This window comes from Triturus cristatus, chromosome 12 (genome assembly GCF_964204655.1).
Source record: "Triturus cristatus chromosome 12, aTriCri1.1, whole genome shotgun sequence".
NCBI lineage: Eukaryota > Metazoa > Chordata > Amphibia > Caudata > Salamandridae > Triturus > Triturus cristatus.
The window spans coordinates 702,519,718-702,663,896 of record NC_140595.1 but is presented as its reverse complement, the minus strand read 5'-3'; the positions used below and the strand labels follow the sequence as shown (position 1 = coordinate 702,663,896).

The 144,179-nt window shown below is 46.1% G+C and overlaps 1 protein-coding gene across 1 annotated transcript; it reads left to right on the top strand.

Moving 5' to 3' along the window:
• The first annotated feature begins 44,360 nt into the window (after nucleotides 1–44,360).
• Nucleotides 44,361–142,071, top strand: LOC146780144 (transcription factor HES-4-A-like). The gene is made up of 4 exons (XM_085637127.1): nucleotides 44,361–44,425; nucleotides 105,039–105,134; nucleotides 141,377–141,464; nucleotides 141,566–142,071. Exons 1-4 carry the CDS (start codon nucleotides 44,384–44,386, stop codon nucleotides 142,069–142,071), a joined length of 732 nt encoding a protein of 243 aa, XP_085493253.1. The 5' UTR covers nucleotides 44,361–44,383.
• The last annotated feature ends 2,108 nt before the right edge of the window (nucleotides 142,072–144,179 follow it).

Below are 144,179 nucleotides of genomic sequence, written 5' to 3'. Positions count from 1 at the left end.
GAATGCATTGGATGAGGAGCGGAGGAGATAACTTGAAGGTGAAATACAGTTTTTGGCAGGCAACAGGCCGAGTCAGGCACCGTTAGCCGCGCAGAGGGAGTAGGACAAAGTTCATGGATACAGATGCGAGCTCAGGCTGGAGTTTTCAGAGGCAGAAGGCAGGAAAAGGTTTAAAAGCAGAATTCAGGGCCTACTCGCCTGAACTGTAAAACGTGAAAAGTATACCATATAAAGTCGGTGGCCAATCATACTTAGGAACGGAATATCCGACCCATTCATGGCGGGTCTGAAAGAGGTCATGTTGACGTTGGACGCACATGTATTTGCGTCCTCATAGCATGGTACTGGAGGGAACATACATGTACTTGTAGCATGTACATGGAGCCGTTGGGGTCTAAGATAGGGGACATAACTGATCATAAAATTCATATTTCCTCAAGGGAGGTCAGTGGACCCTTAATGGGCCCCTGTCCAGAGGAACCCCCTCATCAGCAGATTAGGGACACCCAGCAGAGTAGTCCTAGCCAGGTGAAAATTCCTCTACAACCTGAGGGATCCCCCTTACCCCTAGGTATAGGCCCCCCTCAAATGGATGTTGTTGAACACAGGGAAACCTGGGGCCTAGTTGCCCCAAACCTTCCAGTGCCCTCCACTATTCCAACCAAAGGGATCCAACCCCCAGCTGTAGGCAGCCAGAGGTTGACCCTTAGGGCCAGATATGACCCAGTCATGGGCAGGAAGGCTTCCATAGTGGCCAGTGATCTGAGGAGGTTGAGACCAACCCAAATAGGGCCTCACTTCCAGACTCAGACACCCCACCAGCCCACCTCTGACCCAAAAACCAATACAGGTAATTTCCCTAGACTTTGGAGAAACTCTAGAACCCCTTGGGGTAGAATTTCCCAAGTGGACCATGAGACAGGGAGCAACCATGCTAGTGCAGGTTCTTCCTTATATGGCCACTCAGGAAATAAAGGCTTATCTGGACAAGGTTAGCCTTATCTCCTTTCGTTTGGGGGGGGGGGGGGGTTATGTAGGAAGGTGGAATCTGACTATATGAATGCCCCCACTTTTTTCCTGGTGTTTGAGTGGTTTTTGACTAGTCTGGCTGGGATCCTGCTATTCAGGACCCCAGCCTATCTGCTTACTCCCTAAAATGATTGATGTGCATACTAGATGCACTAGTGATTGGATACTGTGGTACCTTGTGAGCCCCTAGTATATGGTACCTTAGGTACCTAGGGCATTGGTACTTCACAGGCCTACCAGGGGCTGCAGCATGTATTATGCCACCCCTGGGAAGCATTCTCAATCTGACACCACAGGCCTGCTACTGCAGCCTGTGTGAGGTAGTGGTAGCACTCCTCACTGAGGTATAGGTTTCTATATCTCACCATACACACACATATGAACCTATCAGTCACCCCTATGGTAGGCCCTATCAATCCCAAGGGCAGGGTGCGTGGTTTACTATGTGAGGGGGTGCTTCTGCCTGAGCAGGACCCCTCTGCAGCTGGCAGAGTCTATTCTCTGCTGCTGTTTGTGGATGCGGTTAAACCATATACTCTTAAGTGCATTATAACCTCCCGGTTAATGCTAACTTTGGAATGACTGCATCAAAACATGTCGTGTTTGGTGTCAAACGTTTTGGAATCATACCCCCACACTAGTAACTGGTGTGGGAGTATGATCCCACCCTACGAGAGGGGACGACATGTACCCACTGTACCAAACGGTAGAAATCTTCTAGAGCCCTGGCATCACAAAATGGATGCCACCAGCACAGACACCGGGCTGCCCTCCTGCTGCTGACCGAAACTCGCAGTGGAGGAAGCTCAACAAAGGGTTTCCTGTCACAGGGAGGTGTCACAAGCTTCCAGACAGGATTTAGTGTATTGGAGCTGGGTGGGTGCACTCTTAGAGTGCCATTGAAGTCCTGCACTGGGGGAGCAGTAGGCTCCTCTGTGCATATGCCAGCTCAAACCGGTTCAGGGGCCTCTGCCCCTGTCCTGGCGCGAAAACTGGTCAAAGGGAAGTGGGTGTAACCACCCCTACCCTGGCCCTCCTAGAGGAGTGGCCATAGAGCTAGTCCCTCCCATCTTTACAGTATAAGATACCAAATATTGCCAATGCAATTCAGATTACACCTGGACGATGCTCTACGAAGAAGAATCCGGTCCCTTCAACGTTCTACTACCTTTAGAAGACCGAAGGATCTCCCTTGGAGCCAAGGAGTGGCTCCCCTGCTTTGCAGGCACCTTAAGGACTGAACAACAGTTGCAAACTTTCCCGCTCCCGTCGGAGCCCGAAGTCCCTGCGTCCCCTGAAGTCGATTTCCTGACTTCTCTACGGCCATTTTGAGTCCCCAGCGAAGCTGTGGTGTCTGGACCCCACGAGTGACGAGGAACAACAATACCAGGGAACCGTGCACTGATTTCGAGTGCAAGCCCTGAACGACGAACTACAAACCTGTGCTTTGGACCACTTAATGTCCAAGTCCTGAGCAGGTACTGAACCAAAGATCAGCGGCCTACCCCGTCCCGAGTGACCGTGGGCTGTTGCTGAAGTTTTCCTGCAAAGGCGTCTTCGCGGTTGCTTGCCCGTTGGCTAGTAGCCCTCCTGAAGACATCCTCGACTATTCCAAGGGCTGGCCTGGTTGCTCTGGGCCTACCCTCACTTACCCTTGCTGGGTAAGTCTCTCGGACCTTGCTGGTCTGAGCTATCCACCATCTTCACTCTACACAAGACTTGCAGTTGCCAAGGTTTGTTGGCTCCAATCAGAGTGCCGACATGGCCAACAGCTGCAGACGTCGTGGGACCTTCCAACTCCAGCTGCTGATCGTCATCGATCCCTCCTGGACGACGTGGGCGAAGAGACAACACACCATCAGCGACGAAAGCGACGCGACAGTTGTGGTCATCTATCCTGAAGGCCACCGGTCACTGGCAAGTGACTCTGAACTCTGTCCCCTCAATTTCCAGGTCGCCTGCAACTCCAATCCATCGTTGGAACCGAACGGACACCTCTCTCGACGACACAAGCAGCAAGAACACCTCGATTCCCATTGAAATCAGCATCGCGACCCGACACCAAAGGACACCTGTGCACCCGGACTCCCTGGGTGAGGTAACTCTGGCATTACGGTGCCCAAGTGTGCATTGGCTATCGAAATACTTACCCTGTAAGTTGTGTGCTTGTTGTCCACTCAGAAGTGCCCTAAAACTTTAAAATACAAATCGCGACATTTTTGCATTGAAGTCTATGAGAAACTCGCGTGCGTGTTTAGACACTGCACGCATCCCCTGTGGGCTAGTTACTTACCTGAAAACACTACAGCAGTGAAGCCCCAGCGATTCCCAAGGCCCTAGGCCTCTTCATTTTGCTTGTCGAATTTGTTATACCATTTACTTAGTATATGGTCTGGTACGCCCCTAGGGCTACAGTGATTTATGTGCTTAATTTGTTGAGAAATGTTGATCTTTTAAATGTTTACCTGGGACTAATCTCCTAAAGAGATTAGTAGAGTATATTTAGTAATAAATACATATATATTTCATATATATACCTGTGTGGTGTCTTTTCATTTGGTAATTCAAGAGATTAGAAGGTAAAACAAGCTGCTTTACATTCCTCAGAGACTTAGCCTGAAGGCTGCTCTCCACAGCTACCACTAGGATAGCTTTCTTTTAAAAGGTTGTCTTTAAACCTATCTACCAAGAGTCGAATTGGACTGGTGCAAGGTGACCACTAGAACTAGTGACCAGCATATGCCAGGCCAACTTCTCACACTCATGTACAGTGATTGGTGAACACTACTAGTGAGTGCAGACCGAAACGCAACCACATACTTTTGGTAGATTGTCTTTTCTGGGACTTTCTATTTTTGCAAAGAACTGCCAAGTTTAACAACCATGGAGAAAGCAGCATCCATAGCATCTGTTGATAATGATTGGGTAGAGGACAAATTGGAATGCTACACTGTTAACCAGCTCAAGCTCTTCTGCAGGAGGTTCAAAGTTTCTATGATCGGTATGTCTAGAAAAGAAGAATTCCAAAAGGCCCTGAGGGCCTAGATGGAAGCTAGGAAAACCCCTGAGAATGAGGAAGGGGATGAGAATGCAGATGGGCAGCTGGAAAGGCCACTGGGACCAGGAGGGGGGAGAGTAGTCTCCCCAGCAGGTAGCAGTGTTTCTGCCAAAGGCTTGTCTCCAGAGGAGTTGGAGGACAGGAAAGAGTGTAGGATGCATGAAATGGAGCTGACCAAACTAAAGTTAAACGGGCAGTTGGAATTTTAATTGCAAACTAGGAAGTTACCCCTAGAAGAGAAGAAAATGCAGTTTGAACATGAAAAGGCGTCTATGCCTGTTAAAGCTAGAGTGTATATTCCCACGGATGTGGTAAAATAATTTTACAAGAATGATGATATTGGGCAGTGGTTCAAGGCCTATGAGGTAGCCATGTCTTCCCACCGGGTCCTTGAGAAGGATTGGGGAACGGGTTGTGTGTGTGGGGGGGGGGTTCCTTAGTGAAGGGCGGGATACACTGTTAGACTTGCCTTCTGATCTATAATTCATATCACCACATGAAAGATGCTTTAATGTTCAGGTATGGTTTAACTCCTGAATTATATAGACACAGGTTCAGATGTTGCAAGAAGATAGTGAGCAGTACCGGGGTGGAATAAGTCACTTTTTTCTACAGAGCATTGGATGGTTGGGTGAAGGGTAGCAAAGCTGATGCTTTTCAGGGGCTCTTTGATTTGACTGCATGGGAGCACTTGTCAAAGTAATTATTTTCCAGAGCTACACCAGCACCTGATTGATAGTAGGCTGACTAATCCTAGGAAGCTTGCTGAGGAGGCAGACCGCTGGGTCAGTACCAGGGTCCCCAAGGGTCACGTGGGAGATTCAGCCAAGAGAGGGCAGGGTCCCCAGCAGACAAGTGGGGGGGACAAGGGTACACAGAGGGAGTTCCAGAGAAGGCCCCAAAGTAATCCCCAAGGGAACCAGGGGAAAGTTTCCCAGCCTCCCCCCCAGAAACCATCAGGGGCCCGACAGGTCCACCTGTTCAAGGGGGATGCCTGAGATGCTACAAATGTGAGAAACCTGGGTCATAGAGCGAATGATCCCAGGTGCCGCCAGTTTGTAAAGACAGCACCCCCTGGTGAAGCCCCCCGGCAGATGGCTAGTGTAGCCCTGGGTGAGGAGATGGGTGCCCAAGGACGGGTGGGGTCCGCAGAGATGTCCCTTGTCTCTTTAGGAAACTGAGGTGGTCCCCAGGACCCAGCTGCCTGATAACTCTAAGAAATACAGGCAGTGGATGACCATTAACGGCCATAGAGTGGAGGCTCTTAGAGATACAGGAGCCAGTGTGACAGCTGTGAAGTGGCACCTGGTATCTCAAGAGCAGGTTGTCCCCAATGCATTCTATCCAGTGGTTGCCGCTGACAACACAGAGAGCCACTGCAAGGTGGCTCAGGTTCCCTTTGAGTGGGGGGGGGGGGTCTCTGGCACTCTTCAGGTAGCTGTGAGGCCCACCATGCCTGTTGACTGTTTGTTGGGGAACGATCTGGAGAGCTCACCTTGGGCGAAGGTGGAGTGAAGTGCTCATTTGGAAATGTTGGGTCTGCCTGACTGGGCGTGTGTCACCACACGGTCCATGGCAGCCAGTAGGGGCTCAAGTGGACCTGGAGCCTGAGAGGGGGGCCCAGGTGCCTGCCTTAGAGAGGAGGCAGGGGGCGCAGGAAACCGGCCCGAAGTTCCCATGGTCCAGGAGGAAGCAGAGCCTGAGGGGGATTCCCTGGAGCCTACAGGGGAACAGGTAGCTGAACTACGGGACTTGCCTGAGCTGACCCATTGGTAGCATGAAGGAGGACCCTCCAGGGAGGAGTTCTGTGAGGAGCAGAACAAGTGACCTTCTCTCGTGGGTCTGCGGCAGCAGGCTGCAGACCAGGCAGCCAGTGATCAGTCTGGGTCACATTGGATCTACTGGGAGAATGGTCTCCTGTATTCTGAGCCAAAATGTTGCTGAGCCTGGGTCAGCCCATGTGCTGGTGGTACCCCAGCAGATCCTTCCTACTGGGGCTGGCTCATGATGTGCTATTGGCAGGACATTTGGGGAAGGACAAGACCTCTGAGAGGCTTGTCACCCACTTTTATTGGCCCCAAATGCGCAGGAGTTCAGACACTCACTGCAGGACATGTCAGACTTGCCAGGCAAGTGGAAAGAGTGGGAGGAAGCAAAAGGCTCCTCTCCAGCCGCTAAGACAGCCATGGGCAACAAGTTCATCCTGGTCTTGGAGGATCATGCCACCCGGTACCCGGAAGTCATACCTCTGAGGACAGTGACGGCCCCCGTGGTGGAACGAGCACTGATGGGAATTTTCTCCAGAGTGAGATTCCCTCGCTAGGTAGTGTCTGACCGAGATTCCAACTTCATTTCCAAATATATGAAGTCCCTGTGACAGGGGTGTGGGGTAACCTACATGTTTACCACTCCTTACCACCCCCAAGGAAATGGGTTGGTTGAACCAAACCCTGAAAGGCATGATTATGGGTCTTGAGGAACCTATGCGGCATAAGTGGGATGTCCTCTTACCATGCCTATTCTTTGCATACCATGAGATGCCACAGAAATCTCTAGGGTTCAGTCCCTTTGAGCTTCTCTATGGTCACCCAGTGAGAGGATCTCTGAGTCTGGTAAAGGAAGGCTGGGAGCAATCTCCCAGGAAACCTCCCCAGGATGTATATAGCTACATGCTGGCCTTTAGAGGCGTTTCAGGCAACTTGCTGAGGCGAATCTGGAAGCCAGCCAGGAGGAGATGAAGCGGCGGTACAACCAGAATGCCACTCTGGTAGAGCTTCAGCCTGGTCAGAAAGTGTGGGTCATGGCCCCAGTAGAACCCTGTGCGCTCCAGGATAAGTGGACTGGACCATTTGAGGTTGTAGAGCGCAAAAGTCTGGTTACCTACTTGGTGGACTTGCAGTCTCCCAGGAACCCCTTGAGGTTCCTGCATGTCAACCGCCTGAAGCCCCACTTGGAGAGGTCACAAGTGGGCATGCTCTTGTGGTAAATAAATTCTTTACCGGACTGAATTTCATACTGGATCTTTAAACAAAATAGCTCAGAATAATAAGAGGCAGAATCCGTGGTATAAGAGGTTTCTGAATGGGCTTTATTCAATAAAATGGCCGACTCGAGTGGCGGCCTTCAGGTTCCGTCACCAATAAGGTTCAGGAAGTGAAGTACGAAGTTTTATTGACAGAACATTACTTTTATAGAACATACATTACAATGAAACGAATGTAGAAGGCGTAACAATTGATAAGAAAAGTGACATAGTAAATACGTAATCGAAACTAGGCGTAATAAGGAGTAAAAAGAAACATGATTGGCTATGGTTATCGTACATAGGTGGATCTATAAGATAATATTTGGCATAGGTGCGCGCGCAGCAGCATGACGTGTAATTGACGTGTAACTAGGGGGTGAAGGGGACTTGACATTTAGCTCTACATGTGGAGACGAAAAGTCTGGGGGGTCAAGTCAACCTAATCCCAAATCATATCTAACATCCTATGTTTAAAGAACTATGTTATCCACAAAGAAGGACTCTCGGACAGAATCTATTCTATGCTGACTGTGTGTGTGCGTGCACAAGCGCCTAGGTGTCTATATGAGATGCGAGAGGAAGAAAACTTTCCATGGCAACTGGGCTATGAATTACTTGCACGAGGACAGGGAGGCAAGGCCCTTTTGCTCGAGAGCTAAAGGAAATGTTTACCTAAATCACTAGACAGGAATGCATCGGCTGAAGAGCAAAGTAGATAATTCGAAGGTGAAATACAGCTTCTTGGCAGGCGGGCGAAACTGGCTGAGGCAGGCACCGTTAGCTGCACAGGAAATAGGACAAAGTTCATGGATACAGATGCGGGCTCAAGCTGACACTTGTCAGAGACAGAGAGCAGGGAAAAGCTTTGAGGACAGAATCGGGCCTACTTCGCCTGAACTGTAAAAATGGAGTAACTTAGCCATATAAAGTCGGTGGCCTTTCATACTTAGGAATCGAATATCCAGCCCTTTCATGGCGGATCTGACAGAGGACATGTTGATGGTGGACGCACATGTGTTTGCGTCTTCGAAACTGGAACTGGAGGGAACATACATGTGTTTGTAACATGCATATAGAACCGTTGGGGTCCAAGATAGGGGACATAACTGATCAGGAAAATCCACATTTCCACATTCCCTCCTTGTCCCCTACTTGCCCGTCAAGAAACATCAATCTTCATTAATCCATCGATTTGCTCATGGAGCATCATTTCTTCTTCTTTCTTCTTCCGGGATTTTGAACGAAAACCTTGATGTGGAATACACGATGTGGCACACAAACCACAAATCGCTGGTCCACATTGCAGGCATAAGCAGCAACTGAATAGTATAAGATGGCCAATACCTAGGAAAGATAGAACTCTCCATCCCCAGGCTGATATCACACTCCAAAACCACCCGGACCAAGTCCAAGTGCCTGGATTCTCGTGTATCTGGCTCACAATCTTATGAAGGCGTGTTATAGCTTTATATACAGATGGCGAATTTTCTGGTATGAATACGCAGCAGCTGGATCCGATGACCCTACAAGCTCCGCCCCTATCGGCCAGGATGACGTCAAGGACAAGACGATTCTGAAGGACAACAATCCTCATCACTGATTGTTCCTCTGTCAGATTGCCTAGGGCGGCTATAGTCTCATTCACTACAGCTTCAAGAGTCCTGGTTAGTCTACGTATCAGCTTACTATTTGAAATTGTACCTATATATGGAAAAATACCTTTATTGAAATCTACATACTTGTCCCATGTTGTCTCAGTATAATCGACAACTGGGAGATCTCTTCGCTCTCTATTGTGTACTAAATGAACATTTCGATAATAATCAGGAGGAGCTAAGAAAACAGGTGGCAGAAGGAATGCAATGTAACAGGTACCATCCCAATCTAGAGGTAGACGCATATATGCCGTCTGATCACATATAAAGTAGGAATGGCGAGAAGCTCTAAATGAAGATTTACCTTGATCACTATATTCTACTGTAGTAACGCATTTGCTATGGCCCATATGTATGGAACCAACTTTTCTTACACATAATTCACCCTTAACTGGGAATACTGACATGGTGGGCAAAATTAGCTCAACTTCGGATTCGACATTCAGAATCATGAGATTAGGTGTAAAATTACCTAATCTATACACTTCATTTTCTAGATCAGTTCCTGTTCTACTGGGATGACCCTCCTTATCAGGGTGACAGACTTTGTATAACACTACATTCAGATTCCCCCATATCCAATGGTGTTGATAAACTGCTGTGTCTGAATCTATGGAGTTCAATAAACTAAACCACGCTCCACAGGTGCCATTATATGTGAACGGATGTGGAAAGAAAGGCAGAACTCCTTTGTTGTTCTGATAGGGAGGGAGTCGGCCACACACCCAACAATTAGTGGCATTACTAGTCTGATGGGAATGATGTAACATACTAATGAAAGTGTTATTACGCAGCGCAAGTCTATACGACAACTCATGTGGGGGTAGGTCACTAAAAGAATGTTCATCAGTTATATTGAAAGCACGTTTAGAAACAGGATAATACATATGCAACAATATACTTGCAGTAACTATTATAAAACTCAAGAAAAACAAAATTAATAAAGTCACAATACAGTGGGTACGCAGTAATTTACAGTATGCATGTCGTTTCATTATGGTTCTAGACTGTACATGATTCAGACCTAAGGGATACATGTCGGGACAGATTCAACCGCTTCACCTTGGAGAGGACTTAAACAATCAAATCGTCCGACGGTTTGGGTCTGGACCTGAGTTTCAGTTTATAGAGTTCGGTGCTACTGGCCTCGGCCAAAGGTAGCTTTGAGTCAATGGGGGAAGACACACGGGGAGGACTGTTTAAGTCAGGAGGAAGTCCATGAAATTTCTTAATATGGCTGGAATGAACCCAGCCCTTTCTCCCTTCGATCTTCACAGCTGTCCTTGTCGTCAGCAGGACCAATTTAGGAAGCTTCCACCTGGGCTCCAGTTGAGTCTTCCGATCAAAATTTCTGACGAGGACGAAATCACCGGGAACTACGTCATGAGGTTTCACCTCAGTGTTGTCAGGAAAAGCTGCGACTACCTGTGAACGACAAGATTGTAGTGCAGACATCAAGGAAGCCAGGTAATCTGTCAGCATATTACAGTCAACATCAGTTATTTTACGGGGTATAGGCGTCCCCCACATATTCGGTGGTCTGCCAAAGATCACCTCATAAGGGGATAGCCCTGTTCGAGAGTGTGCTACCATTCTCATGTAGAATAGTGCAACTGGTAAGGCTACTATCCAGTCCACACCTTTTTCCTGACATATTTTAGACAATCTGATTTTCAAAAGTTGATTATGTCGTTCCACGAGACCTGCTGCCTCGGGGTGTCGGACACAATGGAATTTCCACTGATATCCTAGCAAGAGTGAAACATGTTTCATTAATTCGGATGAGAAAGGCTGACCGTTATCTGAATATACAACACGTGGTAAACCGTACCGTGGGAAGAATTCTCGAACTAGCTGCTTGGCAGTAGTCGGGGCAGTGTAATCTGATACAGGGTACGCCTCTGTCCAACGGGAGAGAGCACAGACAACTACAAGAACATATTTGAATCCTCGACATCGCTCCATCTGAATATAATCCATCTGGAGGACTTCAAAAGGATGGTCAGGAGGCTGAAATCCACCCTGCTCTACGGGAACACTCTTTCCTGGATTAAACTGACAACATATCATACAGGTACGAACTTTTTGTTTAGCTGCTGCTCGTAAATGTTTGTTGAACCAAATGTGCTGAATGCTGTCTAACATAGCCTTCTCTCCTAAATGTGCTGGACTGTGAATTGTAGCTATAACTGCTTGGACCATGGAATCAGGAAGAAACCACACAGATTTCTCCTTCGTCATCCATCCTTGATCTGTCTGGATCCCTCCTAGTTCAGTCCACTTCTTTATTTCTTCTGCTGTGGCATGTGTCTGTATGTCAATTACGTCAAGTGTGGGATCCTTAATCGTCATACACTGTGTTGGTGTAGGAACTATTGGCTTTGTCATATCGGATGTAGGAGTCTGAGCAGTCTGTTTAGCTGTTCTGTCAGCTAAATCATTGCCTCGAGAGATGATATCAGTAACCTTCGTATGTGCTTTACATTTCATAATTGATATAGCAGTCGGCAAATGAATTGCGTCTAACAAAGCATGAATGAGGGACCCGTGCTGAATATGGGTTCCATGAGAAGTTAAATAACCCCTCTCTCGCCAAAGCACCCCGAAGTCATGTACGACTCCGAATGCATAACGTGAATCAGTATATATGTTGACTTTCTTGTCTGTGGCTTGAATACAGGCTTGTGTTAGTGCAATAAGCTCTGCTGCTTGGGCTGACAAAGTATCTATACAGTTTGTTTCAATAACTTCAGTGTCTGTGGTGACTGCGTACGCGGCCACTAAATTTCCTGTACTTGTTCTCATACACGAACCATCTACATACAACGTCAGGTCTGGATCTAACAATGGAACGTCTGTTAAGTCTTGTCTGGGTTTAGTCTTTATCTCAATAACTTCAACACAATCATGAGCTAGTGGGTCTGTTCCAATTACGGGTAAAAGTGTGGCAGGATTCAATGTATTACAACGTCTGATTTCTATATGTGGCTGAAACAATGTCAGTTCATAACCAGTAAGTCTTGCTATGGTCAAGTGCTGTGTTTGCGTTCGATTTACAAGAACCTCTACTGCATGTGGTACTTGTACTGTCAATGGATGTCCTAACACTATGGCATCGCTTTGTCTGATTGCTAAAGCTGTTGCTGCTACTGATTTCAGACACGCAAGCAAAGCCTGAGCTACGGGATCTAATGTACTGGAGAAATAAGCACATGGCTTACATGATCCTGCTTGTTCCTGAGTGAGTACTGACAAGGCAGTACCTGCACGTTCTGTAACAAAGAGTGTAAAATGTTTGCTGTAACATGGTGTCGCTAAAACAGGTGCTTGACATAGAGCTTTCTTTAAGCTCTCAAAAGCTAGTGTGTGTTCCTGAGTCCAAGGGAGGACAGTCGATGTGGCTGCCTCCTGTGTTGTCAACTGAATGAGTGGTTTCGCTAGAAATGCATATTGAGGGATCCATTGCCTACAGTACGAAGTGAGGCCTATGAAAGCCCGCACTTCCTTTTGTGTCTTGGGTATTGGCATATTTGCAATTAACTGAATGCGGTCAGGTGTAAGCTGCCTTCCCTCCTTTGACAGCGAGTGACCAAGATAAATAACTCGCTGGACACAGAATTGCAGCTTAGAAGGAGACACCTTGTGCCCCTTGTCGGCTAGAAAATGTAAAACTGTCAGGGATGCTATTTCACATTCGGGTTCGCTTCGTGCGGTGATCAGCAGATCATCGACGTATTGAAGCAGTGCAGTGTTAACTGGCATGTGTATGCTGTCAAGTTCTCGTTTCAGTGCTTGGCTATAGATGCTGGGACTTTCTGTAAATCCTTGAGGAGCGCGAGTGAATTTAAAGCTTCGTCCATTTAAACTAAATCCGAACAAATATTGGCTTTCCGGATCTATTGGGACGCTGAAGAAGGCATTCTTGAGATCGATTACAGTAAAGAATGTAGCTTGAGAATCAATAGCTGTCAGCAATGATGAAATATCGGGGACCACAGGAAATTGTGGCACAATGCACTTGTTTAATTCGCGCAGATCAATAACCAATCTATATACTGGCGGAGCCATTGGATCAGTTCGTTTAAGAATCGGAATGATCGGTGAATTACATACATTGGAGTCGGTTTCTACAACCACTCCTTGAGCAACAAGCTCATCAATGATTTTCAGTAAAGCCGCTACAGCATCTTGTGGCAACTTGTATTGTCGCATTCGTGGTAATACCACTCCTGCCTTTAATGTGACTCGATATGGTGTAATGTTCATGCAACCAACATCAGTAGGGCCTTGTGCCCATAGATGCGCTGGTAAAGTCTGTAGTCGGGGATCCATGTCTCTGGATACATAATGACCTTTAAAATCACGTAAAAACAATCTTACTCCTTCCGGAGAACAACAGATAATAGCCCCTAGGGCTTTCAATGTCTTTATTCCTAACAAGTTTTCTGGGCATGATTTAGTAAGCAATAAATCAGTAGTTCGTGTCAAGGGACCAATCGTAAGCGGAAGTGGCTGTGATACTTCATTAACAATAGGTTTTCCTGAAAAACCAAGGGAAACATTTTGAGAGCCTGAGAGGGGTGCCCCTGGAACTTCACTACGTTTTATGGTTGTTCGACTTGCCCCTGTATCGAGTAAAAATTTTCTATCTTGACCTAATAATTCACTATGTACATAAGGTCCTTCTTGATCTACTGGAATCTCAATAAGGGGTAAGTCAACTTCCCTCTCTAGGCTGGTTCATGCGTAACGTTGGTACTCAGGGTATTCATACTGTGCGGTCTGGTACAATTGTCGTGAAGTTATTTGTGTGGCAGCAGTAGGCAACGGTGGTGCAGCTGGCACAAACTGTATGGGCTGCTGTGAGGCTGGCATAGACTGTTGCTGAGCTGGCATGGACTGTTGCTGAACTGGCATGGACTGTCCATGCTGCATAGCTCCTTGTTCATTCTGATCCTGTCTAACTAATCGTGGTCTCTCTTTTGCAATGCCTGTGGCTATATTACGTTTCACAACTTGACAATCGTGTACATAATGGCCTAGTTGTTTACAGTAATTGCAGGTTCCTTTTACAGGAACTGCAGAATCTCCAGAATGTGTCACACCCTTTTTGTGACCATCCGCTGGTACTGTCTGGGAAACTAGCATTTTCATTTTAGTATCCTTCATACGTCTATGCTCGTGTTCTTGTTCATCCCTAATTCTATTGTGATGATACTGTAACATTTGTAGCATTTGTGACGGAGTGTTACTTTGCCAAGTACTCTCGAATTTCAATATTCTATTCTTCACTGGAGGCAATGCATTTTCCACCAATTTTGTCACAAATAAATGTGGATATGAGTCACTACTTGGTTTTATACCACTGTTTATACCAAAACATTTTTCAAATCGAGCATAATAATCACTTGTGTCTTCATCTTGCTTTTGTTTACAGGCTGTGATTGCACCCCAATCTTCCTTTTTCGTAGTTAATAAACGTGGCAGTACCTGTACTAGTAAACCTGGTAATGCTTTAACTTTATCCCCGAGTCCTGAACCTGCAGTTCGGGCTTTTTCTTCTGTTTCTAATGCTGTCCAATCTATCTTTTGGTCTCCCACTTCCCACTCTTTTTCTTTCAGTTTTTCATAAATGCCAGCAGGCATTAGCACCTTTAATATCGTCATAATATCAGGATAGGTGTACTCTCCCATCAGTAACATGTCTTTAATTTCTCGGTGAAAACCCGCTGGATCTTTGTCATGACTGGGTACTACTTTCTTCATTTCTAACAATTCGATTTTTGTTATGGGTGTGTAAACAAATACACGATGAAACTCATTGTCCTCGCCTTTTATTGGGTGCACTTCTCGTAAGGGATTTTGTCTATCCATGTAGTACGGAGTTCCCTCTTGGTTGGGGATCGAGAAAGGATCTGGGCTTACAAAAAGAACGTACTGTTTTCGTGACATTAGTATTTCTTTAATTAACTTGTTACTAGAACCTCTCCATCTATTCGCAAGTAGTTCGGTTAATATATCAGGTAAGGGACCAGGATCAGCATGTTGGCTCTTATATAATATAAGAAGTTGCTGAGTCATAAATCCCAGCTAAACGTTGTTCATCTGGACTAAGGCTTAAAAACGCGTGTGCGACTTTCACATCACCATATTTTCCGGGACTGTCCATCCAATGAACAGCTGACCTAGCTAATTCTTGTTCGTCCATAGAATCGAGGAGGTGGTAACCCCTTCGTTCCCGGAGTATTTTATCTGCGGCTTGAAACAAACGTTCGGGAGACTTCATATTTATTATAGGTGTCGGATAGGTTCTGCTATTGTTTGGACATACAGAATGTACCGGATCAGAAACACATCTGGTATTAGTACAGGACCTTCCTCTACCTACATAGGCTATGGTGTCTGACTGTCTCACTGAATCTCCTGATTCGGACGCTTCATCTTGCTCGAACTCGTCTGTTTCCAATCTTTCTTCATGTATGCGTTCTACTTCTTTCCTAATTTTTCGGCACATGACTACTATACTTCCTTGTTTATCATGTTTTCCCTCTGATACATTCTGGCTCCATTTAATAAGAGTTTGCATTATTTCTGGGTCTAACCCCGGTCGGTCTTGATTTCTGATCACACAATTTACAAGAAAACGTAACAATTCTCCCTGTATCTCCACTTTCTGATATTCCATAGCTCTGTTAATGCATTCAGGATCTTTTCCTGTTTGGACAAAATGATATATGCTATCTAGATGCATAGCCATTCCTGGTAACTTTCCTAGAAACACTGCAGCTCGTCTAACACGTAATGATGCTAGAACCATTTCGTCCTCTTTACCGGGCACTGGATCATATCTACAATCTATCATAAGATCCTTAAGCATACGGCTATTTATAAGTTTGGGCGTACGTGGGTGTACTGATTCTTGGAAAGAAAATTTACTCACTCGGGGTGGCGTGAAATGGAGGCTAGTAGCACCTCCAGTAGCCCCCTCCGAGGTACCAGACGTGAAAGGATTCGTTGAACGTGCTACAGCCACTACAGGTGTAGACACGGCTGTAGAGTCGGTTGCGGGGACAGACGCGGAAGCAGATGTACTTGCCAGGGCTTGTATCGGGACTTGTGCTGGAGCTTGCTGTGGCACAGTGACAGATACCTGATCTTGACGTTGAACCCCCCCAGCAGACGGTCTATGTGGTGCGGGGTTAGCATATTCGGGAACTGCGTCATCTAGATATGAAGAAAGAAAAATATCTTCTGCGGTTCTGGGATGTCCCTTAGGATGTACCTTTATCGGAAACAATGGAGGTGACAAGTCTTTTGGTATGGCCGCAGTAGCTTTAGGCAATCCTTCGGCCAGAAGGGGATACATTCCTTTTATAAGGGCATTTCTTTGTCTCTCGGTTTGTTCTGCTTGTACTCGTGTACCTTCTTCAATCAACTGATTCTCTCGAACTTTATTTGCACTTGCTTTACTTCTCTCTTCCTGTTTTAGCGCTTTTTCGGTGCGCCTATGCGATTCTTTACGCCATAATTCAACAGCGTCTTTCTGTGACTGTCTAGCTTTCCTCTTCCACAACTCTTCTTCTACTTTCATGATACATTCTGCATCCCAGGTCCCAGCTACGGGCCATCTCTGATTTTCTGGTAATTCTCTGGTGTAGTCCACCCATAAATCAAGAAATAATATGGCGTCTAAACCATGCTTGTGATACATGAAGTGCCCTGGAGTGTCCCTAGGAGGAATAGGAACAGCTTCTTCAAGCACCCCTTTCCTAGTAGTGATCTGTCTTAACTTCGAAAAGAGCGGCATATTGACAACTGATCTGGTACTTAATCTTGAACACGGCTGATCTGATACTTAATCTTGAACACACTTAAATACAAAAAGCACAACAATGAACAATCATTCATACCACAATATGCAGGACATTCTAAAACATTAAACATTAAACGTTTTTTTTTTTACCCTTATAAATGATCAACAATGATGACAGTCTGCATAACTAATCACCAAGCAGAATTCCTGACAATAACTAGATGCTTCGGAATACTTGATATACTGCTAAACAGTACATATACACTGCTAAACAGTGCAGACCGGATTTGTGTACCCAAATCCGTCTTGACCGGCACAACCTATGTGCACGTCAACACGCCTCCCCGGCGATGGTACTCACCGAGTAGCTCAAAACGAAAAGGCCTCGGAGAATGGACTGGACTCGACCGTGGACATCGGACCCTCTAGACATCGGGACTTCGAAAACCTGGTGGGCCTCTGTATACCTCGGATCTTGCTCTCTCAGCTAGGCTCTGGTCGGGATACTTCGCACTTCTCACCGCCTCGTCTGGGTTGATCGCAGCCTCAGTCGCCCCCGCTTGACCGGAGGGAGCTACAGGAAATCCTGCTGGTACGCGTTATGGTCCGTCCAGCTGTGGCAGGAGACCGGGCCTGCAACGCACCGCCGGCGCGTGAGATGAGAAAGTGTCCCTATTCGGGCGCCATTATGTGGTAAATAAATTCTTTACCGGACTGAATTTCATACTGGATCTTTAAACAAAATAGCTCAGAATAATAAGAGGCAGAATCCGTGGTATAAGAGGTTTCTGAATGGGCTTTATTCAATAAAATGGCCGACTCGAGTGGCGGCCTTCAGGTTCCGTCACCAATAAGGTTCAGGAAGTGAAGTACGAAGTTTTATTGACAGAACATTACTTTTATAGAACATACATTACAATGAAACGAATGTAGAAGGCGTAACAATTGATAAGAAAAGTGACATAGTAAATACGTAATCGAAACTAGGCGTAATAAGGAGTAAAAAGAAACATGATTGGCTATGGTTATCGTACATAGGTGGATCTATAAGATAATATTTGGCATAGGTGCGCGCGCAGCAGCATGACGTGTAATTGACGTGTAACTAGGGGGTGAAGGGGACTTGACATTTAGCTCTACATGTGGAGACGAAAAGTCTGGGGGGTCAAGTCAACCTAATCCCAAATCATATCTAACATCCTATGTTTAAAGAACTATGTTATCCACAAAGAAGGACTCTCGGACAGAATCTATTCTATGCTGACTGTGTGTGTGCGTGCACAAGCGCCTAGGTGTCTATATGAGATGCGAGAGGAAGAAAACTTTCCATGGCAACTGGGCTATGAATTACTTGCATGAGGACAGGGAGGCAAGGCCCTTTTGCTCGAGAGCTAAAGGAAATGTTTACCTAAATCACTAGACAGGAATGCATCGGCTGAAGAGCAAAGTAGATAATTCGAAGGTGAAATACAGCTTCTTGGCAGGCGGGCGAAACTGGCTGAGGCAGGCACCGTTAGCTGCACAGGAAATAGGACAAAGTTCATGGATACAGATGCGGGCTCAAGCTGACACTTGTCAGAGACAGAGAGCAGGGAAAAGCTTTGAGGACAGAATCGGGCCTACTTCGCCTGAACTGTAAAAATGGAGTAACTTAGCCATATAAAGTCGGTGGCCTTTCATACTTAGGAATTGAATATCCAGCCCTTTCATGGCGGATCTGACAGAGGACATGTTGATGGTGGACGCACATGTGTTTGCGTCTTCGAAACTGGAACTGGAGGGAACATACATGTGTTTGTAACATGCATATAGAACCGTTGGGGTCCAAGATAGGGGACATAACTGATCAGGAAAATCCACATTTCCATACTCTTAGCGACAGATGGTGGAATGGAGGAGGAGACCGAGCCTCTTCCGGAACTCCTGTCTGCGACAAAGCATGATGGGTCAGTGGATGGTGTCAATCTCTCTTCCGCCCTGACCCCTGAGCAACAGAATGACTGCCACCAGTTGCTGGGACAGTTTTCTGATCTGTTATCCCTGATTCCTAGTGTCACTGATTGGTGCATCGATGATGTGGACACTGGGGATAGTACACATGTGAGGCAAAAAACCTACGGGGTGACTGACAGGGTGTGAGCTTGCATCAAGGAGGAGGTCTCCAAGATGCCTGCGTTAGAGGTGATTGAGTCCCCTAATAGTCCTTGGGCCAGCCCAGTGGTCTTGGTTCCAAAGGCTGCCGCACCCGGTGCCACGCCAGAACTCCGGTTCTGTGTGGACTACCGAGGGCTCAATTCAGTCACCAGGACTGACGCACACCCCATCCCCAGAGCTGATGAGCTCATAGATCGGCTAGGGCTGCACGGTACCTCAGCACGTTTGACATAACGTCTGGGTACTGGCAGATCGCCTTGACTGATGGGGCAAGAGAGAGGTCAGCATTCTCCACACCAGATGGGCACTACCAGTTCCAGATGATGCCCTTTGGGATGAAGAATACCCCTGCCACCTTTCAGAGGTTGGTCAACCAGGTGTTGGCTGGACTGGACGGGTTCAGTGCCGCCTACCTGGATGACATCGCAGTGTTCAGCGCCAGTTGGGAAGAACATCTGTGCCACCTCTGGGAAGTGTTGATAACGCTGTGGAAGGCAGGCCTCACGATCAAGGCAGGTAAGTGCCAGATCGGGCAGGGTTCCGTGGTGTACTTGGGACACCAGGTTTGAAGCGGCCAGGTGGCGCCCCTGCAGCCCAAGATTGAAACCATCCTGGCTTGGGAACCCCCCAAAACACAGACAGAGGGGAGAGCCTTTTTAGGACTCACAGGTTAATACAGGAGTGCTATTGAGCGTGAGGCATTTGCGGTGGTCTGGGCACTGAAGAAGCTGAGACCATACCTGTTTGGGACTCACTTCCGGGTTCAGACAGACCACAGGCCCCTCAGATGGTTGATGCAGATGAGGGGTGAGAATTCAAAGCTGTTGAGATGGTCCATTTCCCTACAGGGGATGGATTTCATGGTGGAACACCGCCCTGGTACAGAACACGCCAACGCTGATGGTCTGTCCAGATTTTTCCGCCTTAGTTATGAGAACTCCCAGGAGGTAGGGTAGTTCTCCCCACATTTCAGCTGGAGGGGGCACGTGTTAGACCTGGCACCTTGGCATGGGTCTCCCTTCAATTTTTTGCTGTTGCCTCATTGCTGGTGTTAGATGCTTTGGGCACTGTGCCACTGCTGTTCAGTGCCACAGTGCAAGTGCTCCCTATTGTAAATTGATGTATGGATTAGTGATACCGTGATTGGCTGGTTTGGTTTACCTGTCAGACCCTAGTACATTGCGCCAGGAGTGCCCAGGGCTGGTAATCCAAATGCTGCTGGTGGGCTTGCAGCACTGGTAGTGCCACCCACAGAAGCAGCCTGTAAGAGTGTGTCTAAGGTCTGCCATTGCAGAGTTTGTGTGCATTCTGGTACTGTCATGCTGACTGGGCAAGTGCACCCACTTGCCAGTCCCTAAACATTTCCTTTTCTTCATATAAAACACCCCTATGGTAGGCCCAAGGGCAGGGTGCATTGTAAGGATAAGGGAGGACAAGCCCTGATGCGTGTGGCATGTCGTAATAGGGAATTACAGCCATTTTAGTGTTCCACTATTGCAAGGCTACCAGTTCCCCATAGGCCAGAATCGGCAGTTTGATTATTACATCCTATAATCCTAACTTACTCAGGGAACATGATAGAAATTAGAGTGAAGTATGCCTGAACTCAGAATGAAAAAAGACATCTTTCAGTGAAGTTGGTTTTAACATTCTGTGTTTGAAAATACCACTTTTAGAAAGTAGGTATTTTCTTGTCTGACCATCCAAACCTGCCTCTGCTAGGCTGTGTATTCCTTGTCTGTAGTTTGAGTGACAGGGGCTGGGGAAATTCTAGGACACAGGGTGAGTCAGCACAGGGCTGAATAGAGAGATCTGCATGTAGATGGGTGGGAGGAGTTGCACCTGGGACCTGATTAGGGCTGTGCCTTCCCTCCACAATGCTGGCTCTACCTCCAGTGATGGGTCTGATGTCTCTGCCCTGCACTGAAAGGAAAGAAGTATTCTTGTCAACAAAGTGCTTCAGGACTGACCAGAACTGGTTTGGACTAGGCAAAGGCCTCTCTGCTTTCATCGAACAAAGAGAAACTGGGTATAAATATTGGGACCCAAACCCAAGAACTTTAGATCACTTTGGGAAACAAGAAGAAACCTTTGCTGAGGAGTGGAACCAGAAGAAACTGAGGAGAGACTATCCCTAAGCTGAAGTGCTGCTTGGGGGATTGGCCTGCAGTGGTTACCTGACTGCCAAAGAAAGGAGAAAGGACTTTGTGTGCACTTTATTCAACTTGTGAAGGATCTCCAAGGGCATGGAAAAGAGATTGCCTCCTGCTGAAGTCTCAGGGCCAACAGACTTCACCCACCAGCTCCCCAAGAGTTCTTTTGAAGTGCCTGCAGTTGTGCTGGACTTTGAGGACTTGCGTGTTGCAAGGAGCTGGAAGCGCGACTCAAGAACAAGAAGCGTGTCGCAAAACTGCAGCTGCCGCTTCACAACACGAAGCGCTTCGCATAGCTGGAGAAGAGGCTCGACGTCGCATCAGATGCCGCCGCATCTCCGGGAAGCGTGTTGCAGGGCCTGTCACGGCTCATCGCCGGAGAAGAGAATCGACGTCGAATCAGACGCCGCTACATCACCGGGAAGTGTCGCAGGGCCTGTTGCGGCTCGCATTGTTGTGGAAGCAACTCACATTGCCAGGGGTGAGGATCGACGTTGCATCAGACACCACTGCATCACTGGTAAGCGTGTCGCAGGGCCTGTTGCGGCTCGCATCGTGAAGAAACATCTCGCATGGCCGGAGAAGAGGATCGACGTCGCATCAGGAGCCGCCGCATCACCAGGAAGCGTGTCGCATCAAGAAGGAAGCGCCATCTTTGTTTCTTTGCACCGGAACTTCAACGCACAACCGTCCTTCAACACTTTTGTTGTCCCGGTTACGCATCTTCAGGTACATTGAACTCTGAGTGTCGCATTTACCATCTTAAGAGAATTAAGCTAAATTCCACCATTTTAAAGTAACAGTATTGTGGATTTGTGTCGTTTGTGGTCTTGTGATAAGTTTATATAAAGAATACTTATTTTTGATCTAAAACTTGTGTGGTGTCCATTTGTAGTGTTGTCACTTGATTACTGTATGTGTTCACAAATGCTTTACACACTGCCTCAGAGATAAGCCAGTCTACTTGTGCCAAGCTACTAAGGGGGTGAGCAGGGGTTATTTTAGGAGTGTACCCCCTTACCCTGACTAGACGCAAGGGTCCCTATTTTTCACAGGTACCTACCTATGACAACTAAAGACCCCCAAATCTAACAACATGTACTAGTGTGGGTAACATGTCCTGGTAGTGAAATACCACCAAAATACGTCTTTAACTATTGAGGGACTATCTTGCCCATAGGACAGAATGGGGAAGACTGCGTATCATGGTTACCTGCCTATCTTCCCATAGGAGTGAGATACAGAATCGGAGTCTGGTACCCCTGAACTCAGAATTTGATAACACATCTTTTAGGACAGGTGGTTTTTAAATACTGTGTTTGAGAATGGCACTTTTTAGAAAGTGGCTGTTCTCGTGTTCAACCTTTCTGTGTTCCTCTGCCTGTTTGTGAATTGGCCGTCTGGGTTGTGAGTGACAGGGTCTGGTGAGGTGTGCTTGATCCCTGGGAGGGCAGGATGAGTCAGAGCTAGGCTGAATAGACCTATCTGCACTTGGAGTGGAGGGAGGAGTAGCACCTGGGCCTGAATAGGACTGTGCCTACCGTCCACAAAGCTGGCTCCACCTCCTGCGGTGCGTCTGAAGACCCTGGCCCACATTCACAAAGGAAGTAGATGTGCCCTGGCCGAAGGCACCCCGAACTGGTTCAAACTGGGTCCAGGACCTCTCACACATCGTGAGCGGTATTTTTATTTGAGGTATAAATATTACCACCGAAACCCCTGAACTTTAGACTCGTCTAGAATAGACACCTTCATAATCAAGTGGAATCCCTGCTGACGAAGATCAGCTGAATAGACTCAGGAGAAGTACTGCCCTTGCTGTGTGTCTGGAGTTGGCCTGCAGTTTGCAGTTCCCACTGAGGAGAGGACGAAGGGACTTGCTGTGTGTTGTGTCCCTCTGAAGGAAAAGGTCCCTGCTTCACCGGAGATGACATCGTTCTTCGCCGACGCCGTGCACCGTCATCGACATCGACATCCTTGTCCGATGTTCTGTTTGGGGGTCTGGGTTGCTCTGCGCCTGCCGCCGCGATCCTCACGGGCAATGTTGTACTTTGGACTTTGCTCTGTCTTGACGCCAAGGTAGCCTCGTGGGTGCTATCTGATTTCGACAACTTATTTTTCGTTTTGCAACAACCGTTCTAAAGACACTGAGTAAGCTTGTATGTGGGATTTTTGTCATTTTGCTCTTGTTTTTGTTTAGGAAACATATTTTATTTTTCTAAACCAGTGTGGAGTCCGTTTGTGATGTTATCACTGTGTTACTGTGAGTGTTGGTATAAATACTTTACGCATTGCCTACGAGGATAAGCCTGTCTGCTCGTGCCTAGTTACCGAGGGGGGTAGCAGGGGTTATCTACAAGCGTGTATCCCCCTTACCCTGAATAGAAGCAAGGGTCCCTATTTGGTCTAAGGTACCTACCCCAGCCAACTAGAGACCCCCATTTCTAACATAGGTGGTCAGCGGTGAGGATCCGAACTTGTATTTGTACTTGACCCAGAGTGATTGGTGTACATCACTAGATTAGTGCAGACCACTACACAACCACATACTGTTTTTGTTGGTTCTATTTTTGATCTGTAAATCACCAACGCGATGTCGCAACCCGACAAAGCAGCAAGTGAGGGAGAAGTATTGAAGTTTAGCATCGAGGATCTGTATTCCTACAAAGTCGATCAGCTCATGCAATTCTGCAAAGATCTGGGGCACCCCATGAGAGGGGGTGCAAAGAAAGATGAGCTCCAAATAGCCTTGAAAGCCTGGTGGGAGGCTCAAGGTGCTGTGGAAGGTGATAATACACCTGTGGATGTAGATGGGCAAGGGAATGGATTTGGGCCACAGGATTTGCCAGTGTCACGAGTGGCCGCCAGCTCTGCCAGCATCCATTCCGCCGGGAGTCTCTCATGGGAAGAGCGAGAAGAGAACCAAAAACTCCGAGAATATGAGCTGGAGTTCATGAGGCACAGGGAGAAGGCCGAGGAGAGAGCTCGGCCTTGAAGGAGCGGAAGTTGATCTTGGCTCATGAGTTGAGCATGAGAGAGCTGGATATCAAGGCCAAGCAACTGGAGTCCGGTTCGAATGGTGGCAGCACACAGCCAGTGAAAAGGGGTAAGGTGTACATTCCCATCGATTTAGTACAGAATTTCCAGAAGGAACAGGATATTCATGCATGGGTTGAGTCGTATGAGATTGCTTTGAGAATGAATGGGGTGCCTGAATAGAACTGGGGGGCGGGCCTGTGGAAACACTGAGGAATCAGGGACAGCGGTTTTACCATTTTTAGAGAAGGAAGGGGCCCTCACTTATGCCAAGATGAAGGAGGCTTTATGCCTCAAGTATGGGCTCACCCCAGAACCGTATCGAGTAAGATTCAGGAACTTCAAGAAGAACGATTCAGACACATGGGTTGAATGCTTGAGACTGTACACACAAACACTGGAAGGTTGGATGCAGGGCAGCAAAGTTACTGAATATAAGGGGTTGTGCCATCTGATCAGTTGGGAGCACTTGAGTAGTCTGTGTGTTCCGGAGCTGCACCAGCATTTGTTGGATAGCAATTTAACTGATCCCATTGAGCTTGCTAAGGAGGCAGAACGCAGGACTAGCACCAGGGTCCACAAGGGGATTGTGGGTACCACAGCCAAAGGTGGGCAGGGTCCTTATCAAAAGGAGTTCTCTAAAGGGCCCCAAAACAGTTCCGAGGGAAAGGAGTCCCAGCCCCCCAGACTAAGATGTCACAGCCCCCCCAAGGGCGGGCGTCCCCTTCAGGGTCACCCCAGGTGTTACCACTGTGGTGAGAAAGGCCACATTGCCCCTAAGTGCCCCAAGAAATCCCAAGAGCCCACTGGTGCTCCAACACCGGGGTTAGTGAGTGCAGCTTTGGGAAAGGAATTAGTTTCCGGTGGGGAGGAGGATCAAGCAGTGATGACCCTGTTCTCGCTAGGAGACCGAGAGATGGTCCAGGACACCTATCTTCCTGAGAACACTTAAAAGTACAGGCAGTGGGTGACCATCAATGGGAGGAGGGTGGATGCTCTACGTGACACAGGTGCCAGTGTGACATCCGTTCGGTGTCAGTGGGTGTCCCAAGAGCAGGTCGTTCCCGATGCACTTCACCCTGTAGTTGCAGCAGACAACTCTGTGCACCTCTGCAGGGTGGCGCTTTTTTCCTTTGAGTGGGAGTGGTCTCAGGTTCCTTGAAGGTCGTGGTTAGTCCGTCCATGCCTGTAGACTGCCCACTTGGAAATGACCTGGAGAGTTTCCCGTGGAAGGAGGTTGAACGCCAGGCTCATTTGGAGATGTTGGGTCTGCCTGAGTGGGTTTGTGTGACCACTCGGTCAATGGCAGCTAGTAGGAGTGCTGAAACGAACCAGGTGCCTGCCAGAAAGAGACGGAGCAGAGGGTGCGGGAAACCGGCCCCAGATGTTCCCACGGTCCTGGAGGAGGCAGAACCCGAGGGGGATGCCGTGGAGCCTTAAGAGGAACAGGTAGCCGAACTGGGAGATCTGCCGGAGCTGACCCATTGGCAGCAGGAAGGAGGTCCCTCCAGGGAGGAGTTCTGTAAGGAGCAGAGGGATTACCCTTCTTTTATTGGTATGCGATAACAGGCCACAGACCAGGCAGCAGGTGGCGAGTCCAAGGATCATCTCATCTACTGGGAAGATGGATTACTCTATAGTGAGCCTAAGGTCGCTAAGCCCGGTGCAGCCCGTGTGCGGGTGGTACCCGAGCGCTTCAGGACCTTCCTACTGGGTCTGGCTCATGACGTGCCTCTCGCAGGACATTTGGGTGTGACAAGACCTTCCAGAGGCTTGTCACCCACTGTTAGACCTGTCACCATTGGCGTGAATCTTCCTTCCATTTTTTTCGCTGTGCCTCCTCTGTTTTTCTGGTGATAGACGCTCTGGGCGCTGCACCACTGCCATTCAGTGCCGCAGAGCGGATGCTCCCTGTATAAAGATGACATATGAATTGGTGTATCCCTGATTGGCTTATTTGGTCTACCTGTTAGTCCCTAGTAATGTGGCCTGTGTGTACCCAGGGCTGGTAAACCAAATGCTGCTGGTGGGCCTGCAGCGCTGATTTGCACCACCCACAGAAGCAGCTTGCAAAGTGTGTCTCAGAACTGCCACTGCAGTGTCTGTGTGCAGTCTAGAACTGCCATCTTGGCTGTGAAGTGCACCCACTTCCCAGCCCCTGAACCTTCCCTTGGCATCATGTAAGCCACCCCTATGGTAGGGTGCATTGTATGTGTAAGGTAGGACATGCTCTGATGTGTGTAGCATGTCCTGGTAGTGAATTACACCCAATTTCGTTTTTCACTACTGTAAGGCTACCTGTCCTCCATAGGCAAGAATGGGAGGTTTGGCTATTACATTCTATAGTCCTAACTGACCCATAGACCATGGTAGAAAAATGAATTTAGTATGCCTGAGCTCAGAATATTAAAATACATCTTTTAGTGAAGTTTATTTTTATATTCTGTGTTTGAAAATACCACTTTTAGAAAGTAGGTATTTTCTTGCCTAAGCCTTCCAGTGTGCTCTGCTGTTATGTGTATTGGCTGTCTGGTTTTGGAGGGACAGGGCAGGCTGAGTCAGACCTGGGTTGAATAGAGAGATCTGCCTTGGAGTGAGGAGAGGGGTAGCTCCTGCACTTGAATAGGGCTGTGCCTGGCAAGGTGAATGCTGGCTCCACCTCCCACTGTGCGTCTGAGGGCAGACCCCCTCTTTCTGAAAGGAAGGATGCCGCCTGGTAAACAAAGTGCTCCAGGGCTGGGCAGAACTGGTTCTGGCTGGGTTCAGTGACTTGTAGCTTCTGAGAACAAAGACTTTTGGGGTATAAATATCTGTTCTGAAACCCCTACAATTTGTATTGCCCCTAGTCCCCTGACTGAAGTCTCAGGACCAGTAGACTTCATTTTCGTCGCTAAGGCCTGTTAACGAGCTGCCGCAACCGAGGAGTGTCAAGAAAATCATCGAATCGCTGCCGCTGAGAGCTTGCTGGCCTGATCATCACACCGCACGTTTGCGGGCCTAAAATGTATCGCTACAGCTACGGAGTGTCAAGAAAATCACCGCATCGCTGCCGCTGAGGGCTCGCGGGCCTGATCATCGCCCCGCATGTTTGCAGCCCGAAAATCATCGCTACAGCCACGGAGCGTCAGGAAAATTGTCGCATTGCTGCCACTGAGGGTCACTGGTCTGATCATCGCCCTCCACGTTTGCAGCCCGAAAATTGCCGCTAAACCCCGTTAGCGAGCGGCCGCGACCAAGAGCGTGAGGAAAAACATTGCTAACCCGCCGGAGCGGCATTTTTTGTGGATTATTTGACAACATCTCAGAACTGTGAGTAAAAAGGGTCACAGAGACCATTGCCCTGAACTGAGCTTTGCATTCCCCATTGGAACTATTTTTGCAGCATCCAGAGAGAATTATTTTTGTACAGTATTGTGGTTTCCTCGTTATTTGGTCTTGTAATAAGCCTCTATATAAAGATAACTATTTTTTGATACCTACCTGTGTTGTGTCCCTTTGTAGTGTTCCTCACTGTATTACTGTGTATGGTCATAAACGCTTAACACACTGCCTCTGAGATTAGCCTAACTGCTCGTGCTACATTACCACAGGGTGGAGCAGGGGTTGTCAAAGGGGTGCAGCCCTTCACTCTGACTTAGAAAGAAGGGTCCCTGCTTTGACAATGACCATCCACTGCCAACCAGAGACCTCCATTTCTAACACCCACTTTTTCTGGCCCCAAATGAGGAAGCACGTCAGCACGCACTGCAGGGTTTGCCAAACTTGCCAGGCGAGTGGCAAAAGAGTAGGGAAGTGTAAGGTTCCCCTCCAACCCTTCCCCGTGGTGAGCACCCATTTCCAGCGGGTGGGCATCGACATTGTGGGGCCTCTGGACCGCAAGACAGCCTTAGGCAACAAGTTCATCTTGGTCTTGGTGGACCATGCCACCCGGTACCCAGAAGCTGACCCTCTCCTGACAATCACAGCCCCCGTGGTGGGCCATGCATTGATGGGGGTCTTTTCCCGTGTGGGGTTCCCCAGAGAGGTGGTCTCCAACCGGGATTGCAACTTAATCTCGAACTTCATCTCGAAGTACATGAAGTCTTTGTGGGACGAGTGAGGGGTAACTTATAAAAGTTCACTACTCCGTACCATCCTCAAGGGAATGGGTTGGTTGAGAGATTCAACCGAACCCTGAAAGGCATGATAATGGGCCTTGCGGAGCCCATGAGACGGAAGTGGGACGTCTTTTTACCATGTATGTTGTTTGCCTACCAGGAAGTACCACAGAAGTCCTTAGGGTTTAGTCCCTTTGAACTCCTGTACGGGCACCCGGTGAGAGGACCTCTGAGTCTGGTCAAGGAGGGTTGGGAGAAATCCCCCAGTAAGACCACACAGGATGTGTTCAGCTATAGGCTGGCCTTCCGCAACCAGACGCAGCGCTTCAGGAAACTCGCTCAGGCGAACCTGGAGGCTAGCCAGGAAGAAATTAAAAGCTGGTACGACCAGAAAACCACTCTGGTCGAGTTTCAACCTGGGCAGAAGGTGTGGGTGATGGCGCCAGTGGAACCTTGTGCGCTCCAAGACAAGTGAATGGAGTGAACCTCTCGCCCACCCTGACCCCAGAACAGCAGAGGGACTGTCGCCATGTGTTGGGTCAGCTCACCTCCCTGTTCTCCCTGATGCCATGGAGTCACCGATTGGTGCGTTCATGATGGGGACAGTCTACCCGTAAAACAGAAGCTTTACAGGGTAGCTGACAAGGTCAGGGCCAGCATCAAAGAAGCAGTTTCTAAGATGTTGGCGCTCGTTTTGATTGAGCCCTCCAGCAGACCGTGGGCTAGTCCCGGGCTAGCTGCTGCGCCCGGTGCCACTCCAGAACTCCGGTTTTGCGTGGACTTCCGTGAGCTCAATACGGTCAAGAAGACTGACGCACACCCCATCCCCAGAGCTGATGGGCTTGTGGATCGGTTGGGCGCTGCTCTGTACCTCAGTATATTCTATTTGACATCTGGGTACTGGTAAATTGCCTTAACTGAGGGGGCCAAAAAGAAGCCCGTGTTTTTGATGCCAGAGGGGCACTTCCAGTTCAGAGTCATGCCCTTTGGGTTGAAGAACGCCCCTGCCACATTCCAGAGACTGGTCAACCAGGTGCTGTCAGGGCTGAAGGAATTCAGCGCCGCATACCTGGATGACATTGCTGTGCTCAGCTCCAGCTGGCAGGAAAACTTGCAAAACCTCTGCACAGTGTTGGAGGCTCTGCAAAGGGCAGGCCTCAATATCAAGGCCAGTAAGTGCCAGATAGGGCAGGGATCTGTGGTGTACTTGGAACACCAGGTTGGGGAGCAGCCAGGTGGCGCCCCTAGAAGCAAAGATTGATACCATTCTGGCTTGGGAGCCCCACAAGACCCAGACAGAGTTGAGAGCCTTCTTAGGTCTCACCGGGTATTACCGGCGATTCGTCAAGGGACATGGCACTATCATTGCCCCCTTGACAGCGCTGACTTCGCGGAAGCAGCCCAAGGTGATCTGGACCGAGGCCTGCCAGACCGTGTTTGATGCCCTGAAAACTGCCGTGTGCACGGCACCCGTGCTCAAGGCGCCTGACTTCTCCAGAGATTTTGTGGTGCAGACAGATGCTTCAGAGCATGGAGTGGGAGCAGTACTCTCACAGATGAACGACGAGGGCTTGGACCAAACCGTAGTTTTCCTTTTACTTCCCAGGGAACAGAGGTGGAGTGCGATTGAAAGGGAAGCTTTTGCTGTGGTCTGGGCGTTGAAGAAGCGGAGGCCCTACTTGTTTGGGACTCACATCCGGGTTCAGACAGACCACAGGCCCCTCAGATGATTGATGCAAATGAGGGGTGAGAACCCAAAACTGTTGAGATGGTCCATCTCCCTACAGAGAAAAGACTTTACGGTGGAGCACCATCCTGGCACAGACCACGCCAACGCTGATGGTCTGTCCAGGTTTTTTGGCCTTAGTGAAGAGAACTCCCCAGGGGATGGGTAGTTCTCCCCACTTTTCAGCTGGAGGGGACACGTGTTAGACTTGGCATCTTTGGCGTGGTTTTCCCTAACTTTTTGCCTCTCTCCCCTGTATTTCTTTTTGACGCTGTGTTGAAATTCGTTTATGCTGGTTTAGATGCTTTGGGCACTTTGCCACTGCTGATCAGTGCCAAAGTGCAAATGCTCCCTGGAGAAATCGTGGTTGTAATTAGTTATCCAGGATTGGTATATTTGTGTTACCCATAGGTCCCTAGTAAAGTGCACTACGTGTGCCGGGGCTGGTAACTCAAATGCTACTAGTGGGCTTGCAGCACGCATTGTGCCACCCACACGAGTAGCTCTGAAACGATGTCTCAGGCCGGCCACTGCCGTGCCTGCGTGCAGTTTGTTAACTGCAATGTCGACCTGGTCGGTGTTGACACCTGTCAGGCCTTACCCTTCCCTTTTCGTACACATTAGCCATCCCTATGGTAGGCCCAAGGTACCCCCCTAGGCAGGGTGCAGTGTACATGAGAGGCAGGACATGTACTAGTGTGGGTAACATTTCCTGGTAGAGAAATACCACCAAAATTAGTCTTTCACTATTGAGGGACCATCTTGCCCATAGGACAGAATGGGGAAGGCTGCGTATCATGGTTACCTGCCTATCTTCCCATAGAAGCGAGATACAGAATCGAAGTCTGGTACCCCTGAACTCAGAATTTGATAACACATCTTTTAGGACAGGTGGTTTTTACATTCTGTGTTTGAGAATGGCACTTTTTAGAAAGTGGCGGTTCTTGTGTACAACCTTTCTGTGTGCCTCTGCCTGTTTGTGATTTGGCCGTCTGGGTTGTGAGTGACAGGGTCTTGTGAGGTGTGCGGGTTCCCTGGGAGGGGGCGGGATGAGTCAGCGCTAGGCTGAATAGACCTATCTGCACTTGGAGTGGTGGGAGGAGTAGAACCTGGACCTGAATAGGGCTGTGCCTGCCTTCCACAAAGCTGGCTTCACCTCCTGCGGTGCGTCTGAATACCCTGGCCCAAATTCACAAAGGAAGAAGACGTGCCCTGGCCGAAGGCACCCCGAACTGGTTCGAACTGGGTCCAGAACCCCTCACACATCGCGAACAAAGACTTTAAAGGTATAAATATTACCGCCGAAACCCCTGAACTTTAGACTCGTCTAGAATAGACACCTTCGTGATCAAGAGGAATCCCTGCTGACGAAGATCAGTTGAATAAACTCAGGAGAAGTACTGCCCTTCCTGTGTGTCTGGGGTTGGCCTGCAGTTTGCTGTACCCACTGAGGATAGAACGAAGGGACTTGCTGTGTGTTGTGTCCCCCTGCTTGAAGAAGGACTTTGCTGAGTGATGTGTCCCTCGGAAGGAAAAAGTCTCCAAGGGCCTGAGAAGAGCTGGCCTCCTGTTTCTGAAGTCCCAGGCACAAAAGGACTTCACCGTCAGCCTCCCTGAACTTCCTTGCTGGGAGTTCCAGTTCTCTAGGAGGGCCTGAAACTGAGTATGAGGCCTTTCTACTATCGGGAGCTGTGCAAGCACAAAAGAGAAGAATCTGTTTCTGACTCATAAGAACAACCGACGTCGCTGCTTCACCGGAGACGACATCGTTGTTCGCCGACGCCGTGCACCGTCATCGACATCCTTGTCCGAGGTACTATTGTTTGGGGGTCTGTGTGGCTCTGCGCCTACCGCCGTGATCCTCGCGGGCAGTGTTGTACTTTGGACTTTGCTCTGTCTTGACGCTGAGGTAGCCCCGTGGGTGCTATCTGATTTCTACAACTTATTTTTCGTTTTACAACAACCGTTCTAAAGACACTTTTCATTGAGTAATCTTGTATGTGGGATTTTTGTCATTTTGGTCTTGTTTTTGTGTAGTAAAGATATTTTATTTTTCTAAACCGGTGTGGAGTCTGTTTGTGGTGTTATCACTGTGTTACGGTGAGTGTTGGTACAAATACTTTATGCATTGCTTTTGAGGATAAGCCTGTCTGCTCATGCCAAGCTACCGAGGGGGTGAGCAGGGGTTATCTACAAGCTTGTATCCCCCTTACCCTGACTAGATGCAAGTGTCCCTATTTGGTCTAAGGTGCCTACCTCGGCCAACTAGAGACCCCCATTTCTAACAGCGCTGAATGCATGGACTTCCCTTTTCAAGGAACTGTGGCTGCCCATAGTGCCAGAACTGGCTGTAGGTTCCTCCATGTGTCATACCTTCCTTGCTGTTGATACTGTGGCCAATGAGTGTCGCCTACCTCTTGAGAAGGTTCAAGCCTTCAGGCAGTCGATTGATGCTGTGCTGGCATTGAAAAAAGTAATGCTCTATCAGCTCCAGGTTCTAGTTGCCAGTTGAGCTTTGCTTCATGGATGATTCCCATGGCTCGCCCCTTTTCACAGTCCACTATAAGGGCGATGGACAGCTTCGAGAAAAACATCACCATACCTAGCTGCCAAATGAGGTAAAGGAAGACTTGGGGATATGGTTTGCTTTTTTTGCAACAATTCAATGACTCAGTTGTATGGCCTTTGCCCCCAATTTGTGGTGGTACTCAGAGATAGGAGTGTGGTCTTCTGGTCTGAGAACAGGGCAATAGTGGAGGCTATTAACATGCAGGGGGATTCTTGCAAGTTTCCCTTGAGATTGTGACACAATTGGTTTTACTGTGCTTGAAGTCTAACATTTTGTTTTAAGCTAAGCTTGTGCCTTGTATTCATAATGACGCTGCTGACACCTTATGTCACTCTTAGTTGCAGGAATTTTCAGGATTTCCATCCAAGAGATGGCCAAGGAGATGACAGAGTTCCACTCATGTCGTGGAGGACTGAAGTTCCGCCTTACCGGATTTTGTGGCGGCCTCTCTTGCAAAGCCCACGCGGATGTCTTATGAAAGTACACTGTGCAATAAAGGTCTTTCTTGTAAGCACTTAACGTCCCTGACATGTTCACTGCAGATACCATATCTTTTTCTGGGTAACCTCAGACAGCAGGGCAAGCTGGTATCTCGTTCATGGTGAAATCTCTCGGCCATAAGGTTTTTCGCTAAACTGTCGGGTGCAGCTGACATGAGTAGCTCCTTTCTTATTAAGAAAGTGTTAGCGGGCCGGGCTACACTTGATGGCTGTAAAGGATAGCAGGCGTCCCCTCTATGCACATGTCCTGGGCCTCCTTTTGTCTTGCTAGCCAACGGTGTGCACTTCTCCATACCAGACAACACTACCTGGTCCGACCTTCACTGTGACTTTTGTTTGGCTCCTTTAAGGTCAGCAAACAGGTAGGGTCTTCAAGAACTGTCTGGCTACTGATCTGGATGAGAAATTCCAAAACTGATCCGGAGAGAAAGGGGGCAGTGATCAAACTCAGAGAAACTCAGGGCACCCATCGGGGTCTGGTGGCTCGATTGGGGTCTTACGTGGCTATTCAACCCGCCACAGTGACATCTGCTCTATTCAGCCACCTGAATGGAGACTGCCTTTACCGTTAACAGCTTACAGCGGTCTTGGCTGCCATCCTGAGGGCACCAGGTGTGAATTCCAATGGTTAATCTTCACAGTCCTTTAGAATAGGAGTGGCCACGGTGACGGCAGGAGCAGGCATGTCCTCTGAAGAGGTACAACTATTGGACGCTGGTCGTCAAAGTCTTATAGCACTACATTCACCCAGACTTGCAATGAAGGTGCTCTGGTGCACAGATGTTCACTCTCTTTGTGTGCTTATGCTTGTGTTTTTAGTAGGATGCCGTCCAAGGTTGTGTGGGTGGTTTGTCATTCCTTCTTCCGGCGGGCAGCCTACGGGATGCAACTGCTCCGTGAGCCCAAGCCAGTGGCTCTGCATGATGTTACCTTCTGGTGGCACGGGATCGGAGGGAACCACATTTCACAATTGCAACGGTTGATCAAGGTAAACAGGGGTCGCAAGGGACTCCAGTTCCTGCACCTCATTGTTGTCCACCTTGAAGGTAATAACTTGGTAAAAATGTGCCGCAGGGGCCTCAGGGATGTGATCCAGAAGGAATTTGTGCAATTGGCCACGGTTATACTGGAGGTGGCGATTGGGGTAGGAGCATCAGGTCTAGTCAGGGCAAGTTGGGGTACCACATGGGTGGACAGCATCCCCCCACTTATTTTCCAGGGCCTGCTTATCAAAACACCGTCCACCCTGCCCTGCTCATTAAAAGTGTGATAAGAGCGCGCACCAAACCATGCATTTACGGGTGATTGCGGCTGAATCCGGAAATTTCTCGGACTGACAGTCACCACGCCCCTGCACCTACTTGCGTAAGTTGACTAGCCCACCTATTTTGAGCGCTACCTATCGCAGCTCTTGCTTTGGTCTATGAACCTGCCCCCATCACCTCAAACTTGTCGGGGTACCTACCAGTAGACACTGTGATCTGCGACCAATCAGTGGTCGTAGCAGACGTCACTGGATGGGTGTGTCTGCAACTCTGCAGACCCGCCCTCGTGCGCCATGCCCTTTATTTTTTGGGCTTGTCTGCTCTGGCTCCTTTCATTTTTGGAAGGGACTAGATCCGGATATTGACGCGTATCTCGGCTCGCCCTCCCCTCCTGGCCTTGCCTGCTGCTTTACCTGCCTCCCGCTCGAGACTTCCCTTCCTGGCCTCACCTGCTGCCTGACCTGCCTCCCGCTCGAGACTCCACTTCCCTTCCCTTCCTGACCTGCCTTGCTTGTCCATGGCATCTACACCACGTAGGAAAACATGTTTGGCTTGGTGACGGATTCAAGGCAAGTGTTCAAAACTGAATAGTGGTGCGGTCGTGAAGCATTTCCACTGTTTATTTATCTGATTCATCATGCCTTGGGCAGGTAGAACTGGCCCTGGTGCAGACTGCCCGAAGGAGCCAGCAGCACCCTGGGAGGCACGAGTGGGCACTTACATTCAGCCAGGCCTCTCGGTACCAGGCGGAGGCACCCGTCCAGCTCTGGCGGGAATCCCCCACCTGCTCGTTGGAACCCGCCTGAATTGCAACACTGGGGCACACGCAGCTGCTGGCACCGGCATGATGCTGAACGTGCCTGAGTGCCAGCACTGGGGCGCACGCGGCCGCTGGCGCATGGGTGCAGAGAACCGCGCTACCTGCTGCTACATCAAAAGAGCTTACTGGCACACTCCTGTCCTGGTTGTCCCTCGTCCCCTATACCCATCTCGGCATCCTCCTGTCTCCCTCCACCGTCCCTCTTTGCCTATCTCCCCCTCCTCCAGTTATCTCTTGCTTTCTCCTTTATAACCCTCACTTTTCCACTGTTTAAAGCTATGCGCCCATTTCATATCCATCATCCCTTCACTGTTCTCTTCTGTCTCTTCTCTCTCCGTCTCTTCTCTCTCCGTCTCTTCTTGGTCTCTCTCTTCGCTCCACTCTCTCTACATAGCCCTTTATTTCACGTCCCTACACTTCTGTCCGTCATGCTGCATACCCACATCTCATGCATCTACAAAGCCATAGCTGATGTTTATTTATCTGATGCATCATGCCTTGCGTGCAGTCTGATCTTGTAATCCAACTCTGATTATACGTCATTGTGTACATTTAGTACTGTTTCTGCTCCAAAGCTGAGAACAAGCTTTAAGACTCAAATCATGCATCATTAATAAAATACATTTGGACAATCCGGTGTTCCATCACCCACAGAGGTGGCAGTAAAAAGATTAACTTTTATTTAAGTCAGGTAGAATAATCCTCACCTCTGTGTTCCTAGTAAACCTTAACTTTCTTTTCTAATAGCTAGTGAATTTTACATTTCTTGGCAGGACTGTATATGTGATTGTTCAAAGCTTACTAATTGCCACAGAGGTAAAATCTGATACCGGCATAAAATAAAACTTTTTTAAACTAGACTCTGGTGACCAGTGCGTTGTCCTTAAAAGGTCCTCTCGTGGAACACAAACAAGAAGCCTTGGGCGGTCATCACTTCCAGTCATTAAAGGCAACCTGCTATGCCGCCAACATCCAAAAGAGCTTTAACCTCTTCAAATATTAAAATTTGGGTGCTCAAGATTGATGGAAATCTATGGAATGCCTCAGAATTGTTTCTAAGGAATGAATGACCATGGGAGCAGGATGCCACCATTCCTTCAACTATGAAAATGCTTACAGTTGCCTAATGTCGAATATTTTATTTGCACTACAGCTTACAGTATCTTGGTAGGCATCCTATTCAACTGATCTCCCTGCCTTGCATTTGTCCTGCTCACACATGCAATGGTCCAACCTGCAACACAGCAGGGCTGCGTTGGGTCCAATGCTCACCCAAGACACAACACAGATCACCAGGAAGTCGCAGAGCCAGCAGCTGCCAGACCGGAAACTTTACCTTCTACCCCTAGCACGGAGGCTGCAACAATGGTAGCCAATAGAGGTAAAAAGTGCTGGTACTCCTTGCCAGAAAATGTTTGGTTCATTTATGACCACAAATCTTTTTAAATTTAATATTCATACATTACATGGGAAATGAAATGAGCAATATCACATCGGAAAAATAGAAGATCAATTGCTAGAGGGAATTTTTCTTTTTTTTAAAATGCATTTTGTGACTTTTTTTTTATTGTAATACCACCACAAACCGGGATGGGTGGCTCATTGAGCCACAAACATTTTTCTAAGTGCCAAAAGTAATTCGAAAAATATTTTTGCCAAGCAATTTTACAATTTTGTCTCCTCAATAACCCACAGTTAATATCAGTGACAAATGCAAAAAAAATAGCTGACCCAATGCTTTCTGCTTTCTACAGAAATAAGCAAACGCAAATCCAGCAACTTGGATTTCTTTGCAAATGTGAACAAGCGATCACGGTTCGATTCTGAAAGTAGCCTAGTACAGCCCAGTGCGTGCTTGAAAGATGTACCTGCACAAGATTCGGAAAGTATGATGTCAAGCCAAGGATCTATTCAACCTTCTCCACTGGAAGACTCTTCAACAAAGATCCAGGATGCGGGCTAAGCAGTGAAAATGGCTGCCTTGGCTGCAAAATATTCAATGAGGTTAAGCTACTTGGAGCATCACAGGGTGTGGGTATGTCTAGAGAATGGGTCACTGGGAGCATTGCTGCATCTGGCCCAACAAAAGCTAGCCAGTTAGGCTCACTGCGAAAAAAAAATACATAAGCATAAAAATTCTAAAGCACATTGTAACGCATGTGATATCCGAGCTGCATCCAAGAAGGAGGTACTGCAGTCAACGATCCTGGAGCATCAGAGGCATTATCATGCTTCAATGGTTAAGGTGTTTGACACGCTTTACTTTTGTGCAGAATATAATCGCCTCTTTTCAGACTTTCCAGGTCTAGTAGCCTTGCAGGTTGCTAATGAGTCCGATATATGGGCTCGATTCTACACAGCGAATTCACTGCAGCACAGATAACCAATTGCATTGCTAAGGAAATGCGGAGAAAGCTTTGCACCGGCATCGTTGAACAGGCTCCAAAAATCTGAGTTTATATTGATGAGTCAACAACCCATTCTTCCATGACTGTTTTTATTATTTATTATTTATGTCTGTGCTGCAATCAATGGAAAAGAGTCCCTCACCTTTTTTCCTAGACTTGCTTGAGTTGCATAGGGGCGATGCAGAGTGCATCGAGTCCTCACTGTTGAAATGTCTTGATAAACATGGGTTTTGCAACAAGTTCCTTGCAGACAATTGGATAGGGGTGTGCAGTGATGGTGCCAGTGTAATGCTTGGGAGAAACTCTGGTGTTTTGGAGAGGCTATGTTGTAAATACCCTTGCCTTGTAAAATAGCACCGTCTATGCCACTGTCTTGAGCTCAGTGTAGCGGACATGGTTGATACAGTGCCAGGCCTTAAGCACCTTGCATAATTTTCTGAAAAACTGTATGCCATGTACCACCAGTCTCCCAAAAATCAGCGGTAACTCTCTGCATGTGAAAAAGAGTTAGAAATTGCAAATCTGAAAATTGGGCGAGTATTTTTATTCCGGTGGATTGCTTCTAGCAAAAGGGCAATACGAACAGTGTGGGAGTTTTGTATGGGTGATATTATCAAGTTCATTGTGCTGAAACCCCTTTCACAGTCACTTGAAGTCAGAGGAAGTGTGTTTATAGCCCTCAAAACAGTTGCTCTGGTATCTCATTACCACCATTATCAATATAGTCTCTGAAGCCTTCAGAAATGCCTTTATAATTAAGAGAGAATCTCCTGCACAGGTTTTGTAGTTTCTTCTCACCTTCATACCATGGGCTCTCAATGTTGTTTGGCCACTTCTGTGGGTTGATAACATCTATCTCTGATATAAGAGCTAAAAATTCATCTGTCTGAGATGATGTGGCTGACCTATTGCCACCATCCCGTCCTTTTTCTTCCGGGTGACCCACGAACCGGAAAGTTCCAATTTCCGGTACGGAGGTCATTTTGCACAAATCTGTTAACTTCTTAGGTCGACTATATAGGCACCCCGTTAAAGGCTCATGGGGCAATTTTACCTCGGATTTCGAGTAGGTTTATTCTCCTTTCTTCCAACATTGTGCGCTGGCGACACTGGCATTAACCTTCCTCGTTTTTTTTTTTTTAATGAAAGAATGCATCTTCCTAACTCACCTAAGGAACGCGAGTCCTGATCCTTTGGCATTAGTGTGTGTGTTTTATGTTCAATGTTTGTGTGTCTCTGTTTGTCTTTTCTTCCTTCCTTAATCACAGTGGGACGTGCCACCATTGAACTGGACTTTGATCAACGATATAGATAAATATGATCACATATTTTCACTTCTTTTGCAGGCATATTTATGCTCACCATGGTTGGCTATACTATTTGTTGCACTGTAAATACTTATGTACCTCTCTTCTTTATTTCAGAAGAGCTATTTCATGATACTTAATTAAGTATCCAACTAGTGCATTGGGAATCGATATGCACACCTATCCTCATGATTTTTAGCATAATTTTGCAGCAAATATTATATTCGTGAGTGTAGATAGGGATTATCCAAGTCCTGAAGAAGAAGCTTGGGGAGCTTCGAAACATGTAGACAAACCTAGGAGGAACAGATCATTGTGGAGAACACACATGACCCGGGAGGACATTTAAGTTAGTCATTCATAGAACTTATTTAGAGGAGTGCCAATCAGCTGGGAGGACTCACGTGGGCAGGTAAAAATAAACCTTCCCCAGTTTTATAATAATCTGACAGATAACTTGCACTCCAGGTTGTATGCACAGTCTGCAAGCAATAGGTCAGCCACATCATCTCAGACAGATGAATTTTTAGCTCATACATCAGAGATGGATGTTATCAACCCACAGAAGTGGCCAAACGACATTGAGAGCCCATGGTATGAAGGTGAGAAGAAACTACAAAACCTGTGCAGGAGATTCTCTCTTAATTATAAAGGCATTTCTGAAGGCTTCAGAGACTATATTGATAATGGTGGTAATGAGATTCCAGAGCAACTGTTTTGAGGGCTATAAACACACTTCCTCTGACTTCAAGTGACTGCGAAAGGGGTTTCAGCACAAAGAACTTGATAATGTCACCCATACAAAACTGCCTTGGTATCGGACGCCTTTCCTCATTAATGTTTATAAACCTCATGGGCCCTCCTCTGTTTCTTTGGAATCCAATGCCATATGTCACCAGATGGTTGATTGCTCATTACCATGCAGATGATACTCAGTCTAGAAAGGTAGATCCTACAGCCCAGCACAATAAAAGATATACAGACGCACGGGCGTTTTTTAATTGATGGTTTCCAATGATATAATAGGTCTCACAAATGTTCCATGGGCAAACATCCTGTGGCAAAATAACATGTTCCATAATGTCTGCAATAACAGATGTACAGAGTATCAGGTTGAAACTGTACAGAGTGCACCTTGCATTTTTTTTGCTCATGGTCACATTGTATTAAACTTGTCAGTATATTTAAATGTGGTGTTATAGGTAGCATAATAAATTTGATAATCATTATTGTAGTTTCTAGCTTGTGGTTTTCTTTGGGTTTTTTCAATGCACAAACTGCTTTTGTTCATGGTGCCATATTTTAGTATGCTTCGCTTACAGCACTTAATGGCTTAACTAATGTAGATGTACGCCAAACTTCATGCAAATTTGGGCTTTTAATTCCTCCATACAGGGACCTTAAGTCACAGGCTTAAGAACTGAGCAGCTTCAATTGTTAAATCTTGCAATATGTGCAAATGATAGATCTGCTGCACATGTGATGTCACTTCCTGTCATGATGTCACTTCCTGTGACACCACCTAACTTGGAGAGTCCCCCCCCCCCCCACTTTTTTTTTTTAGGACTTGGGCCCTGGGTCTAGTACAATCAACATTTCTGTGAGGCGTCTGAACTATGAGATGTGCAGGCTGTGCCACGGCCAGGGTCACCTTTAGATCATTCCGCATAAATTGCTGAGGAGTGAAGATTAGATCATTCCGCATAAATTGCTGAGGAGTCAAGATATGTTTCATAAGGATGTTTTCCACCTCTCAGACGCAGGGACGGACTTGGTCATTTAGGCGTTTGCCCAAGGAATGTTTTGTGCAGGGGAGGGCAAAGAACCCAGTTGTCCTGGTCGTCCTTGTGGCAGGCTCTAGACTCCCAGGACAGCACCAAGGTTAGGGTCCAGCAATCCTGAGCCAACCAGAGGATGTACACACCAGCTTGGGTGCACAGATCATCAGGGTAGGCACAGGCTGCAGCTCCTGGCCACCTCCTCACAGCCTCTTAGGCAGGTTGGTGCCCGGAAAATGACGACAAGGATACAGTGATACAGGGCCACCTCTCACTGATGCAGGCGGTTATGTCTGTGTGGTCCAAAGGTGTTCAGGATTGTAGGAGGGCCCTAGTGTTATTGGTGTTCCTGAGATCACCCACTGCTTAAATTAATTTTTTTATTATTTCTCATGTGTGCCTAATTATTTGTGCTATGTCAATATAATCTGACAGACAAATGTTTTTCACATGAGTGTTTTCATCTAAGTTTGTTGTTTTACTTGACTAATAAAATCTGCTCCACCAACGCCACAATATGTATGTTCTGTTGGTGACTTGTTTGGGTTGTGTTAGGGTGCAGGCCAGACTGGGGGTATCCGGGTCCTATGAAATCTACAAATTCAGTGGAAAAAGAAGTCAACAGGGTGTAGTAGGGAAAATGTCTTTTAATCAGACTCTAAAACTCCATGTCCAAAGCCATCTCCTTTCACTGCCCCAATTCTGCCCACCACTCGGTCCTTTGGAAGATCACTAGATGTACTCTCTATAAGGGGACGGGCGAGGATTCACACACCTAAGGACATACCTATGCATGTGTACACATTTGTGAGACTGCGGCTGTGATAGCTGCATTGTGAAGCAGTTTCTGCTCCCTCCTCTTGGTGGCAGGGTGCCCATTTAATGGTTAGATGAGAAAGCCTCGTATGAGGTGTCATGGTGTCACCACTAGGGTAACTTCAACCATATAAGAACCACCCATGTGTCCTATAAAGAATATTTTCTGTGTTGTTTCATCATTTAGTGTTTCCAAAAAATTACAATTTCAAGCATTTTGTACGCATGAAAGGCTTCATTACAAAAATTCAAAAGCATCTGACTTGTTCACATATAAAATAATAGAAAGACCTATAACAAACATCGTTTGCATTTTAAAGGAGGATTCTGTTGCTATGAGAAGATTTATATGTACTTTTTACAAGAATGCAGATGAGTTGTTTTTAGATCTTGCCTAGCGTTGCAGCACGAATGCGCTGCCATCGCTTTCCAAGGCATGCAGTATATACTATAGTGTGGAAGATTCGTGGAAGCTCCACCCACTCTCTGCTCATTGGCTTTTGTCTTAAATGCTGCCTTCCGATTGGTTTGAGGCTGGTTAGTCCCTCCTCATTCATCATTTGTATCCTTCCACGGCTATTGGCCCCTTTACTCCTATCACTATTTTCTTCCCTGTCTCCCCACCCCATCGCCCCCTCCCTCAGTCAGTGACTTTTCAACCTCCCCTGCCCCTCCCCCCCACTCTCGTTCGTGTTTACTTGCCTGCCGGCACTTCCGTTTCCATCTTTAGTATTGCCACCTTGAAATATGCGCGTTCAAGATGCGTGCTGTACAAAAACTTCTCTTGTTTAATGAACTAGATTTTAACGTTACTCTAAATATAATAAGACTCTAGGCAACATTTGGAGTATGCATGGCAACTGACGCCTCTTAGTTCACAAATTGCATTGTTGTCGGGCAGGAGGAGCGGCAGTGTTTTAACTCCTGCTTAAAACAAGCACTTTTAATAACTTCCTCTCAATTCAGTGCTATAATCTTGTGTACTGAGGTGATCCGCTAAAGAAATGCACTTTTGTGAATTCTGAAGAGACATTATCGCACATTTACATCATGTTTACTGTATGATTAACATGCTGATCATTTTCACGTCTCGCCAACTGGCTCGTATACGCTTGGCTCTTCTCTGGCTGGCTCTACCTGCTAATATATTGGCTTGCGCACCACTAACAAAGAGAGATGAATGGATACATGACAGTGAGCCCGGTAGATGGTAAAAAAATAGACTTGTGCAGACAAACAGACAAAGTCAGTCTCCATTGTCTCACACCAGAATCATCACTTTCAATAACCTGGAAATCTGTCTGCAACTCCCGCATGCCCCAACCTCATCCCCCTCACCTATTCTTAGCAGAAGCGGCAGATTCTGAGCTGTGCCCTACTAGTGCAGAGGAGCACGCCAGAGTCTGTAGAAGCGCTAGGATCCCTAGCCTCTCTGGGCGGGCACCTAAGCTTTCCGGGTGCCTTCACACTCAGGATAAATGAATACATTTTGTTCTGTGCTTTAGTCGCCCCTCTGTGATCACTGTCTGGTAGATGAACCTCTGTGTTAATAAACACATTCAAAGAGGTGGTTGGGTACAAACAAAAAACAGCCACAATAACGTGCGTTTTGAATGTGTAGTTAAATAACTGCTCATCGAGTACCTCATTGGCTGATCATTCCATGGCACTACCAAAACTACATTTGGACACATTTGCTCAACTGTAAAAGACTCCCTTCTATGGGTCATTCAACAACTCGGGGCTTTGGGGTTAGGTAACCTTCTTTGGATGCTGTGTAAAAGAGTAAATACAAAAATTAATGCAATTAAACTAAGCAACCAGTACTGTCTAAAACACTGTGAAAACTGACACGCATTCTGGCATTTTGTTTAGTTAATGTCGATTTCCTCATAGATGCGAGTAAAGTACTCTTAATATCTTAACGAAATATGCACTCTTTTCACTAATAGCACCGGGCGACCTTTGACAACTCGGCAATGAATACATTTTCATGTACCCCCAAAGCCCCCCTGCCCCCGACCCGTTGGCAAACTTCATTGCCTCCCAGTGTTTTGGCGATAACCAAGACGCAGGATAGCGAGTCAAATAGTCCAGAAAATAAAAGAGAAGCTGGGATTCAGATGCACATGCTCCGATCCCGATCGCGTTGTTTAGTCTGTAAGCACTACTTTTATTAATGAGTTTCGCATTATTAAAGCACCACAGTGTGCATGTGTGGCGACACTTTACCCATGAGGTACATGCCAAGCAATTGTTGACACAATCCACACTGTGTCTTTTTCAATATATTTATTATGAAGTGCAGGACCTTTCCAAGGGATTTTGCATACTACATACATTCACTCCAAAAATAAAACGTGTAGGTAAAAAAGAAATTGCCATTTACAACGTCAATAGCTCTAACTCACAAATGCGAGACCTATTTGCATTGCAAATGCTTGTTTTATTTGTATAGACTTCGCTTTCATTTACGTGAATTCATCCGACGTTTTGGCAGTATTCTGCACAACGAGTATACGATGTGGGCCAATATTAAACTGAGTCCATTTTTAAATGTTTTGTGAATTTAAAAAAAAAAAAAAGGGAAACTTCCCAATAAGAGTCCTGTGAATGGTTTGAATAATACCATGTCTCATTTAAATAAGGTTGAATAATTTCCCGCTTCCTTTAAATTATTCTGTTGCTTTCGCAATACTTCTGAGCATTGTAAATCGGAGCACCTTCCGATACATTATTATGCAATTAGGTGAAGTTTGTGATCTTTTAGAAAATTCTGTTCCCCCATAAAAAATGTGTACTTTTACGATCCATTCTGTGCAGACTGCACACAGAGATAAAATAGTTCTTGGCTTTTGGACTATTCTGGACAAAGATCAGGCCGTACCTTTAAAGTCCGATCCCTGCAGGGTCGAGAGAGGGCATGAACTTGTGCAGAGGGGGACCCCCTGGTGGGGGGCATGAAGAGGTGTCAGATGGGTCCAGGGTGGTGGCGTGGCGCCTGCCACACTTTGGGTGTGAGCCTGACCTGTGCTGCCGGGGTCTGTGCCGACCCCCGGGGAGCTGGGCACCCCCTCCTTGGGACAGACCCATTTGTTGCCTTCGAGAGTATTTAAAAGCAGGATGGAGGGAGGGCGGCAGCAGAGAGACACCCCACTCTAGAGAGACGAGACCATGGTGAAGATGCAGCCGCAGGAGCAGAGGAGAGCTAGAAAGGTGTGTAAAGAACCAGTACTAGAGGGGTATTTATGGGTGCCTTGTCTTGAGCTGGGTGGTGTTCAGTGTAGCGCTTTCTATGTTTCTGTCTTTCACTCTGTGCTGAGCTATATATCTTCCGGTCCTTGGGTCGGAGCGCATGATGCTAGTCTGACAGGAATAGACGGGCAAGCTTTAAATGTGCCTGGTCTCTGGATCTCAGACCCAGTAGTAAATAAAAACGTACACTGAAAAGGGTCCCTTTTGGGCCCTATATTCATGTCTTTAAATTTTCGGGCAAAAAATACCGATTCTGAACAAGGAGTGTAAAAAAAGTTAATGTAACCCATGTCGTTCCTGCTTATAGTCCACATGCTTTACTTAAATTTACATTCAAGGAGTTTTGTTTTTTCCAGAATGTTCCTGCGTTTTTTCAGGCTTCATATTACTTTATAAAGGGTCACAATTCAGTTGCGGCTGAAGGCAGTGCGAGTTTCTCTCATTGTCTGTAAATTGGGCAGAAAGGTGTTCAGAATAGGTGGGTGGCCACCCAATCCTGACCTCTCAGCCAAGGGCACAGAACAATGGTTACCAATGCTAGCTTAACAGAAATTGAGTTTCCAGAATTCTTAATACATTTTGCTGTTAAACTACAGAACGTTAAAGCCCCGTCATATAGTATTTTTAACACTGTTGAGACGGGCCGAGTGAGTTTCGCGCATGACGTCATGTTATGAGGTGTAGAGGCTGAAAGCAGCTTTCGTTTTAGTGATGTTTGCCGCAGGTCACCCCATTCGAGGGTGGCAAAGAGAAATAGTTTTGGGTTATGTCAGTTATCCTGTGATTCCCTAGCCACCCCAACTCACGCAGCTTTTCCCTCTCATCTCCTTGGAGACCTCGCCTAGTCCCAGCCATCACCCTGTTTGATCGCGCGCTCTCACAGGGATTACTGAATGGAGGAGGTGTTGAGCGCGTGCGGGGACCGCAAAGTTCTGCGCGAGCTGGTTTTACACCCATGTCCCATGTGCTCCGGCCTATTTTAGTATCTCGCAATTATCTACTGGGACCCACTCTGGTCAGATGGAACTTTTTACTTGCCTGATAGCATGGAGGGAAAATTACCGTTATCACAATTACAGTCTGCAATTTTCCATAATCAAAGACTCGAAACTTAATCTCTTGGCTCTCTGGTTTTTATTATCAACATGAAGATTTGGAGATACAAAGTCCTCAACACGAGGCACAACAAGTACATAGGCACTAACACAAAAGCTACTCTACGAAGAATCCGCATCCGGCTAAAAATAACTAAAAGTACAATCTCTAAAAGCATGAGGTAGAACACTACCAAGCAAATGTCGATACTAGGGACACTGAACCATACCATCTCTGTCCCTACTCTGTACTACATGACATCCCTACATAGCAATCCCTTGAGACCCTCACCGAATAAAAGGCGTCAGAGTGAAACTTCATAAGAAGACTTCACTTAGAGAGCTTGGTCTAAGTTGCCCCCTCTATCTCTTCGCCTAGCCGTCCTCTGCTTTGGGCTGCCCCGCTCTGCTCTGCCTCCACCCTCGGGGCGCTGTCCCTAATACAGTACCCCAAGTCTCTGAACACGCCCTTTGCGCCTCCTCTCCTTCCGGGGTCGTCTTTCAGTACTTTTCCACAGAGCGCTGTCCAGTTCCATCGTCCATCGCTTGGCCTTGAGTCCCAGACGCCATCCGCACTAGGAGTTACGATTGGCACATTCCAATACACTCCCATGTCTGGCTTTCTCTACATAATTCAAATTATGAACAAAGAGCTTCTCTACTAACGAGCAACTGTCCTTGCACCTGGGGTGAGATCATGCAAAGCAGACATTCTTCACATCTTTTAAGTTGCAATTTACTACAGCCTAAAACCTCTACTGGAATAAATCCTTTTTGGCCTATTGCCCTTGGCTAACATAAGAAAATACCAGGCCTTTCGCCTCAACGATATATGCGAATTCTGGCCACTACTTCGGTTACACAAGCAGGTTTCAATCACAGTATTGACATTTACGTCCTTCTTTCATGTGTGGTCAACCTAAACAACCTACAGACACGAAGTCTGGGGTACACATTTCTAACACCACATTGCATTTCCCGTAGCTAAACACTATACATTTCTCTAATACGTTTACCATGTGCTTGTACATAGCTAGCACTTCTACTTAAAATCGATATAGGTTATACAGTTGTAATACATTGCACACGAAATCCCTGAGTACACATTTGGTTATATACGGGTGCCGACTAACCGTGAATATGACGCACCCCTACAATTCTCAAACTTTTAAACGCTACATCAGTTCCCCCCTTTGATGACATCCGTCATCACACCATTACATTTCCTTCTTCAGAACTGATTTAAACCGTGCTAGTCATAACATTTCCATGTCGGACTCCCTCCAGTTTCTTAAGACTCTCATATTGCTGCTCCTGGAGCTTTGCCAACCTCCTCTCGTTTGCCTTTAAAGCTCTTTCAACCTTGCCTCCTTGATACCACTTCCATGCCTTCACACATCCCCACAAACAGATCACACAAACCACGGCAATAATAATTGGTTTCAACACTGAACCTAGAAATCCCCTTCCCAGATTCGCAACCCAAGTTCCCACTCTTCCAAATCCTAATCCAATCTTCTCCCACACATTCACCTCCGTCAGATCCGTAATCTCCTTGTGAATAGTCGTTATGTTGTCTATGTACTTCCCTATCTCCTTCGAGTTGTCTGGAATATATGTGCAGCATTCCTGAACTTTCAATAATTTGCAGACTCCGCCTGCCTTGGCTAACAACACATCTAAAGCAAGGGGATTCTGCAAAACCATATTCCGGATCGACAACATCTCTCCAGCCACCAATATCAAAGATCTCGCCGTATTCATAGACAACTCATCAACTACAGTCGCCAACCTTCGGATCTTCACATCATTCAACACCACACCCATACTAGGTATCATTGCTCCGAATATATCCCCAATCACTGCACCGGCATTTGTAGCCCTACGTTTCCTGGGCGGTCGCTTCGTCTCTAACAACTCCAAGTCCCTTGTGTGATAAATCTTCGGGAATATGATAGCCAAATAGCATACTCCATACCAATTGTCGGGTAGTCTGACATAAGCATTCGTCCCACAAACATAATACACTGTCGGGATTACTTCTACTGGACCTTGCATAAAATTCTTAGCATAAGCTTCCATTGTAAAAGTCTGAGAACAAATGCTATGTCCTACTGCGACCTTCTCCGTCTTGGATTGAGGCCGTGCAATACACAAATTCCCTCTCTGTGCCTCATCCAATGCTATTGGTCCATAACTTCCCTTAGATCTGTGAGCTCTCTCCTCGTCCGTCCAATCTACTGGGCTCTCTCCGGTGTGTCGTGTCTCGGTCAACTTTCTATACCTGTCCTCTACTTGGTCTATGAATTTCTTCTCTATCTCTGATAACGCACATGTCAGGTTATTCCTGTGAGCATGCGCCGTATCCAGTTTCACAGTCGGTCTAAAATATTTCAGGAGTCTGTCCTCTTTCTTATCCAGGTCATATCTATTCAAATGCTTGATTGCTGGCACCTCGGGAAGTACCGTGTCAAAATTTGAGAAGAAATACTCGAACTGTCTCCTGTCGTAAAATAAACTGAGCCATATGCTACAAGAAATCCCATAAGTCAATGGGAGATGATGATACTTGATACCCTCATCCACTGAAGCAGGCAACTGCATGCACACATAACAATCCTTCACATCCATCGCATCAACATACTCATACAGCAACCTTGCATACGCGTTAAGCTTAAAATCACCTTTTGACAAATCCATGTGAAGTCTGCGAACATCTCTCAACTCCGATGATTCCTGTTCGCTAATACTAACACCACTATGCCCTGGGGTAATAGGTGTGGGTGCTCCCTGAACCTTCCCCTCTTGCCTGTGAGCCACCATGTAGGAACTGATCACTACCGCAAATATGGTGACTACTACAACTCCGATCAATGTGCCTATTATCAGTTTAGCCCTACGATGTGGGTTTACAGGATCTGCCATCTTCGGAATATGCTCAATGTCCAATGCAGTCTCTGAAAGGATAAGTCTCTTTCTCATTAATGTCTCTTTCGTGAACTTAGGCAACCCTCCCTAACTTTCTTCGTTCTACAACGGAAAAATCCCTAATTTTGTTCTTCTTCCGCTCGGCTCTAAGTAATCTTCTTTTTAGCTGGCAACCTTTCTCAAATCAATCTAACATAAGCGCCGGTCCCAACAGCTCCAGGACTCCCTGCAATATTTCGAGCTTAAGAATAATCAGTTCTTGTGGATCTGGCAATGCTGTGAACGTCGGGAACTCTAAATTGTCCAAGATCATACCTCGAATGGTACTCAGGAAGGGCGGACTTGGGATATGAATCGTCAGAATCCCTTCGATCTCCAATCCCGGAACTTTCAGCAACACTTCCACCCTCTGGAGCGGGACACTGTTGACCAATGTCATCGACCTCAATCTTCCCGTGCTCGGTAACTCTGGCATCAGTCACTTGGTATGCCCACTCCGGGGAAGCGTACTTCCGACTTGGCACTCGAGTTCTCTTGGACCTTCTCACACCACCTTGAGGATTTTCCTCGTCTCCCGATTCTTCTTCTGGTTCTTCCGAAACTGGTGCAAGGTCGGTGTCTGGGGCCAACCTCAGGTTTACCCGGTTCTGCTTTGCGGGCCAAACCCTTTCCGCTTCGGTGGCTCCCCCAGTCTTCTCTCCGATACCCTGTGCACTGCCTTCCTCTTCTTCGGCAGAACTCGATTCCGTACTACCCACTGCACCTCTCGCTCCTTCGCCGGTTTCTGGGTCAGTACTTTCTTCACGTCCTCCCCCAACTCGATTCAGTGCACCATCAGCCGCTTCAGCAACCCTTACAGCTTGACTGGCCCTCTCTGGCGATTCTGTCGGCTCACTGAGATCTTGGTTCTCGAGAGGGGCTGTATCTTCCAAGGGTGCTGGAACTCTGCGGGTATGAGAAGCATGCACCCAGTTCGGTAACCCTCCGCACTTGACAGCAGTGTTCGTAACAAGGATTACTTGGAAAGGGCCACGCCACCTAGCATCCAAACAACTCTTCCTCACGTGCTTTCGGACCAGGACCCAATCGCCTGGGTCCAGGTCGTGGCACCTGTCACTCGCAGCTGGAACCGTTGCTGTCTGCACCTGCTGAGACACAGAACGGACCACGTCAGCAAGGCCTTTACAATAGTCCAGGATCATATCATCAGTGATATTTATCAGAGCAGTAGCAGGGATTGCAGGCAAACGCATCGCTCTTCCCATGAGGATTTCATGGGGTGACAACCCAGTTCTTCTATCAGGCACACTTCGAAGGCTCATAAGAACCAAAGGTAATGCGTCAGGCCATTTCAGAGACGTAGATGAACACACTTTCGCCATCCGAGCCTTCAGAGTTCCATTCACCTGCTCCACTATCCCTGAAGCCTCTGGTCTATAGCTACAGTGTAACTTCTGATCTATATTCAAAGCAGCACAAAGCAATTTCATAACTTCGCTGTGAAAATGAGTTCCTCTGTCCGATTCAAAGGACGTCGGGAACCCGTACCTTGGAATGAGTTCTCTCAATAAGAGTTTCGCTACTGTGAGTGTGTCACATCTGCGTGTAGGGTACGCCTCCACCCACCTGGAAAAGACACATACTATCACTAATATGTACCTCAACCCATTACACTTCGGCATTTCGACAAAATCCAACTGCATCCTATTGAAAGGTCCCCCTGACCTCCCTATGTGGCTCAATGTCACAGCAGTTCTTTTCCCTACATTCATCTGTTGGCAAGTGACACATCTCTGGCACACAGTTTCAGCCACGGCACGAAACTTCGGATTGTACCAAGTCTGACGAAACACTCTCATCATGGCATCCCTACCCAGATGTACAGCACCATGTATCAACCTCGCCATGGGATTCAACAAACTTTCCGGCAACACTGCTCGTCCATCATTCGAAACCCATATATCCACATCTCCCTTCTCACATCCAGCTCGTATCCAGCTGTCCCGTTCCTGATCTGAGACCCCTTCCTGAAGCTGCTTCAGTTCCTCCCATGTGTCAGCCATTGCTAACATCTGACCGTACACCACCTCCTCCCCAGTTTTCTCAATGTGGGTCTCAGTAAAGTTGCATCCCTGCTCTGCACAAAATCGAGCTACTTCGTCTGCATAGTTATTTCCCAACGAGACAAAGTCGCTTCCCTTCGTGTGGGCTGCACATTTAACAACAGCAATTTCATCAGGACCTTGCAATGCTTTTAACAATTTCCGCACATAATCACCATTTCTTATAGGAGAACCTGAAGACGTCATAAACCCTCTCTGGGACCATAGCTGTCCGAAGTCATGAACCACACCAAACCCGTACTGGCTGTCCGTGTAAATAGTTACACGGATCTTGTCGGCTGCCAAACAGGCACGAGTCAGAGCAATGAGCTCAGCCACCTGCGCGGAGTGTACTCCTTCTAAACAAGCGGCTTCAACCACACCCGTAATGGTGCATACAGCAAACGCTGCTCTCAATCGACCGACACTGTCTCTTAAACATGAACCGTCCACGAAGAAAATCTCATCTGACACCGGGAGCGGTTCATCGACAATATCCGGTCTCGGTTTGGTGCATAGTTCCGTCACATCGAGACAATCATGGTCCTCACAATCTTCATTATCATCTATTTTTAGAACAGGTAACAGTGTAGCAGGATTTAAAACAGCACACCTCTTCAATGTCACATTATCTGCTGCAAGAATAACTTGCTCATAACGAGTCAGCCTATTATTCGTGAGGTGTTGCGTTTTAGTCCTAGTCATCAACAATTCAACAGAATGTGGCACATGTACAGTAAGTGGATGACCCATCACAATGCTCTCACATCTCTCGATGCTGACACCTGTTGCCGCAACGGATCTGAGACATCCGGGCAACGCAGAAGCTACTGGATCTAGAGTAGCTGAGAAATAAGCAACTGGTCTACGGACACCTCCATGATTCTGGGTTAACACTGCTAATGCGCAACCTTCTCTTTCGCAGCAGAACAATGCAAATGCCTTGTTATAATCCGGCATTCCCAACGCAGGAGCGCTACATAAGGCTTCTCTCAGCCTCAGAAATGATTTCAAACAATCGTCGTCCCATGGTACCGGATCACTTACATCCTTTCGCGTCAGCCGCTGCAAAGGCTTCGCTTCAAAGGAAAAGTTTGGGATCCACTGGCGGCAATAACCCACCATTCCCAAAAACATTCTTACTTCCCTCTGCGTCGAGGGAACTGACATTCTCAAAATCGCATCAATGCGATCTGGAGACACCTTCCTTTTACCCTTTTCAATTCTGTGCCCCAAATACTGTACCTCAGGTAAACAGTATTGCAGCTTGTTTGGAGACACCTTGTGACCGTTCTCTCCCAGGAAATTCAACAACGCAATGGTATCGATCCTGCAAGCGTCTTCTGTCTCTGACGCGACAAGCAGGTCGTCAATGTACTGCACCAAAACAGAGTTTTTCGGCAACACAAGACCTTCCAGATTCTTCTTTAACAGCTGATTGAAAATCGATGGGCTCTCCGTATACCCCTGTGGGATACGGCACCATGTTAATATACGATTTTCTAGCCTAAAGGCAAAAAGAAATCTACTCTCTTCATGCAGGGGAATCGAAAAGAATGCCTGACACAAGTCAATCACTGTGAACCATCCAGCTTCGCATGGGATCTGGAACAGTATCACAGACGGATTCGGTACCACTGGACAACATGGAACAACTATGTCGTTTATTTTCCGCAGGTCTTGCACTATCCTGAACTTCCCACTCGGTTTCTGCAGTCCCATAATGGGTGAATTACATGGACTACCCATGATCTCCACCAGTATTCCCTGCCTAATCATAGACTGAATCACAGGTTTGATCCCAGCAATCGTCTCAGGCGACAGTTTATACTGAGGGGTTCTCGGGAATTCCGCGTTTGGCTTAACCTGTATCTTCACTGGTTCCACTCCCCTGACTAAGCCGATCTCCTCTCCGCTTAGATCCCACACATCGGTCGCAACTGACTCCCTCAAGTCCTGTGGAAGCTCCTCCACTGTCAGAGCCGGGTACACTTCCACGCACCCCTGCTGATTTGCAACCTTAAAGGTCGCGTCGTCATCTCTGGTCTGTACCTCTACTCCCCTCGGGGTACAGTAAATTGTGCAATTGAGTTTACACAATAAATCTCTTCCCAACAGACAAACAGGACTAGAATCGCACACCACGAACTGATGTCGATCCCTAAAGTTTCCTATCCTGACGGGAATCGGTTCCGTCAAGGGGCTAACTAGTCTCTTGTTCGCCACTCCAACCACTTGTATACTTTCTCCCGAGAGGGCTACCCCCGGAACTACTGCTGATCTTATGGTTGACCTGGTAGCCCCCGTATCTACCAAAAAGGTAGTAGGGCGTCCATCGAGTTCGGCTTCCACAAAGGGTCCCTTCTGATCTACCTCTAGTATGGCCCTGAGCAGGCAATCATCGTCCTGACCCAAACTTAACTGCGCCAGCAAATCTGCATCCCTCTCCTCTTCCACTTCGAACATGGGCATCTGCAAATAAGTCCGAGCTCCCTGCTGTATGTTCTGCATCCTGGGTGGCTGGGGAACCTGCACCTGCGAGATGCCTGTTCCCCCTTGCATCGTTCTCGGTACAGTCACCGTCTGTACCTGTTCCGCCCCAGGGACCTGACCCATTCCTCCCTCCATCTGCGGCTGATTATAGGGGTTCAAGGGACACTCGCGCCTCCAGTGTCCCACCTGGTGACACTGGTGACAAGCAGTCGTCTTCTTCAAGATCGCTACATCTATTCCTGTCCTAGGGTCTACGGGTCTCGGCCTTCCCTGACCCTGCATATTCTGATTCCCTGTCTGATAATTTCCCTGTCTTCGCCCCACTGGACCCCCATTCGGCGGTCCCTGAGCCGCTTGCATCTGAATGAGCAATAAGTTATCCTTCATCTTCTTGTGCTTTGACTCAATCTCATCCGTGCAGTACCTGGCGTACCGCAAGATCTCGTCTACGGGCTTATTCTGCCAACAGATCAAATGCTGCTGTATCATAAGACTGACCTCGGGCTTCAACCCCAGCACGAACTTAGACACAAACTGTCCCATGTCCTTTGTTTCCAGCTCATCTAACCCACTGTACTGCTTAAAAGCTTTCAAAAGTCTCTCATAGAATTCATGTACTGTCTCCTTGGGCTCCTGCACTGTCCTGTCTATCTTCACCCAATCGATATCTTGGGGTGAAACCTTCGATTTCAACCAGGTAATTACCTTATCGTACAGCCTCATTACCACGGGCGACGGACCATTAGTAACTATGTTCCTATCAGGCTCATAGTCCGGCCAATCAACAGCAATTTTACATGCGTTCCACAGATCTCCCGGAACTACGATATCGAATAAGGTGTTCAGATCTATCCACAACACCTTCGAAATCTTAACGAAACGCTCAACTTGCTTGTACCACTCTGCAGGCTTCTCCCTGAGCCTGGGAAAATCATTCGTAAATGATGCCAAATCCCCCCTGCTCCATGGTACATGCACATATCCTCCATTCGCCACCTCTCTCAACGGAAGGATCTTTACCTCCTGCAAATCTCCTTCAGAGCTCCCTCCTTTCGCTCCCCTAGAATTCTTTTTCCTAGCCCATTTCTCTTGCCATTTGTCGAGCATCAGCCATATTCTCATAGCTACAATCAATTCCTTGGTATGTGACCTTAGACCAACAACCCTTTTCTCTTCCAATTCCCGCTCGGTACAATGCATCCGATGGCTCCCTTGCAATGCTCTAGTCTTGGATAGATCCACCCCATATTCTCTAGCCAAACCCGCCAGTTTCTCATGTGCCACTCGTGCTTTACGAGTCACATCCTTTGCCACAAAAAGCAATTCATCGGGAGTATAGGTCAATACTCTCTCCAGAGGTAGATTCCCATATATTATTTCATCCGCCTCTGCCTTAAGTCTTACTACATCTATCATTCCTGCCTTCAAGGCTCCTTTCAACACCTGACAACTTGCTCCACGTCCCTCATCATACTCGCATTCCGATTCCTGCCCTCCCCTTTCCTCTGGTAGTTCTATGGGAGCAGAGTGGCTCTTAAAGGCAACTGGGGTTGTCCCCGCTCGGCCCATATTCCAGCTCATTTGCTTCTTGGGTGATACCCATGACCCTAAATCTGGTCTCGACTCCATCGGAGTCCTCGGCCTCACCGGTCTCTCGTCCTCTTCGCCCCTAGATGTGTCCGACACCGCTGCTAATGGTGTACTCCATTGTACTGGGCTTGGAGGTCGGGCCGTTGCCCCTTCCAACTCACTTTCCCCACTTTCTCGCCTAGTTCTCTCTGCCTCTCGTTCGGACCTCTCTCTCGCCTCTGATTCCGGGCTGTATATAGACACAATCGGTCCAATGGTGACCGGTACCCTCAATGCATCCGGTAACCTCATCTCTCCTTCAATCCTTCGGCTGGTCCCCGACTGACCCTGTGAACTCGCTGTATCAAACGAGACCAACCCTTCCACTCGGGTCTCGGGCTGGATCGTTACCCTTCTAGTTTCCTCTCTCTCGCTCCACCTATCATCTGCCTCATCCGGGTTATAAGGGGGTGGTCTCTCGTCCAGCAATCTTTGCAATATATCATCATCAGAATCACTATCCTCTTTCTGTGCTTTCCCATTCCTTATCCCCGTCTCCTCCATTATCGCGGGATACAGTTTCGCTTCCTCGATTGTCTGCACTCTCCATCTTTTCTCTGCTGCGTCCCATTTGGCATCCTGAAACGCCCTAATCGACTTCCTCATCCTCTCCTGACTTCTTCCCTTTTCCTTATCATGCGCTGCTCGGATCCACGCATGTAATGCTTCAAACTGTGCTGGTCTTGGCAAGGGTTTTAAGGACCCCATCACCGTCTTCAGTTGGTACAGCACCGCTAATCTAAATGAGCCGTACCTCGGGAAAGCTAATTCCCCTTCACCTTGTGTAACCTTGTGCCAATTCTCGATCCAAACGATAGTATGTAACCCCACATTCTGTGCCATGTAATGTGCCGGTGTATCCTCGGGAGGAGCTTCTTCTCCCCCGCGGACAACCACATGCCTATCACCTCTACACAACTCTCGCAAAGCCCTAAGACACTTCATAATGAGCAAATTCGATCTCGCGCTCTATTTACTTCTTATTCTCAAATCCTCCAATAACAGCGCGACTCACACCAACCGGCCTATCACAGCGCGACACCCTCTGACGTCACCTTCCTTCGTTCGCAGCAGTTCCCTTCTCCAAACTCGTGTCACGCTTACTCACGTCCCATTCATACACTGAAATAACCAATTAAGTTATTTCTCTGGCTGTCCGTCCACAGCCTCTGACTGTCCGTCCACAGTCTCTCGACCTTGTTGACCTCGATTGGCGCCCGTCTGCCCCCGTCCGGCCAGACAAAACGCCTCTGATAGGTTACTAACACTCCGATCTGCTCACCACAACCCACGACCAGCGTTAAGTTGCCATACACACACGCATTCGCTCCCCCTATCTCGGTCCAGGTGATCGATGGTACCTCACGATCTCCTTTGGGTGGTCAACAAAATCTATCTCAGGTGTCTTCTACACCACAATTCCCGGGCTGCGCGCGCTCACAGCCTGATCTCACAATCACACGACATACACAACAACTCCGCAAGACATCACACAACAAATCAACACCGCAATCTACAACATCTCATTATGTTCATACTCACTCCTGGAACTGCTGCTTTCTGCCGCGCTGCTACTCGCCGTCGATGCTCATCTGCCGCCGTCTGCTGCTCGCCATCTGATGATTCAGCATCACTTATCGTCTCTTGGGCCTCAAGGGTCACTTATCCTTATCTAATCTTCCCTCGCTATCAGTAAGAAACCATCCTCGTTTGCTACCAACTGCTCCGGCCTATTTTAGTATCTCGCAATTATCTACTGGGACCCACTCTGGTCAGATGGAACTTTTTACTTGCCTGATAGCATGGAGGGAAAATTACCGTTATCACAATTACAGTCTGCAATTTTCCATAATCAAAGACTCGAAACTTAATCTCTTGGCTCTCTGGTTTTTATTATCAACATGAAGATTTGGAGATACAAAGTCCTCAACACGAGGCACAACAAGTACATAGGCACTAACACAAAAGCTACTCTACGAAGAATCCGCATCCGGCTAAAAATAACTAAAAGTACAATCTCTAAAAGCATGAGGTAGAACACTACCAAGCAAATGTCGATACTAGGGACACTGAACCATACCATCTCTGTCCCTACTCTGTACTACATGACATCCCTACATAGCAATCCCTTGAGACCCTCACCGAATAAAAGGTGTCAGAGTGAAACTTCATAAGAAGACTTCACTTAGAGAGCTTGGTCTAAGTTGCCCCCTCTATCTCTTCGCCTAGCCGTCCTCTGCTTTGGGCTGCCCCGCTCTGCTCTGCCTCCACCCTCGGGGCGCTGTCCCTAATACAGTACCCCAAGTCTCTGAACACGCCCTTTGCGCCTCCTCTCCTTCCGGGGTCGTCTTTCAGTACTTTTCCACAGAGCGCTGTCCAGTTCCATCGTCCATCGCTTGGCCTTGAGTCCCAGACGCCATCCGCACTAGGAGTTACGATTGGCACATTCCAATACACTCCCATGTCTGGCTTTCTCTACATAATTCAAATTATGAACAAAGAGCTTCTCTACTAACGAGCAACTGTCCTTGCACCTGGGGTGAGATCATGCAAAGCAGACATTCTTCACATCTTTTAAGTTGCAATTTACTACAGCCTAAAACCTCTACTGGAATAAATCCTTTTTGGCCTATTGCCCTTGGCTAACATAAGAAAATACCAGGCCTTTCGCCTCAACGATATATGCGAATTCTGGCCACTACTTCGGTTACACAAGCAGGTTTCAATCACAGTATTGACATTTACGTCCTTCTTTCATGTGTGGTCAACCTAAACAACCTACAGACACGAAGTCTGGGGTACACATTTCTAACACCACATTGCATTTCCCGTAGCTAAACACTATACATTTCTCTAATACGTTTACCATGTGCTTGTACATAGCTAGCACTTCTACTTAAAATCGATATAGGTTATACAGTTGTAATACATTGCACACGAAATCCCTGAGTACACATTTGGTTATATACGGGTGCCGACTAACCGTGAATATGACGCACCCCTACAATTCTCAAACTTTTAAACGCTACATCACATGTGTTATCCGATTGGTCAGCATCGGCCGAGTCTGTCTCATTGTATAGATCAGCTTCGAACCTGTGTCCCTGTAGTGATCTGTATATAACGTGCGTCAGACCCATGAACGGCATAGATCGTGGGTCCTTGTAATGATTTATAGAACGTGTGTCCATGTTGGCCAGCAAGCCAATACATTAAAAGGGCGGGCCGAGCCAAGGGTCTGGCCTGGCTCTTAGGGCTCCTGTACGAGCCCATCCCTGAAGAAGTTATCCATCCAAATCCTACAAACGGGATTGTTACAGTCTCTTCAAATTAAAAAAGTCAATTTCTTTAAAGTGGAAGCTTTGCCATGAAGTTTTTAAACATAAACTGTCCTACTCTGATCACTGCGCCATTAGGGAAGTATGAGGCAAGACAGTTGCATGTGGCCCAGATTCCAACAAATAAAACACAATGTTTTTGTGCAGCTGGCATTCTGAACGCAGGCATTTGGTTGTGTTTTTATATGCAATAGGGAGATTTGCCTAAAATCGCACAGTTTCGTTTAGAGGAAAGCCACAATGAATCCAAGGTTTCTAGTTTCGATTTGTACAAATCAGCCACAAAATAGGTATTTATTTGTCTTTCCTTTATTACCTCAAATCTTAATGCTTTGCTTCTACCTCTGTTGATAAGGGTAGAGTGAGGGTGCAGGCAGAAGTCACATTAAAACGTGGCTCGTTGTGGCTGGAAGTTCCCACAGGACCTCAAGCTGAGCCTGGCTCGAACTTTCAGTGGCTCACCCACCTCTGGCCCATGTATTGAACTTCATGCACCCAGTGCCTTTACTCCACAGTGTGACTGGTAGGTTGCCTGCGTACACGTACAATGTGCCATTGTTGATCACCACCCTTTGTATGTGCTTCTATTGATCAGTCTGTGTGATAAAACTGCTTTTTAGGTCTAGACCTTTTGATTTAACAACAAACAAATGTACGCATCGGAGCTTTCAACAAGCACTCTTCATCCATTGGTCTGTTATTGTGTCTTATACATATTCTTCCTGTCCACTACCACATAAAGCATGGGCAGAGGGTCACTCCACTTAATCCATCACCTAACTGCACTGTGAGTGACAGCATTCTGCCGTTTCACAAGGAGCACACCCACACAAAGGTTTTTTAAGGGCCAGAAATTATTATGGCAATGTGTTATTTTTGAGCCATAAAATAGTTTTGCTTATAGCCACTGTATTGACTTTTTTAGATTGATGAAGACTTGTTAACTTCCACAACAATAAAGTTTTGTAAGTTAACATGACAAAACAAAACAAGCATTTGCAAAGCCAAAAGGCTGGCAAGCAACACCAGACCTATTGGCTTTGCCAATGTTTGTTTACACAGCACTTGCCATTAGTATGCACTATCAATAAACAGTGCAAACCTATTCCACAGTTTAACAGTACCTAATTTACCATCTAAAGCTGATCAAAAAACTTTTGAGCTTACAGATGGCAGCAGCGAGCCCTTAAATCACAGAGCCATCTTGCCCATTGCATGAACTCTTAAAGAGTTGCCCTTGCCTTTATTGATCCACGTGCCTTTTGTGCTTTTATTTACCCTGGGTGCCCTGAGTGTGTTGTATCAATCAACATGCACATGGCTGTGTTGATCAACATGCCCTGTGTGTCTGTACTGATTTAACATTCCTCAGGTATGACTATTAATTGATTTCCTCTAGTTAACATGTAATGGTCAATATGCATTGTGTCTGCCTGTACAGACACCGATCCGTCTTGTGTATTCACCAAATAACACGTTCTTACTGATGCGCATCACTTGTACTCTGAAAATTGTATATATGTATATAAATCTTTTTTACTTTCATTTATTCATAATTAATTCATTTTTTAAATATACAACAGCAGTATAGTTCTATAACATGCGTTTGTCTTCCTTAACCACCCCTATTCTAAACTGTCCTCCAGTGTTAAAGCATGTATACATGCATCATTCATTTACAATAGTCTGTAAGACATTCAAAAATGTAGTGCCCTCATTGTGCCTGCGTTTATCAACATGTCCTATGTGCCTGTATTCATCAGTATGCCTCCTTTGCATGCCTGTATTCATCAGTATGCCTCCATCACATGCTTGCATTTATCAGTGGGCCTCCCATGTGTGCCTGCATTCATCAGTAGGACTCCCATGTGTGACTGCATTCATCAGTACACCTCTCATGTGTGCCTGTATTCATCAGTACACTTCACATGTGTGCCTGTATTTATCAGTACGCCTCTCATGTGTGCCAGTATTCATCAGTACGCCTCTCATGTGTGCCTGTATTAATCAGTAGGCATCTCATGTGTGCCTGTATTCATCAGTAGGCATCTCATGTGTGCCTGTATTCATCAGTAGGCATCTCATGTGTGCCTGTATTCATCAGTAGGCATCTCATGTGTGCCTGTATTCATCAGTAGGCATCTCATGTGTGCCTGAATTCATCAGTACGCCTCCCATGTTTGCCTGAATTCATCAGTACACCTCTCATGTGTGCCTGTATTCATCAGTACACCAACCATGTGTGCCTGTATTTATCAGTACGCCTCTCATGTGTGCCAGTATTCATCAGTAGGCATCTCATGTGTGCCTGTATTCATCAGTAGGCATCTCATGTGTGCCTGTATTCATCAGTAGGCATTTCATGTGTGCCTGTATTCATCAGTAGGCCTCCCATGTGTGCCTGAATTCATCAGTACGCCTCCCATGTTTGCCTGAATTCATCAGTACACCAACCATGTGTGCCTGCATATATCAATATGCCTCTAATGTGTGCCTGTATTCGTCAGTATGCCCTTCATGTGCCTCTTTTGATTGATTTGAAAGGTTTGCCTATATCTAAGAGTGAGCCCTGGTGGCGCCTGTGTCTATGCCCCATGTACTTGTATTGGTTAGTATGCCCTGAGCCTGCTTGTGCAAGTGCAACCGTTTTGCTGACAATATCTAAGCATCAATAGTAAATATATACTATTTAATGTTTGCATATGGAACTATACTTCCTGAAGGAATGTAGTTCAAATGGAAGGACTGACACTTTAAAATGAACTCAGATGTGTTTTAGATGTTTAGAGTTTACCTAAGAAAACAAAAACCTGATTGTTGAACACCAGCAAATGTGCAGAAACGTTTTGGTCAGCAGTTAACCAAAGGCAAGCAATTTCAAAAACCCCTTTGTTTTTAGGTCTGGCCTAGTGACAACATTAGCTGCCTCACCAGCCATGTTTTCCATATTTATCTATGCAAAAAAAGGCTTTCGATCAGCCTTCTCCATACCTTGTTCCGCTCAAGTGCCATTCACATTTTGCTTCCATCTACCACAGGCTACAGTAAAGGTCAAAGGGCTGCCCACTTCAGCCATTTGATGTCTTCACTGTGAGTGACATCATTTTGCTCTTGCACAGATTCAAATCAATCTAAAAAATAGTCCACTTCTGGAGCTGGGAGGCCAATATGTTTTTGATTTTTTAAAATGTATTCTCGCCATGCACATTTTTGTTCACTTTTTTGCAAACTTACATGATATCTTTAGATGGGGTTATTTTTAATTTGTATTGCACTCACACTTTTAAAGTCTATTGCACTCACTTACAATAAATAAACGCAGTCTTGTCAAGGTTGGACTTATTGGCTTTGTCAATGCTTATTACTTTCAGTGTTTAATTTGGGCACATGATAGGCACCAACATTGCTTTTTTTGGGACCAGGACTTATTTTATCATCATCAGACTTTGACAAGAACAAAAGAGGGAAATATAAAAAAAATGTAAAAATGAGGGAGCGAGACGTGGGGGGGGCGATAGTGACAAAAAGAGAAAGGACTGTAAAAGAAACCACAAGAGTGAGAAAAAAACAGCAATCATGGGTAGAGGAAAAAAGTTTTAGGAGGTGAAACCAAAACTAGGCAGTCTCGGTATTCTGCAACGCAGGAGTTCAGCAGCACCAGCAGAGGGCTCCTAAAATACGTTGAGGCCTGCAAAAAAGCACTGTATATGGTGGGTCGGTGGGGAAATTCTTCTGCTTACATTAAATGCTACTTACTCATCTCAACTGAAAATGCTGCTACTGCACTGTTTTCTGCCAGGGAATGCTGCTTACATCCAGAAGGTATGTGTGAAGGACGACTATTGCAAACGCAAACCTGTACTGAGAAGTAGAGTGGGCTAACACGTGCACTTTAGTGAGGTGTAGAATTTCAACAAATAAAATGTGACGAATCAATGCATAATTTTTAGGAGGTGGGCAGGCAAACAAATTCACAGTGAGAGCAAAGCCAAAGGTCTGTTCTGGCTCTAAGAGTCCGTGCACAAGCCAAGCGGTAAACTTATCTGGCATGTAAATCATGCAATAAAAATCATGTTGGATTATGATATAGTGTCTTCAAAATTCAAAAAAGTGTATTTCTTTAAAATACAGAAGCGTTTCACTTTAGCACATCAGACTATATTACTGCATTGTGAAGGACTTATTAAATGTGAGTCTTTTAACATGAACTGAGAAACATTCCTGTCCTCCGACCTGAGAAGCAAGTCATAGTTCATGTGCACCCCATCAGTGGGCTAGAGTCCTCTCATACATGGAGCAAATGTATAGTCCATTAAACAAGAGGGTATTTTGTACAGCACACGTCCTGAACTCAGGTACATGAGGGTGTTCTCATAAGTACTAGTAAAAAAATAAACTGGAGGCTCGGTGAAATCAAGTGTTTGCCCAGGATGACACATGTGGTAAGCAAGGAAGCTGGGAATGAATCCAGATTTTTCACTTTTACACTATGCAGTTCACAAAATGGAAATCTCTTTCCGACATCAAAGGTTAACGACTTGTCCAATTCTTGGATGAGAGTGGGTGACAGACAATCCATATTTTATTTTTGGCAGTTTACATACCACAAGAGACAAAGGAGGGTGTCACAACAGAAACAGACAAGCTACACATTTATTTAGTTCCTGCACATGTGAGATTTGCTGGGAACCACAAGATGCTGAATCAAGGCAAAGATTCGTAGCTCATTCACCATGTCACACAGTCTACAGGTCTAGCCACTCGATCACATCGCCTCTGCGAAAAGCTCGACTCGTTTTGGGCTCGAGGTTCCAAAATTAACTGGAGCCGAGCCAGAGCCAGGCACCAGTCTCACCTTTGAGCGGCTCACCCACCTCGAATGCTTCCATGGTGTCAAGAATAGAATCCGTATTGTTTCAAGCTCATTTCCCCCAGCCTTCAAATCCTGGAGCCCTGCCTTTGACTCAAAGCTTCAGAGTATAGTTGTGGTGTTAATACTCCACACCACAATATTAAATTTTTCAGCACCCTTGCCTGCCTTTTGAATTATTCTTAAAAGCCCGAAATTAAAGTTTCATCAAGAAATGTTCTACAGTTTACATTTGCATTGTTTTTAGCATTTCAGGTTTTGAAAACTGGAGTTTTTTGGGTTATGTCTATGCATGTGCTTTGCGGGGCAATTTGTTCTCTGGTGGACTGTGATCAGCTTGCGGAAATGAGGTCAGAGTCTCGTACTCCTGCCCACATGAGATTAGCACCCTCGCCCTTCCCCCCTCAATACTATCCTAGATTTCCTGGTAAAAGCTAAGTGAGCTATTGCAATGCTCCATTATGGAACCATGAGTTTTAATAGAAAGCACTTCCACATACTGGAATAGCTCTTTTTAAGTTGTTACTGCATCTTCTAAAAGATGCCGAGAACCTCGTTTAGAAATTGTTAAGTAGGTCTACTCCAATTATAAGTACATAGTGTACACATTTCAGCCCCCTGTTAATTCCGCCGGGCAGGGGCTTAGCCTGTTTTCACACTCAGTCAACATCTTAACATAGCGCGCAGGGTGTCAGCTGCGCTTTATAAGCAACTATAATAATAATTTGAAATTCAATTTTTCAAATGAGAATACCTCTTTTACAAACGCCAAATACCTCTTCTACAAATTTTACCTCTCACACAGACTAAGTGTATCTTCTACAAACGCTGAGTACTTCTTCCACCCCATTGTTCTAAACATTCCGTGTCCTGCGTGTTTCGTAGGGGTCTTTTGCAACATTTGGATAACATTCTCTTAGACCTCAGCTTTGAGCCAGTCCATCATGGTCGGGAATGGTGGCAGAAGGTTCGATCGGTTTGGATCTTAAATTGAGTACAACATTATAATATGGATTTTTCAAAATCTAGCTCTTTTTCCTGTCGTTGTTCTTGGGGCCAAAACCATTGGCTCAAGGTAAGTCCTGTTTGAAGCATTTCAGTCCTGTGCAAAGCAGGCTGCCAAAGTTGGTGCAGCATTATTGCTATTATCAGCTGACTTACTTACTGTGTTGCCATAACTCACCTGAAAAGGGCATCGGATTGCAACAAGTTACCTTAAATGCACCAAGGCTAGAAGAAGAGAATGCCTCAGCAAAATAAAATGTTGTGTGTTTTTCCTTTGCCTACCTAAGTGGGAGGCATCTTATCGACTTTGAGTCAAAATCAGTTCGCTCTCTTTTTCCCAGAATCTTCATAAATTGTGCAAAATCAATGTCCCCCAGCTTTCAAAAAAAGTAACAGAAAAAAATCATAAGTACTAGCTGGTGCACACAATCTTCTAATGGCTCTAAAGTTTTTTTTATCTGTTTGCCTAAGTGCAAAATCTTTATGTACTATGGGCTGTAAGAAGTGCAGGCAATAAGGAGGATGCACTCGGATCCAATCTAGTAGCTATTATTGATCCAGATCCAGGCCAGCCCAACGAAATATTCTGAATTTGCCAACACTGGATCACATTGAGCAGCGTCCTCATGTTGTCTGCTTTCGGTTCAGAGTGGCTACCTGCAGGTGGTAAGGAGGTTTTGTATTTTCACTTCCAGGTTGGCCAGTCACAAGGCCTCACTTAAAGGGCCATCAACCCTCATTTTATTGGAGTCTCATTCTGGCTGGGAGTTATCTGGAGCCCGACACCTAGATGACAATAAGGTGTGCGTAAGAGAAACTATGATTTGAAGGCATGTTTTTGACTTCGTTCAACCTTTATATATATATATAAGAGAAGTGCATCACTATAGCAAAGTCAGATGTATGTGTCTGTATGAGTAATTGCAGTAATAATTTAAATAGAACTTGCACTTTTTTTTGGTATCTTTATTTTCTTTCGATGAGCTACTCTTCTTAATGTCGGAGTGCTTCAAATCACATACATAGTAATGCAAATGGTATTTAAATAGTGCTTACCACCACTGACAAGACATTGAAACACTTTGCGGCAAGTAGAGCGCTATTCCGGAAATCAAGATTAGAGTTAAATAGTTAGTTGATTAGTAAAATGTGTTTTTTCCCCTTGTGGATTAGCTGTGCTTAAATGGTTAAGTCTGTGCTCTCCAGGTCTCTTGAGTTTATTAGTGTTTTGAGTAGGGAAAGAGTTATGAAAGTGATTAGAAAAAGAAAGTTACCATCTGTGATTGGGAGTAGTGGACATGTGCACCAGTTAAGTGAATTTGATAAAGACATAGTAGTAGACAGAAAGGTGTTGGGTGAATCAGAGAGGAGGGATGAAGTAAGGATTGAAGGGGATTGTGGGATTTTTTTACTCAACAAGTTGCAACTAGGTATGCTGTAAGCAGTGATAAAAGCACAGAACTGAGCCCTGCTGTCCACTGAAACACAATTTAAATACACCTTTGGACTGTTAACGTTTGAGTCAGAGGAGGATGCCTCTCCAAATACAAGTCTGCTGAGGAGTAGCTGGTATATTGTATTGTACTGCAATATTTAAATAGCGCTTACAACCCCTATGTGGGGAACTGAAGTGCTTGCCTACAAGGGTAGCCCACACTACCTACTAATGTATGTGGTGGGAAGTGTGTTCTTTTTGTTTTGATCCTGTGTGGAAAGGCATTCTGTGTCATGTGTGAGGATGGCAGAGGGGCAGTTAACTGGTGATGGAATGCAGCTCGTTGCAGGGCGATGGTGATGAAGTGTGAGAGGTACGAGCAAAGTTTATGATTTTCTGTAACCTGTCAGATTAGAACAGCTCTGCAGGTCCCTTTATGATATTTCTAAAGTTCATAGTCCAATTATCTGGTTATTGCACTGGGTTGTCCATTAATAGAAATTTAGTTTTAACATTTATGGTCCTGGGCAGGCATAGGTTAAAGGGTGAAATGGTGGAGTGATGTGCTAGGATGGACTTCTTTTTAAAATCGTCCCATATCGGATTGTCATTGTGAGATGTCAGGAAGCATTCTTAATATGTAGTAAATTGGGGCTTGCAGTGGTAGATTAAATTAAAATCCTCACGTGGCAGATCTCTTCTGGTATTCTGTTCAGTTGGTGATGGGTGGTTTATTTGCTGTGGGCTTCTACAGTATTGATGGACATGACCCTTAGTAGTTTTGTCATATGTAAGTGTTAAGTAGTAAAATGAACTTATTTTGCAGCCTGTATGTACTACTATTGGCTGCTTAAACACTGAGTGTTATGATATTATATTAGTGTGGTTTATATATGGTGTTAGACCGGACAGCCTTTGGGTGGTCTTCCCTAAACCTTTTGCCTGCTTACTTTTTGTTGTCTTTTTTGTTGGCCTTAGGACTTTGAGCACTTTACCATTGCTGACCAGAGATAAAGTTCATGTGCTTCTCCCCCAAGCATTGTTTGATTGATGTATCCACAATAAGCACATTACATGTACTTCATAGTCCCTAGTAGAGTGCACTACATGTGCCCAGGCCTTGTAAATTAAACACTACTAGTGGGGCTACAGCACTGATTGTGCCATCCACACAAGTAGTACTTTAGGCATGTCTCGGGCCTACCACTGCAGAGCCTGTGCGTGCAGTTTACACTGCCACATCGACTTGGCATTTAAAACCCCTTGCCAAGCCTTCAACTTCCCTTTTATCACATATCGGTCAACACTGACGTAGGCAGTAGGTAGTCCACAGGCAGGGTGCTTTGTAAGTAAAAGGTAGGACATGTAACTAAGTTTTTCATGCCCTAGTAGTTAAAAACACCTAAATTAGTTTTTCACTACCGTGAGGCCTTCCCATCTCAAGGTTTAAAATTGGGAATTCCTTATTACTCTTTTATGCTATAATCCCTGTTTGAGAAGGAGTAACTCCATCATGTTTAATATCATTGAAATGATAATGATATATCATCTGTGCTCGCAAACTGGATTTAACATTACTACATTTTAGAAATGCCACTCTTATAAAGCTCTGTGCACCTGAAGCCCAACTCAAATACATGTCTGGGGAGGGTGACAGCTGGACATTGTGCATCCCCTCTAGACCGCCACATACAAAGGAATGGAAGGTGTGACTGAGTACCCATCTGCATCTTGATTGCGACCAGGATCAATGTTCTTTGCTCAAAGGCCCTTGCGTGGCTGCTGTATCCGACCCGTGCTACATCGCGGTCACCCTGAACTCTTGCCTTTGCCCCATTCCAGTGTGACCAGATAACCCCCATAGAACCTACTGCTTTTAAGCCCTATTTTCACTTTTAGACTTTAAAAATTCATATCTTGACTGTTACTATTTGGATTCTTGTCGTTTTGGTCGTGTTTTATTTATAAAATCACAATAATTTTGACTAATCTGGTGTGGAATCTTTTTGTGGGGTTTACCCTGTGTTACTGTTTGAAATATTGCAGAAATACTTTACACGTTGCCTCTTATGTTAAGCCTGCTTGCTCTGTGCAATTCTACCAGAGGGTGAGCACAGATTAATTTATGGTGTGTATCAGACTTACCCTGACTAGCATTGTGGTTCTTGCTTGGACAGGGTGCATAAATCTTAACCAGAAACCCAATTTATAACATACATAATTTATAACATACATAAATATATATATTCCCCCCTTCTCCTAGTTCGCAGACACTGGAGAAGCAATCAGTCCCACCCTGATGCCTGCACCAGCAGCCCTACTACTACACCAAACTTGTAACAGATTTACATTTGCCGCTTGCTAACTCATGCTGTAAGTCACCTCGCCTCACCCACACCACACTTGCGAGTAATACAATGTTTTTAATTATAGAGCCAACAAGTCAGTAATCTTTTACGACGCATCCGGCTTCAAGCTTCGCCCCTTCCCGGGAACCTTTAGCCTTAATTCCCTCTACCCTTCAGTAAGCTGCCTCCATTTATGGCGCGCCTACTCTCCTGTAAATTGCACTTGAGAAATGTTCACTAATGTCACGCCTTCATGCATAGGGCTCATCACCGCACGCAATTGTCTTCCGTACTCCTCCCGCGCCTATGTTTCAATTAGGAAATTGTTCTTGATAATGGCCGCACCTTAGACACCAGCCCTTACTAAATTCGACATCACTCTGTACACGACTAATGTATGTACATCTTTTGGACCAAGGTTCTAAAATGTTTTTCTCCTCCTGTAGATTCTAATTGCTCACGTCCTGATGATGATCTCAATTGCTTGAGATCAAAACGCCGTCGACCCCTCCAACAAAAACTCCATTATCACATTCATTTTATTGCGGAGTTTTGATAATTATTGTTGTTTTCAAATACGATGTATTTTTAAAAATGTCGCCAACACACCCTCACTCCAGCACTCTAATTTCCTATGTGAGCACTAGAAATACTATCTAAATATATGACACACCATTTATGCAGATAATAAATGTGTTGTCATTTCAAACAATACCGTGTGTCCAAATATACTAAGTATCCAAGTCCCTCCAGGACTCTTGAATTAGTGCTTTTGATTCAAATTGTTCCTAAATCATCTGTAGCCCAGGCTACCTGAGGACCCTTCAGTCCTCCCCTAGACCATTGTTTATACTAACCAACCTTATACTACCCCGGGTCTCAGTACTGGGGTCCCCTTGCTCTTTAAAACAGACTACGTGCAGTGGCCTCACTGCAAGAGTTCTCCAGTTCCTAGTGGTTTCTTAAATATTTTCTTTAGTCTCTATTTATTATTCTTTCCTCCTACTGACACACGCACACTTACGTTCTTAACTATGACCACACCAATCATACCTACCTATACAGAGGATTACATTGCCAAAATTATTAGTGGCCCCTCTCTCTTCCAATCCTCATTACCTTCAACCATACCCACAGATGCAGCTACTGACAAAATAACAGCTCTTGAACACCTCAAAAAGAAGCACATCCGACCGAGCTTCACGCTCGCAGGCTTAGAGAATACTTTAGAGCGGACATAATACAGTTAGGTCTACAGGTTTGCAACACTCCAGCATTCTTCTTACACGACCCTAAGTTTAAAAACTGATTTGCCCACATAGGGACTACGTGCTCGCGCCACTGGATGGTGCTGGGCATTGATACCGCCCTGGAACAAAGTAAAATAGAACTAGCAGAAATTCTTGAACTGGAAAAGTCTATCCTAGAACTAGACAATTTGGCGGACGCCAAAACCGTCCTAGAAAAACTTGAAAGAACAATCTCGGATTTCCATAAATTTGAACATCACAAAAAAGCAACTAAAGTAACTAAGGACATAAAAAATTACAAGAAAGAGAAAACATATCCCTATCTATTGGACGATTATTTTACTAACCCCCAAAATACATTTAGACAACACACCGGCACCTGGGGCCGTTTTAAGAACCAACAACCAGTGACTTTCTCAGACTCATCTGCGGAATCTGATTCATCAGACACAGGTGCAGGGCCAAGCACCTCAAACAACACAAATTTTTTAGGGAGAGGCCAGCCCTTCCAAACAGACAGAGGGAGGGGGAAACCACGATACAACTTCCCACCAGGGGAACGCCAGACACGGTGGAAGTTTTATCAATGGGGCTACCAGTACTAACCAATCTAGGACCAGGGGACCCTGATTCTACCCCCATTTCTGAACTGATCCCAATCTTCAATCTCTCAGCCCATCAATTAGCCTCTACTGAAATTTCATTACTCAACAAAGGACTTTCCTTTGTACTCACTGAGAAACCCAATTGGTTTGATATTACAACCGAAATCTTCCAATTCTTCAGGAAGGTAAGACTAAAGTCCTTCTTCCTTAACAAGGAATCCCCAGCAAACAATGATACGACGGGCCTACTCCCCAAAACTACCTTTAGACCACCCACTGGCTCACTGCCACCTGAGGTCTTGGTTTTTGAAAACCAGGTCCTTAAAGACCTGCAAATTCTGAGAAACCAACATGACTTTATTCCCTACATCAGTCTAGAAGAAAAAAGCAGTCTACTGAAACTCAAAAGTATGGACAATATTGTCATCAAGCCCTGTGACAAAGGAGGTGGGATTGTCATACAAGATGAGGTAGCATACGACAATGAGATTATGTGACAAATCAACAACACCACCACCCATTATGAACCACTAAGACAAAACCCTCTCCAAGAAATAAAAAACCTGATCCTGAACACAACTAAGGAAGTTGAAGAACTAGGCTATATCAGCCACAAAGAATTCCTCTTCCTCAACAATAAGAACCCGAGAATACCGGTGATATACACACTTCCCAAGGTTCACAAAAATCAAACCAACCCTCCAGGCAGGCCCATTCTATCTGGTTGTGACTCCATTCTAGAACCACTAGGTCGATATATCAATTTTTTCAGCCATAATTTAGTCACTGACACTATAGCCTATGTCAAGGACACTACCCACTTCATCAACCTACTTGAGTGTGAACAGTTCGATCCCAGGAAAGAACTACGTCACACTAGATATCGAATCCCTCTACACCAACATCCCACAAGACAGAGTTACCGAAGTTATTGCAACCCATCTTAATGACAGGCCCAGACCACACAATGTACCCACAGAATTCATCATCTCTCTGTTGGAAATAACACTAGGCCAAAACTACTTCATGTTTCATGTTTCATGAGCCGACCAGCTCACCACCTCCCTCAGCCAGAACCCCCCCACCAACATGACGGACCCCAACGAAGCAGCCCGCAACCTCACACAGTGGCTCACCAACTGCGCTGATGACCTCGTACCACTGAAGAACCCCCCCAGCAGACACGGCAGCAAGAAAGCCTCCTGGTTCACCAACGACCTCAAAAACTCCAAGAAAACTCCAAGAAAACCTGCCATACCCTCGAGAAAGCCTGGCGCCACGACCAGACTACAGAAAACATGACAGCCCTCAAGAACGCCACCCGCAAACACCACCAACTGATCCGCACCACCAAAAGGACCACATTCAAAGAACGACTGGACAACAACTCCCACAACAGCAAGGAACTCTTCAGCATCGTCAAAGAGCTCTCCAGCCCCAGCGCCTGCAACAACGACATCACACCCTCGCAGGACCTCTGCGACTCACTCGCCTCGTTCTTTCACCACAAGATTGCCGACATACACAACAGTTTCGGCACACAGACCGCGCACCCTACCACCGATCCGGCGCCCCCCACCACCACCCACCGCACCTGGACGACGGTCAGCACCGAAGACACCACCCACACGATGAACACCATGCACTCCGGCTCCCCAACCGACCCCTGCCCACACCACATCTTCAACAAAGCCGACTCCATCATCGCACCCCAACTCCAGAACATCATCAACAGCTCCTTCGCATCCGCCACCTTCCCAGAGAGCTGGAAACACGCCGAGCTCAGCGCCCTCCTGAAGAAACCCACCGCGGACCCCACGGACCTCAAGAACTTCCGCCCCATCTCGCTCCTCCCCTTTCCGGCCAAAGTCATCGAGAAGATCGTCAACAAACAACTCTCCGCCTTCCTCGAGACCAACGGATCCCTCGACCCCTCACAGTCCGGCTTCCGAGCAAACCACAGCACCGAGACCGCCCTCATCGCAGCCACCGACGACATCAGGTCCCTGCTCGACAACGGGGAAACAGCTGCCCTCATCCTCCTGGACCTCTCGGCAGCCTTTGACACCGTATGCCACCGTACCCTGATACAGCGCCTCAGCAACATCGGAATCCAAGGAAAGGCCTTGGAATGGATCATCTCCTCGCCGGCAGAACCCAGAGAATCCGCCTTCCCCCGTTCCAGTCCGTGGCCACCGAAGTCATCTGCGGCGTCCCGCAAGGATCCTCGCTCAGCCCCACCCTCTTCAACGTCTACATGAACCCCCTCGCAGCCATCGCACGCCAACACAACCACAACAGCATCTCCTACGCCGACGACACCCAACTGATCCTCTCCCTCACCAACGACCCCGCTACAGCCAGATCCAACCTCCAGGAAGGAATGAAAGACGTCGCGGAATGGATGAAACTCAGCCGGCTGAAACTGAACTCAGATAAGACAGAAGTCCTCATCCTGGGAACATCCCCCTCCGCCTGGGACGACTCCTGGTGGCCTCCTGCCCTGGGCTCCGCTCCAAAGCCAACGGACCATGCTCGCAACCTGGGCTTCATCCTGGACTCCTCCCTCACAATGACCAAGCAAGTCAACGCCGTCTCGTCATCCTGCTTCAACACCCTGCGCATGCTCTGAAAGATCTTCCGGTGGATCCCCACCGACACCAGGAAGACGGTCACCCAGGCCCTCGTCACCAGCCGACTGGACTATGGAAACACCCTCTACGCTGGAACTACAGCCAAACTACAGAAAAGACTCCAGCGCATACAGAACACTTCTCAGCAAGAGGATCACGTTCAGACTCCTCACCCACAAGGCTCTCCACAACATGGGACCCACATACCTCAACAACCGCCTCACATTCTACACACCCACCCGCCACCTCCGCCAGCCTCGCCCTCGCCACCGTCCCGCGCATCCGCAAGACCACCGCCGGAGGAAGATCCTTCTCCTACCTGGCGGCCAAGACATGGAATTCCCTCCCTACCCACCTACGACTGACCCAGAACCATCTCTCCTTCAGGAAACAGCTCAAGACCTGGCTCTTCGAGCAGTAGCGGATCGCCCTCCCCCCAGCGCCTTGAGACCCTACGGGTGAGTAGCGCGCTTTACAAATTCATTGATTGATTGATTGAAGTTCTATAAACAACAAAGGAACTTCAATGGGGGCAGTTTTTGCCCCCAACTTTGCCATACTCTCCGTAGACAACATATTGAAGACACTGATCCTCAACCGAGCCAACCCCCACCTCAATAAAATCAGGAGCTGGCATCGATACATTGATGATGTATTTATGATCTGGCATGGTACCTCTAGCGAACTTGACACCTTCTGCACATGGTTAAACAGTTGCCAACCAGACCTCAAATTCACCTATGATTCTAGCAACACGCAGATTAACTATTTGGACGTCTCAGTCAAACCCAATGAGGGAGGACTGTACACCACCTTGTATAAAAAAAAAAACACGGAACGCAATACCCTTCTACACTACAAGAGCGCCCACCCCTGTACCCTTAGAGATGGTCTCCCATATGGCCAATTTCTTAGGATACGGAGAAACTGCCAAATGAAAAAAGACTATCTGAAGGAAGCAGATCTCCTCTTTGTCAAACTCATAAAGAGAGGTTACCCCAGACGCTTGGTAAAAAAGATTAATGAAGCATGCTTGGTATTCACATAGAGAATTCCTACTAGAAGCCAGACCTAAAAAGACTATGTCAAGCATTCCATGTGTCACCACATTTCACCCTGCCAGCAGTCAGATAACTAAAATATTAAAAAGACACTGGACCCTGATTACGTCCCTCAATATCTCCAACGAGGTCCCACTATTCTCTTTCAAACGTGGGCGCAACATTAGGGATCACTTAGTGCGAGTACACACACCATCCAGAACTGAAAACCCGATTCATTCATGTCTTGGTCTACCCCCTGTATTAGGTCACTTTAAATGTGGAAATTGTGTTGCATGCCCTCTCACCAACAACACGAAAATGTTTGAATATGACACCTATGTTCACAAACTAAAGTTTTTCTCTAATTGCAATACCACTAACGTGATTTACTGTATAAAATGTCCTTGTGACCTCATATATGTGGGTCAGACTACCCAAAAAGTAAAAGCAAGAATCAGCCAGCACAAGAGCAGAATACTCTGTCAGGTCACCAATGCACCATTGGTGGAACATTTCATTGACAAAGGCCACTCAGAACAAGATCTTCGCTGGCACGTAATTGACATTATATGCCCCCATGCAAGAGGAGGGGACCCTCAGGCCATCCTCAACAGACTGGAATGCAAGTGGATGCTTTACTGTCGATCCATTGAGAAAGGACTCAACACTCTTGAAGAGTGGAACATAATCCTGTGAATACTGTCTTGAACTATGATCTACCAATAGCTGTTGCTTACACATTACATTACATGTCACTTTCACTATAACCGGTTGTTACCCTAACCACTGTTAGACTGCATAATAATCCTATTAGGAACTACATTCACATGTGCTTAGATCTACTGTTCGTCTATTGGTAATTATCTCCTGAGAATTGTATTTAATTGTTGTCTAACTATATTTATCACCTGAGATTTCTATGTATTTTGGCCATCTGTGCCACTTTTAATCCCGAGGCGCCCACTCCAACATGGCGCCTTTGCAGGTACTTGACGCACGTAACATGCGACCTCCGACGCACGTGACGCGTGACCGCCCTCGCACGGTTTCCACGCGTGGTGCTTTTTAAACTCTCATTCACCCGATGTGAAAACACATACGGATTAACTCTGCTGTCAGTACCAGATCGATCCGGTCCAGCCTGCTGACCTCAGCTGCATACACCGAGTAAGTAGAACTCTCCCCCAGGAAGCCACTTCTTTCCAATTTTTACACCCTCCGATTGACGACAGACGCATTGACAAGCGGATTCCACCCTAAATTAATACGGGCTACCACCATTGTTCTCCGCCCCAAGTTGGTCTCCAAGTAAGTCTCACCAGGCTATTCCTGCTTCCCCCCTTATCTGCCCAGTATTGTAATTCAGTCAAACAGCTTAACACAATCCCACGGTCCCCCTTTCTCCTAGATCGGCGACACTGGAGAAGCAATCAGTCCCACTCTGATGCCTGCACCAGCAGCCCTACTACTACACCAAACATGCAACGGAATTACATTTGCCAATTGCTAACTCATGCTGTAAGTCGCCTCGCCATCCCACCACCCACATATGTGTTTACCCCGCACCACACTTGAGAGTAATACCCCGTTTTTAATTATAGAGCCAACAAGCCAGTGATCCTTTATGACGCATCCGGCTTCAAGCTTCACCCCCTCCCGGGAACCTTAAGCCTTACTTCGCTCTACCCTTCAGTAAACTGCCTCCATTTTTGGCGCGCCTGCTCTCCTGTAAATTGCACTGGAGAATTATTCACTAATGTCACGCCTTCATGCATAGGACTCATCACCGCGTGCTTTTGTCTTCCGTACTCATCACGCGCTTCTGTTTTAATTAGGAAATTGTTCTTGATAATGGCCGCACCTCAGACACCAGCCCTTACTAAATTCGAAATCACTCTGTACATGACTAATGTATGTACATCTTTTTGGACCAAGGTTCTAAAAATGTTTTCTCCTCCTGTAGATTCTAATTGCTCACATGCTCACGTCCTGATGATCTCAATTGCTTGAGGTCGAAACGCCGTCGACACCTCCAACAAAAACTCCATTATCACATTCATTTTATTGCGGAGTTTTGATAATCATTGTTGTTTTCCAATGCAATGTATTTTTCAAAATGTCACCAACACATCCTCACTCCACGCAATCCCATTTCCTATGTGAGCACTAGAAATACTATCTAAATATATGACACTCCATTTATGCAGATAATAAATGTGTTGTCATTTCAAACAAAACTGTGTCCAAATATACTAAGTAGCCAAGTCCCTTCAGGACTCTCTTGAATTAGTGCTTTTGATTCAAACTGTTCCTAAATCATCTGCAGCCCAGGCTACCTGAGGACCCTTCAGGCCTCCCCATGACCATTGTTTATACTCACCAACCTTATACTACCCCAGGTCTCAGTACTAAGGTCCCCTTGTTCTTTAAAACATTGCCTCAAATTCTGATATACAACTCGTTTCTGTCTGACTGCCAATTGCCAATTTCCAATTTGCTTACACGCCCCTGGTGGCAAAGTCCCCTAAAAATACTGGTGGCAGCCTCAATTCTCAATGACTGCATTGACCATCTGCATCCTTGGCATCCCCCCTCTGAAAGCGCACACCTCAGAATACCTCAGTACTGAAATTGAGTGAGAAGCTGGCCAATCTGTTGAAGCAGCTAGTACCCTGTTTGGGACAGTACGCCCTACATACCCCAAGCAGCACTATCCGGCAACACTTGGGTTCACAAATTTGGTCAAACGGACTATAGCTCAGTTTCCCTTTTGGTCTGTTTTTGAATGCCTCACTGTCAATTCGGCCACATTCTGACCCATTTTGAGGTTGCCCAAACTTAATGCCCTATAAGCTGGGTCATTCTTTGGTTTTGCCACTTGCTCAGAAGTCCTTAAAGCCCTCAAAATGGCTAGTGAAAATGTGGTGGAAAAATGTAGCTCCTCATAGTGTGAGCTACAGATGACAGCGAGTGCCCTACCCACTCATTTAGCATGTAAAAATCAATGGGCACCCTGTGGTCTGGTGTCTTCACCTCCTGCCAACTTAATTCCTTTAGTGGTGCCCTTACTGGGAAACCTGCAGCCGGATCTTCCTCCCTTTTCAGCTTCATAAAATGAGCAATTGCCGCCAGGGTCTTTGAAATCTATGCATGTGGTTTCTCATTGCCTTTGGCCTAAAGCACAAACTGCTGCACTCTTTCGGGAGGGAAATAACCTCCCTTGAGCCCAGGGAATGGGTCACTGACTTAAACATGTTGTAACACGGCCCAGGCGCCAATGATAAGGCTATTATTCTTTGTTCGTTTGTACTGTGTGCAACCATTCTGCATTCCATCGCCTGGAGGGTAAAACACCTGGAATTTTGCCCACTAAAAAAGAAAAATAGCATCAGCTGCTACGTTCTTCACCGTTTAGACATGGCATACACAGAATTGCACACTTCTCAGACAACTTTTCACCAACTCCCTCACTAGCCCTGCCAAGTCCAGGCAGCTCCCAGACTGGCAATTAATGGCCTGCACCACAGCCATATTGTCTGACCAGAATGTGATTCTTCGATTAGCTAGCACTTGCAGCCACAGATGGAGTAACAAAACAATGGGGAGCATGTCCAGAACATGATTTGTTTGGTAAGCCCTTGCTTCATTCTGCTGCACACCATTCTCAGCCGACAATTGCACTAAACCCCTCTCCCTGATGCATCGGTGAAGAGCTGGAGATGCGGACTGTTGCTCCACGGATTGCGCCACAACAAAGCACAACTGAATTCCTTCAGAAAGGACAGTCACATGCGCAGGTCATACTTTACTCCCCTACTGAGATGAACTTAGTGATTGTCTTTCGTTACCTTTAATATTGCCATAGCTAGCTGCCTGACAAAGATTCTATTAGCTGTATAATCCTAGTCACTAAGTTTAGACTGCCCTTTAAGCTCTGAATGGTCACTAATGTTAGTCTGTTCTTGCTCAGAACCTGCATAATGCCAGATTTAAGAGCATCCACCTCATCTTCCAGCAGTCTGCAAACCCCTTCTGTAGGATTAGTTTCAATGCCCAAGAATGTCAAAACTTGGATGGTCCCAGAATCTTCTCTGTTACTAAGGGCACCCCTAATGACTGACTAAGGCGCTGAAATTCACCTTAGTCAGTCATTAGCAGTGCCCTAACAATGAAGAGGAAGTCATCTAGGTAGTGTTACGAACTCCCTGAAGGATTGCTCCGCCTCCTCCACAAAAAACGAGAAGGTTTTCAAACAGCAAACATGATAAAGCACAGCCCATGGGAATGCATTAAACATAGAAATACTGGATATGCCACCGCACCCCCAGGAGATGAAAACTATCAGGGTGGACTGGGGGGAGGCAGAAGGTGGATTAAATATCAGCCTTCTCCATAACAGCACCCTTGCCCTCTACTCGCACAAGTTAGACTAACCATTGAAAGAGGCATAACGAACCAAGCGTGCTCCTTCATCCACGTAATCATTCACTGATGACTCCTTGGGGTAAAAGAGATGGTGAATGATCCTGTACTTGCCTTCCTCCTTCTTGGGCACAATTAGCAGAGCAGACTCAAAATGTAGAAGGGGTGACAGGGTGAAAGGCCCAGACACCCTTCCCAGATGCCACTCCCCCCTCCAACTACACCCGCACCACACCTGTGCCTCAATGGCTGAGCGTTATGTACTGGCCTTCTTTGTAACTGCGGGTCCAGAATATGGAATCCTAAACCGCTCACTAAAACCTTTGAACAACAGTTCATGCTCTGCTGATTTAGGGTAGTCTTTAAGAATATGGGCCAAGGTAATGAAGGTTATGGGAGATGGTGCTAACAGAGGGTGGGCTGTTAGGGCTGCTTTGTGCTGGCACCAGCACCTCTTGGCTTATCTGTCTTACTTCCCTTGCTGCAATTGGTTGGAGCAGATGTGAGTGAATTTGCGAATGGTGCATTCCCCGCTATTGTATAGCCTGCACGAGTTGTTGGTCCTCTGCTGAAAGCCCCCCTCACCCACCCCTCAACTTTGCCTCGAAAGGAATGCCTAAACTGCTGTTTGAAATAGCGTGGATTTGCCTGTTTGTACCTAACAAAAAGGGCATCCCAGTTTGTCTGCTGTTGCCATTACCCAAGTACTGCACCCAGAATTCAATTCGCAACAGTCCCTTGACATCTCCAGTGCCTGTTTCATCTGCAGTCTGCACTCCCTGTCATAGTTGAGCCACCCCTTGCCCCCATTATACTTATATTCTCCATACATCATATGGATATGTCAGCCACACCAGTGTCTGTGCCCTCAGCTGCCAAAGAGGAAGGCTCACCTTTCACATCTGGAGGAGGGCTGCTGACCTGCCCTCACACCTGACTCGCCCCTGCTTCCTTGTTGCTGGAACCCTGATTTTCCATGTCCAGCTCAACCCAACACCAAACCCACACCTTCGCTGGACCATGAAGCTGTGCATTCCTTCCATCATCTTACCGAGTCCTTCTTGCAGGAAATGACCCGAGGACTTCCGAGTTTAGGCTAGAGACCACTTTACGTGCAGGTTGGTTGATTGGCCTCTTTGCAATTGGAATTTTACTCAGTGGGTCATGTCCTGCCCCTGATCCCAGGACAGAGTCTTTTTCTTCACCATCTTTGAGAAGTTGAAAGACAGTCGGTTAATCCCTGAACAACACTGTCTTTCTTAGCTTTTTTTAAATTGCCATCGGTAGGGGCTCTTGCCGATCTCTTCTTTTTGGCAGGCTGATCACCGCTTACATGGCTTTGGACATAAAGGCTAGAATCGGTGTCGTTCATGGTGAGAGTCGTCAACTGCTGCTGCACCTACTGCACCGCTAATATCATCGTTGCCCATTCCAGACCTTTTGCTTTCCCATGGCCATGAACGTAGCCCAAATATCAGCTTCCTCTTGGTTAGCTAGACTCTCCAGAGCTTGTGACTGTGGCATGTTAAAGAAATAATAAGAGCAGGGTGACCACAGGTACGTATCATCTATTTTAAGTATCTCTGACAGTGCCCAAGACATCGCTGTGGCTGCTTGAAAGGATATGAACAGGACATACAAATAAAAAGTAGAGACAATGAAGAGTGTGACTCTCCACTAGCTGGACTACATTTGAAAGATAAGGCAATCTGCCATTTATAATCTTCTGGAAATCCACTGCAGGTGTTCACTAAGTATCACATTACAACTCCCCCCTTTGGCCAACCATAGATTAGGCCCTTTATTGAATGGCCCTGAAGGTGGCTTAATATAATGTTAACCCACCAAAACGTGTGTCAACTGTCTTTGGGAGAGATACTAACCTGCAACACAACAACTGCAGAAATTCATGCTCTTTTCCAAAAAGCTGTAGAAAATGTTTAGTGATATTTTTTATTTTATAGGCTAAAGTAAAGACTTGATGATTAAGATAATTGAAAACAATACTGTGGATATGCAAATTGAATAGTACTGCAGTATGTATTAATTCATGAATTTATTTACGATTCAGAGCACAACAATACTGTAATTTTGATCAGACACTGTGAGCGATCTAAATGTAATTCGAATGACACTCCAAAATAGCACAAGTTGAATTGCACAACAAAGTCCATATATACACAGTATTTATATATAACTGGTCGATTCGTTGATACATAGATAAATCAAAGGCGCAGACAGCCAACACATGTTACGTTGTGTTGACTACTTTTTCAGTATAAACAATGGGGTATTTCCAAAAGGTCCCTAGACCTGGGTATCGGTTATTATAAAGAAACAATGGTCCTGAACCATTTATTCAAGGAAGAGTTAGATTAACAGAATTAACAATTTACATTAATCAGCTCCCAAACGTCTGTAACTTGTGAAAATAAATGTGCAGAAAAAAACACCAAGTATTATTACAAAATATTTACTTAGTCATTTAAAGGAACAATCAGAGGGTCAAGAAGGTAGGAAAATGTTCTAGGGAACGTGTAAGATGGAGTGCTCAAGTGTGTATATATATATAGGAGTCAAGAGAGCTCAAAGTGTGTAGAAAGGTAAAGGGCATATATTTACAACTGTACAAAACTGATAATCAATAAACAGTTCGATGCCACATGTAAATTATTCATTTGAATTTGTAAGGAGAGTTTCCTTAAGTCTGTAAACAGGGGTAATGGGGAAGGGGAAATTGGTCCAGGCGCGGTAGGGGGTAGCGTTGACGTTTTGATCTGGCTTGTCGGCAAAAGAGAGACTTTAATACCTCAGCTATGCGATCCTCCTCAGGACAAGGGGACGGGTGAAGTAACCCTACAGAATAAAAACAAGGAACTTATAATCAAGCTCTATTAGGTTTCCCAGGCGTGGTGTCTGCACATCAAATGGCAGGAGTAATGTATTAAACCCACTCAGTCTTGCATTGCTCAATTGGAATCCAAAACCTGGTTACACCAATGCCTGCAATTCATTAATAATAACAGTTCTTCTCAAGGCTCCATAAGGATTGCAGACTAACAGTACACAAGGACTGTCTATAGCAACTCACCCGTAACGTGGCAAAGGTCAACTAAGGACAATTCCCGTTATTCAGTAGATAAAGACCATGGCGGTGGTGCCCAAACCATGCATGGAACATAATATTCAGATCCTTATTTGTGGCAAAAGTTGACTGAATGAATCAGGCAAACCATGGCACTGCATGATGTTTACAACCTGAAAAAAGTAGGGAATTCTAATTAAAACGCTAACTACGTAGCACCAGGCGTTCCTAGGTGGTGGTCGGTTGTGAAAGAGAATTACCTGAAGACGATCTGATCGATGTCCTTACTCCATTGTGGTAGCAGCCAACAGAGCAGCAATTCGCAGGAGCATTTATACTGAGAGAAAGGGGGCGGTGGTCTTGAAAAGGGGTGATTTCAACCACACACTAGTAAAAAAGGGTCGAAAGACTCAACACGTTCTCAGTTTCTACAGCATCACTGAAGGCCTCAAAGTGCTATGTCACAGTTCTAATATTTGTAAATACATACAGTTGTTCAATGTAATTTCCCCTTCCCCATTACCCCTGTTTACAGCCTTAAGGAAACTCTCCTTACAAATTCAAATCCATAAATGGATAACTGCTTTGGAGAGGGCCTGTAAAGTTCAGAGGGTCCCTGAAGAGCAGTGGGCAGCTATCTTGAGGCTCTCCTTTGCTGACAAAGGTAGAGATTAGCACCACACTGTTTTAGAAGAGGATGCTGACAACTATTCAATCTTGAAGAGTTCTCTCATTGATGGGTTTGGCTTAACCACTGAACAGTAAACAAGTTGAGAAGTACCCACAAGACACAGAATCAAGATTGGGTAGACTTTGTGGATAGTGCCATTAAGGCTCTGGAAGGCTGGTTGGTTGGCAGCAAAGTGAATGATTTTAAGTTATTGTACAGTTTGATTATGAGGAAGCAGATCCTTATTAATTGCCAAAATCAGTTGTTGCATCAGTACCTGGTTGACTGATCAGACTTCTTCCCAAGAATTGGGAAAGAAGGCAGATAAGTGGGTCAGAACCAGGGTGATTCAGAAAAAACAGATCTATGGTGATGACCAGCAGAAGCAAGATGCTAAAAGTCCAGATAAGGGTAGGGACAAGGGTAAAGATCAAGAGTTTTTATCAGGGCCCCAAAAACTTGCATGGAGGGCACAATCCAACAAAGGTAAAGGCAAAAAGAAACCTTGGTGTTACTTGCGTAAGGTAAAGACCCATTGGACAAAAGATGTTGATTGTCCAAAAGCCAAGTGCCATCTTCCTACTACCAATGCCCCCTAAGGCAACTGCGCCCCTAGAACAAGTACAGGTGGTGGTACAGGGATCAAGGGATTAGTAGGGTTAACCTTGGGCTCTGAGATAGGTTCTGGCCTAGTCAGAACTCCAGCTCAGGCTGTACTAGTCTGTAATGGTGGCATGAATCTTGCCACCTTATTTGTTAGTCACAGTAACCGCCTGATAGTTTCGGGGTGCTGTTCCATCCTAGAACCCTTGGGCCAGTACTTAGACCACTTCATCAAAGACTTTGTACCAGATACAGAATGTTACATTCGTGACAGTATGGCTATGATCAATCTAATTGAGGAATATCCTTTTGACCCCACATCCGACACACTCTGTACGCTGAATGTGGAGTCACTTTACACCAATATTCCCAAATTGAGTCAATGCTGGTTGTCGAACGAGTGCTGAACAGATGCCCACGCCCTCATGCAATACCAACCATCATTATACTGCAACTCCTAAAAATCTGTCTGACCAAAAACATCTTTCTTTTTAACGACCACTACTATGGACAAGTTAGAGGTACATCTATGGGAGCAGTCTTCACCCCAAACCAAGCTATTTTGTATATGAACGATCTTGAGACAGGCAGAATATTGTCACCTACAAACCCCTTCTACAGCGGCATTGCCCTGTGGAAGTGGTATATAGATGATTTTTGTATGATTTGGCGAGACTTCAATGATACCATGGATCAATTTCTCCACTGGCTAAATAATACCTGTGGAGGCCTCACTTTTACTCTGTCACATAACAAATCCACCATTCCCTTCCTCAACCTAAATATCCAAAACAATGATAAACAATGATGGCCATCTGATAACAAGCCTGTACAGAAAACCTACAGAGCGCATTACGCTTCTCCGATACGACAGCCATCATCCCTGGGCTCTTAGGGATTCACTCCCCTACTCCCAATTCCTGCGGATTAAGAAAAATTGTTTATTGAAAGAGGACTACTTTAAGGAAGCACAGATCCTTAGTAACAAACTCACCACCCGTGGCTACCCCCGCAGACTAGTTCGCAATTCGCTAAAAAGAGCGTGGTATTGTCCCGGAGATGTCCTCCTAAAACCCAAGATCAGGAAAACGCAGAACCGGATGGTATGCGTAACGACTTATACACCAGTATCGCATGCTATCCGTAAAAGTATCATCAAACATGGGGCAGTACTTAATGCTGGAGTACTTAATCTGGAACGCCCCTTGTTAGCTTTTCGCAAGGCCAAAAATATTAAAGATCATTTGGTACGCGCAGCTCTACCGTCCTCACACACTAAAGGCACTCTAAATGACCTTTGGGGCTTACCCCCAATTACTGGCCATGCTAAATATGGGGATTGCATTATTTGCCAAACGACAGTAGAAGGTAAAGAATTTGTATATGGTAAGATTATGTTTGAACGAATAATTTTCTCCAATTGCAACACTTGTAACATGATATACACCATCATTTGTCCATGTAACAAGATATATATTGGACAAACCAGAAAGCACTCATAAGGATCTGCCAGCATCGCGGTAGGATTTGCTGCAATACGCCAAATGCTCCATTGGTTGAATATTATAATGCCACAGGACACACAGAAAATGACATGAAATGGACAATCATTAATGTAATCAAACCACTTCCCAGGGTAGGTGACATTCATCAACTACTCAACAAGGAGGAACTGAAATGGATTCTGAAAACTAGGAGTATACATACGGGCTTGAACCCTATCGAAGATTGGACTTCCTTGCTCTAACTATTCGCCACTACTACAAACTGATCTTGGAGGAGCATAATGTGTGCCTCGAAAACAAGATGTGCTGTATGCCTTTAGAAAATTCTATAATGCATATATATTCGTGTGTATATTACCTTTTAATACTTTTCCACTCAGGTTTCACTGTATATATTGTACCTTATATAATGTTTGACATGTTAGGCCCTTCCTTGCAAAAATTGCTTGGGCCATCTCGCTCCAGTATATTTTTTGTAAAGTGTTGGAAAATATACAGAGAATTGCAAAGTACCTGTAAATTGTGTCCTCATGCACACTTTACTAATATAATGTATACATTATTTTGCTTCCGTTTTAATTCTCATCTTAACTGTCTCGGGCTTTATAAGTGCTTTCACTGTCTTCACTGCACTTTCCAATATGTCTGCCGCGTTAGGTAGTGCCCCATGCACAGCTGAATTGTTGGTCACATGACTTCACCTTAGTCACATGACCATCTGCCCACCCTTTATCACCAACGGCTAGCACGGCAAGCGTGCACCACCACAGACTGAACCAAGGATCCACTCAGTCACTCCGCCGGGACCGTAATAGGAATCAAGTGGCCGAGATTCGCTTGGTAAGTACGCCCGCCTCATCACGCTTCTAGATGTTTAGGATACTCCCCAACGCCTGGTTTGCCTTGACTAAAACCGCATGCACTTGTTTACCCCCAGGACTTCCCAAATACGGAGATCGCACACACGGCTCCACTCCGATTCCCCCCCTCTTGACCTAGAAGGTAAGCGCTGGCCCACTGCATGTATGATTGACTTAGAACCACACCGTCATACACGCCACTAACGTGAGCCCTTACTTGCAGGCTTCTACTCGACTATTTATTATCCACGGTCCCCGCAGCCATTGTGCTGATCACAGCCGCCTTGGGTAAGCGCCCCACAAGCGCATTGCAGTTATACACAGATCACCACTGCACTATAGGGGTAACAAGTTCCCTCCTCCTCTTACAGGCATTCACCAGGTCCATCAGACGGTTCCGCTACAACTCGCCCTGGACCCGCCATCTCACCGGCTCCAGGTAAAGGTGCTGATGGTCACCGTGCCTCTATTTTTCACACAGCCAAGGAACACCTGCAGACCGCGCGTTCCTCCTCACTATTGGAACTTAATACTCTTTCCCTCAGTAGTCTCTTCTCTGTGGGCTAACCGGTGGCATACACCTTACGCCACACAGCGGCACGCACCTACCACACAATTGATTTCCGGTTCTATGACACGGCCATCCTTGTACTCACTTGGTTTCCTCTTCACCAGAACATGTCCCGTGATTTCTGGTTCTCCTCTGTTCTCTGAACCTCTCTATCCCGTACTCTGCGGAAATGGTTTCGACGCGTCCATTTGTTATTTAATTTGCACACCTTTTTCACCCCAAAATTGTGTACAAAAGTGTATGGATCTCCATCTGCCCCTTGTAATTTTGTGTTTTTTCACTTTTCTCCCCCCTTCCTTCCCATTCATTCAATGGTTTATTTAGAGCTTTATGTATACAGGCATGCCACCTTAATGTCCTGAAGATGATCCCACTATTTATTAAAGGGATCGAAACGTCGTCGACAAATTGTACACCATATACATTGACCATAATGCAATGTTAAACGTGTAAAGGTGTGCTCACAGTACCCTGTCTGTTGTATTTATATCAAACTTAAATGCAGACACGTTTTCCTTGCCTGAACCCCTCACTCAATGTTGTTTATGTCAGTAGGACGCAGGTTGTGTCCCACTTAGAATTTTTTTCCCCTTACTTTGTGTAATAAGCATACTGTATATTAAACAACCTGTCCGGCTGGATAAAGAATATAGCACTGATTGGGTCTATATTAATTTACATTCTATCTGACAGTCTAGGGACCATTGTCTTTAGAAATAGTCCCAGTAACCTGGGCAAATACAGACAACAGCCTTTGATCAATGGTATGGAGGCCATGGCATACAGGGACACAGGTGCAAGTGTCACTATGGAGATAGAGAATCTTGTGGGCCCAGACCAAATCATACTTGGAGAAAAGTACCAAGTGACCAATGCTAACAATGTCAGGACTGATCGTTTCTTGGCAGTTGTTAATTTCAGCTGGGAAGGGGTAACTGGCCCTAACAAAGTTGTGGTTAGCTCAGACCTTCCAGTGTAGTGCTTGTTGGCCAGTGATTTAGAAACTTCAGCCTAGGATGAGGTAGAGATAAGGACTCTTGCAGCAATGCTGGGTATCACTGCAGATGTGTTTGCTGTGGCCGGGTCACAGGCCAGGCTAGCTAACACTGAACAGGCCTTGGATCCTGGAACAATGGACCAAGGGTCTTCCTAGAGAAGGAGAAGGAGGGGTAAGGCTGTGTCTCCCCCGCGACTCAGTGTGAAGACCAATCTCTTGAGGGAGATGATCCCAGTCCCTGTGAAGGAACTGTCTCAGGTGAACTGGAACCTGATCAGGTTAAGTTCTTGGGGACAGGGGGCCCTTCCAGGGCAGACTTGAGTTTGGAGCAGCAAACCTGCCCCTCTCTTGGACGCCTCAGACACAGACAGGAAGCTGCTGCTGAGTGTCAGTGGATGTCACAAGATCCATTGGGATGAGGGACTCCTATACTCAGAGGGTAGAGACCCTAAGCCTGGTGCCACCAGGAGGTTGGTCATACCTCTTAAGTTAATGGGCTTCCTACTCATCTTGACACATGACATTCTCTTAGCAGGACACCTAGGCCAAAGTAAGACTTGGGGCAGGCTTGTCCCTCACTTTCATTGGTCTCGCATGTCAGAGGACACAAAGGAGTTTTGTTGCTCCTGTACCACCTGTCAAGCCAGTGGTAAGCCAGGTGGTACCACAAAGGCACCCCTCATACCACTAACTGTGGTGGGGGTTCCCTTTGAGAGGGTTGGGATTTATATCATTGGTCCCATGAACCCTCCAACTGTATCTGGTCACAGTTATATTCTAGTGGTGGTGGACCATGCCACTAGATATCCCGCGGCTATACCCATTAGAACGACCACAGCTCCTTTGATGGCCAGGACCTTCCTGGGAATTGTTTCCAGGGTGGGTTTCCCTAAGGATGTCTTAACTGACAGAGGTACACATTTCGTGTCAAGTTATATCACTGCAATGTGGAAGGAGTGTGAAGTGAACTACAAGTTCACCACACCCTATTACCCACAATGCAATGGGTTAGTTGAAAGGTTAAACAAAAAAAACTCAAGGGCATGATCATGGGCCTCCCAGAAAAGCTTAGGTGAAAATGGGATGTCCTGTTGCCCTGCCTTCTCTTTGCCTATAGAGAGATTCCCACAAAAGGGGGTTGGCTACAACCATTTTGAACTTTGGGCATCCAGTAAGGGGTCCCTTGTGTTTGGTGAGGGAGGGATGAGAGTTACCTCTCAAACCTCCCAAACAAGACATAGTGGACTATGTACTTGGTCTCCGTTCCAAGGTGGCTGAGTACATAAAGAAGGCAAGTAAAAACCTTGAGGCAAATCAAGAATTGCAAAATGCTTGGCATGACCAAAAGGCTGTACCGACTGTTTACCAGCCAGAGCAGAAGGTTTGGGTGTTGGAGCCTGTGACCCCAGCAGCTCTCCCGGATAAGTGGAGTGGATCCCATACCATACTTTAGCAAAAGGGAGAGGTCACCTACTTGGTGGACCTTGGTACTCCTAGGAGCCCCCACAGGGTGCTCCATATGAACAGGCTCAAGCCATAGATTGACAGGGCTGACATGGGCTTGCTCATGGTAACTGATGAGGGACAGGAGGAAGAGAGCCACTCCCTGACCTCCTCTCACAGAACCCTGATGATGGGTCAGTTGATGGTGTAGCTTTGGCAGACAGTCTCACTGACCAGCAACAAACTGATTGTAGGAAGGTCCTCAATCAATACAGTTACAGGTTCTCTCCGACTCCTAGTCAGACCACCTGGTGTACCCATGAAGGTGGACACAGGTGAAAGGCTACCTGTTAAAAAGTACAATTTACCGGCAGCCTGACCATGTCAGAGACTGCATGAGGACTGAGGTCCAAAAGATGCTAGAGTTGGTAGTAATTGAGCCCTCAGGTAGCCCTTGGGCTAGCCCAGTTGTCTTTGTACCAAAACCTCACACCCAGGGTGGTAAGAGAGAGATGAGGTTTTGTGTTGACTACAGGGGACTCAGTGCAGCCACTAGGACTGATGCTCCTCCAATTCCAAGGGCAGATGAACTTATTGATACTTTGGCCTCAGCCAAGTTTTTGAACATATTTGACCTCACTGCTGGCTATTGGCAAATCAGACTAGCTGAGGATGCCAAGCTAAAAACAGCATTCCCAACCCCTAATGGGCATTATCAATTTATTGTAATGCCCTTTGATTTTGGAGAATGCGCCTGCCAAATTCCAAAGCTTGGTGAACATAGTCCTTACAGGCCTGGATGCCTATAGTGCAACATTTCTTGATATAGCTGTCTTTAGCTCCACCTGGGAGGATCACCTGTTCCACTTAAAAGAATGTTTTGGAGGCTCTGCAAAAGGCAGGCCTCAATATCAAAGCAGATAGGGCAGAGCAAGGTTGTGTACCTGGGCCACCTAGTGGGTGGAGGCCAGGTTCAACCATTACAGTGCAAAATCCAGACCATCATGGACTGGGCTGCTCCAACTACCCAGACTCAGGTCAGAGCTTTCCTGGGACTGACTGGGTATTACAGGAGAATTGTTAACGGATATGGATCTATAGTGACTCCCTTGAATGATCTCACATCAAAAAGAATGTCCAAGAAGGTTCAGTGGACAGTTAGCTCTCAGAAGGCATTTGATGATCTCAAGCAGGCCATGTACACTGCTCCCATTCTGCAAAGTCCTGACTACTCCAAGCAATTTATTGTCCAAACAGATGCCTCTGAGTTGGGGGTGGGGGCTGTGTTGTCACAGAGGGTCAGGATTAACCAGTAGCTTATCAGCAGAAGGTTGAACCCCAGAGAGAAACATTGGTCAGCTGTAGAGAGGAAAGCCATAGCTGTGGTCTGGGCCCTGAAGAAGCTGAGGCGATACTTGTTTGGCACTCACTTCATTGTTCAGACAGACCATAAGCCCCCGCCATCTGTATGAAGGATGATAACCCCAAACTTTTATGGTGGTCCATTTCCTTCCTTACAGGGGATGGACTATACAGTGGAACATAGACCTGGGAGTAACCATGCCAATGCAGGTGGACTCTCCAGATATTTCCACCTAGAAAATGAAGACTCACCTGGGCAAGGTTAGTCTCATCTCCCTACGTTTGGGGGGGGGGGGGGGGTAGGAAAGTAGGATCTGCTTCTTATGGTTACCTCCACTTTTTGCATCATGGTACACTGTGTTTGTCTAGTATGACTGGAATCTTGCTAATTAGGACCCCAGTCTACCTGCTTGCTCCCTAAACTGTAATGTCATGCATTTAGGTAGACTCCAGATTGGATACTGGGATACCTTTGTCAGTCCCTAGTATATTCTACCCATATACCCAGGGCATAGGTACCCCAGAGGCCTCCCATGGGCTGAAGCATGTATTATGCCACCCATGAGAGGACCATGCAAAATGGATCCACAGGCCTGCCATTGCAGCCTGTGTAAGTTAGTGCATGCACCACTTAAGATATAGGTATACGATTACTAAGGGTCACTACACTTAAAACCTATACTAAACCCCTATAGCAGGCCTTGACAACCTGAAGGCAGGATGCTTGGTTCTAAGTGAGAGGGTGGCACTGCATGAGTAGGACACCCCTGCAGCCTACGGAGTCCATTCTCCCGGATTGTTACTGCTACAGCCATTTACGACATATAGAGTGGCATTATGCTTCCGCGTGATGATCAACTTTAAAAGGACTGAAAGTAACCCTATAGTGTTTGGTGTTGAACATTGTGGTATCATACCCCCATACAGGTATCAGGTGTGGGAGGTATAATTCCACCCCTCATCAACGAGCTTCATGCAGTCACTGGTGTTCCCGGTACCAGCCATCTAGTCCTGTGACCCCACAGCCGGACGCTCCTTACCTGTCCTCTGTTGCCTGCCACTTCTGAACGCCTTCCGCTGCCGCCGCTGGCCACGACCTTCTGCTGCCTCACCGCTGCCTCCTGACGCCCATCGCTCGCTGCACTCACCTTCGCCTCTCCTCCGCTGCCCTCACTCCCGGTTGGTGCCGCCGCCACCGCCGCCTCTTCCCCCGCGCCATTTCCGCCGCTGGCCCCAGCCGCCCCCCCTTCCCGCCAACACTGACCCCAGGCCCGCCCCCCCCTGGCTGCCCATTGGTCCACCCGCCTCCCGCCTCCCGGCTGACCCTCCCGCCAGGCTCCTACTTATGACGCCCCCTCAGCGACCGCGCAGCGGACGCGCGCAGCGGGAGCGCCGATTGTGCGCCGAAGGTGCGCCAAAGGTAAGCCCGTCTACGCCCGTCCGCGCCTGGACCGCGCCCAGCGCCAGGACCCCTGGCCCTCGAGGACCCCAGCCCACCCGCCGGACGTACACCGCCGCCACCCTCATCGCTCTCAACTCCGGCCGATTCCCAGGTTGCCACCAAGCCACACCACGACACACCCACGGACCCTTCAGCTGCCTCGCCTGCAAGTTCACCTGCATCCGGACCTGCCCCGCACCAGCACCCGCCAAGTCGAACACCAGCAGCACCCACCTCAAGTGCATCCTGCTCAACACCCGCTCCGTCCACAGACACGCCATCGAACTCTGGAACCTCCTCGACACCACATCCCCTGACGTCGCCTTCCTCACGGAGACCTGGATGAACGCCTCTTCGGCTCCCGACATCGCCATCGCCATCCCAGAGGGCTACAAGATCACCCGGAGGGATCGCACCGCCAACCAGATGGGAGGAGGCATCGCCATCATCCACAGGAACACCATCCGTCTCACGACCGGCACCGACAACACCCTGACCACCGCCGAACACCTGCATTTCCAGATCCACACCGACCTGAAGACCACCCTCAGAGGCACCCTGATCTACCGACCCCCGGGACCACGCACCCAATTCAGCGAGGACATCGCCGACTTAGTCAGCCCGCATGCCCTCCCCTCCGCTGACTACATCCTCCTGGGGGACCTCAACTTCCACCTGGAGAACATCAACGACCGCAACACCAGCACCCTGATTGACAACCTCGCCAATCTTGGACTCAAGCAGCTGGTGTCCACCCCCACCCACCTCGCCGGACACACACTCGACGCAGTTTTCTCATCCAGCACAGACATCGACTTCAGCCACGCCACAGAGCTACAATGGACGGACCACAGCTGCGTCCACTTCACCTTCAAAAGAACGACGACCCACCACCACCAGCAACAGGCTGCCCGCAGAAGCTGGAACAAGATCACAGCCGACCAGCTCGCCACCTCCCTGAGCCAGCACCCTCCTGCCAGCTCAGCGAACCCCAGCCAGGCCGCCGACAACCTCACGAAGTGGATCAGCAACTGCGCGGACGAGCTCGCCCCGCTGAGGACCCCGCCCAGCAGACCCGGCAGCAAGAAAGCCCCATGGTTCACCGACGAACTCAAGAGCTCCAAGAAGAACTGCCGAGCCCTCGAGAAAGTCTGGAGAAGGGAACCTACATCGGACAACAGGACCACCTTCAAGCTTGCCACCCGGAAGCACCACCAGCTGATCCGCGCCGCCAAGAAAACTGCATTCAAAGACCGGCTGGACAACAACGCACACAACTGCAAGGAACTCTTCAACATCGTGAAAGAGCTATCCAACCCCAGCGCAGGAAACAACGACATCACCCCATCGCAAGACCTCTGCAACTCCCTCGCCTCATACTTCCACAACAAGATCGCGGACATACGCAACAGCTTCAACACCCAACCAACGCACACCACGACCGAACAACCACCCCCCACCACCACCCTCCACGCCTGGACCCCGATCAGCACCGAAGACACCATCCGCACGATGAACTCCATCCACTCCGGATCGCCGACCGACCCTTGCCCTCACCACGTCTTCAACAAGGCCGACGCTGTCATCGCACCCCACCTGCGAGACATCATCAACACATCCTTCGACACCGCCACCTTCCCTGAGAGCTGGAAGCACGCCGAACTCAGCGCTCTACTCAAGAAACCCACAGCGGACCCCACCGAACTCAAGAATTACCGCCCCATCTCGCTTCTCCCGTTTCCAGCCAAAGTCATCGAGAAGACCGTCAACAAGCAGCTGGCCGCCTTCCTCGAGACGAATAGATCCCTCGACCCCTCACAGTCTGGCTTCCGAGCCAACCACAGCACCGAGACCGCCCTCATCGCCGCCACCGATGACATCCGAGCACTGATGGACAATGGAGAAACAGCGGCCCTCATCCTCCTAGACCTCTCCGCGGCATTCGACACTGTCTGCCACCGCACCCTAGTACAGCGCCTCAGCAACGTCGGAATCCAGGACAAGGCTCTGGAATGGATCATCTCCTTCCTCGACGGAAGAACACAGAGAGTCCGCCTACCACCATACAAGTCAGAGGCCACCGAAGTCATCTGCGGCGTCCCTCAAGGATCCTCGCTGAGCCCCACCCTCTTCAACGTCTACATGAGCCCCCTCGCGGCCATCGCACGCCAACACAACCTCAGCATAATCTCCTACGCCGACGACACCCAGCTGATCCTCTCCCTGACCAACGACCCCGCCGCCGCCAGAGCCAACCTGCACGAAGGGATGAAAGAGGTAGCCGAGTGGATGACGACCAGCCGCCTGAAACTGAACTCAGACAAGACGGAGGTCCTCATCCTGGGCTCTTCACCCTCCGCCTGGGACGACTCCTGGTGGCCTCCCGCCCTGGGCACCGCACCCAAACCGACAGACCATGCACGCAACCTGGGCTTCATCCTGGACTCCTCCCTCTCCATGACCAGGCAAGTCAACAACGTCTCCTCGGCGTGCTTCAACATCCTAAGCATGCTACGGAAGATCTTCTGGTGGATCCCCACCGAGACCAGGAAGACCGTCACCCAGGCCCTCGTCACTAGCCGACTGGACTACGGCAACGCCCTCTACGCCGGTACCACCGCCAAGCTCAAGAAGAGACTCCAGCGGATCCAGAACGCCTCAGCCAGACTCATCCTCGACATCCCACGAACCAGCCACATCTCCGGACATCTGAGAGACCTACACTGGCTCCCCGTCAACAAAAGAATCACCTTCCGCCTCCTCACCCACGCACACAAAGCCCTACACGACCAAGGACCGAGCTACCTCAACAGCCGAATCAACTTCTACGCTCCCAAACGCCACCTCCAATCAGCCACCCACGCCCTCGCCGCCGTCCCCCGCATCCGAAGAGCGACGACAGGAGGAAGGTCCTTCTCCTACCTGGCCGCCAAGACTTGGAACTCCCTCCCTACCGACCTGCGCCTAACCCAAGACCACCTCTCCTTCAGGAAGAAGCTGAAGACCTGGCTGTTCGAGCAGTAGCGGCTCCCCCCTTCCCCCAGCGCCTTGAGACCCTACGGGTATGTAGTGCGCTTTATAAATGTCTTTGATTGATTGATTGATTGAAAAGGGTTGCTGCTGACCAGGGACGTTTCTGACCTCCTGATGCTGAGTCAAGCTTGAGCAGGTGAAGGCGGAACAATTGGCATCCTGTCACAGGGAGGTGTGACCACCTCCCAGACAGGATTTAGTGTATTAGGCCTGGGTGGGTGCGCTTGCCAGAGACCGAAAGTCTGCATGAGGGGCACATTTGGTTTCCCTGTGCATAGTCTACTTCAAACCAGTCCTGGCTCCTGCTCTGGCACAAAACTGGACAAATGACATGGGAGCAACCTCTCCATTGTCCAGACCCTACCCTGGGAGGGCCCCCTGAATCTGTCCAACCCTCTCCCATGGGTACAAAAAGGCTTATCTGGCTGTAGGACCCTAGATTCAGCATGGACAAGATTCTGAATCAGAAACCACTGAACTGTGACCGTGTGGACACTAAACTTCGCTGAACTTCATTTGGGCTCGACTTAGTCTCCCACTCTGTCCAAAGCATCGTCTGTGCCCATGCACCATACAGGCTCCGGGCAGGACCTGTGGAACATTTAGGACAACTGAAGATATCTCCCTTGGAGTGAAGGAGTCGCTGTCCTACAACCGCAGTCACCACATCTCAATTGACAGGTCTGCTGCTCCTGAGCTCCTACATAGTCCGAAGTCTCCAGCAACACAGGAGGTGGGTTTCCTAGTCCCTCGAGGTCGAAACTGCCCTCTCAACAAGTTTGAGGTCAGAATCCCTTGTGGGGGCTGCAATACCTGTAATCCTGTGCACCATGTACTTTTGCAAGTGCATATGTTTGTTGGCGTTCCCAAAACAAGTGACCTGGGCTCTGAGTAACCCCAACCTCTTCCTCCTCATCCTGAGTGCTCTGTTGGCCGTTGCTTTGTGAAACTACTCAAGGTCCCCTCACGACTCCTGTGCCTCTGGCCTGTGGGTCATCTTTGTTTTTCTTGGGCTCCCCAGGTTGCTCCAGGCCTTCCCGGACTCCCCTGTGTTTGGTGAGTCACCTGGACCTTGCTGGTCCGAACCATAACCTTCTTCGACCTTCTGCATGAGTTGCCGTTGCCAAGGCTTGTGGGTGCTCCAGCCGGACACTGACCCCTCAGTACTCTGCATCCTTTGGGGGACAGCTCGTATCCCGCTCCTGGTTGTCCTCAACATCTCCTGGTGGCTGCAGAGTCAAGAACCCCCTCAACGCATCTGAAGCACCCGACATCGGTGGCCATTCATCTACCGAGCCCCTGGTCACACCTGAGAGACGCAGCCTCTGTCCCCTCTGCTTTCAGGTACTCTTTAACAAGAATCCTCCTTTGGATTCCAACTGACACTTTTCTTCCTTCTAGCAGTGGCTCTTGTTCGAAGTCCTCCATTGAGTTAGACGGCGGTTTCTGACACCACTTCTGCCCAATGCACCCGGCTTCCCTGGGATAGGTAACTCTGGTACTACGGTATCTATGGGTGGGGTGGCTCTCCAACCTCTTAAGTGTCACTGGGTTTCTTCGAAGTCCACTCAGAAGGGTCCTTAAACTTCACAATTGCAACCACAACTCTCCCATAGAATTGTAAGGTGCCCGCGGTAGTGTTCCCACACTGCACCTGTCCTCCGTGGGGTCCCGACTTACTCACCTTGGGTGGTTCTTTGAGGTCCCAGCGATTCTACATCCTCTAGACACTGTCTTCACTCGAGTCGTGGTTCTTATACAACTATGTATTAGTGCTACTTACAATTGTTTCTGTGCTACAGTATTGTGTGTTTTGTGAGTATCTTCATGTAGAAGATATTTTGTCGTAAATGAGTGTGTTATACTAATAAATAAATATTTTTATAACTACTGTATGGCTCTTTTTATTTAATCAATACTACAAGGTTGCCTTCTGGTAAAACAAGCTGCTTAACATTCTTTCAAGACTTAGCCTGAAGGCTGCTCTCCACAGCTACAACTTGGATAGCTTACTAAGGTTATCTCTGACCTCTTAAATCACCATAAGGGTTGTTTGGACTGGTACAGGGTGCCCACTTTAATTAGTGGGCAGCATATACCAGGCCAACTTCACACACCTATTGACAAAGGATTCTGCGACCTAATGGTCTGTTCAGATTACCACAGGCTTCAGCTTGAGAACTGCTTTAAATGAATGTAGAGCTCTGTTGATTGCCTCTAACTCTTGCCTATTTGATGCATTATTATGCTCTATCTCTGACCAACTAGCTTGTATTTCCTGAGTCGCTAATGTGGCTCCTCACCCTCACTGACACACATCTGTTATACATGGGAAAGCAGTTTTTGTAGTGGAACCACTTTCTGCTGGTTTGACAGGAGTCACCACCACTGGAGATCCTGTGTTATACTCTGAGATACCATATTCTGAAATTGGTAGTTTCCGGAGGATGGGGATAAATTACTCAGAACATGAAGAACCAAAGGCTTTACATGGTGTTGAGCCCAAGGTACCACCACAGTATAAGAGGTCATTAGTCCCTGGACTCTCAGCCATTGACTAGTTGAAGAGGATGTACTCTGAACCAACTGTTGTAACAAGTTTTGAAGAGATATCCCCCACGGCTCTGGCAGAAAAACCTTTGATTGATCTCTATCGAATATGGTCCTGATAAAAAAAAAATATTTTTATTTTCAGTCCTCCGTTCTAATTTTTTTTAACTTAAACTTCCTGTATATTCATGTGTCCTTAACTGGTGCTCAAGGGCCGGTGTTGATTATTAAGTGCGTGTGCTGAGCACTGGAAACCACCGGCTCAAATTAAGCACGGACTGCTGGTTTTCTTGCATTAGGTGGCCAGTAAGCTAATTTTTTTTTTTTAATTGTTCTTTATTTCACCACAACAAAATTATGTTTTTCTTTAGAAATACAATACAAAATTTAGAATAACTCTGTCCAGCCCCCCTTCCCCGCCCGACCCGCCATCCCTGAATTGGATCCCAGATTTATTACACAGCAACAATACACCAAAAAAAAAGAAGACAGGGAAGTAATAAATCTAATACTACAGCCAAAGGTACTCGTTCATTCGATTTAATAATACATTCCCTACACTGCCACTCTTTTAATCCATTGACTAACTGGTGCCCAAATATCCATGCCCCTTTTCTATGCAATGCATCCCCAACGTTAGTAAACTGTTATTTCAGAACAATATTTTGCTAAGAGTCTCCCCAGTCATTGATGCCCAGATGGTAGTTCAGGATCTAGCCAAGCTGTGGCCAAAACTAATCTAAGGACAGTCATAGTGATAAATATTGTTGATTTAAATTTAGGTTCATTACTGGGGAAGTTTAAAGTTGATTTTTCCCGAATCAATCACCTAAAACTTACATTATTAGGGAGAAGTAATGTGATTAAAATGATATTTCTTCCTAGAATTTTGTATTTTTTTAGGGCCATTCCATTAGAGGTAGAAAGTTGTTGGTTCAGATCCCTAAATCAGATGACGTCCTGGTTTTTGTGGTCCGGTCAAGGCCCCTTAAAGGCCTTAAAATTCTTGACTCTCCCAAGAGATCAACGGGGGGTCGGCGTCCCTAATTTTCAACTGTATTATTGGGCATCGATGTCACAGCAGAAGGCGACACTCTTAACATGCGCTGGAAATGGCTCTGACTTGGGGGTTGGGGGGGATGATTCGGTGCCTGATTAACAATTTCTGATGAGATGGCACCAGACTATTTTCCTTGTTTAGAAGGAAACTTAGTGACTCCAGAGTTTCGCAAACCAGGGTCACATGTTCATCCACCTTTGAAAAAGAAGAGGCAAAATTTAACCAGTCATCCAAATAAAGATATAATTGCACTCCAAGCATATGAAAAATGGCTACCACTGGTGCAAGTACCTTGGTGAAGACCTGCGGGGAATTAAAGAGGCCAAATGGGAGGACTGCGTATTGGAAATGTTTATTCTCTGGGAATCTTTTTCCCTCTTCTGAATATAAAAATCAAAATGTCCCATGTTTTAGGTTTGCATATATTTTGGCCCCTTGAAAACCCACACCACAGTAAATACTAATTTGCAAGCTATGAGATTTGAGCTAGCCGTTGTGCACCCAGAATACACTGTGTTTGGCTGTTGACTATATATTGTGCTGCCTGGGTGAATGATCTAGCCTTTGGTCATGGCCTGCACCTAGCCACCATGCCCTAATAACCCAATGTGTATGAACATCTGGGCTGAGGTCATGTCTCTAAGCCACAACCTTCTCCCAGCACGTATAGCCAAGCACTTGAGATACACAGACTTAGGCCATGCACAGCAGGCTTAATGCAAAAAAAAAAAATGGCACCTACACTCACTGTTTACTAAGCTATGCACAGAGCGCTATGACCACAGGGCCGTGTCATGCATATGATCATCCTGCCCTTAGTGCACATTTTATCACCAATGCTTCCTTTTATACTTGATTTTTAAAATCGGCTGATCTGGAAAAAGATTTATGAATTCAATATTTAGACCATATCCTTGCAGGACTAAAGTGGATCCTTAGGAGTTCAGGCTTCGGACCAGAGATTCCGTCACACAAAACCAATTTTGGAGTTTTATGAACCCTCTTTCTGTCAACCTCCTACATCCTCTATAGGGTGACTCATTACCTTGTACTTTTATATCCCTTATAAATGTGTTTCTTGCATGTCTGAAACCTCAGATATCCATCTCCAAATGGCCTTTATGTACTCCACGGGTCATGCATGTTGAACTGTTGATACTTCAGGGAAGAAATACTTTTTCCTTTTTTGATGGCAGTGTCATTCTCCTCTATACCTCCCTAAGGTCAAAGGAAGTTGACCTCATGAAAGGGTTCCACGTTCCCTAATCCCACCCCAACAATTTTTCTCAATGTTCAAATTTACAAATCCCTTGCATACATATTGTTTCACTCATGACCAATCAATCATTTTACTTAGATCTGCAGATCCTTTTAGGATCCACAGATATCAAAAGAGGCTGGGGAAAAATATTCACTCTCCAAACAAAACCAAATATTTAAAAGAAAATGAACCTCAGATCATCTTTGCCCATCTTGACAATTTGCAGATTAGTTTTCAGGTTACACATTGAACGTGTCATTCAGAGCCCAGCACAAACATCTCTACACTAATCAACAAACAGCCAACTTTGAATTAAGAACTACCTTTATGCAAGACAGGAGTTATTCTATTCAGCAGGAATTATTTTTGTGATAGAAAACTTGTGAGTGATTGAAACAGGTCATGTGATTGAGTAAAGCACACCATCAGCCGTGAGGATATCCTGATGCGGAACATATGTGATTCACAAGAGAGACATCTACTGGGTGTAGGAACAGGCAGAAAGCTGTACACTGCGACCTTGTAGAGTGGGCTGTGTGGACCTGGGGTCTGGATGGATTACCTGAGCAAACTATGAAATCTGTGCAGTGGGTATATAAGTCAAGTAAAGATCATGCCATACTGTCACATGTTTTTCCTGTAGGTAGCTGTACACAGCCTAAAAGATATTTGTTAAAGGGATACTATGGTTGCAGGACAAACCTAAAAACAATAGGAATTCAGCAGTAATCATGAGCAACAAAACTGTTACTCTGACCAATGGACTGCTTATGACCAGTCATCGGATAGAGCGTACTGCTGGTGGCCAAATGCCATGTCAACTCATAGAAGCTTGAGTCAGGCCCTGCACCCTTAGCGCACTAGCTAGCTATGGCACAAGTTTACCAGGACCTAGAAAAACGTTCACACTCAGCGTGAAGTTATGGACAGTGCATTCAGGGGAGTTATGGTTTTATTTACCACCACACCAGTGTCCAAATAAAGAAACAGTTAAAAATAGTAGTTGTCCTAGTCATCAGATCTTCGTTTTATTCGGGTATATTTTTCAGCCTCACACTAGCAGGTGTGAGGCTGAAATATATACCCGAATAATAAAACGAAGATCTGATGACAAGTGGACAACTGCTAGGTCACTCTCTTTCTTTATTTGGACACTGTATGTACTCAGGGCGTCAGTTCCTTTTGCGTATTCCTTTGGATGAAGGGTTGACATCCATACCCTTGGAGCACTATGGATAGTTGAGATCAAGTACATGTGGGTACATTGCTTGTGTGTGCCTGATTTACCTTTTAAGCTTTTAGCTTCTGGACGAGAGAAATTGACTGGGGATCAATGTACTTCATTCAAAGGTTCAAATTGAAGAGGTAGCTTGCTAAAATGCAACCTGACCGTAATCCATTTGATAAGTATATATTTAGGAATGCGCGTCAGTTTTTAGTCGAACACAGCTTTGGCTATAAATAAGCCTTATTAACATCAATAAAATGTGTCTACAAGCCGCTTTATTCAACTAGACACAAACTATTACAATTAATTCAGTAAAACACTCCTGAATAATCTATGAATAACTAATGAAATAAAAGAGGCTCACAGTACCTTCTTGAAAAGTCTTTTATGCTAAAAATGATCAAGGCAATCATTCCATAGAGTAGATATGATATTCTATATATCACATTTGACAAAATATAATGGAGTGAATAATCATTGCAAACCGTCTATGATAGTATTTACAAATACTTATAGTTCTCCAGTCAATGCCCTCCTTTGATTCATAGATTGCTACTAGTGTTCTGCATCTGTAAGTCATCCCTAGTCATCTCCATATTGAGGTCATTGACATTAAAACCTCATGGAATTTGGAGGGTTGGCTTTAAATCTGGTGAGCAATAATCAGCATCATACTCTATGAGGGTTTCAAAAGATTGGGGACATTTTTGACCTCACGCTGTAGGATTCATGGTGCACAAAGGAGCAACTAATCCCACAAATAAATCATGTGGATAAACCACCACTTGACTCCTTTGACTCAGGAGCTGGGGGTGAACTGTTTGCTCATTAAAAGCTATTGGGAGGAAGGAGAAGTTAGTTTCACTTACCAGTCGGAAGGTGTAGGGGAAAATAGTGTTATTCTTACCAACAGCTGAATATTCAATCAGGATAATTTTAAGGGAAGCTCCTTAGCATGCACAGGAACAATTAGATCTGTTTTAATCAGGTGAAATTTAGAAGAAAAGAAAATCATAAAGTGTTGCCAAACATTAGGCAGAACAGATGTATGTATAGTTGCCGAAATTAAAACTATTAATGAAATATTTATTTTTTATTAGATAGCATAGATAGGGTAGAAACTGGGGCATATCAAATTTCTCCCATTTTGTAACTTCCTTACCCACATTTTCACCTATTGCACACCCATTAACCAGTTTTAACTGCTACTAATACTTGCAAATCAGGCTGAGGGCATGCACTCCAGGACCTTGGGGTACAGAACAGGCCCAAGACACTTCAAGACCGGGGATCTAGCGTGAGACAGCAAAGACAGCTCTGGGAATACATAGAAAGGAAAGGCACTTTGTAACATGGCACAAGAGGAAGAACCAAACAAAAGAAAACCAATCAAGAGGAACACAGATTACAGAAGTTACAGGATGACTCAGCATTGGAGGATCTCAAACCTAGGGATATACCAGAAATGTACAAATACACACAGTGATACAGTGACAGTGTAACACATTACACTCAATACAACAGATTATAACCCACACATCACATACTATAGATATCATAAAACACAGCATGCAGTGTTACATGAAATAATGTGAATTTGGTTGGATGAAAGGCAATATATAGGCACAGGCACTTCAGTACACAAGAACACGTAATAACAAGCATTTACAGATGAGTGTATTTTTGGTCTTTTTATTCTTTGTTGTGCTTCACAGGATACATTCAGCCAAAGCATTTCACCCAAACATGGGCTTCTTCAGGGCAGTATGATATTGGAGATAGACGTGTCCTTTGACACGTATGTCCAAGAAGATTAAAGTGAATCCTAGTGCAAATAGGTGAAGCTCACGGTAGAGCGAAGTTCTATGGGTATTTTAGAGTATGGTGTTCTAAGCCGTATTAGCCACAAATGAAACCTGGAACCGTATCCATAAACAACGTTCTCAGGCCAGCACGGTAGAAGCTTCACACTTTAATCTTCTTGGACATACTTGTCAAAGGACACGTCTATCGCAATATCATACTGCCCTGAAGAAGCCCATGTTTGTGTACCTAAGTGCCTGTGCCTATATATTGCCTCTCATCCAACCAAATTCACAGTTATTTTTGTGATCTACAAGCAGCAGATCATTTGAGGTGGGTAATAAGATACACAGTTTGTAACTAGTTCTGGTGGTGCAGTCATCTATGACCCAGCTGCTTCTGAATCTTTCCCTTCGTTACGTGAAATTACACTATTCTGCAACATACATTACAACACCACAACACACCAAATTATCATCACATATCTGAAAAGCACATTGTACCGCCCCAAATACAGTTCCAAACCAAACAGAAGGCGCCACACTACACAACACCACACATGCCACACCATACAGCCAATTCATTTTATTTACCATCATTTTGCTATAAACACACTGCATTATATCACAAACCACGTCACAGAACACCATTTCACTATATAGCAGACCAGGGCACATTCACATCATACCACACCACACCACACCACACCACACCACACCTCAAAACACCTGAATAGGTCATTCCATGGCACAAAAGACAATGCACCACACTACACACCAGCAAGCTACAACCACTCAAAACCACTGCACTTTGTGCCTGACCAAAGCAAGTCAGATCATACCTCATCATTCTCAATGCAGTTCACTAGGTAACTTCAAACCATCCAACACCTCATCACACGGTATTGCACCACATTTTTTGTTTTGTTTTACATAGAGGAAACTTGACCCGAAGGTATCAGAGCGCTTTACATGAGCACCAGTTACGTTACAACAGACACATTCATTTTAGGCAGGCACTGGGGGATTAAGTGATTTCACTAGAATCCCAGGATGTTGAGCATCCCTGCCAAGATTCGCGCCCGGTTCCCCAGCTTCGAGGTCGACCGCTCTAGTTGTAGACCACATCCTCTCCCCTAGAATCATGTTATGGCAAAGAACACTACACCACACCATCTAATGCAACCCTGTACCGAAGCATGCCATACAACACCGCATCTCATCACACTGTACCACACACCATAAAACCATTACACACCACACCATAGAAAGTATATCACACCAAACTGCAACACAATATACCACATACTACTATGTAACAATTCCACACCATATTACAATGCACAATAGCACAACAAACACCGGTGCCCACCATAACACCACACCTAATCACAAAGTCAAACAAATCAAAAAAGTGCATACCATACTTCACTGTGTTACATCAACGATATATACCATCCTGCATACCAATGTGCCACATACTAGATGGTAACATGCCGCCAACCAACATATCTCAATATACAACATAACTTACACATTCTTCAGGGCAACTCATCACAATACTAAAACACTGCCCTATTTATTCTCTCTTTAGGTGAAAAGGTATTTTTTAATTTAAGCTTCAGAATAGTTTTTTAATTTAACGCATTATATTTCTGTTATTTAAAGATTTATTTTGAAATTAAGTCAAAAGTGCTGTATCTTTTTAGTTTGTCCAACAATTAAAATATATACAATGAATTTACACTAAAATGTAATATAAAATGCTTGTAATATTTATTTTCAAATATAATACATTTTTTAAGCTTTTTCCTATACTTTTGCCATAGGGAGACTCTGCAGTTTAAAGCCGAGGTTTATTAACTTCTTTTTTGATTTTACTATTAATTTGAATTCAAATTATTTTTGTGAAGTGTAAGTTCAAAAGAAAATTCCCACATACAGGAAAAATGTATTTTTATTATCCATTAATAAAAGTGATCTATATAATTAAAATAAATGTATTTATATATTTTAACACATACTTTTACATTGATGTTTAAATTTAAAATAGCATCTTAAAGTAGCATATGAGTAAATAACAATGTTGTACTATTTTTTTTAAACATGATATATATATATATATATATATATATATATATATATATATATATATATATATATATATATATATTTTTTTTTCATCTATTTTAAATAATCTAACATTATTTCCTATGGGGTTTTATTCTAATCCTCTACCTCCATTTTTTCCTATGGGAGGGTGTTACGCTACCAGTGGTTTGGCATGTGTAATGCTGCAATTGCTGCATATTTTTATATAGTAACAGACTCAGGTTTTGTGAATAAGCAGAAAGTATTAAAACTTACTCAAAATTGTAAATTACTCAAAAGTGTAATTACCTTTCTGAATCAGGCCCACTGTGCATACATAGGCAAATGAAAAAACGGAATTAAGAAGAAATTGGGGAAACACAGGTAAATGAAGAAAGACCAGGATTAGCTTGCAGTGAATAAAAAGGTAGACACTGGCAGCCACAGCCCTTGTTATATTAGCAGTGCTCTGCCAACACAACCTTATATTGTCGTACAGTAAAGCCCAAGCTCTGCAAACCCATTTAAACCGTCAACTCAAACAAATATCAAATAAGCTATAGATCTGTGTAATATTCTGCTTACACATTTATACTTAAGTGACATTTTAATTCCTGAGCAATACGGACCTGTAGACAAGCACTAATAAGGTGTCTACAATCAGATGACACTGCACTAAACTCAGCTTTTGTAAAGTTTTTTTATTAACAATAAGAAGGGAATTAGACCAGCAAGATGAATTTGAGATGTAATATTGGATGTATAAATTATGTAATTTGTATTATGAAGTCTGAACTATTACGTTTTGCTATATTTAACTCTAAGGATGTTTGATTTATCTAATAATGTATGCTATTAATTATTTTAACAGGAATTTATCAATAATATACTTATTACAATAGGAATTATTGTCACTATTTTATAAGATTTTAATTAATCAAACAAAAATTGAGTTGGATTGCTCACATGTATTACTTGGTTTTGTGTTCACTCAGTAAAGATGTGGAAAGCTAGGTTTAACCGAGACAACTAGTTAGCCATAGGCCTGGTCAGATCAATGAGGTTCCCTAGTAATCTCAATATTAGCTCACTTCATCCTCCTAGAGGCCTTATGATACAATGTATCACTTAAAAACAAACTTAATATTACCTTTACCCAGAACTATGACTATCACTGTACTGACAATCACACTTGCACATGTCGATGGGAAGGTTGCAAGATCCAACAGAAACTGGCAGCAAATGGGACTGGGCAAAGAGTGCAGGTAAATGAACAAACGTTCCCCATGCGAAACCAGAACAACTTCTGGGACCGCAATAGGGCCAGATTGGAAACCATAGTCAGCCCAAGCAAATGTTCAAACTTGCTCTACAATGCAGGAGGCTCTGCCTAGAATGCAGTAGGGGGCTTTCATGGCTGGGCCTCGATAAATTAGCTCCTAGCCTGGAAGAGGACAGCATAAGTCCATTATAAAAGTTATCACTGGGAGCTCCACGTTTGCCAGTTACATTGGGGAAGGTACAATAACCACTGTTTTAGAGAAATAAGGAGAAAACAGAGTGAGTAATTTAAAGGTTGCAGCTAAACACATTTAAGAAAACTAAATAAAATCAGTGAAAGGGGACTTAAGTGGGTACAGGTCAACACTGTCTTGTACTATGCAAAAGTCAAGCTCTCTTGATATCAAGGTTCCTGGACTGAGGGCATGATCTGTGCTCATGTTGTGTACTGAGGGTAAGGAAGCAGGTTTTGTTAACAATTGTTTGCTGCCTGACTAATATTTTTGCACCCCTTAACAAAACCATCTCTTTGCCAGATCCTGAAGCCAGCATTGGAGAAGCGCAGGCGTGATCGGATCAATGAGAGTTTAGAGAAGCTGAGGATTCTGTTACTTGAGAGCACCAGGAACCCGGTGAGTGCTCACATACACACCACCAGTGGTCTAAGTGATCTATGTCTGCGCAGCTGACATGCATTTCATACCACAAGCCTTGATATCACTGCATTATTTGGTTACTAAAGTGCCCTTAGGACAACATAAGTTAAATGTTACCATATGACTCCATATCTTACAGAACACCACATTTTAGTTAGGTTTTAAACTACAAACTACGGTAAATCGAGAACCTCACTCATTGACTTTTAAAGGGACAATACCTTCTAGAATGTATTGTGTTATCAAATGAATGCCCCAGACGGCAGTTTACTGTTCATACTGATGTGGAGGCTTCTGGTGACCTTAATATGTTACAAACATAATGTGCATACTATACCATAACAAGCTCAGGTATTGAACTCACATTTTATTTCAGATGTTTAGGTCTTGTCTGAGACAGCACATGCACTGCCGTTTGCAAGACATTTTGTCTACAGGTTAAGATTGGTTGGCGTCATGGTCACTCATTTGCTTACTTTTTATATGCTGGTGTGTAAAGAATTCACTTCCCTTCTTCTATTTGCTCTTCCCCTGCAGCATAGCCAAATTACTTGTGTTTATCCACAGCTCTCTTAATCGGGAGCAACTATTTTCTTTTTGTCTAAGCACAAAACTTGAGTGCATATCTTTTCTAAAAGTCTCACCTGTGTGCTTGTCCTCCATGTTGCTGTGCTCCTGTTCCTTCTTCATGTTGCTTTGCCCTCCTTGTCTTTTTATTGGTTCCAAGAAACCAAGCAGCAATATTGCTTCACAAACTCCATAAGGAGGCCCTTTATGTTATCTGAACAGGCTGAAGTGCTTAATTGTCATGGTATGCTGCATAGGAGCAGGTAACAACCTCACTTAGAAATAATTTTCTTTCCCTCAATACAAACAAGCAACAGCAGGACTTTCCTATTTTGTTCACAAGGAAGGACGGGATGTGGCCTGATATCAAGAGTGATGAACTAGGGCATGAGATACGAGTCTGGGCATCGGCTCAACAGTCTGTGACACTGGGCAAATCACGTAATTTTTCCATTCCTAACAAAAAGTAAAATGAATCTGACCTCATGTAATGCAATCTGATGATCATGTAAAGCACTTTAATGCGCTTATGCTGAGTTTGCACCACATAAAAATACAAAACAGCAACAAAAATGATATGTATACATACATATCTATCAAAATGCAAAAAGAGTTGCCCCTAGGTGGAATGCACTCCCAGGTGGAGATTATGCCAAAGCAAGGGCACACACCATGAACAAAGTCCATTTTTGGTTTCCTGCCAGACGCGTTTCGGGCCAACACCCTCTTCAGTGGCAGACCATGTGATATGCCGGCGTGCGACAACCACTAGTAAATCCCCACAATAATTATGCTCAGGTGAACAACCTGAAGCAATGCTTTCTGGGACTGGTGGTTCAGTAAAACCCAAGTGGGTCGCTGCCGGCACATTAAAAATTGACTTTAAAAGGATTGCCGATGTTCGAATGGCACCCCTGCATATAACAGGCACCTCCTGTTCCACAGTTAGCTGCCCCAATAAAGAAGCCGCTGACCCGCAAGTGTTTCGCGGTGGTGCAATCCCGCAACCAGGCTGGCCGCTATACAATATGCAAAAAGAGTTGTCCCTAGGTGGGATGCATTCCAAGGTGGAGATTGCGCCAAAGCAAGGGCACACGCCATGACAAAGTCCTTTTTTGGTTTCCTGCCAGACGCGTTTCAGGCCAACGCCCTCTTCAGTGGCAGACCATGTGACATGACGACGTGAGGCAACCACCAGTAAATCCCCGTAATAATTATGCTCAGCTGAACAGCCTGAAGCAATGCTTTCTGGGACTGGTGGTTCAGTAAAACCCAAGTGGGTTGAACCACCAGTCACAGAAAGCATTGCTTCAGGTGGTCCACGTGAGCATAATTATTACGGGGATTTACTGGTGGTTGCCGCACGCCGTCACGTCATATGGTCTGGCACTGAAGAGGGCGTCGGCCCGAAACGCGTCTGGTGGGAGTGCATCCCACCTAGGGGCAACTCTTCTTGTATTTTATGCATATCTATCATTATATGTGTATACATATACATACATACACTTACATGTATACACACACACAGACACAGCAAAACATATTTATTCAGACATTTATTACAACATGGAAGATCCACTGCACCCTTGCTCGTTATTATAATATTTTTTCTTCTCTGAAACAGTTTTTAAAACTTACTTGCGGAGTGGTCTTTTTCACTTCAGATGACCCACACTACAGCCTTTATCCTGAAGACAACACTTTACATACAAGCATTGGCAAAGCCAATAGGTTTCGCCTATGTGAGACCTATTTCCGTTGTTAATTTTGTTTTTAAAAAGATGTTACCCAGCAGCATGGCTGCTGTGCAACATGCCTTAAAGTAAATAAAAACAAAAGCTCATTTTTTGTTAAAAATAAGAGTTTGAGGATCCCTGCGAAAGTACTCGTGGGAAGTGCAGCACTATATATGAGCATCCATGGGACCCGTTGTGTTATTGGATGGGCATGAGGATCGTGCTCTGGCAAGTCTGCAGGCACGAACAATGAAGGGTGTCAAAACATTGCCTGTGAGTGCTGAGATGCTGAGAATTCCTGTTTAATGGATACACCCCAAATAATTATCAAAACACCAGAAGTGGCGACCTGCAAAATAATATTTTCATTTAACAAATATGCCCGTTATCTGCTAGCTAGTTAAGAAGAGACTTAGATCGGACCAAATGGAAGCCCCCAAGTAATAGCTGGGATCATCTGACAATGAATGTGTCCAACTAAAGGAACAGTAATAAATGCTTTGATGAATCACAAAATAAAATTATAATCGGCCCAGTTTAATAAAAGCTAACACAACTGTAAATGAAATCAAAATGTTCTTGGGCTTCACCAGCCTTGCACCAACGAAGATGGTGACCCTCACTGCCAATAAGAGCATCCTAGCATTCACAACCCACAATACTGCTTTGTCGATGCTTTTGTACGGCGCCGCCTCAGAAAGATTAAAGTCTGTGACTGGCGCGAAAAGAGTTGCACTTCTACTGGCCAATTCAAAGCATCTCTTGGTAGAATGGATTTGCCATTGGAGTAGAGCAAATGGTGGCAACCTGGCTAACATGAATCCTCCATAGATATGCAGTAGAAAATGAGGGACCAAGTGTGGGCAATGTTTGCCCACATAAAATGTGGCCATGCAGTACAAAGCTAATGGGATCTTCATGTTGCGACAACGAACAGCACAGGAGTCCTCCTGCTGTCTATAACCAAAACAAGATGGCTGGCACTCCTTTGGCATGCAAAATTGAAATGCATTTCCATTATGCGTTCAAAAGAGGAGGAAACCTTTGAGGAAGAAGGGAAGGAACAAGTACAGCAGTACTGAGAGCCTTCAGAGTAACAAGAATTTGATTGGCAAGAACAAGAAACAGACTCACCAATAGAAGGGGTAGACACCTACTCCACAAGACAGTCACCACCTGACGACATTGGTGTATATAACCAAGTTATAAAGAAGGCAGCTGATAAATATGGAGTGCAACTAGAAGAGGAAAAGCCACAATCTTGTTTTCAGTTGGAAACTCTTCTACCAACTCAGTCAAGGAGTAAATTCTTACCAATGCTCCCAAGCGTCTTGGACCATCGGAAAGCAGTCTTCACGGGACCAGCTACATGTAAGGTGGGGGCACCCATGGTGGAAAAGAAATACAAACATTCTTTTAAAGACCCTAACTACATAAAAGGAACCGTTCCAGCAGATTCTATAATAACTTCTACGACCAGGAACAGAGCCAATGCCCCAGGCACCTCAGGACCTCGTCTAGATAAGGAGAGCAAGAGGATGGACCTCATGGGATGTAAAGTGGAAAAGAGTGCGGCAATCCAGTGGCAAATAGCTAACTCCAATGCACTGCTATATCACCATGCCTACCAACAGTGGAAGAAAATAGGTGAGTTAATGAAACACCTGCCAGAGCAGTATCAAAGAAGGGCAGCTTACTTAGTGGCAAAAACATCACAAACACCTGCCTAAAATTAGCATTTGATGCAGCCGAAACTTTAGGAAGACAAATGATGATCACAGAGAGGCGTCACGCCCGGCTAAGAATCTCAGGGTTCAAACCAGAGGTGCAATCCTATATGCTCAATGCACCCTTCAACGGACAACAACTATTTGGAAGTGCAATAGATGACACCCTAAACCAGCTGAAGAAAGATAATGAAACTGAAAAATCAATGAGAGCCCTCCAGTTCAGAGGCAACATGCAAAGGGGATCAGTCCCATCAAAAAGACCAATAGGAAGGGGAACCTTCCAGTCAGCAACATCCCATCAAACATACAAACAGTCCTTTCAGGAAGGTAACTAATCAGGACAACAGCAAAGCCCCAGCTGGCAGTATCAGCAGGGCAAGCAGTCATTTTGAGGATATCCATGCGGAAGAGTACAACCACAAAGTGGGGCATGGTGGTCCCCCAGCTAACAAGTAACTTCACACAAATCACAAAATGCACCCGAAAATCACAAAAAAGGTAACAAGGATGCAAACAGAAGAACTTCTACACTCAACACCTGTAGGAGGAAGATTATAAACATTTCTAAAAGAATGGATGAAAATCACCACAGACAAATTGGTTTTAAAACTAATACAATTTGGATATTGCATAGAATTAATAAAGGTACCTACAAGCAGGACCCCAAAGAAAAAAAGAGTGCATTCAAGACAAGAGACAGCACTCCTACAAAAGGAAGTGGAGGAGTTGAAGACAAAAGGGGCTATAGAGCTAGTTACAAAATGAGAAAGCAACAAGGGAAACTACTAAACATACTTCTTAATTCCAAAGATAGATGGGTTGATCAGACCAATCCTAGACCTCAAATTTCAAAACAAGTTAATAGTCTCGAAATTTTCGAAAGGCCACACTGCAGGAGGCAATTCCACAAATTGAAATAGAGGATTTTATGGCCACAATAGAGCCAAGAGACGCCACACATACCCATGAATGCAAACCACAAAAGATGAATTAGATTAATTGTGATTAAGGAACACTACCAGTTCAAGGTATTAGCCTTTGGCATACAGTCTGCACCAAGTGTATTCACAAAGTGCCTGGCAACAGTAGCAGCACACTTACAGAGACAGGGAATACCTGTCTTTCCCTACCTGGAGCACTAGCTGTTAAGAAAAGTTCATACTAAAAATGCAAACAGCATATGCAACAAGTGACAACACTATTCCAGATAGGATTCTCCATTCACAAGGAAAGTCCTCACCACAATCGGAACAAGAAAAGATATGGCTGAGAGCAAGATGAAATACTATAAACGGAAAAACCTTCCCAAGCCAGAAAAGAGTAAAGGTGCTCCTGAAGGAGACAACTCTACCAGAAGCGGCAAGCTCTGACAGGGAGGAAGGTGGGGAAGCTGATGGGAATGAGGGCATCTTGCATCCCATTTGAAAGCTATTACATCCAGAACCAGAATCCTCAAGTCTCACAGCATGACTCCTGAAGACTTAGAGTTTGGTCACTTAAAACTACCTGGAAAAAATATGACAGTCATAAGGAGGCAAGAAAACCTACAACTAAGAAACGTTATTCAGCAAAATGGAAAATAAATTCTCTGTTGTGCAGAAAAAAGGATTCCCGAAAAGATTAAATAGGGAAAAAGTAATCTTAAGTTACTTAACACACCTACTAGAGTGTAAGTTAACCTATCCATCACTAAAGGTACACTTGGCAGCAATAGTGGCATACACTAAAGGCCACACGGAAAGAAGGTTTTTCACTTCACCAGTCATCAAGCAGTTCTTGGATGGAGCAAAAAGGATTGCAGCACCAAGGTGTGGTCCTGCTCCAGCATGGAATGTAAATATAGCGATCACACAATTGAGGAAATCTTTCAAACCATTACATAAATCCTCCTTAGAAATGCTCACTCTAAAGACTGCATTTTTAGCAACCAATACTTCTCTACGCGGAGTCAGTGAGTTACTAGCAATCATGTTACAGGAACCATACTTTCAGGTACACAAGGATAGGACTGTCATGAGGACAGACCCTCAGTTCTTGCCAAAAGTGATCTCACAGTTTCACATCAGTCAAACTATTCAGATAAAGTTTTTTTCAAAATACAAGGAGACACTCAGAAAGGACATTACGTACCCTAGACGCAAGGCGAACAGTAATGTACTATATTGAAAGGACAAAGCCTCATAGGAAGACAAAGCAACTCTGTCATGTGCTAACAGTTTCCTGGGAATACCGGTCACAAAGAACTCAATCACAGGATGGATTGCACAAACAATACAATTATCCCACAGACAGGCAGGTGTGAAACTACAAAAGAGCCCTGGTGCACACTCTGCAAGAACGAAGGGAGCTACGATAGTTTTCCTGGTTAATATCTCACTGCAAGACATTTGTATGGCAGCAACTTGGTAATTAGTGCACACATTCACAAAACACTACTGTGTGGACATTCAGATGAACAAAGAAGCTCAAGTAGGTCAAAGGGTCTTACAACATATATTTGCTAATCAAAGCTCATCTTCAACCCAACCACCACTGTAGTCAACGCTGCTACAAAATCCAGATCTGTGACTGGGGGTAAATGCTTTGCCAATGTGCAACATTCGGTCCATCATCATGTGTGTTTTGCTGTTCGCCCTATGTGGGAAGGGTATGCCCAGACATGGGTCCCGTGCTCACTACGCCACTGGAGTCAAGCTATCCTGGCTGAAGAGGGGTGAAACCCCGAAACCGGTCCTAGGATGCTTGATTCCGGTCCAGAAAAGACATGGCTTGGCAGTTCGGGCTGGACGGTTCCCATGAGGCACAGGGTCAAGACTGATTCGCATATGGACATGTCTGAACTGGGGTGGCATGGTGAGCAAAATAACGATGGATTAAACCCAGATCTGTGACTGGGGGTGAATGTTTTGCCAATGTGCAACACTCCGTCCATCATCTTGTGTGTTTTACAAAATCAATGCACAGCATGTGAATCCATAAAAGATTCATGCTGTAAAACGTTTAGAAGAGAAAACCCCCCCCACCCCTCTTGCACCTCCCCCCCCATAACCGGTGTGCCAAATCCTTGCAGTTTAGGGCCATCATATGTGAGGACTGCTCGATGTCTAACTCTCAGGGGCGTCTTCTGTGGTTGGTGTGTCAGTAAGTCGCAGTAGGCGAAGATACTTTGGGCACGTAGTTTCGTTAAATTCCATCGACAGGAGGGACAGAATGGGTTTCCAAACCATGTGGAAGGATGCTGTCGACTGCGTAGGAGTGGCTTGTATGCGCTCCATACCCATTGTGTACCACAATCTATGTAGCCAGCCCGTGTGTGCAGGACGAGTTTGTGTTCCCCACAGAGAAAGGATGTGTTGAACAGCCGCTCCCACGGCCAGTCCCATCTGCCTCACCCTGACTGATTTCAAAGGGAAGGTGAGTGCGTTGGGCAGCCCAAGAGTGTGTAATAAGCAGGGAAACGTGGGATTTCCGTGTCAAATTGTTTGTCTATGTCATTGAGGACTGCTGTCCAGTAACCGGTCACCTCCTTGCACTCCCACAGTAGATGGGTCAATGTGCCTACCCCGTCACACCCCCCTCTAGCAAGTTGGACTGCGGTTGGGTTGCATTTGTTTCGCCTGACCTGTGTCAATTAACAGTATGTCGCACCTTTTACCGCTGCCTCCCTGCTAGCGGTGTTCCTAGCCGTATGGTTGGCCCTATAATATATAGCTTGCCATTCCGCTCCAGAGAGGCTTCTCCCCAGTTCTTTTTCCCAGCTTTTCTGCCCTGCCGAGGGGCGCAGAGGGAAGGGGGGGGGGACCAAGCATCTTGTAAAGGTCCGTAGTCAGCTTACGGTCCGACTCTTTGGTAGGCAGACACTTTTAGTAGATTGTCAGTTTTCTACCTACTAGGGGGCGTATCTCCGTGTCAACCAATGTCGAATTTGAAAGTATTGGAACCGCTGCGGGGCTTTAATGTCATAGTGCTGTGTTAACTCGGAAAACTGGAGGAACCCCTCAAGATCTAATAAGTGGCCCGCAGACCTGCAATCCGACCGCTGCCACTGCGGGAAGGCCCGCTCGTCTAGCCCCGGCACAAATTCAGGATTATCAAACAAAGGCGTGAGCGGCAAAGGGAAAGTGGTGAGCCCCCCCCACCGCCACCGCATCCCACACACTCATCACCGTGCGAGTAATGGGAGATTTTTTGAGATAGGCCGGTCTATCGGAGCGCTTTAGGAAGGGAATCTTCCAAAGCGATGTTTGCGCCATTGCTCGGTCTTGAAAGAGCCATCTTTTTTCCGATTCGGATCGGCTCCATTCTACCAAGTATCTTAGTTGAGCCGCTTGGAAGTAGCGCCGTAAGTTAGGAATCCCCAAGCCTCCCTCGTCGGGATGTCGGTAGGGCAGGTCTCTTCGCATCCGCGGTCTCTTTCTGGCCCATACAAATTGTTGCACCGCTTCTTGCAGCTTACGTATAGTTCCCAGGGGTGGACTCACTGGAATGGTGTGAAAAGTATATAGGATTTTAGGTAAGAGGGACATCTTTACCGCCGCGATGCAGCCTAGTAGTGAGAGGAGGGGGAAGGGGGACCCCTGTCACCATTGCCAGGGCCTTTAAGAAGCATGTCCGTCAGCGTGTGCTCCCCCTTCTTCCTTGATGTGGCCATGATAGGGAGCCGCTGTCTGGAATTCTGTTCCTGCTTGTCACCAGCTCCTCGGGAGGCCCAAGACCGCGGGCCCCAGATAATTGCCGCTGGTGTGCTCACCTCTCTGTGGGTTTGCGATGTGACACCGTGCCGCTATCCTTATCAGGCGTGCGCCCGCTCCCCGAGGAAGGGGCTCGAAGAGATCCCAGGCCCCCCCCGCTGCGATCAGCCGGATGGCAGGGAGGTGCTGTAAACGCCAATGGAGAGAGAGCCGAGGAAAGACTACCATATGGGTACCAGCCGCGGCAGGATCGATTGGCCTTGACCCTCCTCTGCCGCCCTTGTCTCTTATGTCATGCACTGCAGTGGAGGGGGCCCACACCTGCTGTACTCCGGTGAAACCTGCAAGTGCATTGTAGCCTTGATGCAGTCCCCCCTGCAGGGGCCATTGACTCGCGCTTCACCAGGGGGGGGGGGGGCTGTAGCTCCACTATTGCCTGGGTGGGTCTTCAGGCACCTCTAAACCCCCTCTCCACGGCCTGCCTTATGTCTCTGGGGGTGTGCCCACGACGAGTGTCCCCTCCACTGGTATTGTCCGCACCAAATCCTTGCTGTTACCCGCGGGGGCCCCCAACAACTGCTCTCCAGATGCACCAGTACCTTATATCACCGCTCCGGGGTCCCCCGCGCCGCCGGGCCCTCCGATGCTCTGGTTCCGCTGACTCTATGTGGGGTGTGGGGGATATCTTCAGGTAAGGGGGCGCCAACCCAGCTCTCTTGTGCAGGCCTCTCCAGCACTCGGCCCGGTCCGGATCCTCTTCACGAGCCACCCAGGGAAGGCCGCTGCACTCGGGGCCCCTCTGGAAGGTCAGCGATGGCACCACTGGGGTTACGTGCGGAGGATTCCCGCCCCACTCCTAGGGGAAAAGACGTCTGGTCGCAAACACCTAAGCCTCACGGCCTTGGCCTCAATTTTCGCGCTGCCGCCTGGGAGCACCCGGCGACCCTCCGGCATGTGAGGCATGCCTCCTTGGATTCTCTGATGTGCCTCCTCCTCTCTGCTGAGGACCCCCCACTGCATGCGGGGCGGAGGGCGATAGGATGCCGTAAAGGCACTAGCGGCGCTCAAGGTCCCGGAGCGAGCAAGACCGCGTTAGAGGCCGCACCGCTGGGGCGCCATCTCGCAAACCCAGGACCCGGGCCGTGTCTGTGCCGCTCGTGATATGGGGCTGCCGGAGACACCCCCAGGCAGAGCTCCGCGCCCCCAGCCACTCCGTGATCAAGAAAGTGCAACCGTTGGGGACTATAGTGCACAAATTGGCTAGGGGAAGGAATCCGGAGTGGGGAGCCTCGAGGATCTGCGTCTGCCTAGGTCATCATCTTGGCCACGCCCCGCAGATTCACCTTTTGTGGATTTTTGCTATGTACAATGGGTAAGGAATGTTTATGTTGGCAAAATAACTCAATGTTTCTCACATTTAGGGGAGGGCCCTTAAAAATGTGGACCTTAGCAAACTTGCACATTTTTCCATGGAATTTTACTAGACAGAAAAATCTTTGCACAGGTCAAATAAAATCTTGGTACTTATCAATGATTCATTTTATTATTGTGAATCAGCTTACAGTCTACACTCATCTGTGCATCATTGAAGTCCCCATGGTCAGATGACTAGAGGCTCATCACAGATTGCAGTAGCACTTATGAATAGAAAGTTCATCCACAATAGCACACACTAATAGGGTCATTAACAACAATATCTAGATTATAAATAATGCATCTTCGAAACTCTTCAGTACACACTCCATAACAATTCTGTTCACAAGTTTCTTGTCCTCACCTCAAAATGTCATTTGAGGAAATATCTGATAAAGCTTCTTCAGTGTGATGCACCTAAGAAGAAGTACAAGAGCCCTACACTGATGAAATGAAAAATATATGTTTAATGGCATGTGAGGCTGTAGATACACGTTCTCTGCACACTCCTGCCATCTAGTCTTGAATCTGGATACGTTTCTTCTCTAATCAAATTGGACCAGTAATGTGTCGCTGATTGACTGAACTCCATTTTGTTTCTGTCCCAACTGCTGATCAAAATACCAGAATACAGACCTCAATCAGGTTTGCAACCTGTGTCTCTCTCCGGAGCACAACAAGAAAAACTGTGAGGCCTGTCAATCTTCGATCGAATAAAACATTGCGGGACTGTCGAGCATGTCAAACATTTCACCTTCTGATGGGCTTAGTAATAGAGCGATGCACTCTTACCCCTTGAGATCAGTCCGATCTCAAATTTGCAGATGAGTGCCCTTTAGAATTCAGGAACACTCTCTGATGATCAGGGGTTGGAGGTTATCGGAGATTCCACCCAGCAAGTATCGCCACGAGTAGTCTACGGGAGGGAAGAGGACACACCCAACATGACCTGGAAGCCAGAGTTCAGCCTAAACTGCTTCTTAGAGCAAACAAAGAAATAACAAGTGCGTGGCCAAGGTCGGGGGCTCATTTTTTACTGGAGCCTCTCCCAACATGGCCGTGGTCCTCAGGGGCTCGGGATACGTAGTACCCACAGTGTTGGGCATGTTGTAATCAGGCAGCAAAGCACACAATGCAGAAGGCCTTCCAAACAAAAAGAATGAAGGAAAACAGAAACAGACACCATATGGATAATAAACAAAGTGTGTATGGCAAACATGTCTAGCAACAGAAGGAAAACAGAAACAATACCCACACAGTTTTGCAAGTAACAGGAGTATCATGCAGTATACCTATCAATAGGGTCAGTACAGAAAGTCTTGAAAGCAATAGAAGGATCATGCAGGATGCGAATAATGTCAGCATGCAGTATTGCAGCATCATACACGGGGTGCTAAACGACAATGTCACCAATACTTGGCCACAGCAAGTGGGCCGTGTATCTTGCCACACAGTCCATGGGGGTGGTATGCTGGGTGCGAGCTCCTACATCCACTTGTCATGACCAAGACAGTATTTTGTCATAGGCAGTACAATCAGTGCCCGTTTCATCGAAACGTCAGCTTTCTTTTGAGGAGGATATTGATCTACCTATACTTCCTAAAAAACAGAAAAAGGACATTGCAACTAGTCCTTTGCAGCCACCCTTGCATGATTATTCTCTGCCCCACCTCCTCCTCCACCACCCTCAGCACTAACACTGCCTTCCCCTCATCACTCCTAGTTACACAGGAGACATTACTCTAAATGGTTCTCCACAGTCTGATACTGGGGATCAGGGGGATGAAGATGATGATCATCAGAAGTTCACAGATCCGTGGGACAGCAATGACAGACACCAAGGAATATTGACCCAGACCTTTACTCAGCTAAGCAATCATCCTTCCAGGAGCTTATGGCTTGGGCAGTTGCGTATCAACAGGTCCCCTTGCACAAAGACCCCAAAGAGGATGACTTCCTCTTAGAAACACTCTCCTCTACAACTAGAGCATGTCAACATCTGCCCATGCTAAAGAGGATGCTCTGTCACTTCGGTGACATTTTTAAAGATCTAGTAAGGGCACGCATCATTACGCCATGCATTGATAAATAAATACAAAGCTGCACCATACATATCCACCTCACATTAAGGGCCAACTTTCCCCCAGACTCCCTGGTGGTATTTAATGCCCGCAGTAGGGCTAACTCAGACATTAGCAGATGCTCCTCCACCTGACAGAGTCTAAACTATTTGATGCTTAAGGAAAAAGGATGGCAGCACAGTCAGCCAACCAATGGCTAATCACAGATACTCGGGTGTTATTAGCAAGGTATGACAAGGCCCATTAGGATGAGATGGAGGAACTCATCCAACATCTTCCTGAGTAGTAAAAAAAAAAAAAAAACAAAGAGGCCACCAAATTGTCCTGGAGGGTGAATTAATTTCAAACAACTCCATCAAATGAGCCCTTGATTCTGCAGACACAGACACCAGCGGAATAAATACAAGCATACTGCTACATAGAAATGCTTGGCTACATATATCTGACTTTAAGCCAGAAGTGCAGCAGACACTCCTTAATGTCCCTTTTGACCAACATCATCTGCTTGGCCCCCAGTGAACCAAACATTAAAAAAAAGGTTGCCAAATCAATGGGGGCGCTTCAGACCCCAATCTTTGTGGTTCCTTTCGATGCCCCACATAAAAACAGGGTAATAAAACATCATCAGATGCCTCCTCCTCCTTTTATACGCAACAGCATCACACCTCCCCCTCAAGAGGATATTACAGAGTCACATATAAAAGGAATAATTACAAAGGATGTGGAAGAGGTGCCATACCCTCTACTTCCAAACAATGACTCACTTTCCACTCCCGACCATTTAACATCTGGCAGGAAATGACTACAATGATTCTTCTCCAACTGGAAACCCACAACAGACCAGTGGGTGTTGGACATTATTCAACATGGGTATTGTCTGGAGCTCATCAAAACCCCTCCAAACATCCCACCTCTCAGGCACATACTTTCCAAACAGCACCAAATCTTGGTCTAACTAGAAGTACAGAGACTGATCCTCTAGCACAACAAGGTTTAGGCTTTTCTCTTTATACTTCTCATTTCCAAAATAGACGGTTCACTTCGGCTCATACTGGAACTCAGACCCTTAAATCAATACATCAATCTCAGAGCACTTTCACATGGTGACTCTTCAAGATGTAATGCCTCTATTACAATATGGCGACTTTATGGCTGCACTAGACTTAAAGGACGCCTACTTTCACATTCCAATACATCCAGCTTGCCAAACATACCTCAGGTAGTCATAGCAGGAACATATTATCAATTTAAAGTGCTTCTATTCAGGGTACTGCACTCCAGGTAGTCACCAAAAGGCTAGCGGTAGCTGCAGCACATCTACGCTTTTCCATATCTGGATGACTGGCTCATAAAAGCCAGTGTGCTTCAGTTGTGCCTAAGATATACTCAGACCACTATACAAATTCATCAATTGGGGTTTAATAACAACATACAAAAATCAATCTTCGGCCTTTACAGATTCAACATTATCTAGGGGCTATCTTAAACACACAGTTATGATTAGCCTACCCAAACCCTACATCAATTTCACCCCAATCAACACAACAGTCAAAATAGTTCAACAAAATCTAGGCATGATGGCGTTTTGCACTGCAGTAGTGCCACATGCAAGGCTACAAATGTGTCCATTGCAGGAATGTCTGGCGAGTCAATTGTCTCAGTCACAGGGTCAATTACAAGATCGAATGTTGATAGACAGCCCCACACATCACTCTCTGCAGTGGTGGAATACATAGAACCTATCAAAAAGGCAGCAGCCCCTCAAACCCTGTTCCCTGGATCATTCTCACAGAGGATGCAGCCCTTACAGAATGGGGTTCACATCTACAGAATTTCACAGTTCAGGGTTTCTGGAACACCAAACAGCAGAGTCTCCACATCAACTATCTAGAGTTCCAAGCAGTTCACCTAGCATTGAAAGCTTTCTAGTCCACCTCAAAGGCAAAGTTGTTTTGGCCCAGATGGCCAACACAACAGCCATGTTCTATTTACAGAGACGGGGGGCGGCACTGTCTACAGTTATCACGCCTATCTCAGATGATTTGGCTTTGGGCATTACGTAACAACATTCACCTGTTAGCAGAACACATTTCCCATGACTCTGCCAACCTCCTTGGCAGCTTGTGGCAACAAGCCCAGGAGTGGGAACTCCTCCTATACTTCCACAGGTGGGGGTTTCCACGGATAGCCCTCTTCACAACCGCAGACAATGCAAAATGCCCAAACTTCACCTTTAGGTTCCACTATCCACATCCACTATCCAAGGGCAATGCTTTATGGATGAACTGGGTCAGGAAAATTTGCCTATGCTTTTACACCGCTCCTTTTGCTTCAGTTTGTGGTGCGGAAGCTCAGGCAAACGTCTCACATTTTGATAGCTCCTATTTGGGCTCCATAACCATGGTCAGCCACACTACTCAAACTTTCAGTAGTGCCACATGAGAAGCTTCCCCTCAATCCGGATCTTCTCACTGAGAATCATGGAGAAGTCAGGAACCAGTATCCAAAGGAACTGAACCTTGCAATTTGGCTCCTGAGGTCATAGAATTTGGTTACCAAAATCTCCAACCAGAATGCATGACCATTCTCAAGGAGGCACTTAAACCTACAACCGGGGCGTTTTACATTGCAAAGTGGAAACGATTTGTTTTCTACTGCTTTCTACACATTGACCCATTTGATGCAACTGTTCAAAACACTGTCAGATATCTACTGGGTTTACAGACTTCTACACTAGTGTACACTTCAATACACCTGCATCTAGCTGCCGAAGCGGTCTACTTGCAAAATAGACCACATTTATCATTGTTCAAGGTACCAGTTAATAAGGCATTCATGGAAGACCTTACAAGAGTAATTCCCCCTGCATCTGCTTGGAATATTAACATTGTACTTACCACAATTATGGGTCCACTATTTGAACCCTTGCATAATTGCCCTCTCCAATTCCTGTGTTGGAAGGTAGTCTTTTTAGTATCCATCACTTCTCTTAGATGGGTCAGTGAGCTCCAGACACTAACCTTGGGTGAACCTTTTTTCCAGCTACACAGAGATAGGGTAGTCCTTCGAACAAACCCAAAATTCCTTCTAAAGGTAATTTCTACTTTTCACCTAAATCACTCAGTTGAATTATCGGTCTTCTTTTTGCAGCCTGATTCAGTTGCAGAAAGAGCCCTTCATACACTAGATGTTAAAAGAGCTTTAATGTACTATATTCACAGAACTAAAGAGTTTTGAAAAACTAAAACAACTCTTTGTGGCTTTTTCACCCCCTCACATAGGTAAGTCCGAATCAGGTATTTCTAGATGGATAATTAAATGCATTCAGACAGGTTATGTCAAAGCTACAAGAACTTTGCCCACAAGTACAAGAGCACACTCTTCCCATTAAGACAGGAGCATCTATGGCTTTCCTGGGCAATATACCAATAGCTGAGATTTGTAAAGCAGCTACACGGTCAACCCCTCACACTTTCACTAAATGTTCTGTGTGAATATATTAATCGCACCAACAAGAGAATGTAGGACAGGCAGTGCAATGTACTCTTTTTTAAACAACTGCAACACCCACAAGTTAGCCACCGCTTTTTGGAAGGCACTGCTTTATAGTCGATGCAGAACATGTTTATCTACTGCCACACATGCCATTGAACAGAATACATTATTCACCCTGTAAGCATCTGCTTGTGGCATGTAGAGCTGTACATTCATATGTTCCCCGGCCTCCTCCCCGGACACCTGTGGCTGTTGCAGTACCTAGTTTTGCAGCGTGAATCTTTCTGGATACACTATGCTGTGCATTATTCCGCGATCTCGTGGTTGGGTCCGGATTCGTAGTCTTTTCTTTGTTTTTCCTTTTTTTTTTTTTGTAGCCCAGGTGGGCGGTGACGACCCACCATTTGGTGCACCTCCAGTGACGCCGTCGTACTTCCTGCGGAAGTCCCACCTTTGGGGCGCCATCTTCAGATTCTTTTTTCCGCCGTTGGGTCTGGATCGTCATCGGGAAGCTCCAGAATTACAATCGAAGGAAGAAGAAGGAAAAGCGAGTTGCGTCGATAAATAACTACGAAGATATCACAGGAAAGGAATATATTACATCAGGAGCGCGAAGAAGGAAGTGTTGCGCCTTTTTCTTCGACGCCCTTGGAGAATGCGCACTCAGAGGCCCTGAGCGCAATGGACAAGACGCCATTCAAGTTCTGCCCTAACTGCCACCACAAGTTCGCGCAGAAGGACCAGCATCCGGTCTGCAACCTCTGCCTACCGGTAATCCACCAGAGCAAGGACTGCAACGCCTGCTCAGCCTTCGCGCCGAAGACGCTCCGGGTGAGAGAACGTCAGAGAAGAGCCAACGCCAACATGGATCTGGGCCTCTCCACAGACGATAAGGACAACGTCGCCGAGGGACCCGAAAACTTCACGGTCGTAGAGACCGACAAGAAAAATGAAGACGAGGTAAGAAAATCGTCGAGCTCAAAACACCCAAAAATACCTCGAAAACCAGAGGGTGACTCGAGAAAATCTGAGTCAAAGTCCACGAAGGGAGCCCCGGCGCCGAAAACTTCGACGACCAAGGGGGGAACCATGGACAAGAGGCCGAGCGGATCCTTCAAAAAGGACTCCCTGGTGCCGAAAGACGCCGAAAGGCAAGGATCGTCGAAGACAACCCATGAAACGGGGTGCTCGACGCAGAAGGACCGGTCGGCGTCGACGCAAGTTCCATCGAAGAGGCCCGCGTTCGACGCTGAAAGCATCTCCGAGATGGAGAAAAAGAAGAGGCGGCTCGAGGCCGAAATGGAGAACATCCTTCAGAGGAAGAAGGAGTTCGACGCCAAGATGAAGGAATTCAAAATTCCAACGGCTCCACTGACGAACGTCGTCGAAATCGAGGACGAATTCGACACCGAGGGGCTGCCGAGAGATCTCGAAGAGGAAGACGAGACCTATTATGAAGGCGAAGCCGAGGAAGAAGACCAGCAGTCGTTCTACAGCTCGGCGCCATCAACCAGCCACGACATCGAATGGCAGGATCTCGACACCGAAAACCCCGAGGAGCCCGTGGACACGTACCCTTCGAGGCCTTCGCCACCCGACGACATCGGGGTGTACAATATGGTGGTCAGGAGCGCAGCGACAGCCTTCGGCGTGAAACTGGACGAGGAGAGGCCGAAAGCCGATTTCCTCCTCGAGACCCTGCTCCCCATCCAGACGAGGAGCCAATTCCTTCCCATGCTACAAAGTGTGATGAATCAGGGGAGAGAGGCCTTTAAGGAACCAGCGACTTGCCGTTCGATCACGCCCAGGACGGAGAAGAAGTATAAGCACTCTTCTCTGGACCCCCCTTACATCAAGGGTAGTATCACTGCCGACTCCATCATAGCTTCCATGGCCAGGAGAAGGGGCAATGTGCCAGCAACTTCGGGGCCATCACCTGATAAAGAAAGCAGGAGGATAGACCTCACAGGAAGAAAGGTCAAGAGGAACGCTGCAATGCACTGGTGCATGGCGAATTCCAATGCACTTCTCAATAGGCACCAGTACCAGCACTGGGACGAGATGGGGGAGCTAGTAAAGCACCTCCCCGAAGAATACCGCAAAAGAGCCTCCCACCTGGTGGATGAAGGTAAAAACATTGCCAACTCTTGTATAAAGATGGTGTTGGACGGGGCAGAGACTTCGTCAAGACTAATGGCCATAGGGGTCACCGAGAGAAGACATGCATGGCTAAGAATCTCGGGATTCAAACCGGAGGTGCAGAACAACATCCTTAGCACCCCCTTCAACGGAGAGACACTGTTCGGAGCAACAATAGACGAGAAACTCACCCAGCTGAAAAAAGAAAACGAAACGGCGAGGTCCATGGGGGCCCTACAGCTAAGGGGGATGAGGAGAGGCAATCCCTCTAGGGGAGGAAGCCAGCAGGGAACGTCGCACCAGACGTTCCAGCAGGGTCAGCAGGGTGATAGTCACGGACAACAAGGTCAACAGAAGCAAAACTGGCAGTACCAACCTCGGGGCCAGTCCTGTCGCGGGAGAGGGAACGGACGTGGCCAGAGGAGGAGAGGGGGTGACCAACCCTCATCAAAGTGACTCAGCACGCAGGAGGACGCCTACCCTCGACATGCCCCCAAGGGTGAGGCGCAGTACAGTAACATCAGGGGGGAGAGAAGAATCAAAAGCCTACGAGCATCCAACACCAGTAGGCGGAAGACTGAGGTTCTACCTTCAGGAGTGGTGGCGTATAACCACAGACAAGTGGATACTGAACGTCATGCAGTACGGATACTGCGTGGATTTGGAGAAAAGACATCTCAAAACAGAAGACCAAAGGGAAGGCAGAGATCGGCTCAAGAACTGGCCCTACTCAGAGAAGAAACCCTGAAACTTCTAGAAAAAAGAGCCATAGAGGCAGTGCCGTTCAGAGAACACAACAAGGGGGTCTACTCGAACTACTTCGTGGTCCCGAAAGTGGACAGAAACCTCAGACCCATCCTGGACCTGCGATACCTAAACAAGTTCATCAGAACGCAGAAGTTCAAAATGACTTCGCTGCAGGAGGTGCTGCCCCAAATAAGAGACGGGGACTTCATGGTCACCGTGGACCTCAAGGATGCCTACCTGCACATCCCAATAAACAGAAGGCACAAGGGCCTTCTAAGGTTCAACATCAACCAGGAACACTACCAGTTCACAACCCTGGCCTTCGGGCTAAAATCGGCGCCAAGGGTTTTTACAAAATGCCTGTCGGCGGTCGCGGCCCACCTCGGAAGGCAGGGGATCCATGTCTACCCCTACCTAGACGACTGGCTGGTCAAGGCAAACACACGCGAGAAGTGCGAGAGACACGCAAAACGCGTGACAGACACTGACGAACCTGGGGTTCTCGATACACTGGGTGAAGTCATCGCTGGAACCGGAGCAGGTGAAGATTTTCCTGGGAGCAAAAATCAACACCCTGAACAGCACAGTGGTGCCCAGCGACAGGAGGAAAGATGCCATACTGAAGGAGACGCGTCTCTACCAGAAGGGGCGAGCTCTGACAGTGAGGTCAGTGAGCAAGATGATGGGGATGATGGCGTCGTGTATCCAGCTGGTGCCGAATGTACGCCTGCACATGAGACCATTCCAAGAATGGCTACAACAGCAATGGTCACAAGCAAGCGGAAGTTGGGAGGATCTAGTGGTTGTTACGCACGCAGTGCAGGAGGAGAGGACTTGGTGGAACAGAGACAACATGACAGCAGGGAGAAGCCCAACACCACCAAACCCAACAATAACCATTACCACGGACGCATCGCAAAAGGGATGGGGAGCGCACATGGACAACCTCAGAGTGAGGGGTATGTGGGCTCCAGCAGATGCGGTACGCCATATCAATTACCTCGAATTGAAAACCATCCTGCTAGCCCTGAAGGCATTCCAGAGGCACCTGTACAACCAGAGGGTGTTGGTTCAAACAGACAACACCACGGCAATGTTCTATATCAACAAGCAGGGGGGGGGACACAGTCGTTCCCTCTTTCCTCTCTGGCACAGGAGATTTGGAGATGGGCCATACCTCTCAGGATAGATCTACTGGCAATTCACCTTCCAGGGAAGGACAATGTGGAGGCAGACTGGCTAAGCAGGCAGACCTCGGCATCGCACGAGTGGGAGCTCAATGGCCAGGAAACGGAGAAGCTTTTCCAGAGATGGGGAACTCCCACAATAGACCTGTTTGCAACACGCCAAAATGCAAAATGCCAAAGCTTCGCGTCCAGGCAACCAGATCAGCAATCCCAAGGAAATGCCCTATGGATAAGCTGGTCGAGGACATTTGCCTACGCCTTTCCACCGATACCTCTGTTGCACAGAGTGCTCGACAAGTGCAGAACCAGCAACATGACTCTGATCCTAGTGGCTCCGCAGTGGGCAAGGCAGACATGGTTCTCACAAATTCAAGAAATGGCACAGGGCAATCCCCACAGGTTCGAGAGAAGAAGGGACCTGCTCTCCATGCAAAACGGAGAGGTCCTGCATCCGGAGCCAGAGAGCCTCAACCTGGCGGCATGGCTCCTGAAGACCTAGAGTTCGCTCACCTTAGATTGCCTCCTAGCACTATGCGGGTGCTGCGGGAGGCAAGAAAACCAACTACACGCAAATGCTACAGCGCGAAATGGCAGAGATTTACTGTGTGGTGCAGGAAGAAGGGCCTGCAAAACAGAATGACAAGAGACTCAACAGTACTGAGGTACCTCACACACCTTCTAAAGAGTAACCTCTGCTCGAGCTCCCTAAGGGTACACCTAGCGGCAATCGTAGCCTACACCAGAGGTGAGAAGGGTGGAAGTTTCTTCACTTCGCAGGTTGTGAAGAGATTCATGGAAGGAGCTAAAAGAATTGCCCCTCCTAAAAGGTTGCCGCCGCCAGCATGGAATCTCAACGTGGTACTGACGGAGCTCATGAAGGCACCGTTTGAACCCATTCACAAGGCCTCACTGCAAATGTTGACTATGAAAACGGCCTTTCTGGTGGCCATAACCTCACTACGCAGGGTGAGCGAGCTTCAAGCACTAACGCTACAGGAACCCTACATTCAGATTCACAAGGACAGGGTAGTCCTGAGAACAGACCCACACTTCATGCCCAAGGTGGTGTCGGCGTTCCACATGAACCAGAGTATTCAGATACCGAGTTTCTTCCAAAACCCGACTTCGAACGCAGAAAGGGCGCTGCACACTCTCGACGCTAGAAGAGCGGTGATGCACTACATTGAGAGAACCAAGGAACTCAGGAAATCAAAGCAGTTGTTTGTGTCCTTTGCTACTAGCTTCATGGGTAGACCAGTGACTAAGGGCACCATCGCTAAATGGATTGCCCTCACTATTCAATTCTGCCACAAACAGGCTGGACAGGAGCTAGCAGAGGGGCCTCAGGCTCACTCCACAAGGAAGAAGGGGGCCACCGTTGCCTTCCTGGCAAACACGCCCATTCAGGACATATGTCTAGCGGCAACTTGGGCATCTGTGCACACGTTCACGAAACACTACTGCGTGGACATTCAGATGAACAAGGAAGCACAGGTTGGACAGAAGGTGCTTCAACACATTTTCAACGACCAACGCTCATCTACCACCCAGCCGCCACAAAATTAGAAAACCGCTACAAAGTCTATGCACAGCATAGTGAATCCAGAAAGATTCACGCTGCAAAACGAATAGTTTCTTACCTGTCGGTGTAGTTTTGCAGCTTGAAGATCTTTCTGGATTCACTAGCGAACCCACCCACCTCCGCCAGTAAGATGAGGCTGAAGGAAGAGGGGGTGAAATGGAAAACATCAGAAGGAATAAAAACGTACAGAAAATGGACTGAAGGACAAATCAATCGCCTAGGGTAAAAAAAAAAAAATAAAAAAAAAAAAAAGAACCCGAAGATGGCGCCCCAAAGGTGGGACTTCCGCAGGAAGCACGACGACGTCACGGGAGGTGCACCAAATGGTGGGTCGTCGCCGCCCACCTGGGCTACAATAAAAAAAAAAAAAAAGGGAAAACAAAGAAAAGACTACGAATCCGGACCCAACCACGAGATCGCGGAATAATGCACAGCATAGTGAATCCAGAAAGATCTTCAAGCTGCAAAACTACACCGACAGGTAAGAAACTATTCGTTACTCTATCATATGCACAGTCATCTTTTTAGTAACACACACACACTCCATTCTCATCCAAGTGTGGGAAAACAATGGAGTCGATGCCCATGTGCAATATTACCAAGAGGAGTCACTTTACCTCGTAACTTGAGAGGCTTCTTCAAAGAAAAACAGCTTGCACGCATCCAGATCCAACACTAAATGGCAGGAGTATGCAGAACATGCAAATCCACAGCACTGTATGCCACAAACAGATGCTTACAGGGTAAGTGACATAATCCTTATAAAGTGCAAAAATGCCTGGAAGCGTCTAGGCACTGCCAATACAGAAGGGAAGTACTGAGACACTCTACAATGGGACAAGGAGAAATAAAGGCCTATTGATTGAAAAACCACATTTTAAGTGCTTTCCTGATCCGACACATCAAACAAGACAAGTCTCACTGACAATATACACCAAACCTACACCAATTGGAATATATAATGTGCCGGGAAATCAATAAGAGATTACACGTTACAACACTTATTCCGTATCACATGTCTAAAAGAATCCCACAGGGTCTACAAGTAGCCCTGAAACCTACACTATGCAAAACAAACAAAAACATTGTTGAGAGGTGGTATTCTATGCTGAACAAATGCTCTTTGGACTTCATTCTACTGATAGAGGAAGAACTTTCTACAGTCATCAATGAACTAGAGGAAGAAATCATGCAAATTAAAAACAAAATTTCTAAAAAGATTTTGAACACCAGAAAGCCAAAATAAACTTGGAGGAGGTTAACAGCAGCTCATAATATACACAAAAGAAATTAACAAAAACATTCAAATATTCAAACAAAACACCATTGACTACAAATCGGATGAGGTACACATATAGGCTGAGGTATACTTAAGAATAGCAACAATGGGAATAATACCAATGAGACCTGTTGGGCCTGGCCCTATCTGCTGGTTCACCCCCAAACCTTTTGCCTTTTTCCCCAACACTTTTTGCAGAATTTTTTTTTATTGGACTTATGACTCTGCATTTTTCATATCACATAAAAAGAGGGGAGATTAGAGGTAGGAGAAATTGGGACTCGTCCTCCACGAATCTATCAAATAACCAAAAGAGAATCCCTTTTGTCAAAGAAGGAAAAGTGAACCTCATGTTAGGATTGAAAGGAAAGAAAAGCTTTTTCTTTCAAATAACCCTCACCCACCTGGGTTGCCCCTTGGTGACATGCGTCATCATAGGTTTCATCCCTGCCCTCTACAGATAGGGGCGTGCTGCTACCTACGGAGACGCGGGAGCACTTTATAGAAAAAAGGAGTGTTCCTGTACACCTATACGGCTTCTAGAGATGGAGTGGGATAAGACTAAATGTGTAAAAACTTTAAAAATAACAATATAGTGGGACAAAAAACACTGTATTTTACTCCCTTAGTTAATATGCTAAAATCTGAGGACAAATGGGAAATGTTAGAGTTACAATTACCTGCCGATTCCCTGGTTGGTCGACTAGTTTCAAGCTCTACCCCAAGGTTTTTCTTCAGGACCTCAAAGGAGAAAGAATGCTCCAACTCCTAATGTTCTATTCAACTCAAATATAGTGATAAACAAATATATAGAAATTAAAGTTTATACAGCACCTGATCGGTCTGTTTAAATCTAACAAATCATGATAGGAGGCCTCATGAGTCCTTTGAGGAGCGGAAGGGACGCCTGTAGTCAAACCATCAAGGCTACTCCCATACCGAAAACCTGACTTGCTCCCTCGAGGCTCGGTGGATCTATGCATTTACCACTGCTTGAGTTCTCTGCTTTAAACATGGTTTAATTGGCTTATACCCAATTGACAAATTGTATTTACTTGTACGTCCTTTGTAGAGCGTTATACCATATATCCAGAGCCTGTAAATTAAATGCTACTAGTAGGCCTGCAGCACTTATTGTGCCACCCATTTAAGTAGCACTTCAAAACATGTCCAATGTCTATTATTGCACCCCTAAGTCAGGACCCAGGTAGCCCATAGGACAGGGCGCTGTGTAAATGAAATGTTGGGAATATCCTTTTAAGTTATACATGTCCTGGTAGCGAAAAACTTCTAAATGTGTGTTTTCCCTATTGTGAGGCCTACCCCTCCAATAGGATAACATTGGGCATACATTATTACATTTAATAAGCTGTAAATTCCAATTGGAAGCAGGTAGCTGCTCAAGTTTGGTGTCTTTGGAAATGTAATGAAAAGGCAAATTTAATGGTAACGTCTGGTTTATGATTACAATTATGAAGATGCCAATTTTAAAGAGTTGGCATTTTTTTATGCCCTTAGCCCCTTTGCACCTATAGCCTGCCTTGGGTGACATGACTGGGTGTAACTGACAGAATTTGTGAATTTCTCCCAGAAAGTCACACAATAGAGGGATTAGGTGTGTCTTAATGGGCGATCTGCAAGCAGGATGAAAAGATGGAGCTGAGCACAGCCCTACTTGCAACTAAATAGGGAGTCCTCTGCGCTCACACAAATTACTTAAGACCTACACATTGTAACTGTGGCCAGTTTGGAGCCAGTGCAGGGAAGTCAGGACATTCCATGCTCTTCAAAGACAGTCTAGAATCTTCCCTCCCTTCTAGAAGGAGGGCACCAGTATATAAAAATGGGACCTCAGACACCAACTCTTCAATACACTTCTGGACCTATGGTACTCTGCCAGTAAGGATGACTGCTGTGCTACTGAAAGGACTGCCACTTTGCTGGACTGCGGACCTGTTCCCTTTCTTCCCTGCTGCTCTCTTGCTACGGAAGAAGAACTGGACCTGCAACTTTGTCTTGAACCCAGGGCTATCAGAGTGACTCCAAGGGCTAGTCTGCTGGCCTGCTGATCTGAGCCTCAGGAACATAATATGCTCTTAAACATCCTGCACAAGCCCCTGGACCCAGCTAAAGTGAATTCATGACCCTCAAGTGGTATCCCTCAGGTACTGGGCCCTTGGTGTGGCCTCAGAGCTATATTGAAGTTTTGCAGAGTGAATCTTTCTGGATTCACTATGCTGTGCATTATTCCGCGATCTGGTGGTTGGGTCCGGATTCGTAGTCTTTCTTTTGTTTTTTTGTAGCCCAGGTGGGCGTCGACGTCCCACCATTTGGTGCACCTCTCGTGACGTCGTCGTGCTTCCTGCGGAAGTCCCACATTTGGGGCGCCATCTTCAGATTCTTTTTTCCGCCGTTGGGTCTGGATCGTCATCAAGAAGCTCCAGAGTTTTAGACGAAGGAAGAAGGAAAATACGCGAATTTCATCGAAGGAGAACTTTTAGAAGACTACAGAGAGAAAGGTATTACAGCCGGGACGACGAAGGAGGGGATCCTCGAAATTCTTCGACGCACATAGGAAAATGCGCACTCAGAGGCTCTGAGCGCAATGGACAAGACACCATTTAAGTTCTGCCCTAACTGCCACCACAAGTACGCGCAGAAGGATCAACATCCGGTCTGCAACCATTGCCTGACGTTCGACCACGAGAGCAAGGACTGCAACGCCTGTTCCGCTTTCGCGCCGAAGACTCTTCGGGTGAGAGAACATCAGAGGAGGGCCGACTTCAGCATGGAAGGCAAGGGTAAGGCCCCGTCACTGTACGATCTGGGCCTCTCCACCGACGACAGGTCAACATCGCCGAGGGACCTGATTTCTTATCGGTCTCTGCGACCGTGAAGACAACGCCTGACGAGGTAAGAGACACGTCGAGTACAAAACCACCAAAAGGGCCCCGAAAATCGGATGGTGACTCTCGAAAAAATGAGTCAAAGTCCTCGAAGGAAACACCGGCGCCGAAAATTTCGACGTCCGCCAGTGGTTCAAAGGACAAAAGGCCGAGCGGATCCTTCGAGAAGGACTCCAAGGTGCCGAAGACTGCCGAGGGACAGAGTTCGTCGAAACAGACCCACAAGGTGGGACTTTCGGCGACGAAAGACAAGGCCGCGTCGACACAAGCTCCGTCGAAGAGACCTGCGGTCGACGCCCAGCACATCAAGCATGGAAAAGAAAAAGAGAAGGCTCGAGGCGGAGATGGAGAGCATCCTTCAGAGGAAGAAGGAGTTCAACGAAAGAATGAAACAATTCAAAATCCCAACGGTCCCGTCGACGGATGTCATTGAGATCGAGGAACAGGGAGATTTCGACGCCGAAGAGCAGTCGAGAGGTCCTGAAGAGGAGGAAGAAGGCCCCTACTATGAGGGAGAAGATGATGAAGAGGATCAGCAGTCGTTCTACGGCTCGGCGGCGTCGACTACTCAGGAGCTGGAATGGCAGGACATCGACACTGAAAACCCCGAAGAGCCCGTGGACTCGTATCCTTCGAGGCCTTCGCCGCCTGACGACATCAGGGCTTACAACATGGTCGTCAAGAGTGCTGCAGCAGCCTTTGGTGTGAAATTGGACGAGGAGAAGCCGAAAGCAGACTTTCTACTCAAAACTCTTCTCCCCATCCAGACGAGGAGCCAGTTCCTCCCCATGCTCCAAAGCGTGATGAACCAAGGGAAGGAGGCGTTTAAGGACCCGGGAACATGACGGTCCATCACACCCAGAACGGAAAAGAAGTACAAGCACTCCTCGCAGGATCCTCCTTACATCAAGGGATCGGTCACTGCCGATTCCATCATTGCTTTCACAGCCAGGAAAAGAGCCAATGTGCCGGCGACCTCGGGCCCACCTCCTGATAAGGAGAGCAGAAGGATGGACCTCACTGGAAGGAAGGTAGAAAGAAACGCCGCAATGAACTGGCGCATGGCAAACTCAAACGCGCTACTGAACAGACACCAGTACCAGCACTGGGATGAGATGGGGGAACTAGTCAAGCATCTCCCAGAAGAGAACCGTCAAAGGGCTTCCCATCTAGTGGAGGAAGGGAAGAATATCGCCAACTCATGCATCAAGACTGCATTGACGGGGCGGAAACTTCGAGCAGACAGATGGCCATAGGGATCACTGAAAGGAGACAGGCTTGGCTCAGAATTTCTGGATTCAAGCAGGAAGTCCTGAATAACATACTGAACACCCCTTTCAACGGTGAAACGCTGTTCGGGGAAACTGTGGACGTGAAGCTCACCCAACTGAAAAAGGAAAATGAGACAGCAAGATCCATGGGGGCCCTGCAATTCAGAGGGATGCGAAGGGACACCCCAAATCGGAGACCCTACGGAAGGGGAGGAAGCCAGCAGGGTACATCGCACCAGACATTCCAGCAAGGGCAGCAGGGTGACAGTCACAGCCAGCAGGGATAGCAGAAGCAGAACTGGCAGTACCAGCCCCGAGGCCAGTCCTTTCGAGGGAGGGGAAACGGACGTGGCCAAAGGAGGAGAGGGGGAGACCAACCCTAATCTAAGTGACTACACACACAAAAGGACGCTCACCCCCAGCATACCCCAAAGGGTGAAGCGCAATGTAAGAACACCAAGGGGGTTACACAAAACAAGCGCCTACGAACATGCAACACCGGTGGGCGGAAGACTGGGCCTCTACCTACAACAATGGCAACAAATAACCTCAGACAAATGGGTTCTCAACGTCATACAGCATGGATACTGCATAGAGTTAGAGAAAAGGCCTCCAAACAAGAAACCAAAGAGAAGACAGTGCTCGGGTCAAGAGCTCGCTCAACTCAGGGAGGAGACACCAACTACTGAAAAAGAGGGCCATAGAACCAGTGCCACGCAGAGAAAGGAACAAGGGAGTGTACTCAAACTACTTCCTTGTACCAAAGGTGGACGAATCACTAAGACCCATCCTGGACCTAAGATTCCTAAACAAATTCATAAAGACGCAAAAATTCAAGATGACATCACTACAAGAAGTGCTACCCCAAATGCGAGCCGGAGACTTCATGTCCACTGTGGATCTCAAGGACGCCTACCTGCACATCCCAATGAACAGACGGCACAAAAACCTGTTAAGGTTCAACATCAACCAGGATCATTATCAGTTTACAACCCTGGCATTCGGTCTAAAGTCCGCCCCAAGGGTTTTCACAAAATGCCTTGCAGCAGTAGCAGCGTACCTACGAAGGGAAGGGATTCATGTGTATCCTTACCTAGACGACTGGCTAGTCAAAGCAAGCACTCGCGACAAGTGCGAGGAGCACGCAGAACGGGTGACAAGAACACTAACAAACCTGGGGTTCTTGATACACTGGGGGAAGTCATCGATAGAACCAGAACAGGTGAAGATCTTCCTGGGGGCGAAGATCAACACCATAGACGGAACGGTGATGCCCAGCGACAGAAGAACAATAGCCCTGCTGAACGAGACGCGTCTCTACCAGAAGGGGCGAGTTCTGACAGTGAGCAAGATCATGGGGATGATGGCGTCATGCATCCACCTAGTCTCCAATGTACGGCTTCACATAAGATAATTCCAAGAATTGCTGCAACAGCAATGGTCACAAGCAAGCGGGAGTTGGGAGGATCTAGTGGTTGTTACGCACACAGTGCAGGAGGAGATAACATGGTGGAACAGGGAGAACTTAACTACAGGAAAGACCTTGAAACCACGAAACCCAACTGTGACCATCACCACGGACGCATCACAAATAAGATGGGGAGCACACATGAACAAACTCAGGGTGAGGGGTCTGTGGACTCCGGCAGATGCGGTCAGACACATCAATTACCTGGAATTGAAGACTGTCCTGCTAGCCCTGAAGGCCTTCCAGAAACAGCTATACATCAGAAAGTGTTGATACAGACAGACAATACTACTACCATGTTCTATATCAACAAGCAGGGAGGGACACAATCGTTCCCCCTTTCCACTCTGGCACAGGAAATTTGGAGATGGGCCATCCCACTCAAGATAGACCTGCTGGCCATACACCTACCAGGGAAGGACAATGTGGAGGCAGACTGGCTCAGCAGACAGACATCGGCATCCCACGAGTGGGAGCTAGATGGACAGGAAACGCAGAGGCTATTCCAAAGGAGGGGAACACCGACAATAGACCTGTTTGCAACACGCCTGAATGCAAAATGCCAAAACTTCGCATCCAGACAACCAGAACAGCAATCGCAAGGGAATGCCCTATGGATAAGTTGGTCAAAGACATTTGCCTACGCTTTTCCACCGATACCGCTGTTCCACAGGGTGCTCGACAAGTGCAGGACCAGCAACATGACACTGATCCTAGTTGCACCACAGTGGGCAAGGCAGACATGGTTCCCTCAAATAGTGGAAATGGCACAAGGCACTCCTCACAAATTCACAAGAAGAAAGGACCTGCTCTCCATGCAGAACGGAGAGGTCCTGCACCCAGAGCCAGAGAGCCTCAGCCTGGTGGCATGGCTCCTGAAGACTTAGAGTTTGCGCACCAGAACCTACCTCCAAGCACTATGCGAGTGCTGCGGGAGGCAAGGAGACCTACAACACGAAAATGCTATGGGGAGAAATGGGAAAGGTTCACAATATGGTGCAGCAGAAATAAACTACTGAATAGAGTCAACGGTGCTTAGATATCTCACACACCTACTAAAAAGTAATCTATGCTCATCCTCCCTAAGGGTACACCTAGCGGCAATCGTAGCTTACACACGAGGGGAGAGAGGAGGAAGTCTCTTTACGTCACAGGTAGTAAAGAGGTTCCTGGAGGGGGCGAAAAGAATTGCGCCACCAAAGAGGATGCCGCCGCAGGCATGGGACCTCAACGTGGTCCTAACCGAGCTTATGAAGGCGCCGTTTGAGCCGATCCACAAAGCCACGCTGCAAATGCTGACAATGAAAACAGCCTTCCTGGTAGCGATAACCTCGCTGCGCAGAGTGAGCGAGCTGCAAGCACTGACACTGCAAGAGCCCTACATCCAGATACACAAGGATAGGGTGGTTCTAAGAACGGACACACACTTCATGCCTAAGGTGGTGTCGGCATTCCATATGAACCAGACAATTCAGATACCGAGTTTCTTTCAAAACCCCACGACAAGCGCAGAAAGGGCACTGCACACTCTAGATGCTAGAAGGGCAGTGATGCACTACATTGAGAGGACCAAAGAGCACAGGAAGACCAAGCAGGTCTTTGTCTCCTTTGCAACTAGTTTCCTGGGTAGACCCGTGTCAAAAGCCACCATTGCACGATGGATTGCACTGACAATACAATTCTGCCACAAACAGGCAGGGCAGGAGCTATCGGATGGGCCACGAGCCCACTCCACAAGGAAGAAGGGAACAACAATTGCCTTTCTGGCAGATACGCCCATTCAAGACATATGCCTGGCGGCAACATAGGCTTCAGTGCACACGTTCACTAAGCACTATTGCGTGGACATTCAGATGAACAAGGAAGCACAAGTAGGACAGAAGGTGCTTCAACACATATTCAACAGCCAACACTCATCTACCACCCAGCCGCCACAAAGATAACAAACCGCTACAAAGTCTACGCAAAGCATAGTGAATCCAGAAAGATTCACGCTGCAAAACGAATAGTTTCTTACCTGTCGGTGTAGTTTTGCAGCTTGAAGGTCTTTCTGGATTCACTAGCGAACCCACCCACCTCCGCCAGGAAGATGAGGATGGAGAAAGAGGTGGAAGGACAAGGAAGAACAGAATAATTGGAATACTAAAGGAAATTCGAAAAGGAAAATTAAGAGAACGCCTAGGGTTAAAAAATAAAAAAAAAAAAAGGGGAAAAAAAGAACCCGAAGATGGCGCCCCAAAGGTGGGACTTCCACAGGAAGCACGACGACGTCACGAGAGGTGCACCAAATGGTGGGACGTTGACGCCCACCTGGGCTACAAAAAAACAAAAACAAAAAAAACAAAAGAAAGACTACGAATCTGGACCCAACCACCAGATCGCGGAATAATGCACAGCATAGTGAATCCAGAAAGATCTTCAAGCTGCAAAACTACACCGACAGGTAAGAAACTATTCGTTTTTGGGCTCATCGTGACTGCTGACCGGCACGTTCGTACCAGAACCTCGTTGCTCATGCCGCCATTCAATGTAAGGTTCTGGCAGCCGCTTCTTGCTGACACAGCTGCGATCGCTTATAGGGACCACCAACACCAATGCCCAACCGTTCTGCCCTGCCTGCTCTTCGTACTACTCTGGCAGCCTCTCATGACACTTTTCTGCTCCTTGAAGCCTTCCTCCACCACGAACGGGTCTCTTCACACCTATCTGAGATAGTAAACTTTCCACAGAACTAATCTAGTGACTGTACCCAACCTGTGCTCCATCGCAGAAATTTAGACTTTTACCTGGCCCAGTGTGACAAGATATCCATAGTTGGCGCTTGGTGCTTTTTGCTGCTATTTTCACAAAAGCTTTAGTGACTTTTTGTGGAACACCCTGCAAAGGATTGGGGCTGTTGCTTGACCTGGGCTCAAACACCAGTCAACCAACAATCCAATTTCTAACAATACCTCACAGGAAAGCAGTGCTCCAAGAAAGTGATAAAAATAATCCCAGGCAGACCAGCAACAAAAACAGATCATGTAGAAGCACTCAATGTTCCTAAAACTTCAATGATTCTTTATCCACAGGTCTAGCAGCAAACAGCAGACCAGAAACAACATCAGCAGGTTCAAACCCAGGAGGGGAAAAATAAAAATAAAAGAAACTTGAGAATCAATGAGAAGAGTTGATTATCAACATACCAAGTACCAGCCCAACAAAACACATAAATCAAGTTCTAGCTAAAGGGACCTCCCTATGTTTCCACATACAACACTAACAGACTGGAAACATGTCTCCAAATACAAATTCATGAGAAATCTAGGGTTAAAATATTTTCTCTCCAATGATTGAGAAATTAAATAAAGCTGTGGAAGACACATTATATAAGGAATTCAAACCGTCAAGCTTATTCATGTCATCCATTAATATTAGATACCTTTAAGGTTTTGATTCACAACAACCTGGATAAACTCATCTGGGACAAGCCACCACACAAACAAATTTCAATTAACAGGATAAAAGTACCCTACAATCCTTGGTCAACAACAGCAGGATCGCTCTTGAAAAGAACGATAAAGGTGGTGGATTAGTGGGGATAGAGACTGATCATTACAGATGTTAAGTTCCAGAACATGTCCAAGGCACCACCACACATACATACCTCTGGAAGAAGATTCCAAAATAGCTTTTCAAAAGACTACAGAAAGTAATCTTACTACAGTTTTGGAATTAGAGTGCATAACCACAAAAACAAAATTGTTTTGACAACAGAGTACCCCAAAAGACTTAAACTACACATGCTTCCTAAAATACATAAATATCTGATCGACCCTCCATTTCAGCCAATTGACTCAGGATGTGTCTCATTAAGCATCCCCCTAGGTATATACCTACATGAGTTTCTACAATCAATAATCCAAAATACTAAATCCTACTTGAAAGATATCACTGATATTCTCATCAAGCTCGCAGCCATTGAGCTTTCCAATTCACAAAATATCTGGACTTATAAAGTAGATGTTATCTCACTTTACACTTCATTCCCCTATGCTGAAGGTGTTGAAGCAATAGAATGGACATTATTCAACACAGGAGCAATCAAAGCCTATAAGGCATTCCTTTTTTAGTGACTTCAATTTTCTGCATACCACAGCTACTTTCACTGAGAAGAGAGTTTCTATATACAAAATACAACAACAAAAAACGAACATTGGACACAAAGACTCATCATGTACATAAAATGTATTGATTACGTATTTCATTTGGCATGGAACATAAGTTAAAACTCAATATTCTGGAACTGGATCACATCAACAATCATTACAAATGCAGTTAGCACATAAGTGAAATTAAAGTACACTTACAAGTTATGGTTTACCGAAAACCATTCGAAAATACGCCGTATGGCATCACCTAAGCTCCCACCCAGAATAGCTAAAAAAACACCATTCTCTCAGTTTATTAGATTGAAACAAATGATATCAGAACCACAAAGCTACACTACCAACTCCAAAGATACCGAGGAAGATTTTTACAGCGGTGATACCTTTTAACAGTTGCACCAATGCCAAAATGACAGCTGATTAAAGTCAGAGCTCAAAATTGCAAACCAAAACAAGGAAGCTACCCAACACGCGTTTCACCTTAGTCTATCACAATTTTCAAAACAAAGTGCCAAGATTTAACACGTAATCAACAAACAAAGAACTATCTTACGGGTAGAAGAAGACTTGACACACTATAGAGGGAGAAGCTATTATTTGCCCATGAGAGGTCCAGAAATATCAACAAACTGGTGACAAAAAAGGCTCTGGTGACTGCTCAGCCACAAATCATGGGTGCCACACCCTTCAGACAAAGTTTACACTGCAATAATATCATAAGGTAGCATATATGAACCAGCCTCACAAGGGCAACAAATTAAAACTTAAGTGCAAAAGAAATTGTAACTCCGGCTAATGCAATTATGCCCTAAAATGCCTTTGGGGACTTATATATATATATATATATATATATATATATATATATATAGGCAAAACAGAGGAAAACCGTAAAATATGTAGTTCCGAACACAAGAATAATCTATATGAAAACCATCAACAATCCACATTGGTAACCCATTTCACAGAATGCAAACATAACATTTTACAATTGCGCATTCAAATACTGCAAACACACAGACAATAACATATCCAATGACTGCTGCAGATTGAGATATATTGGTCTAGGCTTTGGGGCACTCCTCACCCAGATGGGCTTAATGACTGCATGGAAATGTCACGTTTTTTGTAAACGGTTGACCTGTCATCTGTTACCATTGTATGGCTGTTGATATACACTCCTACTGATGCATTCATAACTGAGAATATAGTATATTTGACATGGTTGTGTCATCACAGCAAACTAATAAGCTTCGACCGGGCCTTTACTTTTCACTAAGTTTCATCCTCTTCCTCGATAAAGCTCATATATATTTCCCTCAATCTTTTGCACATGCTCCAACATAGCTGCTGCTTTTCTTTCACTAACTTGTTTTCTTCAGATTCACATCGCCCTATGTAGTATCATGTTTTTGTTTTTCTTTCTCCACATAACAGCTAGTGGGATTAGCACCTTGTGACCAGAGGACGTTAACTTTCCATGCCTTTCAGATATATGTGGATATCTGCTAGGCACATGGCACCACTGACCGTGTTCAGGCTTTTCGCCATGCAGTTTCAGCTAGGAGTTGCATGTTCACATCGAAGGCAAGGAAGTGCCATTGCTCTGCACTTCTATACTTGTACACTTGTTAAAGCCTTCTCAACTCCAGTGAGGTTGTAACCCACTGATCTTAAACCACTCTACTTAATGTTGCACGCTCTTTCAAATCACTTATGTTCTGACCTCTTGCAACAACATTTTTCTTTCTTTTTTTTTTTTAAGTTGGGCAAACATGCAACTAACCACTCTGACCTTGATTCTCTCCACTATTGTTTATAGATTGCTTCATCACGGTGATCTATTGTGCATGTTCACATACAATATTTATTCCTTATTGTGTCTCATTCGTCTCCTCTGTTTAACAGAGTTAAAATGTGCATATTTTTCCATTTGATTCTAGATTATTATACAACCATTCCCCCAATGAAGGGTACATCTATCTGAAATGCATTATGAGTCTGTACCATGTGAACACATTATTTATATATGAATGTAATAGAAAAGCGAAATCCACTTCCAAAGTGATTTTGAATGTCTTGAAAAACAGATCATTCAACTGAATAGTAAAAAAATAAATAGATTTAATATTGTGAATCAGCTTATGATGTACACCCAGCTGTACATTGCTGGAGTCCCCTTGGTCAGATGACTAGAGGCACATCACTGAATTTCCACATTCACAAAGGTAGGGTTAGTAACATGTTTGTGTATGCACTCCAGCAACATCCAATCGGCAATAGTGGGAGATTGTGAATATTCACATATCTCTTGCTTTTTCATTGTGGAAATGCTCTCACATTTACTTGTGTCAAAAGCAAGAATAAGTGTATTTTCAATTTTGATAGGAATTTGTGAGAAGGGTCCATCCAAAGGGAAAATATTTTCCCTATGTACAAAAAAAAGAAACTGAAATGTGCTGATGTACATTTGTGGCAAATTTCAGTGTGCAGAATTTCCCACCTGGTGCAAACTCCAAAAGCATACAATTTTATTTTTGGAAGTGTTCCTAAAAATCTATGGCTGTTCTCTTGAATTTTTGGGTGTTTCTATAAATTTTCTCCCAAGGTAGGAGGGAACACATTTTCCACATTTTTGTGGGGAGGGCCAAGAGGTATTTTGATTTGAATGCATGTTATTCACACTATCATATTATGTCAACATACCACATTAATTATCATGAAACAACTTGTTTAGTGTTAAAACATCTCATTCTATCAAAAAGAAAGAGGTTATGAATACTAAAAAGGGTGATTTTAATGGATACATTAATAGAGTCAGATGGATCACAGTACAACAAAAACACATGCCCTTCACCACAAATAAAAGAATTCACAACACAAGTGCATGCCTGTCCCTCTCTAGAAGCTTTGTTTCAGTATCTTCAGTACCAATAGGTCATAGCACGCATTAGAAAGTGTATTATAGAACCTGTAACTATCACAACAATGTCCATTATTTCAAGCATCAATTACATGTTTCTGTTGCAAACCCCATGGTGTCATCCGACATCAGGACATATTTATGTGGTTTAATCAACACCTTTGTTAAACAAAGTGACATTAGTCGGCCTAAGGGAAGATTAGACTAAAATCAATTTTAGAAATGTATTACTTTTGCAGGTTTTAATTTACCCTTTTGAATATTTTTTATGATACTGTTGATGTGTTGTAATGTTTTAATTAATTGTACAATAAACAGCTACTTACTTATATATTTTACTTATGGGCCAAAAAGTCCCTGGCTAGACTGTATCCAATTGCTTGAGCACTGAATGACTAATCAAAGGAAACCCCATAAGTCGAAAAAACCTTGACACAGGTCTAATCAGTAAAGCCACCTACAACTGTACTTGTAGACAACAGCAACATAGTCCATATATTATTGGCCAAAGCTAGTAAACAAGGTCTGCTCTACAGTTCCTTTTGGAAATTAATTAAACTATATATTCTGTTAACACAGCAGCTATTGAAATAACTATTTCATTCTGCGTCTGCAAACCAATACATATGTAAATTTGGATCACTGTAATCCAGATAGAAGAACCTTTGTTTCATATTACATAATTGTACCCAGGTCTGGTATATTGACTTGCCCTCTTTATTTTTAAACACCTTTAAAGTAATGGCACATTTCCATCAAGTGTCTGAAAGGGGAAATTACTACATCAACCAGTTAGATGAAGGGAAGGTAAAAAATGTGACAATTTTCCATTACTCAATTTTCATTTTGTTTTCCCAGAAATTCCAAAACCCGAAGATAGAAAAAGTAGAGATTTTGGAGACAGCAGTCCTGTACTTGAAGAACAGAACACAAATGATGAAAGATGGTATAACTTTATTGGCATTTTAAGATCTATTCACCATAAATAATTTATGCTGTAATCTGCTGACCCACTTTACATTCACCTTTGTATCAACTCTGTTTTAGGAAAATTGTCTGGCAGTCTAGATGCTACTTACAGCACGCACTACCTCTCGGGATACAAGGACTGCGAACAACGCCTGGCAAACTTCATTGATAAAGTTCACCCGTCCGACGAGAATCAGCTTCTAGTCAATCTGCAGATGTGTGTCCAAGCAAACTCCTGGAGAGCAACAGATCTTGGCTTGTTGCCAGTAAGCCAAGAAAATTACCATACATGGTCACCCCATGACCTTCCAGGAGCTTTTTACGGTCAACACTTCAAAGAACATGTACTAGCCAAACTTTCAGAGCTACACGTTATGCTAGGAGCTTCTCAGTCTCCGAACAGCATGTTTGAGCTTCCACAGCCATGTTCTTCCATATGTCTGTCCCGGAATGACCAGCTTCCCACGATGCCTTACCCCAGGTCCTGTCCAGCATACTGCACAGAGCAAAGTTCTGATCAAGAACAGTTGGCATGGCAGAAAGGTAACCCCTTACTGCAAACCATATGGAGACCCTGGCCCTAAGCAAAATCTAAGACAATTCATTTGAATGTACAGTATCTGTACTTGTTCTTTTCAGATTTATTTTTTATACATATAATATATGTCTTTCCTAAAATGAGCACTAATTCAACGACCTTCCTTTATTGAACTGGAGGAAAAATTGAGTTTTACGATTTTATTTATGTACATAGAGATGTATAAATATATAGTTGATGTCACTCTTGTTTTGTCAAAATAAACCAGGGACAAAATTAAATTATTTACATTTTCATGTGAATACCCACCAAGATCTGGGGACAGTTGGGAGCATTTTCAAAAGAGAATGGATTAAAGGTATGTACTTCGACAGAATTAGTTTTATGTATATATTTAAGGAAACAATTCTTAAAAAACTTTCACACAGCAGTAACCCATAGCATTGTGCATACACCACAGGATTCCACAGTGGACTGTTAACTAGACTCCCTTTAGTAAAGGGGGACATTTGGTGCACAGATGGCATCTCCAGCACACTTTAAATTTACTAAAACTTACTTTAATGTAAGTATTCATTGTATGCACCTTTTTATTTCCCAATGCATTTTTTCTTCAACAAATAGCGAGGGTTTGTGTTTTGCAGCGAAAATCTTTTCTGAATTCACATGCTGGTCATTAGTCCGCCATCTAGTGGTTGGGTCCGTAATACAGCCACAACACCAAATTTTCAAATCATCCCCTAGCTGATCTAGTCAACTATAGCTGAACCTTAAGGGGAAGATGGTCCAATTGGTTCATAAAGCACATTCAACCATCAGGCTAGCCAGGCATTTGTCAAGAGTGTATGGTCAGAAACACAAAGTTTTCATCTTGCTTTAGTTTCGCCGTGCTTATAGGATTTCTATGTTATGCATCACACTTTGCGAGACACTTAATTGCCCCTAATTCTTCCATCCTAAATGTTCCTATATAGGTATTCCGCATGTTTCTAACCACGCTCCACTGCCACATACTACTAAACATCCTACATAACAGCCCCTGAAAATGTGTGTGCTTCTAAGCACTTTCAAAGACTTCAGTTCAGAGCCACTGTGCACCTCCTCCCAGCTACTAACATCACAGTTCGACCCAGTGTGGCAGATGGTGTCTTCACATCCCCAAAACCTTTATAGATTTATTATAGGAGAGGGGGGGTTCGACTTCAAGAGAAGTGAACATTGAAAAAGACCTGTTGACACTTTGAGTGCAGCAAGGACACAAACCACTTCAGGGTAGCCAAATTAACTCATATAGGTGTTAACCTATGAGCCTTGGCATTCGTGTGGTAGACTACGTTAAATACATCAGTATCATTGATGCCACAATGACATAGTTTTGTCTTGATTACAGAGGTGGTCTATAGGTAAGGCCACTGGATATATGCAATTCTGCGATTGCTGCGTTTTCCACATGATTATGGGCTTGCTGAATTTGCCACATTATCAATCATCCGCTGCTTAATTTGCAGATTTTAACCAAAAAATTGTTTAAAGCACAAACAGATCAAGTTACTAAGATTGTGGTGACGTGTTCCCACGCAGTCAGAGGATTTTTGTAAAGGTTGACTGATCATTTTTCAGTTGCCTGTTGCATTATTTAGTTGTTAAACTGGTACTAATGATGTGAAATCTTTGCATTGACAGTCTTACCATGTTCAAAATTACAATATAATTAACAAACACTATCACAAAATGTGCTGCACTATGCTGCACCATTGCCCTTTTCTTGACGCAAACTTTTGTCAACCCGCAACATAATTCCAGTGGCCCTGCCTATAGGTTTTGTTTTGGACCTTGGATCCGAAAGACCACTTTTAAAATTCCGGTTTTAGCACTTGGAAATCATCTTTCTGTGCACCTGACATCTCCCTCTGCTTCACATTTAAATGTTATATTTTGTTATACAACTATGTAAAATCAAGCGTGAATTCATCAATCTTCAGTCCTTCACCCTTACCTGCCATAATATATTAACAGGGTCAGACTGACACAAAATAGGCTCGGGGACCAAAATAAAAAGATGCACTACATCAACAAATCAGCGCATAAAAAAAACAGTGGCCCACATTCCTCAAAATCAGGGGAGTTTTAAACTTGGAAAGATACTTATAGAGG

Coding starts and splice junctions, on each gene's coding strand:
- LOC146780144 (XM_085637127.1), top strand. CDS start 44,384: ATGGTGAAGATGCAGCCGCAGGAGCAGAGGAGAGCTAGAAAG. Junction 105,135..141,376: donor TTGAGAGCACCAGGAACCCG/GTGAGTGCTCAC, acceptor TTGTTTTCCCAG/AAATTCCAAAACCCGAAGAT. Junction 141,465..141,565: donor AACACAAATGATGAAAGATG/GTATAACTTTAT, acceptor ACTCTGTTTTAG/GAAAATTGTCTGGCAGTCTA.